This window comes from Hemicordylus capensis, chromosome 2 (genome assembly GCF_027244095.1).
Source record: "Hemicordylus capensis ecotype Gifberg chromosome 2, rHemCap1.1.pri, whole genome shotgun sequence".
Classification (NCBI taxonomy): Eukaryota; Metazoa; Chordata; class Lepidosauria; order Squamata; family Cordylidae; genus Hemicordylus; species Hemicordylus capensis.
In genome coordinates, this window is record NC_069658.1 from 45193196 (window position 1) to 45310651 (window position 117456).

A 117456-nucleotide genomic window follows, 5' to 3' on the forward strand; every position below is an offset into this window, starting at 1 on the left:
CTCAACTCCTCCAGCCAACACAAACACAAGGTCTGTATGCAGGCAACACAGGGAAATGTGTGCCTGCCTCCCATATTAACTTTGAGCTTCTCCTTTCTGTGCTTCAGAGCATAAGTAGCCTACATGGTACACAGAGAAGAGCAGGGTAGGAATATGGGAAGTGCACAAAATTCCAGTTCCCTGCAATACCCATTGTTAGGCCCACTCAGTTGGAGAATGGCATGGCAGGAGAGAAAATAGAGCCCATGGGGTGACATGTTTTGGGAGCTGTGCTTGCACTTGGCTAGAAAAGCAGGGCCCCCATCAAGTATTAAGAGCGAATGATCTATCTAAGCAATAATGTATTTGTGTCCCAAACTATTAGGGCATTTACACTGGCATTGTATGAATAAAGTTTTAGGGAATGGGAACTATTTAAAATGTTTATTGTGATTGCTAACCTTTTAGGTTTGTTGAAAGTTATCAAAGATCCTCCCAGATTGCTGATTTTAATAGTTTAACTGAACCCCCCAAAGTTTCCCCAACTTGTACTGTTGGCCCACACGAAGAAGCAGTTCAGTGGATTTAAAGCTCATTTTAGACTAACTGTCCAGCAAAAAAAGTGGCCCAGAAGATGCAGAATTTACTTTAATCTGTTTCTCTATTTTATACTAATGACTAGAGCTGTAAGGTGTTTTTTTAAAGCATACAAAACTTTTCTGGATTTTCCTGTCTCTCCCAGAAAACTCAATGATAGAAAATGAAAATATGAGCATGGATATGTTTTTGGGCTCAGAAATGCACTGTTTCACAGATCCTCATGAAACTTGATGTGTAAATAGGCTCTTCCATTTTGCTGGGCAGCTGATTTGTATGCCCAAAGGAATGTGAGCATGGGTTGTTGTCTGGTTGGATGGATGTGTAAAAATCCTGTGCGTCTGTGCTCCTGCAGGTAGAACAATTTGCTGGATGAGGATGACAAATATAAGCCTGACTTGATTTTCACACACACACACACACACACACACACCCCTATCAAAAACAGCAATTGAGAAATTATTCAAGTTGAAGCGTATATCTAAAATATTATAAGCACCTGACTACACTTTTAGTTGTTACTATAACAGTTATCAAAGACAAAATGAATTCTAACTTTTATTTGTCTAGTCATTATGTTTGTGGAGCTGATTCTGAATTTTGATTGTGATCTCTGTACTAAAAACGGATACAAATTTAAACAAACTTCTCAACCCATTCACACATTACATGCTGCTTGCTTTTGTATGTTTATTTCCGTTTGTACCAGTTTCCAATGTGATCCACTTTAAACAGTAATTGCTACCTGTGTTTAAAAATGTATGAGCTAAAATTAGATAACACTTGAAGGACAGAAGCGCAGTGACTCAGTAATGCTACTTTCATTGTAAGGAAGTGTTAGTTGGACCATTTTGTTCTCCTTTTTTAAATTAGTTAAATTATTTATTTATTTATCATATTTTTATACCGCCCAAAATTGCATCTCTGGGCGGTTTACAACAAAAAATAACAGTTTTATTTGTTCAAATAAATAACAGAGAAATTAAATATTGGCTAAAAAATGACAACAAAAAGTTAAAACATTACAACAATTTAAAACAATATTTTAAAACTATGTTAAATCTATTAAAATGGTATTTAATTAAAAGCCTGGGTGAACTGATGTGTCTTAAAAAAATTTTTTTTAATTGTCAGAGATGAGGAGGCTTATTTCAGCAGGGAGCATGTTCCAAAGCTTGGGGCAGCAGAGGAGAAGGCCCGTCCCTGAGTAGCCACCAGACAGACCTCTCCTGATGATCTCAGTGGGCGGTGGGGTTCATGAAGAAGATGGTCTCTTAAATACCCAGGGCCCAAGACATTTAGGGCTTTATAGGTTATAACCAGCACCTTGTATTTTGCCGAGAAACTTGTTGGCAGCCAGTGTAGCTCTTTCAATACAGGAGTAATATTGTCTCTCCGAGATGACTCAGAGACCAACCTGGCGGCCGCATTATACTACATACAAAGGCAGCCCCACATAGAGTGCATTGCAGTAATCCAGAGATTAAGTTAGAACATATGAACAGCCCTGCTGAATCAGGCCCAAGGCCCATCTAGTCCAGCATCCGGTCTCACAGTGACCCACCAGATGCCACTGGAAGCCACAGGCAGGAGTTGAGGGCTGCTGTTACTCCCCTGCAACTGGTACTCAGAAGCATCCTGCCTTTGAGGCTGGAGGTGGCCTTTAGCCCTCCAGCTAGTAGGCGATGACCTCTCCTCCATGAAGTTATCCAAACCCTTCTTAAAGCCTTCCAGGTTGTTGGCTGTCACCACATCTCGTCACAGAGAATTCCACAAGTTGATTATGCATTGTGTGAAAAAGTACTTCCGTTTGTTGGTCCTAGATTTCCTGGCAATCAATTTCATGGGATGACCCCTGGTTCTAGTGTTATGGGAAAGGGAGAAGAATTTCTCTCTACCCACTTTCTCCACACCATGCATGATTTTATAGACCTCTATCATGTCTCCCTGCAGTCGTATTTTTTCTAAAATAAGTTACTTAAATATCTGCTTGTGACACAGGAATGTTTTCGGGTTTGTGACAAAGAAAGAGCTGTGTGGATTAAGCAAGAATACTGTAATATAGGTGTGGCCCCGCCAGTATATAATTATTAGTGTAAAGTATTTTTTAATCTCTGCTTTGTCGCCATCTCAAGAGATATTGGAAATTGGTGGTACATCTTAGCTGTAGAAGAAATGGAGACAGAGTAGCATAAATGTGTGTGTGCTTTTTAAACTTCCTGCACAAACGTATGTCTAATTTTAGCAAGCACCTATAAAGTTGCTATTTATTTGTTTAGCTAGCACATTTTCATACCGCCCAAAACTTAGCCTCTAGGCGGTTTACAACAAGGTTTACAACATTTCCATTAATGGAGCGTATATTTCGCCTTTTCGCTCTGTGGTCGCCAGGCGTCAGCAACGACTCGACGGCAAACTTTAAAGAAGCAAAACAGTGGAGCGCACAGAGAGCAACATTGCGACTATCGTTGGCTGGAGCTTGCTCCAGGGTTTGCCCGTGCGCATGCGTCGAGTGCCTTTCCCGTGGCGTGGTCCAGAGCTTGCGAATGCGAACGAGATTGGGGCGGAGCGCCTCCTGGAAAACGCTTCGAGTTCGTTTTAGAAACTGTTGCTAGGGCGGGCAGAGCCTTCCTTCATTGGCTAGCGTGCGGCGCATGCGCGAGAGCTGTGGCGAGGCCGGCGGTCGGGGGCGGGGGAGGGAATCAGGAAGCGGTGTGGTGGTGAGTGGTAGTGGGGAGAATTCCTGCAGGGAAGGTTTCAAATCGTTTCTGCCCTTTACTCGACTTTTCTCGGGATGGATGCCCGAGCGCGTGCGAAGCGCTATGAAAAGCTGGACTTCCTGGGCGAAGGGCAGGTAAGAAGGGCCTGGACTGTGTATACAAGTTGCAGGGTGAACTGGCGCAGAAACGTCTGCCATTCTCACGATACTTTTTCGCCCCATGGCTGCTTGGGACTGTGCGGTTCGCCTCGCCTGCCTTCTGTCTGTGGGCTAAGAATGTGCACAATGTCTTTGCAAACAGGGCCCCTTCCTTCTGCTTTTACCCACTCACGTTTGGTAAAGTAAAGGTAAAGTGTGCCGTGGTGTCGACTGACTCCTGGCGACCACAGAACCCTGTGGTTTTCTTTCGTAGAATACAGGAGGGGTTTCCCATTGCCTCCTCCCGCACAGTATGAGATGATGCCTTTCAGCATCTGGGAAACATACCAGCGTGGATTTGAACCGGCAACCTCTGGCTTGCTAATCAAGTCATTTCCCCGCTGTGTGATTACTAGTTCTTTAGCTTGCTGTCATCTTCTCTTCTTTCCCTTTAAAAGTCCCCTGACTTCTTAAAATGCAGCTGTGGCTAAGACTGCAATCCCATGCGTCCTTACTCCCAGATCTGTCCTGTGTACATCGGAACAGGCTTTAAGAGGTTGAACTGTTAACCAGGATCTTCTTAGGCCCATTTACATGTTGTATTCAACACTCATGAAGCAAGTGTACAGTGTACACAAGTACAGTCAGTCACATGTTATGCTGAATGCAGGTACAGAAGTACACTTCCTATATGTACTGTGCATTTGAAGGACCTGTATCCAGGTTCATTTTTAAAATGAACACAGGTTCAGTCATTCAAACTAATATGTAAATACATCTGTACACTCATACAACATGACATCTGAATCGGGCTCCCGATTCAAATATTGCCTCACTAGCTGGCTTTAAGTAAGGCCCTTTGCAAGGATGGAGATAGCAATGCAGAAACTTAAGTTTGTAGTACACTGCCCTGGGCTCCTTGGAGGAAGAGCAGGATATAAAATTTATTTATTTTTATTATTTATTTATTTTTTACATTTATATCCCACTCTTCCTTCAGGGAGCCCAGAGCAGTGTACTACATACTTGAGTTTCTCTTTCACAATAACCCTGTGAAGTTGGTTAGGCTGAGAGAGAAGTGACTGGCCCAGAGTCACCCAGCTAGTTTCATGGCTGAATGGGGATTTGAACTCGGGTCTTCCTGGTCCTAGTCCCGCACTCTAACCACTACACCACACTGGCTCTCTATTAAAATGTAATAATGAATAAATAATGCTGTCCTACCATATAGACTTGCAATATAGCATACAGGGTTGCAATAATATAATATATGTCATACATTTTAAATGCTAAGGAGTACTATAATGTTATTCATTTCTGTCAAGCCCTTCTGTATGCAGAGATATGAAAATATGCCTGGCTGCATTTTCAGAATTGTCATAATAGATGGAAGAAAGAGGTTGGAAAAAGAAGCCCCCCCCCCCCCCCGCTATTTGAAGGCTGTTCGTTGGAGGGATTATTGTTTATGTGCTAAGCTCAGTTTTTCTTCAGGTGAACAGGCTTTTTATGGTATTTCAAAAACCTGAAACATTGGTTTCACTAGAGGAAACACTAGATTAAAATAAATTTGTACCATGGAAAGTTGCTCAAACTGTTTGAACAACTGCTGTCTTCAGCCTCCAGCTGTGGTTGGACTTTATCATTTTTTTAAATGCAGCACACAGTAATTTTAGATTCTCTATTACCTACTTATTAACAGAGTAATTAGTTGCCTGACTGCTCAAAAATTTGTAATTCGGATGCTATTTCAGGCTATATGGTCTGACCTGCTCTTGCTTATCCAGAAGGCTTTGGACAAAAGCTGGAGAATGAGCAGCAAAAGGATCTGTTAAAATATTACCATGTAGAACATACTACAAATGCTAAAACATGCTAAAAAGGGTATTGCAAAACCGGATATTGCAAATTGCACCTTAAGTTTCCAGTGTCCTCTCATTCAGAAGGAAACTGTCATGTAACTCCGCCCCTGGCATTTCTTACTGATCAGAGAAGCTGGAAGCACCTCGCAATACACTGACTTTTCTTCTACATAGAAAGCACTTCCATCTAGGAAAGGTGCATTGTTACATGCAGCAATCTCACCAATATGTGCTTCATTGCATATGGTAATGTTTGAAACAGCAACTTGGCAAATGTACTTTATCTCTGTACAAAAGTATCATTTGATTTTCTTTGGTTGGTATTACTGACTAGCTCATAGAACAGACAAATAAGGAATGACCAAAACTTCTTGAGGTGAAACTGCTGTTTAAAATCTAATGTGTTGATTACTTTATTGTTCCCTGCCCTAGAAATATTTTATAGAAAAGCAAGTTAAAAATTTTGTAAATGGAACTGAACTGAATTGTAGCAATGTTATAGCACTAGAAAACTATACTTTTTAACATGAAGTTTTTTTCTTTAGTTTGCTACTGTTTATAAAGCAAGAGATAAGAACACAAATCAAATTGTTGCTATTAAAAAGGTGAGTACATTAGTCTGATTCAGTGCTGATGACATAATTTGCCAACCATAGTTTAGAACCCAAACTATAGTTTTCAAGCAGTCAGGTAAACCATGGTTTAGGGACATTTTTCTTTCATTTTCTGTCCCCTCAGCACTCCTGTCACTAGGAGTAGTGGGCTCTGGAGGTGGAGCAGTGGTCATAACTGTAGCTTGTCAATTCAGGCATTAAGTCAAATCATCGTTTACAAGCCCACTTCAAACCCTTGCTCTGATTTTGAAGTTGTGGTGGGTCACAAAATATTGTGGCCAAGTCATATTTAAGCATGGTATTTGAATTCAGCAAATTGTTCACTCTTTTACTAACATAGTATTTGGCTACTAATTTGTATTATCTTGAAACTCCAGAGCCATGGTTTTCATATTGTATTCTCAGAAACCCTAACTTCAAGAATTTCCGCCAAAATTGTTTGTTCGTTTTACTAATCTTCCCCTGCAGTGTTCAGGTGCAAGAGAGTGTGGGATATGCACTAGGTTACATGATCAGATCTAGTGATGCCCAGCAAGCCTGGCCAGTGCCACATGTAAACTGGGTGTGCACCCTGGAACCTCTCCCAGAATCTTCCATAATGCACTGTGGTTCTGTGGCAGAGGTAAAAGAGGCCTCTTGGCAGAACAGTGCATGTGAAATGGTTTCCTAAAGATGAAAAGCTTGAAAGCCACTGCAACAGAGATGGTATATTTTGTGGTTCTTTTATGATGAGAAATAAGAATTTAAGCAGATTCAAGGCAAATCTTGTCACACTCCATAGCTGTACTGAATATCATATGTTAGTTTTCAAAAGATGTTGAGGAGTTGTCGCACTGGGTAACTGAAACGAGAACATCTTGGGCTCAGCAACATGACGACAATATACTAATCCTGTACATAGTTGGACCTCAGCTTGTAATCACATTGCAAAACCCCAAATTCAAGTATACGCTGATGGGATCCGAGCTGTCGGTGACGGACCAGGAGAGGGATCTTGGGGTTGTGGTGGACAGCTCGTTGAAAGTGTCGACTCAATGTGCGGCAGCTGTGAAAAAGGCAAATTCCATGCTAGGGATCATTAGAAAGGGGATTGAAAATAAAACGGCTAACATTATAATGCCCTTATACAAAACTATGGTGCGACCACACTTGGAGTATTGCATATTCTGGTCACCACATCTTAAAAAGGACATTGTTGAACTGGAGAAGGTACAGAAGAGGGCAACCAAGAAGATCAGGGGCCTAGAGCACCTTTCTTATGAGGCAAGACTACAACACCTGGGGCTTTTTAGTTTAGAAAAAAGACGTCTGCAGGGAGACATGATAGAGGTCTATAAAATCATGCATGGCATGGAGAAAGCGGAGAGAGAGAGAGAGATTCTTTTCTCTCTCACACAACACTAGAACCAGGGGTCACTCCATGAAATTGATTGCCAGGAGGTCTAGGACCAACAAATGGAAGTACTTTTTCACACAACGCGTGATCCACTTGTGGAACTCTCTGCCACAGGATGTGGTGACAGCCAACAACCTGGATGGCTTTAAGAGGGGTTTGGATGACTTCATGGAGGAGAGGTCTATCAATGGCTACTAGTCAGAGGGCTCTGGGCCACCTCCAGCCTCAAGGGCAGGGTGCCTCTGAGTACCAGTTGCAGGGGAGTAATGGCAGGAGAGAGGGCACGCCCTCAACTCCTTTCTGTGGCTTCCAGCAGCATCTGGTGGGCCACTGTGTGAAACAGGATGCTGGACTAGATGGGCCATGGGCCTGATCCAGCAGGGCTGTTCTTATGTTCTTATGCTTTTCTGCATACTGTGTTCATTCTGTGGAGTATTTACAGAATTTCATATTACAATGTATTGGCCATGCCCATGTAATTGTGCACAGCTTTTGTAGATCCAAGACCTATTTAAAGTAAAATAAGGTTACATCCCTAAACACACTTAATTGAGCGTAAAGTTTATTGCATTTCCAAGTGAGTATGCATAGGTTTGGGCTGTAAGTTTATTTAGATTCTTATGGAACAGTATGGCTTGCATTTGGTAATAAACAGATTGTCTTAATAAAAACAATACTCTGTTTTAGATTAAACTTGGACATAGATCAGAAGCTAAAGATGGTAAGTACTTGAAATCCTCAAATGTGGAACTAATTATTTTACAAACTCTAGAATCCTGGTACTATACTGGTAAAATGGTGGCGTTATAGCAGGCCTGCTCAACTTTGGCCCCCTCAGCTGTTTTTAAACATCAACTCCCATAATCCCCAGCCACAGTGGCCTATAGCCAGGGGTTATGGGAACTGCAGGCCAACATCTGTAGAAGGGCCAAGGTTGAGCAGCCCTGTGTTACAGGAACTGGATGGAAGAGAGATAAGTTCAGATTAATTCTGTTTCTTTGGTGATATAGGTAAATAATGTTATGCTTTTTCTTTGTGGAGGTGTTTTTGAATCTTTTTGATCTTAGACATCGTTTTAAGTGGAATGTAATTTTTTTAATGCAGATGTTTCATTTAATACTTCAGGGCCACGTCCTACAGAATTACTCTATTTCCCTAAATCCAAGACTAGGGTTTTTCTAAGTTTTTTTATATTGGAAATCAGGAGGTCATCTGAAATGCAAAAGCCCATTACTTTTGAGTAAATGCAGGTATAACCTGTCCTGTACCTAACCTCTACTTTTAAAGGGGGTCATTTTAAATTCAGGGTTGTCTTCGATTTGGGTAGATAAGGGTAAGCAAGCTTAAACTCTTTGAAAGCACTGAGCTTAAACATGCTTAGCTCTTATTTTGGATTTTGGCTTATGTTTTAAGAGGTTCAAGAGGCTTTGGAAATTTTTGTGTATTATTGATTCGCTTTGTTCCTCTTTTTCATAGACTATGCTTTATAACAATTTCTAAACTATCTTGGTGCTCTAGCCAAAATAGGCTTTCTTGCCCTTTGATTATTGAGGCAAGAAAGATGTATTTTATGTCTGCTGCTTTTATCTGTTATTTCTGCTGCTACTTTCCTCCACTAGGGGGAGAGCTGGTCTTGTGGTAGCAAGCATGACTTGTCCCGTAGCTAAGCAGGGTCTGCCCTGGTTGCATATGAATGGGAGACTACATGTGTGAGCATTGTAAGATATTCCCCTTAGGGGATGGAGCCACTCTGGGGAGAGCAGAAAGTTCCAAGTTCCCTCCCTTGCATCTCCAAGATAGGGCTGAAAGAGACTCCTGCCTGCAACCTTGGAGAAGCAACTGTCAGTCTGTGTAGACCAGGCCTGCTCAACTTCAGCCCTCCTGCAGATGATGGCCTACAACTCCCATAATATCTGGCTATTGAGGATTATGGGAGTTGTAGTCCAAAAACAGCTGGGGGGGCTCAGTTGAGCAGGCCTGGTGTAGACAGTACTGAGCTAGGTGGACCAATGGTCTGACTCTGTATATGGCAGCTTCCCATGTTCCATTGTGTAGAAATACTGAAATTTTGGCAAAGTGTTCTATCTCAGGACATCTGCAAAGAGATATTGACCTTTGAACACTAGCGTTCTTACTGTTTTCCTCCCTCAGAATTGATGGCATTGGAAGTACAGTGGCCTGGACTACTTTTCTTGCCTAGAACCTGTGAAGCTTAGCTTGAGTCTAATCAGAAACTTTGAAAAGTCTGTTCTTGTTACAAACGTTTATATACAACAGAGCTTTTTCAACATGAAGAAGCTGCCTTACACAGAGTTGGACCACTGGTCCATCTAGCTCAAGACTGTACTCTGATTGGCAGCAACTCTCCAAGATCTCAAGCAGAGGTCTTTCCCAGCCCTGCCACCCTCTTTCTTAACCAGAGATGGCAGGGACTGAACTGAGCATCTTTGTCTGCTCTACAACTGAGCTACTGCCACTCTCAAAAAGAATTTTCCAAGGTACAGGGATCTGCTTGCCTTGGCCAGGTGGACTTTGAAATCAGGGGGACTTCTGAACCCATAACTTCATAGGCATGAAGCTAGAAAGAGTATATAGCATAAGCCACTGAGATAAAGACCCTTGCTGACCCTTATCCAGGGTGACTTTGGGACCTTTAAGATGCCACAAAACTACTTGTCTTTTGAGAAATGATTTGATTTTGTTGTTTCATATTTCCTTTCAATCCAGGTATTAACAGAACAGCCCTTAGGGAAATAAAACTATTACAAGAGCTTAGCCATCCAAATATTATTGGGGTGAGTATGAAGTGCTGTTTGAAGGGAATATTGTTCTGTTATCCTCTGTGCACTTATGTATGCAACTGGCTAAAAACTGCTGTTTTTGTAAGAGTAGCCTTAGATCAGGGGTGTCAAACTACCAGCCTGTGGTCCGGATGAGGTCTGTGGAGGTCAACTGACTGGCCCGCATGAGGCCAGGATGAGTGCCTCCGCTTTTCTCTCACCCTCATCACCACCACCACCCCCCACCGCTGCAGGAGATGCAACACATACTTATTTCTATTCGACCGGCAGGCTTCCTTCTCTCCCCGCCCCCGTCACCTCCACCAGTGCTGCTATTTCTCTTTTCCAAACACCCCGTGCGTGGCATGAAGCCGTGAGTTTTCTCCCCCTCTGCCTCTCTCCTTCCCTACTCCTCCTTCAGGCTTTTCAGTGTACGAAGCTATCCCAGAAGAGGGAGACCCAGAGATAAAAAGTGGGGAGGGGGAGGAAGAAGAAGAAAGAAAATAGGGTGAGTGGAGGGTAAGGGAGGAGAAAAAGAGGTTCTGCTTTTCTTGGGGCATGATGATGCTTTGCAATTATTGATCTGATTGAGTGCTAAAAACCTGTTGAGAATATTAACCTTTAAAATACGATGGTTATGTTCAGAATTTCTTTTGAAAATAAAATAAATTTTCCCCTGAGATATTCTGGTGTAAAAGTAGTGCATTCAACTAATTTAAATGGCAGGACAAGGGAGGAAGAAAGGAAGAGAATGAGAGAAATGGGGGGAGGAGAAAGAGGAAGAGAGAAGCTATGAGGCGGGTGTGTGGTGACAGAAGTTGGTGCAAGCCTGTGTGCAGCCCTCTGGATTTGCAGCAGAATGAAATCCGGACCACCACCCAATTGAATTTGACACCCCTGCCTTAGTCTCTTCTTTTTAAATGAGCAAATAATGATCCATTTAAGAAGAGTTAGGCTTACAGGATATGGAATGATAACTTAGGAAAAGCCACTGAAATATTTAGCTCAATCTGTATGTTAGCCAAATGTGGGAACTGCTTCTTCTCATTCATTCCAGTATTTATTTATTTGTTTAAAATATTTGTATCCTGCCCTCCAGTTCAATACTGCTTGGGGCAGCTCACAATAAAACAGTTGAAACAATAAAAACAGTGCAGTACTGTATACAGGTAAAAACAAAACAGTAAAACAAAACACTAAGTATAAAATTAAGGTTTATTTAATGTCTATATGTTAGAAGTTCATGGAGAGAATGAATAACATGGTACCTTCTGAAATGAATACTGTCGTCCTGGATAACAGCATAAGAAGGAACCACATAACTTTCCAAAATCAATGTGATTTTGACATACTTGGGTTACCAGAGCAGTGTGGGGGGAAAGGCAAAGGAGAAGCATTCAGCTCCAGCAACATGTAGATTGCCCCTTAGCTTCAGCTGCCTTCTGATGAAATCTTGACTTGCAATAGAATGAGTCCAGACATTGCATCAAACCATGACTTGTACAAACCATGGTTGGAGCTGCTGTGCTTTCCTTTTCTGTCTGCTCTTCCATCCTGTGCCTCCAGTACAAAGGCTTTTGAAAGCTAGAACAACAGATATAACTAGTCTTGGAGGAAACTGATTATCTAGACCCATTTCAAACTGGTTTTCGGGTGGGCTACGCGGTGGAGACTGCCTTGGTTGGCCTGACGGATGATCTCCAATTGGGAATTGACAGATGAAGTGTGACTCCATTGGTCCTTTTGGATCTCTCGGCAGCTTTCAGTACTATCGACCATAGTATCCTTCTGGAATGTCTGAGGGTGTTGGGGGTGGGAGGCACTGTTTTACAGTGGTTCCGCTCCTACCTCTCAGACAGATTCCAGATGGTGTTGATTGGAGACTGTTGCTCTTCGAGATCTGAGCTTAAGTATGGTGTTCCTCAAGGCTCTTTACTTTCTCTAGTGCTTTTTAACATCTACTTTAAACTGCTGGGAAATCATCGGGATTTGGAGCTGGGTGTTACCAGTACGCTGATGACACCCAGATCTACTTCTCCATGCCAACTTCTTCAGGAGCTGGCATATCCTCTCTAAATGCCTGCCTGGAAGCAGTCATGGGCTGGATGAGGGAGAATAAACTGAAGCTGAATCCAGATAAGACAGAGGTACTTTTTGTGTGGGGTCAGAACTCCAGAGACAATCTTGATCTACCTGTTCTAAATGGGGTCACACTTCCCCAAAAGGAACAGGTTCGCAGTCTGGGAGTACTTCTGGATCCACACCTCTCCTTGATTTCTCAGGAGTTACACTGGTTGCCAATAGGTTTCCGGGTAAAATACAAAGTGCTAGTTGTAACTTACGAAGCCCTAAACAGCTTAGGCCCTGGGTATTTAAGAAAGCATCTTCTTTACTATGAGCCACACCGCCCATTGAGGTCATCTGAAGAGGTCCGTCTCCAGTTACCACCAACTCGTCTGGTGGCTACACAGAGACGAGCCTTCTCGGTCGCTGGCCCGAGATTGTGGAATGCGCTCCCTGCTGGGTTATGAGCCTCCCCATCTCTGGCAGTTTTTAAAAAACACCTGAAAACCCATCTTTTCACCCAAGCTTTCCCAGCTTTATAAAATTGTCTGTTTTTAATTTTATGGCTGTATTTAAATTGTTGCATTGTTTTAACTTTTATATGTGTTGTAATTGTTTTTATGTTAACCGCCCAGAGACAAAAGTTTATACACACACACACACACACACACACACACACACACACAAACACACAAACTATGGCCTGTTAATTCAGACATCACTCCAAACCATAGTAAAGGTTCTTTAGCCCTAACTTGGTGCGATGCTGAATTTAGTCTAGTAGATAATCAAGGCATTCTATATCAGATTTGAAACCTATATTAAGAAACAATAACATGTTAATTTTTTTTTAATGTGTTCCAGCTTCTTGATGCATTTGGACACAAATCCAACATTAGTTTAGTGTTTGATTTTATGGAAACAGATTTAGAGGTAAGACTGCTTATACCATGAACTGTTCACTTCCTTGAAATCTATCTTTTTCCAGGTGTGAATATTTGGCTAATACTAAGTGCTCCCCCCGCCCCAGTTATTGAACCCAAAGGTCATGGGGAAAGTCATGAGAGAGTTGAAGAGAGGACATCGGGATGGCACTTCTCAAATCTGGAGCCACTAGCTCCCACATAAAGGACTTGGATAATATTTTCTTTCTTTCTTTGATCTATATACACCCTCCCTAAAGTGGCTCAGGGCAGTTTGCATTAAAATAATTTTAAAAAAACCCCACAATAAAACAATAAAAATAAAATAAAAATATTTAAATCAGATCAAAACTAGTTATCATGAAAAGCCAGGCTAGAAGGATGGGTCTTTAAGGCGCTCTTGAAGGCCTCAAAATAATATAATCCTCTCATGACCATGGGGACATTAAGTAGGATAATTGATACATGCATGAATAACTTGTATAGTGGGTTTTTTGCAGCTGCAAAAGGAAATGGGTGTACAGTCAAAGCTTTCAATAGCTGTAACTGAAGTTAATGGATGCTTTATTAGGAATGGCAAGTAATTATTATTAAATGTGTTATATATCTTTCTTTATATAGCAAAAGAGATTAAACAAGAAGATTCCCTGTCCCAAAGGGATTCACAACCCAAAACAAAACATAAGGGAGACGAAAACACCAGCAACAGCCACCGGAGAAGTGCTCTGCTGGCTTGAATAGGGCTAGTTGCTCTCCCCTTGCTAAATTTAAAGAGCCACCATGTGAAAAGGTGCCTTTTGAGCACCTTTGTTTTGTGTTTTCACTTTTTGCCTGTGAAAGTACTCGAAAAAATTGCCACCAAAGTCTGTTGGAAGGCCCAATTCCCCATGCTTTTCCAATGGGAGAGTTGTTTGCATTTTCTAGGGGGTTGTTTGTTTATTTACATTTCTAGCCCACCCTAAAAGTTAGGATTTTTCTGGTAGCATGGGCAGGGTGTGGAACCTACCTGCCAAACAGCATGTTTCTGACTTTCACGGTTTGTTCTGAGAATTTCATGTCAGTGAGTGAAGCCCAAGCAGCTTGCCAGCTATATATCTATACACACGTGCATACACACTTCCTTGTGTTGGTGTCCTGGCCTGTGCTTTTTCCCCAAGGAGGAGAGCTGGTCTTGTGGTAGCAAGCATGACTTGTCCCCTTAGCTAAGCAGGGTCTGCCCCGGTTGCATATGAATGGGAGACTAGAAGTGTAAGCACTGTAAGATATTCCCCTTATGGGATGGAGCTGCTCTAGGAAGAGCATCTAGGTTTCAGGTTCTCTCCCTGTCATCTCCAAGATAGGGCTGAGAGAGATTTCTGCCAGCAATCTTGGAGAAGCTGCTTTCAGTCTGTGTAGACAATACTGAGCCGGATGGACCAATGGTCTGACTCAGTATATGGCAGCTTCCTATGTTCCTATGTCCATGGTGCTTTACAGAATAATATGTTTCCCATGGTGAATATGCCTGAAAATATGGGCATCAGCAATCACTCTATAAGCCCTTATAAGAAGATTGGATAAAATATGTTGACTTATCCAAAGCACTCTAGAGAAAGTTTAAGGTTTTGTTCTTTCTTATTGGAAACTACATGTTTCAGGATGAGCATGTTGATTTAATTTGTTTTAAAGAAAACCTTTTGCTTTACCATAAAAATGTGTTATTGTGTTAACAGGTTATAATTAAGGACACTAGCCTTGTTTTGACACCCTCTCACATCAAAGCATACATGTTGATGACACTTCAGGGTTTAGAATATTTACATGAACACTGGATTCTTCATAGGGTAAGTAAATCTAGACACACAGTGAATGGTCCCTGAGCAAATAAGAAATTGCTCATATTAAGTGATGTTGATCCATGTCAGTGTCCCAAACCTAGTCTTCAGATGTTTTTGATTTTTAAAAAAGGCTGCTTGTGAAACTGAAATTGCTAATAGATGTACTGTAGAACAAGATACAATAGAGATATTTAAATTTAAAACATGCTGGTTGTTCTTGTACAAGGTGGTAGTAATCCCAAAGCAATCTAACCTTGTAATCAGTTTGTAACTGATTGTTTTGGTTGTCTTAATTTTTGAGTGAGCTAATGACTGTAGTAGGATCTTTCTGAAGGGTAAAACCAATGTCCCCCAAAACAGACTGAGTATAATTGCATTACATCACCTTGACTATCCAGCATGTTTGAGTAGCCCACTCCCATAGTAACCAGTAATAACGTCCGTGTGACTGCCTGCAATGGTAGGAAAAACATCATGCATTGCCATTACGTGTGGTACATAACATTGTGGTGGTTCTAAGCTCTTATCTGCTAGCAGAGCAAGTCCTGAGGCCCTGGTCCTGAAAAACTGCTTTCTAATTTCAGAGGCACAAATAGGTATGAAGAACATTGTCTGACTTAAACTGGTAATTGTAGTTTCTACCTGGCATCTCAGTCCTTTGCGTATTTACTTACTCGTTCCATTGCTTTAAGTGAAACCTATTTCTGACGATGAGTAGTTTTATGATCCTATAAATCATTTTCTTTAACACAAGTCAATATTTACACTCACTTGTGGCATATTTCTCTCTCTGTCTGTCTTTTCTCCTCTTAAGGATCTTAAGCCAAACAACTTATTGCTAGATGAAAGTGGAGTTTTAAAACTGGCTGACTTTGGTTTGGCAAAATCTTTTGGAAGTCCCAATAGAGTTTACACACACCAAGTAGTAACAAGGTAAGAGAGAGGAGCCTAGCAGTCTCAGCTACTTGCCCAAGTGCTAATGTAGGTGGTGGTAGCAAAACAAATACAGGTGGCCCTCATTATCCGTGGGGGCTCTGTTCTTGGCTACAATCGTGGTTAATGAGACCTTGAGTGAATGGGAATTGGAGGTGGGGGGGTAGATTAAAAAGTTTTTTTTAAGCTTTTAAAAGTGCAAATACCGTAATTTATGGACCATAAGACGCTACGGACTATATGACGCACCTTAAATTTAATCCAGTTTTTGAGAGTTTTCCTTCTCTGAGCTTTCCCTATGAGTTTTCCTTCTCTGAGCTTTCCTTCTGAGCTTTCCTTCTTTGAGCTTTCCTTCTCCCCTCGCCTCCATCTCCCCTCCAAGCCCTCCCACCGCGCCCCGCTCTGTCCTCTCGCTTTCATTCTCTTGCGGGGTGAGCAGCAGCGAGCCCACATTGATGACCCGCGGCGGCGGCAGCCGCTGGTTGTTGTTCATCGTGGTCACCGGCGGGCAGCAGCCTCCCTCACTGCAGAAGCACCGGAGCGGCAACCGGAGGGAGCCTGGGGAAGGGGGCGGCAGGCGGGCTGACTAGGATGCTCCCAGCAGGCCCCAGCGAGAGAAGAAGGGAGGTGGGAAGCGAATCCTCCCTGCTTGCCCTTCCTCCTCCTCCTCCCCCCCTCGCTTTCCCGACAAGCCCAACTTCCAACTTCTCCCCGGAGTACAAGATGCACCTGAATTTGGGCGGTTATTTTTCAAGGAAAAAAGTGCGTCTTATACTCCATAAAATACGGTAAGAGCAATAACGTACTGTCATGCTCTCCAGGTCTCCAGCTGTTCAGCAGTGCCCCCTCCCAACCCTCAATTCCGCTTATTTTCCATGAAAAATTGTGGCGGGAGAGGCAGTGGTTACAAAAGAGCCACAAAACGGCTCCATTCAGCAAAATGGTGGCCAGAAAATACCTCAGAGATCCTTTCCAGCCTCCCTAAGAACCTCAAATAGGTGAATTTTTACCATTTTTTCAACCTGTATAATGAGGTTGAGTCTCCTTTGCCCAGCTGCAGATACACAAAACCGTGGGTGCCAGGACTGTGGATAACGAGGACCACCTGTATTCTACCAGCTGAGCTCATTTTAATGTCTAGTAACAATTTACCGGGTTAAAATAGATAAAACAGTTTATGGAAATTATACTGTAACCTAAGGTGTATGTATACCTCCTTATAGAAACAGGAATCGAAAGTGTTTTGCTACTTGAGAATAATCTTGTTCAGCACATATGGAAAGGACTTGGTAATGTACAGATAAGACCGCTGTGGTTATATGGCCTTTGCATTACGATGGCTTAACTCGGTCTTGTGGTAATTGAGTTGTTTCCGTGGTCTGACAGTCATTGGACACAACACTGGAGTTTGCTGGCAATAAGCCTGCCTTGTACCAGGCCTGGTTTGCAGTTGCAAGTAGATTATGAGCATGAGGGTAGTCCTAGACGTTACTCACTTAACTCACAGGTGACTTTTGTGTGTCTTTGCAAGCAGAGTGTAAAGATCTGGTGCTTGGCCCTAGGAATAAGAGAGGGTGGGGTTTTTTTTTAACAGTGTAGCCTTGGCTTTTTCTGAGCTTCTATATATGTGGGATGTCTGTCTCCCTAAATTAAACATACTCACTAAGAGGATGACTTGGACAAGGAAGAGATTCCTGGTGCTTCTACATAGTCCAAACAAACACGGTGATCATTGTAATGTATGATCTGAGGGCAGTAGACAGAACTTGGCAAGACATCTAATTTCGCATTAGTTGGCCACTAATAATAAATTCCATACATTTGTATATTATATAATACTCTACAAGAATTTGTGGTTGCTGGAACAGACAGATATGTGGGCTGTCTCACTTCCTGCCCCCTCCCATACAGTGATGTTCCCCGAGAATCTGTTTTTACTCTCCACTGCCGTGTTAGAAGGCCTGCATTTCAGTCAGCCTGACTCCTTTTAGATAGAATAGACTGGATCTGGTCAGGGCAGGTATCTAGCTCAGCAGCAGTGCAGTGGCTGCTGTTTCTCTTCTCCCAGTCGACATATATGGAAGAGGAAGGAAGCCCTGATCGCTTGCTTGGAGTGGTGCTTTTCATTTCATGCAGTGGTCAGCTACTAATTGGGATGTGGCACGTGGCAAACACTTCAGTGATGTGTGACATGAAGGATTTCTCAAGACACTGTCTGTCTGATATTTTGCATTGTTAGTTCTAGGATTCTTTTTGCTGAAATGATTTTAGCAGTGAGCACCATTTTGAACAATTGGTATGAAGGGATGAATTCTGTTCACCTTTTTAAATTCATTCCATCACATCCTTGTCAAGATCCTTGGAGGTACACTGAATGTGTCCTGCACCTCCATAGTAGCCTCCTTAGGAAGACGCCAAGTGCCATATGACACTTCAGCTCCACCACAGTACCCCTGCACACGCAGCGCATTTGTTAGAAAGAAGTTTCCTTCTCCAGTTTCTTTCCGACCACAAACAAGATAGCATCGTGGAAAGTCTGCTCTGGTTTTTCCTTGGAAGGTCTTCCCCCCCTTAAACAAATCTTTGTTACAGGGTGCTGAATTTCAGGATAGTGGCTGTTGATGTAGAGGACTGTGTTCTTACCCTTTCACCTCCCAAAAGGGTCTATGCTATCTATTTGGATCATCTTCGTAGAGGAAAAATAAGGCTAGGTGTAAATCTTTAGACATAATGAAATGCCATTTGTATTGAAGGCATACATCATCAATGAAGGGGGGAAATGTAGCAGGTCTCTGTCTTTTGTTTTTCAGATGGTATCGAGCCCCTGAGCTACTGTTTGGTGCTAGAATGTACGGTGTGGGCGTGGATATGTGGGCAGTGGGCTGCATATTGGCTGAATTGCTGCTAAGGGTAAGGCCTGAGTGGAGTGTGTTTGATTAATCAAAGCTCTGCATTACTACAATTTCCAAAGCCATTGTGTTTGTGTTGCTACAGGTGCCATTTTTGCCAGGAGACTCTGACCTTGATCAGCTCACCAAGATATTTGAAACCCTGGGTACTCCAACAGAGGAGCAATGGCCTGTACGTGTTTTGGTTAACAAACCTCTAATGCAGGGCTGCACAGTCTTGACCCTCCTGCTAGTGCTGGACTACAGCTCCCTTCACCCCTGGCCAGTGTTCCCTCTAACAAGGGTTCCCAGATATTGTTGACTACAACTCTCAGAATCCCCGGCCAAAAGCCATTGCAGCTGGAGATGCTGGGAGTTGTAGTGAACAACATCTGGGAATCTCTATTAGAGGGAAGAGTGCCCCTGACGATTGGCCATTTTGGCTGAGGGTGAATAGAGTCGTTGTCCAACAGCTGGTGGGCTGAAGTTGTGCAGCCCTGCTGGGATGGAAACTGGCAGAAAGAGTTGATGGAAACTGATTTGACTAGAGGTGAATCCTAAATGTGCACTTAACGGATGAGGATGATGGCTTAACTTTTTTAAAAAACTATTCATTCCAGAGCGAATGAATAGTTCTCTGACTTTCTCCTTACTATTTAATTTCCTTCCCCAACAGGGGATGACCAATCTTCCCGACTACGTGACTTTTAAAAGTTTCCCTGGAATGCCGCTTCATCACATCTTCAGTGCTGCTGGGGATGACTTGCTAGAACTGCTGCAGGACTTGTTTACCTTTAATCCTTCTACCAGGGTCACGGCTACTCAGGTAGTTAATTCCTGCTGCTGCCACCATACCCTTGAAATTTGTTGCATGGCTTGTTTGTGTTATAACAGGCTTGTCTATTTATTTATATCTCCCTCCAAGGAGCTCAGAGCAGCCTACAGTGTTATGGTTATCCCCATTTTAAAGGCCAGAGTGCCCACAGAACTTGAACCACCAGCATGATGGGATCAACCCCTGCTAACTTGGCAAAGAGGCACCTTTTAATGTGGTGATTCTCTTTATTTAGCAGGGGGAGAGTAAATGGCCCTATCCACCCCCAGCACAGTACCTCCAGTGACTGTTGCTGGTGTCTATCTTATGTTTCTTTGTAGATTGTGAGCCCTTTGGGGACAGGGATCCATCTTATTTATTTGTTGTTTCTCTGTGTAAACCGCCCTGAGCCATTTTTGGAAGGGCGGTATAGAAATCGAATTAATAATAATAATAGACTCTGGACCAGTCACTTCTCTCTCAGCCTAACCTACTTCACAGGGTTGTTGTGAAAGAGAAACTCAAGTATGCAGTACACTGCTCTGGGCTCCTTGTAGGAAGAGTGGGATATAAATGTAAAAAAAATTAAAATAACAACAACAACAATAATAATAATAATAATAATTATTATTATTATTATTATTTTAGTGCAAAGGAACCACTGGGCTAAGCTAAATGAAGCTGCTGTAATATGTGCTTGACAAGCTGATCCCATTTTGATTTTCTTTAAGCTTGGGATGCCAGTGCATCCCGCTCTCACAGATTAGCACAAGTAGGTTCTACTCCAGCTCCTTTAGACATTTGACATATCTCTCCACTTAGTGAGGAGAGCTGGTCTTGAGACAAAGGTAATGTGTGTCCTCAAGTCGATTTCAACTCCTGGCACCCACAGAGCCCTGTGGTTTTCTTTGGTAGAATACAGGAGGGGTTTACCATTGCCGCCTCCTGCGCAGTATGAGACGATGCCTTTCAGCACCTTCCTGTATCGCTGCTGCCTGATATAGAAGTTTTCCATAGTCTGGGAAACATACCAGCGGGGATTCGAGCCGGCAACCTTCTGCTTGTTAGTCAACCATTTCCCCGCTGCGCTACTTAAGGTGGTGGTCTTGTGGTAGCGAGCATGAATTGTCTCCTTTGCTAAACAAGATCAGCCCTGGTTAGCATTTGGATGAGTAACTACATCTAAGTGATATCTGCTGTAAGATGGGGCTGTAGCTCAGACTGTCTCCTTGCATGCAGAACATCCTAGGTTCAATTCCTGGCATCTCCAGGTAGGGCTGGGAAAGACTTCTGCCTTAAATCTTGGAGGGCTGCTGCCAGTCGGTGTAGACAATACTGAGCTAGATGGACCAATGATCTGATTCAGTTTGAGGCAGCTTCCTGGATTCCTAACATCAGTTTTGTGTCCTGCTGGAGAATGCTTTGCTTGAGTCTTCATTAATGCTGCCAGGGTTATTTTCGTGTTCCCTGCTTCTTTCATACTGCCCTCATAATCTCAAGTGCTAGTAAGCCAAAAACCATTTCTGGTGTTCTCATCTGGTCTTTCAGTTTGTATTCTGGTAGCTGCTTCAGGGTAAGGTAAAATGGACAGCACTGTATGATATGAGATATGCAGATGTCTAGGGATGACTTGAACTTCTGGCCAAACCATGCCACCCAGCTGGAGAGAGAAGAGCTACATAGGAAGCTGCCATATACTGAGTCATTGACCATTGGTCCATCTAGCTCAGTATTGTCTACACAGACTGGCAGCAGTGGCTTCTCCAAGGTTGCAGGCAGGAGTCTCTCTCAGCCCCATCTTGGAGATGCTAGGGAGGAACCTGGAAACCTTCTCCTCTTCCCAGAGCGACTCCATACCCTCAGGGGAATATCCTTCAGTGCTCACACATCTAGTCTCCCATTCATATGCAACCAAGTTGGACCCTGCTTAGCTAAGGAGACAAATTATGCTTGCTACCACAAGACTAGCTACCCTGGCAAGCTGACCAATGCGACCAGCCTTGTTGCCCCAGCAGCAGACCAACGAAGCAGCAGCAGAAGACCAGAAAATAAGCGGGGAGGGGAGAGATGGGAGTCGTGGCTCCATCTCTCTAGCACCAGATCTCTTGTTGGAGGCTGTAGAGAAGATGAGGCGAATGTGTCGGTCAGCACTTAAAAGCCAGGGAGCATGTATGCCCTTGTGGCTTAACAAGGAAGGAGCTGAAACTTGTGCAGAGGAGGAGGAACTGAGTCCCAAGCCAATGGCTCCCATCTGTTTTGAGGCCTGCCATGGGTGGGAAGTCTGTGTGGTAAGTGGTCTGGGTGGCTGTAGCAGAGTGCAGCATCTGTCACCATAGTTTAACACTGCCTGAACCTATGCAGTTGGTTTGGAAGCTCATTACACAGAGAGTTCAAATGGGACTTATTTGCAAGTACAGAGTATTGCAACATGAAAGGACCTATATTTTGAGGTCTTCAGATCTATTTTTTTTTTAAGCCAATTCCTTGTAGAACCTCATGCCCTGTCTGTGGGCTTCTTGGAGGCATCTGGTGTGAAACGGGATGCTGGATTAGATAGGCCTTGGGCCTGATCCAGCAGGGCTGTTCTTATGTTCATATGTAAAGCCACTCAAGCAAAGAGGAGCTTCAGCCCTTCTTCCTCAGCCACCCAGATTGGAGATGTGTTTTAACATGGGATCACTTGTGCCCCTTTATTTCCATGAACTTGTAATTATTCACTGTGGCTGTTCTTTGTGGTCTCCCATTTCTTCTAACTGCTCACTGCATATTTTTCTTGGCATAGACCATAGATACACAGTTTATTCAGCACTTTGGACATCAAAAAATGTATAGCAAGATTAGGATGGTTGCAGCAAACTTGCTTACTGTGCATAGTTAACAAAACTAGTTGTTAACTCTTTTATGAGCACAATAGTGCCAGAGCGGATGACTGGATTGTATTGTATTCCTGATTCTCACACGCCCCTTCTATTCAGTCTTGGAGCATTCTTCTGAATGCTGTCTTTGCAAGCATTTCATCAGATTCACCACAAATGCTTTGTTCTAGTCTTGCATAGCTCAAATAAACCTCTTAGGCATCAACTCTGTGCCAGTCTCAGGTCTGAGGAGGCTCTTGGCAAAGTGCTCTCCAGGGCCCCCTCTTAGACAGATGAGTCCCCCTCACTGCCCCCCTCCCTGTAGTGGTGGTGGCCTGTAGTGGTTTTTCTTGGCTGCTGCCATATTCCTCCACCACCACCTCCAAATGTTCTTGTTGGGGCCATTGTGAGGAACATGGTCCCTTTCCCATTCTTCGGAATCCTTTCCCATTGTGCTGTAAAGGCTTGATGAACTGGTGTGCTTCATTTCTGTGTGTTGTGTGGGAGGTTCCCCATTTTCTAAACTCCAAACAGCACTTTTGTTTTAGGCTGACTGGACTCCTGAACACTTAACGCTCCTAGGGAATGGAGATACTCTGCAGCATTTTATTGTGAGGTCCCCATTTGTACACAATCTGTATCTCTATAAGAAATAGAGCCCAAGGGTCTCTAGACTCATTCTTGCCCTGCCACTCCCTTTTTCTTGCCACCCAACAGGAGTTCACAGATGTTGAGTGACCTAATTTCTAGTTGAAAGGCCATGCCCCAGAGGCAAACGTCAGGTCTACATAGTAGGAAGTGACCCCTAATCCTTCTCCAGTTCCAAAGGGCACAGGAGTCTAAGACGGCCACCGTTCCCAACACCTCTGCAGTGCCCAGCACATGAGCTGCTGCTGTTTCCCCCGGTACCCCCTGCTCCTTCTCACCTGAGCTGATTGGAACAGAAGAACCATGTGGGCAGCTGCAGTGGCTCCTCCTAGGCTCAACTCTTCTGGAACTGTGAGGAGCTGGAGAGGGAGGGTAATAACCAAGGAAGTCTTTCATACTCACTACTATTTGTATACTGCTTTTCAGGGAACAGTTCTCAAAGCGGTTTACACAGAAAAGGGGGGGGGGAAGCCTTTTTATCACCTCTGCCAGAGTAAGAAGCAAGCCTTCTCTTCCCACTCCAGTACCTCTCAATGCTACGAAGTCTTTGGCACACGGCCTGCCATCACTGTCCATCATGCAGCACAGCACGCTCACAGCTGCCCCAGTTAGCTCAGGCTGAAAGGGATGGAGCTGCAGCAGCTCTTGTGCCAAGCACTCCTCGGTGATGAGAGTTGTTGGGGAAGAGGAGGGAGCTCTTGGCTCAGTGGATGAGTGGTGGCTTGTCGAGGGGAAAGCGTCTCTCACTGTGGTAATGTGTGATGAGTGGATTTGCTGTGTTGTGCTGTCCAAACCCTCTGCTCCCCATCCCATGCCACATGATATTCCTGATTAGCACTTTTAAAAGAGTAGATGAATTCAATCAAATGTGAAGTACACATCTTTCTTTCTTTCTTTTTCTTTCTTTCTTTCCCTGTTCTCTAAGGCACTGAAGCACAAGTATTTTAGTAACCGACCAGCACCAACGCCGGGAAGCCAGTTGCCAAGACCAAAATGTCCTGCAGAAGCATTGAAAGAGCAACAAAATCCAGTTCCAAATTTAAAGAGGAAAAGAACAGATGGAAAAGATCAAGGTAACATTGCAATTCTTGGTAGATTTCATTGATTGTTTTTTTAAAAAGCACCATTTTATTACTTGCCCAAAGGTAATGAAACATATAATTTGCAAGTCTGGACAAATTTAAATATTTATGGTTTCCTGCACTGCGCAGGGGGGTTGGGCTAGAAGACTTCCAAGGTACCTTCCAATTCTAAAAATCTATTCTAGTCCATTGAGAAAACTTTGAATTATCTGTTGGAACTGTAGTAAAACTTTGAGAAGCATCAGGTACAATCAATCTTGAATTTAGCTGTGACTTGTTATATTGATGTGCATTGATTTTTTCTCTCTCCCCCTCCCCCCAGGGTTACCAAAAAAATTGGTATTTTGACTATTGTGGAAACATGGATATTGAATATTTCTGCTGCTGAAATATGAACAGACCAAATAATGTGAAACTTCAGATGTCAACTGAACATGAATTAAAACTAAATTTGGAAATGTAAACATGTAAAATGTATGTAGTGTTTCAACTCTAAAACCATGTATTTTTATTGCTGCTTTTTAAAAAGAATAATAAAGTGTAAAATGCTGTTTAATAAGATGCATTAGTTAGGATACAGGCAACTCAGTACATGGGACTGCTGAATGAAATATTGTAGTACAAATGTCCAGAGGGCTGGCAAATTGTAAATAAATCCCAGGTGCAGAGATTAGAAGTCTGTGTACAGATTAGTGTTCATTTCCCCAGTATCTGTCACACCCAGAACAGATGCCAAACTGTGTGTTCATTTGTTTCTTGAATGATCAAACAGTACACTCTATGTGTGTCTTCAGAAGTAGAGAAAATGAGAACTGAACTTGGATCTGGGTTCGAATGTCACCTCAGTCATCTACGGGAGAGAGCTAGCATGGTGTAGTGGTTAGAGTGCTGGACTAGGACTGGGGAGACCAGAGTTCAAATCCCCATTCAGCCATGATACTTGCTGGGTGACTCTGGGCCAGTCACTTCTCTCTCAGACTAACCTACTTCACAGGGTTGTTGTGAAAGAGAAACTTAAGTATGTAGTACACCGCTCTGGGCTCCTTGGAGGAAGAGTGGGCTATAAATGTTGTTGTTGTTATTATTAATACTAATACTGGCTAGGTAGGTGGGGCAAATCTAATCTCTCAGCCCAGTTTCACATCTATAAAAGGGAATATGTTCTGCTTCAGAGGAGTGATAGGAGAGTCAGTGGGTTAAAGATCGTAAAACATATTAATTTATCACACACATACACACCCCACTATTATTTTGAGGCCCATTTCCCAGCAAAACCAGCCTAAAAATGGTTATCCACCACCAGCACAGTTCCTCCAGATTGTGAGTCCTTTGGGGACAGGGGTCCATCTATTATTTCTCTGTGTAAATCATCCTGAGCCATTTTTGGAAGGGTGGTATAGAAATTGAATTAATAATAATAAAATGGCATCTGACAGTATAAGGCAAGTTCCTGTGGACAAACCCATTGTGAACAGCCCTATCATTGGCAACCTAGCTACAAAAATTAAATAGAACCTCCATGTTCAGAGGCAGTATGTCTCAATACCCGTTGCAAGGGACCAAGAGCAGCAGAATAGCGCTAAAATTCATGTCCGCTGGTGGGCATCCTGGAGGCACCAACTTGGTCGGTGTAGGAAATGGGCATTTGGACTACATGAGCGTCCCTGGGATCCAGCGGGACGCTTTCTTTTGTTCTCAGGAGAAGAGGAAACCCGTGCCGTGCCAGTGCCTCTCGGGTCGTTTTAAGAACAAATCCTCTTGGAACGGAAATGGGCGAAGGACGCGAGCGAGTCCACCCGAGACCCGCCGAAAAGCGACTGAAGCGCACCCTCGCTCCCCAAGCGAGGAGGAGCCTTTGCGCGTCTGCAGCACCACAAGGGGTCTTCTTATGGCACACAAGAGCGGGTGGGTGGGTGCGTGCGTGCGTGCGGCTCCTCCCCGCTCCCCCTGGAGCCCCAATCCCTGGTGCTCTCGGCGCGCCGCTTTTCACTTTGGAGCTCACGGCTTGCGACGACGACGCAGGTGCTCTCACCTCGCCTCCTACTTCCAGCTAGACTCGCCTTCCTCCCTTTCGTAGGCGGGCGATTCCCATTCTCTTGCACCGGAAAGCCATTCATCTGCTTCTAAACAAACTGACGACAGCGGAAGCTTGCACGCTCTTAGGGCTGGGCTCGAGCTGCCCATCCCATTCCCAGCAGCAGCCCAGAGACAGCTTGCGAAAGGAGGGAGGGAGGGAAGGTGGGAATCTCGGCAATTCCGTGTTGCTGCTGCTGCTTCTTCTCAGCGGGAGGGGAGCGCTCTTCCCTGGAGGCCCCGTCAAGCGCTCTAGGGGGCGCATGTGCGCTCCCCCTGCGCGCCCGGGCGGCGAAGAGGAAGGGCTTGGCAGAGGAAGAGGTCTCAGTTGCGCCTGGGCTTGCTTGTCCGCGGAGCGCGCTGACGCACGGAGGACGGGGGCAGGTGGCTGGTGCGGAGGGGAGGGCTGCGCCTCGAGCCCCCGTGGCCGTCTGAGACGACCATGTCTGCGCCCTGCTGTGTCGGCCAGGTAAGGAGAACTGGGGGGCCGTGAGTGTGGGAAGGTCTGTGTGTATTTCCGAGGCGGGGGGTGGGGGGTGGCGAGAGGAGAAAAAAAAGGGGAGCCTTCCAACTTGGTGCTGCTTCCCCAGGCTGGCTCCGCTTCCTCTCCTCTTCCCCAAGTGGGAGAGGGGTGGGGAGCTCCGTCCTGGCTGCGTGGCAGAGTGGGCTGCGCTACGCCAGCGCCTGCCTTGCGCCGGTTGGCGGCTGCCTTGTCCTAATGGAGGCAGCGCCGCCGGGAACGTGAGAGCCGCAGTTGATGCTCGCAGCCTTGCCGGCGGCCAAGGAATTCAGACCCGGAGCTGCGGGGCTTTAGACGGCGCTGAATACCTCGCGCCTGCCTTCGGCCTCTCATTTACTGCTGGCGGCGGAGCGCTCCCCCTGAAGCGGACCTTCTCTGCTCTGTCCGGGGGGCATTGCTTTAGTTTACGGTGTTGCTGCGCCTGGCTGCTGCCCACAGAAAATCGGGGTGGTGTGTGTGTGTTGCAAATCGGTGCCATGCTGATGACTGCAGACCCGCTGGCGTGCCACATTGAGTCAGACGCTGCGTGATCCAGTTTCACCGGCTTGGTTGCCTTGCGCTTTATTCAGACAGGGTACTTGTTCGTGTGCTCAGGTCGTGTGCCCTGTACACAGGTACGTGTGCCTGGGTACAGACCCTCTCAAATGCAGCCACAGATAGGAAGTGTACTGCTATACCTGCGCTAAACATAACTTATGGATAACTGCACAAGCAAACAGATCTGTATGTGTGTATGCTCACCCTGTATACAGACTGTACATCCATTGAATAGAATGTGTAAACTGGGCTTTGGTTTATGATCAAGAAAACATTTAGATGGCCAGTACAGATGATGCCATCCCAGCACACACGATTAAAGAAGGGTTTGTGCCAAGAGTGTGCCTGTTGTGACATCAGCAGAGGATGTCCCGGCACACTTGGCATATCCCTTTATTACACAGTGGGGCTATTCATCTGAATTGCTTCCTTGCATGTGCTCCAAAGACACATGCTCCAGATTAATAGTCTCCCCATGCAGTCTAGGGACACTCCCAAGAGCATCTTGGAACATCCTCTGCCAGTGATGGGATCTCCTCTGCCAACATCATGACATACATACATACATACATTTAATGTATTTCATTTATTTTTACATTAGTATCCCGCTTTTCTTCCAAGAAGCTCATAACCAGACATGGTTATGTTTATCCTCACAACAGCCTTGTGAGGCAGGTTAGGCTGAGAGATAAGTGACTTGCCAGTGAGTTTCATGGCAGAACTGGGATTTGAACTCAGGTCTCCCTGGTTCTTATCCACTATACTACACGCATTCTTGGCATGACCCCTTCCAGTGTTTCCTCTAACAGGGATTCCCAGATGTTATTGACTACAACTCCCAGCATTCCCAGCTGCAATGGCCTTTGGCTGTGGATTATGGGGCTTGTAGTCAACAACATCTGGGAATCCCTGTTAGAGGGAACACTGATCCCTTCCCTATATCACATGTGTTGGGATGATTGCATCTATACTGGCCAAACGGGGTATTGCAGCAGCATCCAAGGTGAGGTGCAAAATGCTGCTTTGTCCTATGCTACTGGTGGGCGCTCAGCCGTTTTTTTCAAAACCAACCCTTGCAAGCTTTGAAAGCGCCCGGGGGAGGAGGAGGGAGGATTGCTGGCAGCCTCCTCTTATCTCCATGTACTTCTTGCAAGCTTTGCAAGGAGTGTGAGAGGAGAGGCAGTCCTTGCAAAGATTGCAAGGGTCAGATCGGTCAAAGAGCTGCTCCAGCGAGGACTGCAGGAGGCATCTTGCAGCCCTGCTGGCGTCCCAGTGCTGTGGTGCTTCAGGTGACTGTCTCGCACATTGCCTTATGAAAGGGCCACCCCTGGGCCCAAAGCTTCCTGCAAAAGGTCCACTCTTTGGAGTGTGAATTGTCCTCCTTTGCTCTTGCAGCAGCCATAGGGCCTTGTTGCAAACTTATATCCAGGAGAAGCTTTGGATTTCTGTAAAGTAATCGCGGTATATAAAAATGTCATGTTAAAAATAAAATATGGCCTGTTGTAGGAAGAGTGGCAAGCACTTTTGTGACACCTTAAAGGTTAACACATTCTTTGTGTCACGCGCTTGTATGGGCTGCTACACCCTACTTTGAAGGTTTGTGCTGTGGAATCCATAAAGTACCATGGCCATGTATTATGAAAGAGTTTGCATCTCCTAAAAGTAAACAGGCTGGAGGCCCTGGAGAGGAGTTCTCAGCCAGATTGGCCTTTGCACCTATTTGTTGAATGTAAGACTGTCAACATTATGTATAGCAAGGCAAGTCTAACCTGGCTTTCTGAGTCGGTCTGAGAAACCTTAGTTGCTATTTAGCTGGAGGGAGGGTGTCTTGGGTGTGGGTGTAGGTGGGTCCATAGTGGTTTGGGGGAAAGTTGGCCTGCTGCCATTACTGCATGGACAAAAGCCTGAGAAAGGTAGTGCTACTAGTGTGTGTGTGTGTGCGCGCGCTCTCGCAGGAAATAACAGTGGCTGACAAAAAAGAGTGAGGAAGCATCTGTGCAGCAAGAGGAACAGACGAACATCACTTCCCAACTAACTGCATCAAGAAAAAGGCCATTTTTGTAGACTTCCCCTTCTCTAGAAAGCCCCCTCTACCACCCAAGAATGTATCCCTGGAGACTGTACAGCTCCCAGGACATATTCTTAAGTGGTGCAGTGGGCTTCCTGGGTAATGAGAGAGGTCATCGAAAATGGCCTCTTCCCCAGTGCACTGCTGCTGTTAGTGAAGTACTGCTGTTAGCCTGCTTCTTTCCTTGGACCAGTCTTTCCTTGCATGTGCCATCCAATGTATTATTGCTCATTACTACGTGGTCTTTTACAATTATGCAGACCAATCCTTAGTGTATTTGCTTGGAAGTGAATCCCACTGTGTTCAAATGGGACCTTCTAGTAAGTATTCTTAAATGCCTTTGAAATCTGTCTCCCAAGCAATTTTTTCTCAATGTTTGTATTATGAAATTAGTTCTTCTGGGAGAGTTTGATATATCTTTTTAAAAATGCTGTACCATATATACGCAAATGGTTCCTAATTGGAAGGGTGAAAATAGCAGTATTTAATTCTTCTGTGACAATGTTTGTATTCCCTGTGTTTAACATGCCAGACAGTCCTAATACGTTCTTATACCTTGTCAGTGAAAGAGTCTTTGATCCTCCGTTTTACTGTTTAACAGTGTTCACACACTTTATGATTTTATTTACTACATTTATTTTCCGCTCTTCATAGACTGGATGAGAGTGAACAAGTTGAGACTCAGTCCAGACAAGACAGATGTACTCTTGGTCGGTGGTTCCTCTGCCTGGGTGAATGATGTTCAGTCTGTTCAAGACAGGGTTACACTCCCGCTGAAGATCCAGATTCATCAGTCCAGCACTGTCACTAGAGGCTCAAGGGGCCTCTGTGGCTGGGAGTATCTTTTATCAGCTTCGGCAGATATGCCAGCTGCAAGCTTATCAGGATAGAGATAGCTTGGCCACAGTTACTCATGCTCTGGTAACTTCTCACTTATATTACTGCAATGCATTGTATGTGGGGCTGCCTTTGAAAATGGTCCGGAAGCTGCAGTTGGTACAAAATAGGGCTGCAAGATTATTAACTGGGACTGGACGTTTTGATCATATTATGCCAGTGCTTAGTCAGCTGCACTGGCTCCCAGTTTCCAGGCCCAATTCAAATTGCTGGGGTTAGCCTTTAAAGCCCTGACTGACTGAGAGAGCGCCTTGCCCCATATGTCCAGTCTTGGACCTTAAGATCTTCTTTGGAGGCCCTCCTCCGAGTGCCCCTGCCAAATGAGGTGAGGAGGGTAGCTACTAGGGAGAGGGCCTTTCTGGTGACTGCACCCCATTTGTGGAATTGTCTCCCCAGTGAGGTTGGCTTGGCCATCACTTTGTTCTTTTAGACACCAGGTAAAGACCTTTCTGTTCACTCAGGCCTTTTAAATCTTGATATTTGATTTTTAAAACTGATTTTTAAAAAAGTTTTTAAATGGTTTTGTATTGTAGTTTGCATTTCCCCCCTTGTGTTGGGATTTCATGGGTTTTGTGTGTTTGATGTTCTGATGTTATGTTGCCCAGAGAACAATTGGTTATGGGGTAGCTAACAAAGTTGTGTTTTTAAATTTTTTATTTTATTTTATTTTATTATTATTCATCCAAAGAGCCCAAAGTGGTATACTTATGATTATTTTCACAACAACCCTGTAAGTTAAATTAGACTGAGAGAGAATTGGCTGGCCAGGAGTCGCCCAGTGAGTTCCATGGCCAAGCCATGATTTGTTCTCCCGAATCCTAGTCCAATACTCTAAACACCACTCTGGTTCACAATGTGAGATGGACAGCAGAAGATAACTATTTAAAAACTGAATGTGTGTTCTAGCCATACAAAAGGCTATATCACATGATAGCTGAACATTCTCTAGAAACTTGAGAAGTGACAAAGTCTGTGAAAGTAGTTTTTCACCTCATCTTAGGTAAAGTGCATCTACTGCTCTGCTGTTCTATTCTGCTTTCCTGTTGTTAAAAACAGAAACAGCTGTTTTGAAACTCTTCTTAGATTTTCCACTTGGGTTTTCATTTGTCAAAACTAGATTTAGAAACTTTCCAGTGCTATCCTTTCCCTGAATTGTGAAGACACATCCTTTCCCTTTCCCCGGAACACACATACCTCTCCACTGAGCAGACACTCAGAGCTAGGAGGAATGTGTTCTACGATTTTGGAGACATGAGGGCCAATACTTTTAATTATTTTTTCATACTATGCCAGAAGAAGCACTAGGCACTGCAAAGTGCAGAGAGAGTTGAGGAGGAGGTGCTGCCACAAAAGGAACTTAACTTTACAGCACCCTTAGCTGCTTGGTCATAGGACTTAATACAGCTGCTGTAAAGCTTGTTTGGGAAACATGTACCTCCACTTCTCTAGCAGTAAAGTGGTGGAGTGAAAAGAGAGAACAGCATCTCCTGTTGCTGAGGGGACAGTGTGCAAGGATTAAGGTATGCATTTTTCACCAGCTAAGTAAAGCTGCTTTAAGGCACAATCCAACCAAAGTTATACACTTTCAAGTCCTATGGATTTCTATAGAAGAGAGTTAAGCATGTGCTTAACATGATCCTATTGAAATCAATAGGATGCAAGTGTTTAGTCCAGTTTGTGCCATTATTTAGGAGCTGTGCTGATGTTGTTAGCAGTGTCTTGCCTTTGCCTCACTGCCGTCACTGCAGCAACAGGGTTAGCATTATCTAAGCTAGATTTCAGCCTTTGGTGGTTGGACTACAACTCTCATCACCCCCAACCACAGTATAATCAGCCATGGTGGGAGTTGTAGTCCAACAAGAGCTGGAGGGCCAAAGTTGTGCAGCCTTGTTCTAATATTTTGGTAGATACAACTTAAGTCTGATTGTAAGAGTCACTACTATATTGGTAATGTACCCAACATTTTCTTCTTAAAAAAATATTTTAGTGAATATTTTTCCTATAACAAGTAACAATATACAAAAACAAAAGAACATACAGAGATCAGTTATTTTATCCATAATATGATCCCACAAGCCTCCCCGCAACTCCTTACCCACCCCGTCTAAACAAAACAAACATGAACAGATAAGTGAGAGAAAACCTTTCCTGTTCCACATTGAATGAATGAATGAAATACTTTATTACGATCATTGCTCAGTTATTTCCACATTAAGTTAAATGGCTACTGTGCCCTCTGCAAAGTGAATTTTAAAGATGGGAACTTTTAATTAGTGAAAAGATCTAGATATTGTTGCCAAATAGTTGAGAATTTCTTGTTAGCTCATAGTTTTAGAAAAACTGTTTGCTCTTTTTCTGCTAGTAATAACACATTGGACATCCACTCTTCCACATTGGGGACAGAGGGTGATTTCCAGTGTTGAAGTATGTTCCTCTTGGCAACCAATAAACATCTCCTTAGCCAAGCTTTGTGCCTCTCTGACAAATTCAAAGTACTAGGAATCCGTCCTAACAGTATGGCTGCAGGTTCTAAGTTAAGTGAAGATGAGAGAGTAAAGTTGGCCCTGACTACAACTGCTGACAGAATGTATGAAGTGCTGAACATGTCCAAAAATATGCAGCAGATTTGCTCCAGCATGATGGCATTTCCAACAATTGTCATCCTGTTTTAAACCAGCAATTCAAAACCTAACAGGAGTCCAGTAGACATTTAGCAGAATTTTTTTCCTGTATTGGCCTAAATCTAATTCTGTATTGGCCTAGGATCTAGCGTGGACCTGGGTTCTGAAGCCAATATTTCCGCCCACTGATGCAGAGTTAAGATAACATGAATTTCTGTGTTCCACGTGATCCTCTTAGTTTCCAGTGGTTTCGGCACTGATAGTTTAATGTTGGCCTGATAAAACTTCAGACTGTCTGGAACTTCAGATGCACTAAGCCTGTCAGGTCTGAAGTAAGCACAAATGCAATGTTTTGATTTTAGCAGCACGTGGATGCAATCTAAATTCATTTGGGGGGTCTGCAAACGATTTGAAGATACTTGGTACAGATGGGAGTTGGGACAATCTAAAAATCCCTATGATCCATCCAACTCACCATCTCACCTGAAATCCGAATCCTGGGGTGGCCCACAATGTAAGATCTTCATGGGTGTAAGGGTCCATTTTTACTGTCAGTAAAACTTTAATCCATGCCTTTCAGATGGCTATAACAGTTTGAACAAAGTCTCTAGAGGATTTCAAATTTTTAGAGTCCAAGACTACATATCTTGATAGTAGTGACACGAATCAAGATTCAATTTTAGCCCAGGTGGTTTGTTATCCAAGAGAATCACAACTACTCCAATGCCTTGACTGAGCAACCAAATTGGCATCATGGTACATACTTGAATTGAGCAGACTAAAGCCACCTTATTTAATGGGGAGTTGCATTTTTTTGTAGCATAACCCATCAATTCTCTTAAAATAACTTTGGGGGATATATAATGAGAGTCCTCTTAATATATATCATTCTGGGGATAATATCACATACAAGATTATCTCACCTCTTCAAATCAGATGCTTTCTGGGAGAGGATAGGATTTATGTTCAAGGGCATTATTCTGAGGTCTTTAGGGATGTATTTTAAATGCATTTTCTGCCAGTGAAATGGCCAGTTGAGAAAGTAAAAATCAAAGCAGAGGCTACATCAACAACAACAAATATTTATATACCGCTTTTCAACAAAAGGTTCCAAAGCGGTTTACTTAGAGAAATAATAAATAAATAAGATGGATCCCTGTCCCTAAAGGGCTCACAATCTAAAAAGAAACATGATAGACACCAGCAACATTCACTGGATGTATTGTGCTGGGAGTGTATAGGGCCAGTACTCTCCTGCTAAATAAAGAGAATCACCATGTTAAAAAGGTGCCTCTTTGTCCAGTTAGCAGGGGCATAAGGCCGCTAGGCGTAAGGCCTCAGAATTCTGCAAGTTGATTTTGTAACCAGACAGTATACCATGTTTCTCATCAAGCTCTATCAATTGGGGAACATATCTTTTCAGGGTATGGCAGAAAAAATCATTACATGTTCAGCCTATAAGGCGATTTTAACTTCCTCTTACCCCACAGTTATTAATAGTTGTTGACTGGCAAATTGCAGCCACCAGGGGTTCTAAAATTCAGCTAGCTCATAAGCATATTTAGTATACAAATCAGGGCTGGTTCACAACACCTTGTGCTTTCTAAAAATATGTGTCTGAGGGTCACATGGCTCTTGGGGACATATTTTCAAGAGGCACAATGGGTTTCAGAGGGAAATAGAGATCGGCAAAAATCTCCTCTCTGTTAGCCATCTTGCTAACTATACATTCAGTAAATAGAATTAGCAAACCCATCTGCAGTAATAGTGACACCTTTCAATTATACTGTTGGAAGAGCATAGTGTTGAGTATTACTGATTTTAAGCAAACAGGCTTCTCCCCAAGCACATCGGTGTTATCGGCTAGAATGCTTGGAGACTACTTAGACTAAAAAAATAATAATTTAGGTGTCCTAGTTCAGTTTTGAACAATGGTTTTTAGTATAATGTGCGGCATCAGTGCAACCATGACAATAAAATGTAAGGCTTGTTTAGCCCAGATTCTTGAGTAAAATTTATTGTGTACTTTCTAAGATCTAATCAGCTTTTAGATCTAATCAGCTTGAACTTGAATGCTGGCACAGCATTCTCAATGCTAACATGCCAGAGTGAGCACGACTTTTAACATAACATGCCTATTCCAGTGTTGCAAGTTAAATGGGCACTCTGTATTACAGGGATCTGTAATGCCACCTAGGCATTTGCTATGACACCTAGGCATTTGCTGTAAGCAAAATGGTTTCCCTTTCAACTACCGGTATGTCGTGGGTTTTAAAAGAACAATTTAATCAATAAATACAAACCTACAAGAAGAAGATTTTTTTTTAATTTTAAAAATGTAGGTTGATCTGACTACCAGGAAAAGGTTATTGGAAATGAATATGATTTTTTTTTTCCTCCAGAGGTAGGAGCAAATCATGCTATAATATGGCATGCTTGAAATGGGCCGTTCAGTCTAGATTCTGTAATATATATTTTTTCAAAACTACAGCTTCTCTCTTTATATATGAGAACATAATGTGTGAAACTGTGATTGAAAATGCATCATTGTCAAGATATCTGACAACATCTTGTCTGACCTAGGAAGCTGGCATCAGTTGAATCAGATCATTGGTCCATCTAGCTCAGTACTGCCTATTCTGACTGGCAGTGGAGAATATTTCAGGGAGGAGTTTTTCTCAGCCCTACCTGGAGATGCCTGGGATTGAATTTTGGATCTTCTGCAATGCATGTTAAAAATATATTCTTTTTAGAACATCTAAAACTACAGGCCCGTAGCCTCACAAATCACTTCCATATGTAACGTAAACGACACACCATGTACAGAGCTTCTCACTTTGCTCTTTACATAATGTCCATACTTTTTCTTTGGTTTGCATGTTTACATCTCATAGCCAGGGCAAGGATATAGCCACCTTGCTGAAGCAAAGAAGGTCTACGCAGGTGCGGGCCGTGAACGCGCCTCCAGGTGTGTGTGTGTGCAGGCAGCTTCTTTAAGTGTAAACGGAGCCGGTGCTCCATGCCGCCCAGCAGCCCCCACGGCGGGGAATCGCCTCCGCCACTCACCTGGCCGCTGGTGGGGGCTCACCTCCGTGGGAGCCAGATAAGTGGAGGAAACGATTCCCCGCCACGGGGGCTGCTGGGCGGCACGAAGCACCAGCTCCGTTTACACTTAAAGAAGCCACCCGCCACCCCCTCAGAGGTGCGTTCACGGCCCGCGCCTGTGTCTAGGTCAAGTCAGTGCCTGGATGGGTGACTGCAAGAAAACCTAATGTATGCTACCCAGGCTTCCATAATGGAAGAAAAACAGGGTATAACTATAACTAAAATAAATATGAAAGAAGCTTTAGGTGGTAATCTCACCACATGAAATAGGTTTAGGAACATAGGAAGCTGCCATATACTGAGTCAGACCATTGGTCCATCTAGCTCAGTATTGTCTTCACAGACTGGCAGCAGCTTCTCCAGGGTTGCAGGCAGGAATCTCTCTCAGCCCTATCTTAGAGAAGCCAGCGAGGGAACTTGAAACCACCTGCACTTCCCAGAGTGGCTCCATTTCCTGAGGAGAATATCTTACAGTGCTCACACTTCTAGTCTCCCATTCAAATGCAAACCAGGGTGGACCCTGCTTACCAAAGGGGGCAATTCATGCTTGCTACCACAAGACCAGCTCTCCTGGTAAGACGTTTCTCTTATTCTGCTGCATATGTATAAAGTCAGGTGAACCACACATCCAGTCTTAACACTGAAACAGCAGCAGCAGGGAGTTGTGTATATCTGGAGTTAGGACCCTCAGTTTTGGGGTCCTAATTCCGCAACAGACCTTAAAATCACCAGTTGCAATCCCAAATTTGACTGTGGGGATTGGCAAGGAAAGCCTCTAGTAACCTTTACCCTACATAGGCATAATATGCTTTCTTTAAGCATATTGGCAGCCGCATGGAGGTGGACTCCCCCAGTCCCTCTACCCACACACTGTTGTCAAGAAGGCAAAGCAATATCCCTGCTTTACCCAGCCTGTGGAAGGGTCAGTGCTGAGAGTGAGTGACGTGTTTCCTCCCTCCAGAGCTGGGGTGTTCTGTCTGCTTGCTCAACAGCCTGCAGATAAAGGGCCTGGAGGAGTGGTCTGTGAGCTCCAGTCACATCCTTGCAGCCCCTCACTACCTATGTATTTTGTTAGGATGTTAGCCAGTGTTTCTCCAAAGTGGTGCCAGGCTGCAGTATCTTTGTCATGGAATGCAACAGAAAGGTTGCTGCAAACACTCACTCACCCTGGTTCCCCTGTGAAGGCTCCTTGCCAGGCTGTTGGTACAAAAGGGACGTGCACACTTTGTGGAACGGAAAGTGGGAAACTTGAAACTCACTAGAGAGGAGAGCTGGTCTTGTGGTAGCAAGCATGACTTGTCCCCTTAGCTAAGCAGGGTCTACCTTGGTTGCATTTGAATGGGAGACTTGATGTGTGAGCACTGCAAGATATTCCCCTTAGGGGATGGAGTTGCTCTGGGAAGAGCAGAAGGTTTCAGGTTCCCTCCCTGGCTTCTCTAAGATAGGGCTGCGAGAGAGTCCTGCCTATAACCTTGGAGAAGCTGCTGCCAGTCTGTGGAGACAATACTGAGCTACATAGACCAATGGTCTGACTCAGTATATGGCAGCTTCCTATGTTCCACTAGCTACTAGAAACAATGGCCCACATACTATGCCACGTGCACATTACAAGGTGGTGAGCACACAGTTGCACAACTACAAAGTCGTGCCAAGTGCATTTACATAAGAGTAATCTCTCTGGAAATAATAGGACCATTGTGTAAAAGCGTTCTGCGCAATTGTAGTTGTGCGTCTGCATGCATGCAACCTCACAATGTGCATATTGCATTGTGTCGTATGTAGGGCAATGACTGGCTGTCGTTTGGACCCCTGCTCAGTTTAACCGCATTGGTGTAAAAAAACAACAACATGCAGTGTATATAACCCAAACTACTGGCTCACTCTACTTGAGACTGAGAAGAGAATAATGATTAATGTCAAAATAATTTAGAAACCTTCCATGTTTTAGACAATGTGTTAGCTGGAAATGATTAAGCAAATGGAGACTTGGATTCTCCTTTTAAAGTTTCAGTTCTAATATCTCATTCCACTTTCCCCCCTACAAAAGTATATAATTTCCCAAGAGCTTCTCTGTCTTAACAAATTGTTGTCATGCACATCTTTAGAAGAATGCATTTTTGTTTCCACTATGCTGTGGACTCTGAAAGTAAATTTTAGTGGTTATGACCAAGAGGTCAGGCTCCAAGTTTTAGAAACTACTTATCTTTGCATTCAAATACATTAAGGAAGTGTTTTGGTTAATCTTGGAGTGTTTATTCTAGTCATGGAAACGTTACTTCAGCGGCAGGACTCATGAAACTATTGCTACATGGAAACGACTTAAGATGCTTGTGATAACTGCCTCTGTGCACAAGTTATTCATGTTCAGTAGTAGTTCACTGTGTGGACTAGAAACACTTCTTGACACTGCTGTAAAAAGAGTTGCAGTCATTGCATATGTATGTTTGCTGAATGGAGACAGCCACTAAACCTTTTCTTTCAAAACTAGCTGGACTGGGTGCAGAGCATCTGTTTCTAGTTTGCCACCCCCATTGTTTTCCTTCTGGCCGGTCGCTGCCTTTTTTCCCCACTGGGTCCCTGGCTCGGCTGCCACCACTGCCATTTTCTTCCCACCGCCCATCCCTGTAGCTATCCGGCAGCTGCTTGCGAACTCTCGCAAGAGCTGCCACACATGGGATTAGCAATGGGTATGCCTAAGAGAAATATATAGGTAGATAGGTAGATTCATCATATGTTAATTTTCAAGTTGAAGGAGAGATAGCCCCTGCTTGTGCATTGTGAGAGAAAAATTTGGGTGGGTTCAGATCTCAAATAAACTATGGGTTATTTGGTTGTCAACATTGTCCATATGTGTGCATTGGCTTCCCTCCCCTGACTTTCTTGGCTCCATCACTGAGCTGCAGTGTTTTCATCATGGTTTGAATAAACCACACCTCCACAGCTCATCCAAATGCAAATCTATGCTTTAACACATGTTATACCCCTGCTAACTGAACAAAGAGGCACCTTTTAAAGTGCTGGTTCTCTTATATTTAGCAAGAGGAGAGCAACTGTCCCTATCTAACCCCAGCACAACATCCCCCCAGTGTCTGTTGCTGGTGTCTATCCTAAGTTTTTTTTTTAGATTGATAGTAGACAGGGAAGCATCTTTATTATTGATTTTTCTATGTAAACCACTTTGAGAACTTTGAAAAGTAGTGCATAAATATTTGTAGCCGTAGTAAAGGGAATTCTGGTTTGTTAACCTCCTAACCAGCTCTGTGGTTTGTCTGAATCCTGAGTTGTGCTTTAACTGTGGTAAGCAAACCAGGATTAAACCAGCATTTGAAATCAAATTTCAATCTTAGGTTCAAATGGGTTCCAATGAGCCATAGATCTGGGGCTGAACAAACCAGGATTCCCTCAGTGTGTGAGCAGAGCAGACTAGAGAAGAGAGGAGGAAGTGCATGGGCTTGAGAGGTTTGGAAGCAGTAAGGTAAAGTGTGCCATCAAGTCAATTTTGACTCCTGGCGCCCACAGAGCCCTGTGGTTTTCTTTGGTAGAATACAGGAGGGGTTTACCATTGCCTCCTCCCATGCAGTATGAGATAATGCCTTTCAGCATCTTCCTATATCGCTGCTGCCCAATATAGTACCAGCGGGGATTCAAACCAGCAACCTTCTGCTTGTTAGTCAAGCATTTCCTCACTGGTAGGTTGGAAGCAGTACAGAACATTTATTCGTGGGGGTTCGGTTCCTGCTAATTAGCACAGATATGGAAACTGCAGATAATGAAACCTTGAGTCAATGGGAATTGGGGGGTTAGATTCCTTATTCGTAGTGGGGAGCTAAAAAGGAGGGGGGAAGAAATAGGGGTAGAAAAGCATACTTGTAGTACCTTGTTCTCCAGGTCTCCAGGACTGCCCCCCAAATCCTCATTTTTTTGTTTTAGATCTTTTAAAAATCTTTTTAAAAACAAAAATGAGCCACAAAATGGCAGCTGGAAATGGTATCGGAAGTCATTTCCGGCCACCCAGGAACCGCGGATAGGCAAAAATTGCCTCTGTTTCATGCTGCAGATAAAGAAATTGGATCTTTGACCCAACTGCAGATACATGAAACTGCAATCTGCCAAACCTCAGATAATGGGCCTCCTGTATTCACCACAGAATAGACCATAATATACAGTCATCTGAACTCACCCAATGTATTCTTTATGCACTTGATGACTCTTGTTTGAACAAATGTTCAGCTTCTGTGAAACAAATGTTTTTGTTAAAGTAATAAGTTGATATACTTCTGGACATCTTCCGTTCGTAGTTTTGCTGTGATGCAACATTGCTGCATGATAAAAACTAATCCTGTCTTTACATGCAAGTTTGCAATATGTTTTCTAGTCTTAATAAATTTTGCTCTGTCCTTGCTTGGTGGCACCCTAGACTCAGAATACTTGTTGATTTCCAACTTCCAAGCCACATGATTTCCTGACTTGTCCTAAGTGAAAACACAGGAAAAGCTTTCTTTAGGGCTAATTGCATTGATTGTTCACCCCCTTCTTTGTGTTTATGTATACTTTCCTTCAAGTTGGGGGGGCGGGGGCGGGACTAGATTATAACCTGGCCATACACAGTAATGCTCTGCTGTTGCATACATAAAAACATCTGCTCATTTTACAGGAAACAGGATTTTACATGTGGTTTTTCTGTAGCTTGACTCTTGAGATTAGAATGTTGACCTCTGTCTTAAGTAAAGCAGCTGCAGTGGAAAACTTTAGTTGTAATTGTTTCTTTTCAGAATGCAGTGTATATAAAATAAAAGTTAACACACTGTCAAGGGTGATTCTGTGACAAAATTGCTGGTGAGACTGTAATATTTCTTCCTGGGTACGTTGCATTACATTTAGCAATATTTATGTTACATTCTTGTTTTTTATACAATGTAATTTAGTGCTGTTGAAATGAAGATCTCATCTTGTCTGTTGTGAACTTAGCTTGGGAAATGTTTGTTTTACATTCATACATGAAAAGAGGTAATACTTTTCTTCGTTTTTAAAGATGAAGTTATGTGCTTCTTATGTCATGTGAAGGGCAACTCATACTGGCAGTAACAGCAGCGAAACTTCCCTCTTCATTCCTGCACTTGTTTAGGTTTTTTCCAATCCTATAATCTTTTAAATGGCTTGCAGTTTCTAAAGTAACCACATTTTTGCATCAAGTTTAAGGAGGAGAGTTTAAAGGAGGACGGTTTGACAGCATAACCCAAAGATGCAGAAAAATAAACTAATTTAAAGATTAGCAACAGTTTTATCATTTCAGAAGATCTAGTAGTTGGCTTATCTGAGTTTATCATTGTTGCAGTTTTTCTTCCGTCTGCAGAGGTTTGTAATAATTGTGTTTTGCTTTTGTTCCACTGTGTTGCCTAAGTGATTTTTAGGAAAGAATAAGCATTCCAGAAAATTTTGCATTAAATACATTAGAATATAGGTCTTGAAAGGATCCAAAATAAACAAAACACATTCAAGTTGCATTACATAGCCACTCTCTATATCCAGCTTGCAGCATGAGTGGTTGCAGAGTTCTATTCTACTCTGAAACAGCCTTTTGATGGTGAGGGTTTCCAGTAGCAAAGCAGAAAGGTTGCTATCTCAGCATGATAGTAGACCAAGAGGAGTCTTTGACTAAACATTAGGTTGTTTGATGATCTTACCTCTTAGGTTCGATAAGGCACAATTAAGGTTCAGGAAGCAGTTCTTCCTGATCTTGCATCTGAAAAGAACCCTGAAGGGCATCTACTCTGTGCCTGTAAACACACTTACCTGGTCACTTTTGGTAAGTAAGAATTACCTTTAGGTGAACAATCAGGTAAACCACTCATAAATTAGATTTGGCTGTCAATTTTATCAATTTGCCACAACTGACCAACAAAAATGTACATGTGGCCCTCTTTATTCATGGGGATTCCATGCTTGTTTATAGGCACAAATATAGAAACTGTAAATAAAGAAAACCTACTCCTCTGGGAATCCAGTGGTTAGGTTCTTCATTCCCCCCGCCAAAAGGGCCAAAAAAGTGAGGGGTGGAAGAAATAAGGAGAAACGCACAGCACCTTTTTCTCTTCAAGTCTCCAGCAGTGATCCCCTAACCCTGAAATCGGCTGAATTTGGGGTGAATATTCACCAAAAATAATTTTAAAAGAACCACAAAATGACTCCATGATGTAAAATGGCAGCCAGAAATTTCTGGATCATTTCCGGGTTCTCAGGAATTGTAAATAAGTGCATTTTGCCTGGTTTTTTTTAACTCCGCGGATCTTAGAAACCAGGTCTAAGACCCATCTGCAGATATGCAAAACTGTGGATAACAAGGGCCTCCTGTGTATGGATAGGTGGGTTACTAAAACCTTACAGGCTAGTACCATCTATTGAGTTATGCCATCCGCTCCAAGGACCTAAGCACTAGGGTCTTGGGACCAAGCACTGGGACCAAGGACCATCCAAGGACCAAGCACTAGGGTCCAGCAACATCCAGGGACCCAAGCACTATGGAACTTCAGCACTAGGCAGATCAGATTAGATGGGTGTATAGTTGTTTCAGCTTTACTTCTGGGACTAAATCCGCCCTGAATTCTACAACACATCTGAAGCTTCCACCATCTGCTACAGTGCTCTTCACTGTAAAGCCTGGGAGTCGGTGGGGATTCCGTCAGCCCTAAGTGCAGTTCCCTGACTAACTGTTTGTTGGGTCTGTAAAAAGCAGAAGCTGAATACTGCTGGACCCTTTTCAATCTGGCTTCCGCCCCGGGTATGGGACTGAGACTGCCTTGGTCGCTCTAGTGGATGACCTACGCCGGGAACTAGACAGGGGGAGTGCGTCCCTGTTGGTTCTGCTGGACCTCTCGGCGGCGTTCGATACCATCGACCATGGTATCCTTCTGGGCCGCCTCTCGAGTATGGGAATCGGAGGCACTGCGTTGCAGTGGTTCCGGTCCTTTCTTGAGGGGAGGGTTCAGAAGGTGGTGCTGGGGGACTACTGCTCGGCCCCGTGGCCGTTGGCCTGTGGGGTCCCGCAGGGATCGGTCTTGTCCCCCATGCTGTTTAACATCTACATGAAGCCGCTGGGAGAGGTCATCCGGAGATTTGGACTGAGTTGTCAGCAATATGCGGATGACACTCAGCTCTATCTCTCCTTGTCATCTGATCCTAGGGAGGCGGTGGATGTCCTGAATCGGGGGTTGGAGGCCGTGATGGGTTGGATGTGGGCTAACAAACTGAAACTGAATCCGGATAAGACGGAGGTACTGTTGGTCAGTAGGAGAGCCAATCGGGATGAGGAGATTTTACCGGTTCTGGATGGGGTTGCACTCCCCTTGAAGGAGCAAGTACGCAGCTTGGGGGTACTACTGGACCCGGCTCTGCTTTTGGAGGCTCAGGTGGAGGCGGTGGCCAGGGGTGCCTTTGCACGGCTTCGGCTGGTGCGCCAGCTGCGTCCCTTTCTCGAGAAGGCAGATCTGGCCACGGTTACCCACGCCTTAGTCACGTCGCGGCTGGATTACTGTAACGCGCTCTACGTGGGGCTGCCCTTGAAGAATATCCGGAAACTGCAGCTAGTGCAAAACGCGGCAGCGAGGGTTTTATCCAGAGCTGCCCGTTGGGAACATGTCACTCCCATTTTGAAAGAGCTGCACTGGCTGCCGGTTCGTTTCCGGGTCCAATTCAAGGTGCTGGTTTTGACCTTTAAAGCCCTAAACGGTTTGGGCCCAGGGTATTTGAGGGACCGCCTGCTCCCAAGGGTTGCTGCCCGCTGGACGAGGACATCTGAGGGGGCCCTGCTCCGGGTGCCGACAATGAGGGAGGCCCGGTTGTCGTGCACTCGGGACAGGGCCTTCTCTGTTGCTGCCCCCAGACTCTGGAATGCTCTCCCAGTGGCCATTCGTTCCTCAGACTCCATCACGGCTTTTAGAAAGCTTTTAAAGACTTGGCTTTTTACCCAGGCTTTTACATGATTGTTTTCTACTGCGGCTTCTCTGTGTTTCTATTTGTTGTATTTGTTGTGTTGTTTTTATGCCTGTTTTTATATGTTTTTGTACTTTTAATATGATGTTTTTATTGTGTTTTTATTGTATGTTTTTTAACTTTTGTAAACCGCCTTGGGGTTATCTTTTTAATGAAAGGCGGTATATAAATGCAAAAATAAATAAATAAATAAATAAATAAATACTCTGCACAGTCTCCTGCTGGCAGCATGTGGAGACAGTCTCTCCCATCATGCAGTGCTACACTTTGCCCAGTGCCAGCTGGCCTCCTTTAAGAGAAATGTAGACCTCTTGAGATGGAGCCCTGTACCATCTCGGAAGGCGTGCTGGGAAATGTAACCCTCCCAGTGCTTTCCCCATAAAGTGCCTAAGAGAGCGTTCCATCTCTCCTAAATGACCCTCACAGCCTTGAGAAAAGTGCAGAACTGTGCAGTGGTCAGAACAGTGGGAAATGGCTCTCGCATGGAAGGGTTTTTGCCAAAGTGGCCTCTGCTTGGAAAAATAGTTGAGATCGCTGACCTACTAGGATAAGGAGCAGTAGGAGATAAGCATTAAGAAGAAGGGAGAGATAAGTAGGGTGCTGAATGAATATTTTTTTGGCTTCCGTTCTCTAGTTATCCAACTCTTTTAAAGTTAGTGTGCTTTTCCTTGGGACCAATCTAGACAAGACTATATGTGTGTCTGTGTATGCGCTTTCTAAAAATATTGGCGATGGCAGGAGGGGGCTGATCCACATTGGGACTGCAGCATGGGCTCTTTCCTCTTATGGCATGGTACCAACAGTACTCCCCCTGTTAAACCGCTACTTGCCATGGAATAGAAGCTGCTGTTTGTACCACTGGCAGCTTTAATCTCACAGCAAATAGCAGGTGCAGGGAAGGGGCAATTTTCACACACAAAAAATTGGATACCCCTTTTAAGGAATGTGGATTTGAAATTGATGCAGTGGCTTCACTTACTTTAAAAATAGTTTCCTCATTTTATGGTATAGGACAGGGCAAGTCTGGGCCTATCCATCAATTATATATTCAGTATCCATGATGAAATAATCAGCAAGTGATAGCTAAGTAAGATCTTGTACCTTAAGAACTGAAGGCATGTTGACACATTCCAATGCAGACTAGCAGAAGATTGTTTTATTTTCTAACCCTTGTTAACTGGGCAAAAAGGTGCCCTTTTAAAGTAATGGCTCTCCTATATTTGATTGATTGATTAAGTGCCATCAAGTCGGTGTCGACTCTTAGCAACCACATAGATAGATTCTCTCCAGGATGATCTGTCTTCAACTTGGCCTTTAAGGGGTCTCTGTGGTGCATTCATTGCTGTCGTAATTGAGTCCATCCACCTTGCCTGCTGGTCATCCTCTTCTTCTCTTTCCTTCAGCTTTACCCAGCATTACAGACTTATCAAGGGAGCTGGGTCTTTGCATAATGTGTCCGAAGTATGATAGTTTGAGCCTGGTCAAGTGTGCCTCGAATGAAAATTCTGGATTGATTTGTTCTATGATCCATTTGTTTGTTTTCCTGACTGTCCATGGTATCCTCAAAAGTCTCCTCCAGCACCAGAGTTCAAAAGCGTCAATGCTTTTTCAATCTTGCTTCTTCAAAGTCCAGCTTCCGCATCCATAGAGAGTCACAGGAAAAACCATTGTCTGAATGATGCTAATCTTTGTAGGTGCAGACACGTCATGGTATCTAAATATCCTTTCCAAGCAAGGCCTTCATTGCAACCCTACCAAGTGCTAGTCTGTATTTCTTGACTGCTGGATCCTTTACTATTGACGGTCAATCCTAAAAGGGAGAAACTATCCACTGCTTCAGTGTCTTCATTGTCAGTTCTGAGACTGGTTGCTGTGCCCGTTGTCATTAGTTTAGTCTTCTTTACATGTAGTTGTAGTCCCATTTTTTCACTGTGTTCCTTGACTTTCATTACTAGAGCTTGCAGATCATCTGCATTCTCAGCTATCAGAGTGGTGTCATCAGCATAGCGCAGGTTATTGATGTTTCTTCCTCCAACTTTAAAACCTCACTCTTCTTCCAATCCAGCTTCTCTCAGTAGATGTTCAGCATATAAATTGAATAAATAAGGAGAAAGTATACAGCCTTGTCTTTGTCTTACTCCTTTGCCCATCTGGAACCAGTCTGTTTCACCATGTTCTGTCTGGACTGTGGCTTCCTCTCCTGTGTAGAGGTTTCTCATGAGAACAATGAGATGTTCTGGGATGCCCATTTCATAAGGATATGCCACAACTTGATATGATCGATGCAAACAAAGGCTTTTCTGTAGTCATTAAAGCACATATTTATCTTTCTGGTATTCTTTGGCTTTCTCAATTATCCAGCATGCATCAGCAATGATGTCTCTTGTTCCTCAGCCTTTTCTGAAACCAGCTTGAACATCCGACATTTCCCTTTCCACGTAGGACTCTAATCTGTGTTGGATGATCCTAAGCATTATTTTGCTAGCATGTGAAATTAAGGATATTGTGCAATGGTTTGTGCAATCTGTTAAGTCTCCTTTCTTTGGTATGGGTATGTAGACTGACCTCTTCCAGTCTGTTGGCCACTGTGTTGTTCTCCAAATTTGCTGGCATAGTTTGGTTAGAACCTTGACTGATTCTTCTTCTGATGCTTGCCATATTTCTGTTAGCTATTCCATCCATTCCTCAGGCACTTCCGGGGCCCACCAGAGGCTTGAACCTCTGCTTTCACCCACACCCTTGGGAAGCCATCGGATGCTCGTACACCCCCATTCTCCTCATGCCCATAATCACCAATGTTCTCAATTTTTTTTTCATCTGTGTGTGGAATAAGTTTTGTTCTGGGTGGGAGTATCATGGCAGTGTGTGTGCACATGCATTCAGAGTGGGGCCTTCCTGATTCAACCTGAGCGGGATCTAAAATTGACTGAACAGACAGCAGAAAACTTGTGAGTGCAGGCATGTGCGCACGCCTTAGAGGGAACACTGATAACCACTAGTGGCAAGACAGATGTGCTGCCTTTCTGCTGCTTCCAGTCAGTGCTTCGTTCACGCGCAGTTCAGGTTGGGTGCATTCTTTCTCTGCTTGGAACGAGGCAGAAAAAGAATTGCACCCGACCCAAATGAGAACAAAGCACCAGCTGGAAGCAGCATGGCACTAGTGGCAATGCCCCCTGCACATGATGATGTCATATGCAGGGGTGTGACTGAGACACACTGGCGGATGGGCACAAACCAATGGAGGGCAGTGGGCTGCCGGTAAGAGCCTGGCCCACAGCCACTGGGGGCTCCTCATGCCCCTGTTCTCATATCTCCTGCTATGTAAACCATTTTGAGAACTGAGTTGAAAAGTACTATATGAACAATGTAATAACTCTTCATGACAACTCATTTGCAGGACTCGTTTACTTCAGCTGCCTGCATTAAGGATAATACAGTATTGTATACATTAATGCCCATCTCTAAAATACAGCATGCTATAGGCAGAGAAATTACACAGGTTGGATGCATCATTTAGCCTATTCCATAATCTAATCTTGGAAGCATCTGCAAGCAGAGATAGTTTTAATGAAATCGTACTACTAAAGGGACAGGATTCTGTTAAACATGTCTTTCTCCAACTAGTTTCAGGAAGAAACATAGTTTCTTACTGAAACTAGTGACCAAAGGCCATGAAAATTCCCTCATGGTTTTTATTTTCAAAATCTGGCATTACAGTAGATATTAGTCTGTTGTGTTTTCCCTGAGAGGACTGCCCAGCTGTAACTGGACCAGCCAGATCACCATGTCCCATCAAGCATTCAAGTAAAAAGCATTTTCTGGCATAGTGTGCCTGATGGCTCTGAGAACCAGTTGCAGGGGAGTAATGGCAGGAGAGAGGGCACGCCCTCAACTCCTGCCTGTGGCTTCCAGCAGCATTTGGTGGGCCACTGTGAGAAACAGGATGCTGGACTAGATGGGCCTTGGGCCTGATCCAGCTGGGCTGTTCTTATATTCTTAAATATACTTACAAGATTACATTGATGGTTTAATGCAGCAAATATAAGTACACTTAAAGTATGTAGGGCTTGCTGTCCTCAAAATATGTTTAGGATTAGGTTGCTGGTTTTTACTGTTCGTGTTTAGTTGTCTGGCTTTTCTCAGTTTTTATGAAAGATTTAGTCTTTTTAAAAAGCAACATGTTTAACTCCTTCAACTTAGTTTTTAAGCTTTAAATCTTTATTCTGTCTACCTGAATATAAAGCAATTATTTCAGCTGTACACTTAAATCTGCAGTAGTTTCTTTGTAGTTATTTTTTGCTTGTGCATTCTTTTTTCTCACGGATTGCTTTAAATCTGTAACTTGGTTTACTTAGTACAATTTGTATCTCACCTTTCCTCCATGTAGAGGAGATTAATTACACCTGGTGTGAATAGCAAGTTCTATTATCTTGGACTCATCCTGGAATATTTGGGCTGATTAACCTTGTCACTCATATCATTTTTTGCACATGTAGTCCATTGTTCCTTCCTCCTTTTACAGATGTTGAGAGAAGCAAGCCAGGAGGGGTGAGTTTGGAAAAAAGCCAGAGCGGTGGGGTATGGCTGGAAAAAAGCCTTCTGGGTAGTGGTGTGCATGGAACCGCCGCAGCGTGGTCCGGCACTGAGGGGGGTCTACCTTTAAGAGCGGGGGGGTAGTACTTACCCCTCCCACCGCTCTTCCCCCTCCAGCGCTGCACTTAAGAACAAAGTTTTGGGGGCGGCAGTGTTCCTCCCTGCCGCCCCTGCCCCCATCGTTGCCTGGAAGTCTGGTAAACACAAGCACGCATGCGCTCATCGCGGCGCGTGTGAAAAATAAATAAATAATAAATAAGATGGATTCTTGTCCCCAAAGTGCTCACAGTTTAAAAAGAAGCACCAGGAACAGCCACTGGTACAATGCTGTGCTGGTGCTGGAGAGGGACAAGGAAGATCCTTTATGTTCCTGTGCTGCTTATATTTTACAAACTTTTCTGCTTGCAAACCATCATTACTACTCTCTTAAAAAACAAATCTTAGGGTCCAGACAGCATCGTCTTTTGAAAAAAATAAGCCACTGTGGGCCTCCCTAAATAGATAGCTGCATTCCTTTGGTCTGTGGGTATTTTTCGATATATTTATAGCATGTAACCAACGGTTTCATGAGGAGGAAAATGTGAAATGTCTTAAGATCAGCTAAACAGTTGACTTTTCTAAAAATAGTGGTGGTGTGTTACTGTCTAGTTGCTGCACCTGCCCTCAGGATTAACCTTTCTTAAACTGAAGGATTTAAAGGAAAGAGCAATGCAAGTTGTTAAAAAAACTGATTTGGTTCATTAGCATATTAAATTAAATTACTCTGGAATGTAGATTCAGCTGATACTTCAGCGAAAGTGATAATATCCTGCTATTGAAAGAGCTGTAAAGAAGCCTTGAGGCAAAATCCCAGTTTCTGTATTCATGTGAGAAAAAAGAGAGAGCCCATTTGAATGTGACTTTCTACTCATAATCCTAAATTTCTGCTTTAGTTCCAGATGTGTTCCTTCCATAGCAGTTTTTATTTTATTGGCATGAACTAAACAAAATAATGCCAACTAGGTTAGGAATGTTTCCTGCTCCAAAAAGTAGCAGTGCCCATGTTGAGCAGAATGAGCTATTCCATGGATATTGCCTATTTGAGAACATAGTCAACTCACTTATATTATGGACTGCATAGTCTCCATGGCATAAGTCCAGTAATGGTTTGCAGAACCTCTATAATATGCCATAAAAACAGTATAAGAGCTTATATACACTTTACAGCTGCTTTCAACCCTCCATTTGATTCTGTGATAGTTTTGTATCCCAATATGCCCACAAAGGGCCATTTAAAATAATAATTATTATTATTTTTATACTTCTGTAACATTGTCACTGGCATCCCAGGACATACAGCCTGCAAAATACAGGTAGTTACAATGTATGGTTTTATTTCTGTGGTTGAAAAAACTGCCCAGGGTAAATTTCTACCCCAGCAGTGAATGGGATTTCCCATATGGAGTTGCTTGCCCAAAGCCCATTATCCCAATACAATTTCTGCTTATTAAACTTGCTTTGCCTGGATATGTTTGACCATATTTTGTTGAGGTGCCCTATTGCATTCAGTGCTTGTTCACGCCAGTTCTGGAATTCGTGGAAATAAGCCAGCTGTCTGCATCCAGCTTTTGCAACATTTCTGTAAAATAGCCTGTTTGTAAGATGCAAAACTCTCTCACCTCTGCCTTCATGAAAAGTTCATTCATACCCTTTTTGGTGGCTGCTTTCCTCCTAACCAAATTGTTCTTGAAATTCAGATATAAAGGGATCCCTTTATATCTGTAAATGCCTGAGTTAAAATAATTCTTGAAGTTGAATGAAATTCTTCATTCAAGGGCTTAATTGCAAGAACATATTCACTTAAATTAATTTTGTCCACTATAATGCTAATAAATATATTGCTTCATTCTATTAAACAATAAAAATACCAGTGATGATAATTCATGAAACTCTGAATGAAACTCTTTCATTCAGATGAAACTCTTTCTGTTTCAAATGTACATGTTAAATTCTTCATATTGAATTAAATTTTGTATTGCCTCTTCTACATACAAGGTATCAGAATTTTCTCCTCTTCCTTGCTTCATGTTGTTTTCTGAATGAAACCGCTCTTTTGTGGAGAAGGTCTCACTCTTTTTGCTGTTTCATTAATGCCAAAAGCTTAGCAGTTGTGTGGTATATTAAGAACAGTTCAGTGGTGCCACTCAATCACTGGCTGCATGCTTTTGAATTGCATGCAGTAAAGGCAAGCGTTGGGATTTCTGTTTATCAGTGGAAAACACTGTGAATGAGTAGTGCTTTTGTCTGAGTAAAAAGAGAAGAACTTTATTCTTAAACATGATTGTAAGGCTTGGCTGTCAGCATTGTCTGATGGAGGAGCAAGTTAATTGGCATTAAATGGATTGTGTGTGTGTGTGTAAGTGATTGCCTTCTATCACAAGCTCTTAAAAAATCCATCCAGCATGGGTTGCATTCACAGAGCTGCTCACAGAATGACTTTTTGAGATCACTCTGCTCCACAAAGTTACACTACTATTAACAGAAGAGCAGCATGTTGTGAAAATCGTTCCCTGTTTATATGTATGGAGATTTGTGTAAGGGACTGTGCAAGGAGTTTTCTATGTGCATATATACAGACATGTGTAAGAGATCACAACAATTATGACATACTGTACTAATACAAGAGCAGAGGTGAGATTCTTTGCACAAATAATTGTATGCTACATCCTTAACACTAGTACAGCAGCATTTATACTAGAACAATACTAGTCTGGATGCTACCCTGCTTCCCCCCCCCACCCCATATATTATTATTATTAATAATAATAATTCAATTTCCATACCACCCTTCCAAAAATGGCTCAAGGTGGTTTACACAGAGAAATAACAAATAAATAAGATGGATCCCTGTCCCCAGAGGGCTCACAATCTAAAAAGAAACATAAGATAGACACCAGCAACAGTCACTGGAGGTACTGTGCTGGGGGTGGATAGGGCCAGTTACTCTCCCCCTGCTAAATAAAAAGAATCACTACATTAAAAGGTGCCTCTTTGCCAAGTTAGCAGGGGTCACTAGGCAAGATATTGTAGCTGTACAAAATTTGGGAATATATTTTATCATAAATGAATCCTAATTTATTTTGGTTCTGCTTAACAATTAGTTATATCCAGAGCACCCATAATGCAATTAGAAAAATTTCTACTAATGCAAAGAGTGGTAATTTTTCTCCTTTCACTCATTCCCCCTTTCAACTGACCCATCCTGCTCTGGGGTGATGGGGCTGAACCCTTTTGTGGAAGGAAACTGCTGTTCAGGGTACAGGGGACTACAGAGGCAAGAGAGAGGGGCAGAAATTACTCCTTTCGTGTGTGAGTGGAGTGTTTTCCACTTGCACTATGAGCATAGGACATAACCCAATGACAGTTCAGAATTGACACCATGCAAAGTTAGGCCAGTGAACATAGGAAGTTGCCATATACTGAGTCAGACCGTTGGTCTATCTAGTTCAGTATTGTCTTCACAGACTGGCAGCGGCTTGACCACGGTTACAGGCAAGAATCTCTCTCAGCCCTATCTTGGAGAAGCCAGGGAGGGAACTTGAAACCTTCTGCTCTTCCTAGAGCAGCTCCATCCTAAGGGGAATATCTTACAGTGCTCACACTTCTAGTCTCCCATTCATATGCAACTAGGATGGACCCTGCTTAGGTCATGCCTCAGACTTCTGACTCAGAAGAGTCAGAGCAGGACGACTTACCAGCTAGTGAGGGATTAGAGCAAGCCTGCTTAACTTCGGTCCTCCTGCAGATGTTGGCCTACAATCCCCATAATCCCTGGCTGTTGGCTGCTGTGGTTGAGAATTATGGGAGTTGTAGTACAAAAACACCTGGGGGGCCTAAGTTGAGCAGGCGCAGCCACAGGATTTGGCAGAGAAACCAGACTCTGGAGCTGAGGATTCGCAACAGCTGCCAGACATGATCTCTGATGGGGAAGAGCCTTGGATTCCACCTGTCTTGAGACGACATCTCAATACAGGATTTCACCTGTCTTGAGACTCACGTCTCAAGAGGCAGGCTCAGTGGGAGTCACGCAGGTGTAGGAGATCCCAAGAAAGAAAGCGAAAGTGCTGACTCAGGGAAGCCTGATTGGCTGCTGGTTCTCTTGAGCCATATATATTCAACAGTCTCTCTTTGCTCTGATGCTGTTTGCAACTTGGTTGGCTACAGATAGTGTGCTCTTGAATTTCAACCATTTCTGTGTCTCAGTTTGCCTTGTCTGTACTTTCCTGCATTGTTCCCTTAATTCCTTGTTCTGTGTTCTCTGCTTGTTTCATTCCTTGTTTTGTCTTTTCCTTCCACTTATTACTCAGTTAGTGTTGGGGGGTACCTAGTTTCAGTTCAGGGGACTTAATCCATTGACTAATTGCTTTGTGAGCCTTTTATTTTCCTTCATTTGGTTTTGCTGCTGCTTTCTGGTTACTCTCAGGAGGAGTGCTAAAGGGGGTTGTAAAATCCTGTTGGGTTAGCCGAGCTAACAGATTCACGACACTTAGCTAAGGGGGCAAATCATGCTTGTTACCACAAAACCAGCTCTCCTCTCCTCTCACAGTGCCTCTGTGAAAATTTCTTGCATCATTTTGCTGCTCTCTGTCCTACTGAACAACAGTTTCCTTCAGCTGTTCTTTCAGAATTGCAGATTAGCTCTGATTAAGAGGGGCTGAACACTTGCAACAGGAGGATGGCTGTCTGCATTGTGCTCTGCTTGTGAAATTCTCAAGGGCATGTGACTGGCCATGGTTGGTGATAACACAGCTGCACCAGATGGATTCTTGATCTGATCCATCAAGGCTTCACATATATGCCTTATCAATGCATGCATGCTGCTTCATGTTATTGATTGTTGACACTGTCACATGGTTCTGCAGAATTCTCCAGTGCATACTTCTGATGATATAGGCAGTTACCTGCAAAAACAGATACCTTGGGGACAAATTACTCTTCAGTTACTATAGCACTTGTATGTGTGGTCTGCTGCAAGTACTCACATTGCTGGGACTTGGAAGCATTGGTGCTAGAGAGCAGTGTTCCCTCTAAGGCCTGCGCATGTGTGTCTGCTCACAGGTTTTTTTGATGTCTGCTCAGTTAATTGTAGTTCCCACTAAAGTTGAATCAGGAAGGTCCCATTCTGAATGCCCATGTGCACACACTGCCTTGATACTTCTGCCCAGAACAAATCTCATTCTGCACACAGATGTAAAATATTAGGGGGGACATGCTTGAGAGGCTAGGTAATCCTGTTGTGGCTCTCCTTGATTATAGCTTAACTTGGCAAACCTGGCCGGGGCCAAAATCTAGGGAACTGTTGCACCCGTAGAGTTCATGCACCTAAGGTGACTTCTGTGTTGCGAACAGATGCTACTCTCACTATTGGTGAGTGATCTAGCTGCCAGTTGCCACCAGTGCGTCTGGTGGTGACTCAGAGGTGGGCCTTCTCTGTAGCTGCTCCTGGGCTGTGGAATGCACTCCCTACAGAAATCCGTAATCTGAATTCATTATTGGCCTTCAGGAGAGCCCTCAAAACCTATCTGTTTGGCCTTCCAGGGTTTTTAAACTGTTTTTAAATTGTAAGTGTTTGGCCTTGTTTTCCAGGGTTTTAAAAACACTTTTAAATGTTTTAATTGTTAATTGGGTTTATATGGTTTTTATAGTTTTTGTTTTTAATTGTTTTTATTTTAATGTAAACCGCCCTGAGCCATTTTTGGAAGGGTGGTATGGAAATCAAATAAATAAATAAATATCCATATGGGATCCATCGCTCACCATATCAGTGAGTGATCCAGCAATAGGGATGGGGAAAGAGTTTCAAAACCTATACAGCAGCAATAGGGTTTGCTGCTGCACCCCTTCTCCCAAATGCCAAGATCCTTCTGAGTATGCGCAAGTCCATAAATGCAGCCAAAGCACCTCTCTGAGTTGTGGCAATTACCGACAAACTGTACTAGTCTCTTTAACAATATGGTTGTATTGACTCTTCTTGTTTCTTCCAGTTGGCCTGTTGCTGTGGTACTGCTGGATGTTCACTTTGCTGCAAATGGTGTCCCAAGATAAAGCAGTCAACCAGTACCCGCTTTATGTATGCGCTCTATTTCATCTTGGTGACTCTCGTCTGTTGTGTCATGATGTCAGCAACAGTAGGAGAAGCAATGAAAGATCATGTAAGTTATTGAGGCCTTTTGTGTTTATTTCACTATATTTGTACCCCACTTTGTAAAACTTTGTATAATAAAATATAAAACCTAAAACTTACTAAAATTATTGAAATAATTAAAACATATTGAAATTATTGAACCAGTTAACATGTAAAAAAAACCAACCAAAAAATAAATTGCATCAGAAAGAAATAGATGCATCAGCAGATCAGAATACCAATCAGAAACCAAAAGTCTGCTGTAATAAATCAGTCTTGATTGCCCTTCAGAAGGGAAGTAAAGAAGGAGTCAAGTATATCTCCCACAGAAGGGCATTATGTTATCTAAAGGTAAAGTGTGCCCTCAAGTTGGTATCGATTCCTGGCAACCACTCTGGAGAGTCTGGGACCTCAGCAGCTGCCTATCAGTGCTGACTTCTCATGCCAGCCATGACAAGTGGCTGAATCTGGCCATGATGGTGCACAATAAAGGGCTTCCAGCGCCAGTTTTGAGAAAGAGGAGAGGCTGATATGAAAGCTCCCTTAAGAAGGGAGAGGCTGAAATGAACTGCTGAAAAGAATGGGAAAGATTGTGTGTAGATAGATGATCATTTCCAGAAGAAATCATATTATTTTAGACTTTGATTTTATGGGAGTTTGGAAGCACAAACTATAATGATTTGTTAGGCCTTGTGATTTTTAAGATTTCTTCCCTGCTGTAGTATTAATTACATTTTAAATCTCCATTAAAATATTCATACACGAATACTGCACACTGTTCAATGAATTTTGAATGAACCTCAAACAGTGTGTATTTCAGTAATGCCAACTGTTTCGTCCTGTGTTTCTACTTTGAAAATGGAGGAGTAGGAAGAGTCAGCACAAAGGCTAGTTGTTTGCATGAAGGCAAAAGATGATTGCTCTCTGAAACTTGAGTGTTTGGCAGCTATGAATGAGAGAATGCAAGTGAGTGACTCAAGCGGATTCTGTGTTTCCAGAGGGTTTTTTGTTGGAACTCTTACCTACTTGTTAGAGCAACTTAGATTCTGTCTCATTGAATGTTCAGGAGCCTCAGTTGCTGAGCAGAGAGTAGCCAGAAATAATTATTTCTCTCCCACCGATTAGGGAGTCCAAGAGGTAAGCTGAATTCTGGTTGTTTTCCCATTGATTGATTGATTTTTTTTTAAATATATACCTCCTTTCAGTAAAATAATCCTAAGGCTGTTTACAGCATAATTAAAACAATACACTACTAAAAGTACAAATATTAAATTTAAATGTAAAAATACATTTCTATTTAAGAGTTTAAAACCCTATATAAAGTAAAACACAGAACAGCAAAAAACAGTGTTTTTATTTGTTTTCTAAAAATTGTGATGGCGACTGAGGGGCAGATGCTAGCTCGGAGAACATTTCAAAGCCTGGGGACAGTGACTGAGAGGGCCCTGTCCTGTGTGTTCGACAGCCGAGCCTCCCTCACTTTCAGCACACGGAGCAGAGCCTGCTCCAGTGTTCCCTTTAACAGGGATTCCCAGATGTTGTTGACTACAACTCCCAGAATCCCCAAGCAAAAGCTATTGCAGCCGGGCATTCTGGGAGTTGTAGTCAACAACATCTGGGAATCCCTGTTAGAGGGAACACTGACTCCCACCTGACAAGAACACTGTTGACAAGACTGTTGAACACTGTTCTTGTCCAGTGGGCAGAAACCCTTGGGAGCAGGTGGTCCTTCAGAGATCCAAGGCCCAAACCATTAAGGTCTTTAAAGGTCAAAAACAGCACTTTGAACTGGACCCAGAAATAAATTGGTCGCCAGTGCAGCTCTTTCATAATGGGTGTAATATGGTCCAAGTGGGCAGCTCTGGATAAAATTCTAGGTGCTACGTTTTGCACTAGCTGCATTTTCCAAATGTTCTTCAAAGGCAGCGCCATGTAGAGCATGTCACAATAATCCAATCAGGACGTGACTAAGGAATTGGTGACTGTGGCCAGATCTGCCTTCTTGAGAAAGGGATGCATCTGGTGTACTAGCCAAAGCTGTGCAAAAGCACTTCTGGCCATTGCCTCCACCTGAGCATCTAAAAGCAGAGATGGGTCCAGCAGTATTCCCAAGCTGTACTCTTGCTCTTTCAAGAGGAGTGCATCCCATCCAGAATAGATCGAATCTCTTTATCCCAATTGGCTCTCCTACTGACCAACAGCATCTCTGTCTTGTCTGAATTCAATCACAGTTTACTCGCCCACATACATTCCATTGCTGTCCAGAGCCCCCAATTCTGGACATCTGCTGCCTCCCTAGGATCAAGTGATAAAGAGAAATAGAGCTGAGTGTCATCTGCATGTTGCTTACAACTCAGTCCAAGTCCCCAGATGACCTCTCCCAGTGGTTTCATGTAGATGTTAAATTGTATAGGGGACAAAAATGAACCCTGTGGGACCCCAGAGGCCAATGGCCAAGAAGCCAAGCAGTAGTCTCCCAGCACCACCTTCTGTGGACCTTCCCCCCCAAGAAAGGACTGAAGCCAGTCCAAAGCAGTGCCTCGAATCCCAACACTTGAGAGGCTGTCCAGAAGAATACAATGGTCAACGGTATTAAACGCTGTTGAGAGGTCCAGCAGAACCAACAGGGTCACACTCCCTCATCAAGCTCCCAGCTCCCGGTGACCAAGACAGCTTCATACCCTGGACAAAAGCCAGATTGAAAGGGATGTAGATAATCCGTACCATCCAAGGCCTCCTGCAGCTGTGATGCCACCACACACTCTATTTATTCTGCGTCCCCTCCTGATGACTCCTGCATCTGTTGTTCTTATTCATTCAGTTGGAAAATGAAGACATTATTAGATTGCTCATCAGTTGCAGACAGCTCCGATACATGCCCCCAGGCATATAAAGGGGTGACATATTTATGCGGAGGTAGCTTCGTTCTTCAGACAATACAGTTCATACAACCTTTAGAGCTTCAGTCTTCTTTACACTGTGTCTGGAAGAAAGGCCCACAGATGCAGTTGACGCCAGCTGAGGCTAATTTATAGAAAGTGTGACAGATATTGCTAAGAGAGGATGATGAGAGAGTTCTGTGGGGAGCAGTGGTGGATTAATGTACAGAAGTATTTGCTTCTGATGTCCATTAACTGTAAAAGCAATAAAGATTGTGATGATTGTTTTCTGTGGAGGACAGGACTGACCTGACTCTAGATATTTGAGTAAAGCAACATGGAATCCACGAAGTTTGCCCCAGCATCCCTCTCTCAGCTGGCGCAGTGCAGCCACTTGAGTCCGCAAAATATCTTAAGGCTGACCCTGAGCAGATCTAGGAGTAGAACTGGGAAGAATACCTTTGACTTTGAAACATGAGTGAAACTGTCTTTGAGTCAGACCATTGGTCTGTTTAGCCTAGTATTGTATGCTATAATTCATAGTAGCTCTCCAAGTTCTTAGAGAAGGGTCTTTCCAGCCTTGAGAGAGAAAAGATTGAACCTGGGACTTTGTGCTTTATCATGGAGCTGTGACTCTTTGGTGTACCGTTGGTATCTGTATTTATTGGAATCTCCCTGTTCTGCTTTTCTTTTCTTTAGTTTTCTGCAGTCTCCAGAATCTTTAAAAGTAGTGCTTATTTTGGAAAATATTCAGTTCCATATATTGCCATATCATACTTTCCAATCCAATCTTTATTACAATCATTGACCAGAATACAAAGCAAAACTACACATATAGAAAAATAAATGATGATGATGATAGCCAAAAATGTAGCCAAAAATTGTTGGGACCATAAAATAGAAAAAGTTGTAGAAAATGAAGATGCAAAAATATTATGGGACTTCCAACTACAAACAGATAAACATCTGCCACACAATACACCAGATATAACTGTAGTCGAGAAGAAAGAAAAACAAGTTAAAATAATCGACGTAGCAATACCAGGGAATAACAGAATAGAAGAAAAAGAAATAGAAAAAAAATCACAAAATACAAAGATCTACAAATTGAAATTGAAAGGCTGTGGCAGAAAAAGACCCAAATAATTCCAGTGGTCATTGGCGCCCTAGGTGCAATTCCAAAAGGCCTTGAAGAGCACCTCAACACCATAGGGGCCACAGAAATCACCATCAGCCAAGTACAAAAAGCAACTTTACTGCGAACAACCTATATTCTGCTACGATAAAATTCAGCCATCCCAGGTCCTTGGGAATGACTCGATGTCTGGGTAAAACAAACCAGTCAATAACACCTGACAAGAAATATTATTATTATTATTATTATTATTATTATTATTATTATTATCCCATAGGGGCCAAGGAAATCACCATCAGCCAATTACAAACAACAACTTTACTGGGAACAGTCTATATTCTGCGATGATATCTATAACAGCAGCAACAACATTGATAATAAAATTCAGCCACCCCAGGTCCTTGGGAAGGACTCGATGTCTGGATAAAACAAACCAGTCAATAACACCTATCCTGTGTCTCCTATTCATATGCAACCAGGGCGAACCCTGCTTAGCTAAAGGGAGAAGTCATTCTTGCTACCACAAGACCAGCTCTCCTCTCCAGAACATAATCGGAACATAAATATTACTAAGACTCTGAATGGAATTTACAGATTATATAACAGTACCTAGCTACTGTATTGATAACATCGTCATCTGGATCAGATAGTAAAAACTTCAAATAAAAATTGTCGGGGTGCCCTATAAATTTGGCCAACAAAGAAGAAATCAAACTATAGAGTGTCTCTATAAAAATCACAATACAAAATAGAATGTGTGATAGTCTCCACTTGGCCTGCGCCACAAGGGCAGAGATGGGCAGAGAAAGGAATCGCTCTGAATCTACCCTCCAGAACAGCGGAGGGGAGGACATTCAATCTAGCCAATGTCATGCTTTCCAAAATTACAGATCAATCCACCATCTTACAGTCTTTTTATATCTGAAAACACTCACTCTTTGCTAAACAGGGGTGTAGTGGAGAGAGAACAGGCAGGAATGGAGCGCTGGTACTTCTCTGCGTGCCAGTGTGGGCATGGCCATCCATAGGGGCTGTCATGGAGAGCACCTCCACTCCATGTATCTCTCCAATTTACACCACTGTTGCTAAAGAATACCTATTTTACTTTCCTTTGACTGTTGTACTGGAATAATGTTGAAGAAATGTTTCCAGACTTTATCAAAACAGACTGGAGCACTGTCCTGCATATATTTAGTAAAACGGTGCTAACACTGGCCCTATCCACCCCCAGCACAGTACCTCCAGTGACTGTTGCTGGTGTCTGTCTTATGTTTCCTTTTAATTTGTGAGCGCTCTTTGGGGACAGGGAGCCATCTTATTTATTTATTATGTCTCTATGTAAACTGCCCTGAGCCATTTTTTGGAAGGGTGGTATAGAAATTGAATGAATGAATGAAAACATCTCAAAGTATTATATAGACTTTATCCTCAAGTTGTCAACCTGCCTTCCCTTCATAGAATTCCATCTTCAATTTTTAATTAGTTTTATTAAGCCCGCAGCTGGAAGTGGCTCTAGACTGTCAGTATTGAAAGTATTCTTTTGACTGTGGTGCATTATTTCCAGATTTTTGCTTTCTATCTTTACATTAAAAGGCTATGATAGAAATATCTGACTAGATTCACACAAGGGGCTTTCACTAGCCCTGTGGGATTCTTGGATTTTTCTTTTTTCTTTACTTTGAATGACTGGTGTGGACTATATCAAACCGCTTTTGAAATTTGCTTTGGTTTCAAAGTTTGCCATGGCTGCTGGTTGAGAGACAAGTTTATATGCCATTACCGGCTCTCAGAACCGGTTTCATGGTTCTTTGGATCTTGGCCAACGTTTGGGTCTGCTGCCATAAGCAGATATAATTATTTTCCATACCTTGGAGTAGTAAGTTTTGTCCAGAGGCAGAGTCTATTGCTTACCTTTATACACAGCCAGTTAAGTGAAAGATTATTCTGTATGTTTTTTCTGGATCTCTGCAAACTGGGTTTAGTCTTGGAAAATGAGTCTTGGAATGTTGGCTCTGTTCATAGACTGAAAAAGAAAAAAGAAAGTTCTGTTAATGTTCTCCTAACCAGCTTTTAGAAAATGTCAGTTACCTTATGTGAGGATATAAAGAGGCTATTATTTTATTGTAAATACTGATATTTTTACACACCAATGCATCTATTTACAGACTGTCCTAGTTTGTGACAGAGTGGACACCAGTCTTCATTGGGGGTACAGCCTGAGGATAAGGCTCAAATCACAGAAGCTTTCTTTATGAGATGTGCTCTCTGAGTACAGCTGCATTTTAGAGTGGTGAGCTTGAGACCAGAATATGTGGCTGGCTGTTCTTTTTCCATGCCTCAAAAACAAATATTTAGAAAGTGAAGAGAAGGCTGGATTTTCCCCACCTTTCTGGTATTTTATAAGGAGTAATAAGCATTTCAAGCTGTTGGGTGATGGAACAGAACAGCATTTTTTGCTTGTTTTAAAAACCTGTTTTAAAAGAAATTTTTAAGTTTTTTATGTTCTAAGAATACAGTGCAACAAAATATCATTTTATAGAAACTCGTGGATAAATCAGTAATAAGGTAATGAAACAGAATACATCTTGCAATACATAGCCTAAAGGCAACAATCAATAGAAACTAGATTTCCATAGTTTTCTAGATAGATTAAATTTAAAATGTCTGTGTTTCCCCATTTCTTTAAAAAAAAAAATTCTGATTGGCCATTAGTGAAATCAATTGAGTAAATCAAAGAATGATGAGACAAAATAGCTGTCTAGCATTGAGCACACATCTCTATTAATATATCTTTCTGGGATGATGTTAATGAGCATGTTAGAAACGACCCCATGATTAACTCAGAAAAGTAGTGGGTGGGGGCCACCCAGGCTCAAAACAAATAGTTAATGTATCTCTCCAAAAAATTATCAATAATTGTGCAGGACTGTAACACACGGGTTAGCTGTTTGTTTTGAAGTGTGACCCTCTGACATGTGCCTGATAGTTACTTTGTAAGTATTTAATGCGTTAATAGCTATTTATTGCTTTATTTGCTAATATATCCCATTTTCCCCTAGTAGAACCAAAGGGGCTAGCTGTAAGATAAAACCACCAGCCAATGTTATAGCCCCCTAAAGTAGCCACATTTTTACCTAGGGCCTTGTGCACTGGGGGTGAGTTCCAAATAATTGATGCCACCACCAAAAGGGCCCTTCTCTTTGTGAATGCCTGGCACAACCCAGATGGCTTGGATACCCTTAGCAGGGCCTAAGATGCTAACCAAACTGCACAGAGGGGTATTTATGGGCGCTTCTGTTTGAACTGCGTTGAACCTTAATGATTTGCGAGCCACTTAAACTAGTTCTGGTTAGATTAAAATGAATATTCTTTGAGTCTGCTATATATGTCTATTGTGCCTCTCTCTGTGTTTCAGATTAGCTTTTTTGATACGATATGCCAACGTATACAACAAAGCCAAACATGTCCAAAGCTGGTGGGCTACTCTGCAGTTTACAGAGTGTGTTTTGGAATGGCCTGCTTCTTCTTCATTTTCTTCTTACTCACAATCAAAATCAACAATAGCAAAAGCTGCCGTGCATACATTCATAATGGGTAAGCTGGATGAATTTAACTTTTAAAATGTCCCACTATTCTAAGCCAAAAGTAAGGGTCTCTAAGCCAAATGTAAAGTCTTCTTTACCTTCAACTTCTTTCCCTCTGTTGCCTAGTTTGGGATGGAAAGCTCTTTAGATCTTCACTGTTTGTTAAGGATGTTTGTTCATATATTCATAGCACTGGAAAAGCACTAACAGCAATGATCACTAACCACAATTTCCTTTGCAGTGCTATATTTACCCGTCCCATCCCCTCACCCTATGTTTGCCTGAATTGCTTTGCTGGCTTCCTGTCTGTTTCATTAGATTATAACCCCCAACATGTAATAGTTTGTCTTCTGAGGAATGTGTGTTAAGTACATGCTAGGTGAATTTTCAATGTGGCTCACTTGCGATTGATTCTAGTGATGAACGGTGTTGCCTGTAACAGGGGTTCCCAAATCTTGTTGACTACAACTGCCATAATCCCCAACCAAAGGTCATTGCAACTGGGGGTGATGGGAGTTGTAGTCAACAACATCTTGGAATCCCTGTTACTGAAGAATATTTCCTCAATTTGTTTGACCTCCCATGTAGTTGCAAGCCACTGCCATGGATTCTTATCATGTTTCTGTGTGCTGTGTTTCACTCATTTCTAGAGCTCCATGTTGCTAAAGCTTGTAGCGTTATCTCTTCTTGCATGGTCTTTGAGGTAGGTCCGCTGGGACTGTAGCAGAATAGACACTAGAACAGCTGGGAAATCTAGCTATCTGACTGTTGATTTGCACGTGTGAAGGCATTTAGGGAAGAGACAGTATGCCTCAGCTTCAGTATTGAAGAATGCAGATTTGGTTATTTTTGCTTCTAAGTAAATCCAGTTATCTCTGTGTGTGTGTGTGTTTCTCCCCTCTCCAGATTTTGGTTCATTAAACTTCTAGTCTTGGCAGCCATGTGCTCAGGAGCCTTTTTCATTCCAGACGAGAATACCTTTACTCATGGTACAAACTTATAATTATTTTTGCTCTTTTTTAAAAAGTCTGTTATGGGCCAGTATCAGTTTACAGCAGCTAAAAAAGCTACAGAGAGCTAAATTGGTTATAAAGTCTTTCAAAAGCCCATCGGCTAGTGATCAGAGAAAGAAGCAGCTATACCATGGTGCTGTCTTTCTCTAGTGTTCTCTCTCTCCTTCTTCTCCTCCTCTAACCACAACAAACAGTGGGCATCAACCTGCTGATTCATGTAGATGGTCATGGGGTGAACTGTGAGATCTAAGAATATAGGAAGAAGCAGAGGAAGCAAGACCCTGTACAATGAGAAAGTCATAGATGATGATAGCTGAAATCCTGCAGTGCAATTGAGACCTTTCTGTCAACTTTTTTGCATAAGCTGTGACTGTTGTGCATGAACCATAAAGCACTCCTTCCCATCACCTTGTTGCTGTATTATGAAATATTGTGCAAGGTTTTTTCTATCTTAAGCTTTGTATCTGCGAGCACCAAAACTCTTAATGCGTGCAGGAGAGAGGAGTCATTCTGGAATGTATAAAAAGTTGTTGGTATGTCAGACTGATACGATTAACTTAGTCTTTGCGTAGCTGCAACTACATTGCTTACAGAAGCTAATGACTGATATGCAGACTAAATGCATGGACTGAAAAACATTGTGTGTGCACACAATGGTGGAGGGGTGATTTTCACTGATCTCGCCTTCCTTCTACCGCTCACTGTGCCTCCTGAAAATATATCCCTGAGAACTGGAGGACCTTCAAGGACATATCTTCAGGAATACAGTGAACTGTAGAGTAGGGTTTCTTAACTTTGGGTTGCCAGATGTTGTCAGACTACAGCTCCCATTATCCTCAGCCATGACTGTTATGGCTGGGAATGATGGGAGTTTTAGTCCAACATCTGGTGACCCAAGATTAAGAAACCCTACTGCAGAGGGGAGGAAAGAGCTACAAAATAGCCCCTTCCCCTTTGCATGCATGGAGCATTGTTTGGCACATGCAACATAAGGCTGGATGTCAACAGTATTTTATTCTGTTCCTCATGTGTAGAAACTTCACCAAAATAGCATGACACTTAGTTTGATGTAGTGCTGCTTTAAAAAAGCAGCAATTGCAGTTAAAGGATCATGCAATTAGATTAGTTTCCAATTTGATGACATCTAGTAGTGCAAAATTGGATTTCTTGCAGTGTTTCCAATTCATTACTGTATGAACCTGTATCTGCAGCAGTATATGAACAGCCGTTTCTACTAATAAAAATAATTTGCTGCTGTCATAAGTGCTGGCAGATGGCAGTGTCCAAACTCTAGAAGGAAGGCTAAAGGAACCTAAGAGATGAGCAGTGCAGAAGAGATCCAGCGTGGTGTAGTGGTTAGAGTGCTGGACTAGGACCGGGGAGACCCGAGTTCAAATCCCCATTCAGCCATGATACTAGCTGGGTGACTCTGGGCCAGTCACTTCTCTCTCAGTCTAACCTACTTCACAGGATTGTTGTGAGGAGAAACTCAAGTATGTAGTACACCGCTCTAGGCTCCTTGGAGGAAGAGCGGGATATAAATGTAATAATAATAATGAAGGTATTGTTGCTGAACTTCAAGGCCATAGGCACTTTTCAACCTCACCCCCTTCAGATTAAGCAGTTGTTACTGCAGTTTAAATATTAAGCAGGGTGTATTTGTTTGCATAGCATCGTTAGCACAATTCTAAGTAATTGCAAAAGCCAAATCAACTGCCTTTTTCGTTTCAGAGGTTTCTCCAAAATAAATGAAAAGGGACAACTTGTTTAAAGCCTGCGAATTGCAGCACTTTCACCACTGAGATGAGCCTGCAGTTCACCTTTTAGGTTTCAGTTTTCATTGCTAGTAAATACAGATAGGAAAAGCGAGACGCTTATTATGCTATGCTGATTTTTAATCCATATAGGCCTCATTTTTGTTTGGCTTCCTCTTGCTTCAGAAACACAGTACCTTTGATCCTTTCTCTTTTCTTAAAGCAAAGCCATTGCTCACAATCCTGAGAGAGAGCCAGCCATGTTGACATTGCTCACAATCCTGAGAGAGAGCCAGCCATGTTGGCAGAGCCCACGTTACCAAGCCCTGTAATGAATCTTAATCGCTCTTTCTCTATTGGCTAAAGCATTTGGTCATAACTTAGCCTAGTCACCCATTTCCAGTCTTGCAGCTACTCCTAAATTCTGGCTATTACTTCACTGGCACATGTTTTGAATACTTTGGCATAAGCTGCATTGCTAATAGTTTATGTACACTTAGAAAAGAATTAGGTGTAGGTTAGATTCTGGATTACAGGTGGACTCGCTATACACAGTACTGCTATTCTTGGTTCCATGTATCTGCGGGTGCCTGACACTCAACCTTGTTATCTGTGGATACAAAAGGGTTTAAAACACCGCAGTTCCTAGGTGGCTGGAAATGACCTCAGAGGTCATTTCAGGCTGCCATTTTGTAAAGAGGAGCCATTTTGTGGCTCATTTGTTCTTCTTTTAAAAAGACCACTTTCCCCACAATTTTTTAAGGCATTTTTTTCATGTCCTCACCCTTTTTTGTCCATTTTCCAGCCTCCAGGAATCTAACCCCACCCCAATCCCATTGTGGTGTAGTGGTTAGAGTGCTGGACTAGGACCGGGGAGACCCGAGTTCAAATCCCCATTCAGCCATAATACTAGCTGGGTGACTCTGGGCCAGTCACTTCTCTCTCAGCCTAACCTACTACACAGGGTTGTTGTGAAAGAGAAACTCAAGGATGTAGTACACCGCTCTGGGCTCCTTGGAGGAAGAGCGGGATATAATGTAATAATAATAATAATAATACTGGCTGCACAAGAACAGGCACTAAGAACAAATGCAATAAGAGCAAAAGTAGAAAAATCCGCAACAAACAGCAAGTGCCGCCTTTGTAAAGAAGCAGATGAAACAGTGGACCACCTGATCAGCTGTTGTAAGAAGAGCGCACAGACTGACTACAAACAAAGGCATGACAAGGTAGCAGGGATGATACACTGGAAAATCTGCAAAAAATACAAGCTACCTGTAGCCAAGAATTGGTGGGACCATAAAATTGAAAAAGTTGAAGAAAATGAAGATGTAAAAATATTATGGGACTTCCGACTACAAACAGACAAACATCTGCCACACAATACACCAGATATAACTGTAGTCGAGAAGAAAGAAAAACAAGTTAAAATAATCGACATAGCAATACCAGGGGATAGCAGAATAGAAGAAAAAGAAATAGAAAAAAATCACCAAATACAAATTGAAATTGAAAGGCTGTGGCAGAAAAAGACCAAAATAATCCCAGTGGTCATTGGCGCCCTGGGTGCAGTCCCAAAAGACCTTGAAGAGCACCTCAACACCATAGGGGCCACAGAAATCACCATCAGCCAATTACAAAAAGCAGCTTTACTGGGAACAGCCTATATTTTGCGACGATATCTATAATAACCAACAGTATTGATGATAAAATTCAGCCATCCCAGGTCTTTGGGAAGGACTCGATGTCTGGATAAAACAAACCAGTCAGTAACACCTGTCTGACTGTATAAACAAGAAATAATAATAATAATAATAATAGACCTTAATGCCCCATTATCCACAGTTCCATTATTCACGGTTCCCCTGTAGAACGGAATCCCCATGAATAACAGGGTTCACCTGTATCTATTTCTAGAATTTTTGTTGATATGATAATTATTTATTCCATCACTGACCAGAAAAAGGAAAAAATGCATCAAAATATCAGAGCATTACAACAATATTCAACAGCTATACTGCAGAGCGGTTAAAGGGCCGTAGAAGATGACGCAACTTGTCTAATCCTGTTAGCAGTCAGAAGAGATTTGGCCACATTATATGTAACCTCAGGGTCTCGATCCGAAAGTAAATAGCTAGCACAAGATTGATCTGAATGGCCATAACAGTTTCTTAGATATGGATCAATAAGAGTGACCCAAAAGTCATTATAAAATTTACAATATAATAAAATATGAGTAATTGACTCAACCACTTTATCACCACACAAAGACACATTGAATAAGAGACTTGTTTGTACCTGCCCTCTAATACCGCAGATGGAAATGCACTGAATAGAATATTCTATATTTGGGAACCACAAGTTGCCATATTTGGGAACCACATATCTGACAGGTGAAACTTCAGATAAGGGCAGACTAAACAGAGCTATAAGACAAATGAATGTGTTCTTTTTGATGGGCCACATCCAGTATCCTCTGCTTGAGAACAAGCTTGAAAACAAGCATAGCTCGCTCATAGCCCCAGTCCAATAATAGAGCAGGAGAAAAGCCAAAATGATGTAATTTGGCCTCAACAGAGGATCTCCAACTGGAATAAAACCTCTCTGATAATAACGGGGGTTAGACATTTAGGGAAGAGAAAAGGTTTTAACCAACTATTACAGATTAGCATCCAAGCTCTGACTTCCACCGTGTGCATACCTGACTCCAAACATATAACATCATTAGATAGGCACTGAGGGAGCTGGAACAAACTCCTCAAAATATTGGATTGAATATCTTTAAGAGAAATTTTCCCCCTGATGGGGGAAAATCTGAATTCCAAAGAGCAGATGAGCAAAAGCCTTAACTTCTTGAAGGAACACACAAGATTTTCACTGTTTTAGTCTAAACACGGCAGGGATAAATTGTCCACTTTTAGATCTATAAAAAGCCAAAATGGCTGAGCAGTGTTTTTGCACATAGAATTTTTGTCTTGAATGGATGGTTAACCTGCAGTAGACATCAAGGTGGATTGTACCTCATTTGAGAAGGGGGGCGGGAATCAGAAGACATGTTCAGTATTCTACAACATCTTCCAGGTCAGAATCAACCTTAATGAGGTTAAGTATCTTGTAGGGATGTGCACGGAACCGGTTCCATGCGCTTCCAGGAGGGCAGAGTGGGTTACCATGCGTACGCGCATGGGCCATTTGTGTGCCGATGCTGAACAGGGCTGCAATGAGGAATGCTGCAGCCCCGTGCCCACTCTATTTGGGAGAGTGCCGGTGGGGAGAAAGTGACTGGGCAGGTAGGATGCACCCTCCCTGTCCCTTAAAGTAACCCCCCAGCCTCCGAACCGGCTCAGATGTCAGCATTTTGCACCAGTTCGGTGCTCCAGAAAAGTAGCAAAGAACTGGTTCTGTGCACATCACTAGTATCTTGCGGTGTTTCATCCATTCTCCCCCCATCAGTAATATTGACTAAAAGAACCCTTTTTATTAATATGGATATTGGTGTATCAACAACCCCTACTGGATTGCATGGAGAAATGAAAGTACTGTGTACTAATGGTTCTCTGTACTAATGGTTCTCGGGTTACTGCAGGTTAACGCCACAAAATACTGTTGAAATACCGTAAGCATGCTTTATGTCCATAGATGCATAGACCAGAAGTTGGAACACACAAGATCTTCACTGTTTTAGTAATACCAATAACTGTGGAATGAGATGTACCCAATGCTTTTCTTGTTTCTTTACTACTTCCCATAAATAGTAAATAAGATGCTAATTTTTTACTGTGTAAAAAAATTAGGGGTTGAAAGTGTGTGGATAATTTGGAGTAATTGTTATCCCAATACCAGTTTGATACAGTACATTTGTAGTCTCTTTGGGGTACCATATAAACCCAAAACTGTTTGTAGATATGCATGAGAAGAGCGATCACTTATTCCATTAGGAATCTAGGAATAGGATCTTGCGTGTTCAACTTCTGTGCTTCTTTCCTACAAGACATGGAACAGGTTCTGATCCGGCATCTGCAGACATGAACCATACTTACAGTACTTGGATGGTATTTTGTGGTGTCTCTTTAACCCCCGTGTCATAAATGCATATGGAGTCCAATAGCAGTTGTCACTACCCCAATATCTGTATTAATAAAAATGGCTGTTTGGGGCTGTATTATGAAGAGATCGTGGATGAAACACCTCAGGGCACTAAACCTCATTAAGCTTGATCCTGAGCAGGAATACAGAGTTGCAGAACACTGACCACAAAATTGTATGATTTTTTAACAAAAAAATGATTTTTTTCAAATGGGGTACAATTTGACACCATTTTCCACCAAGGGTTAATCTAGGTAGGGTCTCACTTTCATGAGGTGATGGGAAATATATTGTGCATGTTTTTTGAGTGCCATAAAACATTGTGAATACAAATATGAATTTGCATTTTTGGGGGGATATGGTAAATATATATAAATATATTTATATTTATATAAATATATACTTGGGTATAACTATCCAGTTTCAACCACAAACTGCAGTTTAGGGTGGTTTTTATAAAGGCCTTTTTGGTCTGTGTTGTGCTTTTCAAGGCATCAGCTCCAACTATAGCAAATCTAAATAAAAGCATACAGATTTGGTGGAGATGTTCTAAATGGGCTGATTTAATGGTCCACAGCTTTGCAGAAGAAATATTTTTCTTGTTGGTTCAGCTGTACCTAAGCAATATTTATCCCTACTTTTGCCCTTAATGCAACTTTTTCAGTCTTCTGGATATTCTCTTTTTCTAGTATTAGTTGAATTTTGGAATGTGAAACTATGTCGAACAGTTTCCCAAATTATTTCTCTGTTTTATCCAAGCATAGATTTGATGATAAAGAGCTGCACAACTTCGGAAGCTCCACCTGTTTTTAGAGCACAGCTCCCCAAATCCCTAGTCACAGTGACCAACAGTCAGGGATCACCGGAGTTGTAGTCCAGTGTCTGCAAGAGGGCCGAAGTTGTGCAGCTCTGGGAGAAAACATTTCTTAATATATGGTAGTGATTGCAGCAACCTGTTTAACAGTATGTGGAAATTGGCTAGTGGAAAGATTTGTGGACCACCACAAATTTGCCAAACAGGATTTTTGAGCAAGTGTGTTTCCTTTTTATGACCCCGATCCATTCAGGTCTTCACCATAATTTGATTCCTAAAAGGGATCTCCATAGTAATGAAAATAAATTATTCATGTGAGTCAAACTGACATAAGCTTTCTCTCCCTTTCAGCATGGCGTTATGTAGGAGCTGCAGGAGGATTCCTCTTTATCCTCATTCAACTCATTCTGCTTGTAGAATTTGCGCATAAATGGAATAAGAACTGGTATGTAGTTTCCACATGCACATATGCATGAACTGCCTGTGGCAGCTGTACATTTAGCTGTGCTCTGACTATAATTTATTTTTTCAAAAGGATTGATTTTTTTCCTTTTGCAGCAAGCATGTTCAGTCTCCATTTCCAACCAGTATTTTTTCCTCCAGCAAAATTCATAATTTGCTTTTCTTTCTTGAACAGGACATCTGGCACAAGGCACAATAAACTCTGGTATGGCTCCTTAGCTTTTGTGACTCTCATGTTGTACTCCGTCGCTGTTGGAGCTCTGATTGTGATGGCTGTTCTTTACACCCGGGCTGATGGCTGCAATTTTAACAAGATCTTGCTTGGTGTCAATGGTGGTCTGTGCCTGCTTATTTCAATGGTAGCCATCTCTCCCTGTGTCCAAAACCGTAAGCAAGCTTTTGTTTTGTTTTTGTTTTGTTGCTCTGGTCTTGTTTGAGCTGGACTGGCTAGTGCCTCCTGGCCGTAACTGAGCCCCAATAACTTACCAGTAGAGTGGTTGGTGTGTGTGTGTGTGTGTGTGTGTGTGTGTGTGTGTGTGTGTGTGTGTGTGTGTGTGTGTGGTGTGTGTGATTTGTCTGACCCAGCAGATAAATCTTCCTTGTGAAACACAATCTACCAACACCCACGCAAGTTTTCATTGTGGTCTGGTCATTAGATCTACTCATCTGCCATATGGGGAACTTTGCATTAGTTTCTTATTGATATATGCTTTGTGTTTGCCTGCTTGATATTTTTTTCCCTGTAGCACTTGCATATTGTGAGACTGAGAATATATTGGTGTGTCAAACTGTTTAAATTCAGTACACCTTGTGCCCATTTATGCGTCTCAAGGCTTGTTTACCTGCTTGAATATGCAGGGAGTAGGGGGAATCGGAGATTGGAGTGAGTTGGGGTGACCTGACACTTTTCCTCCCAATTGTTTAACTTCTGTTGCTGCTCTCAGAAGTCAAACAAAACACATTTACAATTTTAAGAGCAGGCAAAAATCTAAATCTGAGAAGGCAGAAATCCTCTTTGAAAAAAGTAGCTGTTTTCCATCTACAAAAACTTAACATAAATTCATCATCTTTTGTTCTTGTTGTAGGTCAGCCACATTCTGGATTGTTACAGTCAGGTGTTATAAGCTGCTATGTCATGTATCTCACCTTTTCAGCACTCACAAGCAAACCAAAAGAATTTGGTAAGTTGCCTTGAATCAAGCATTGCATGTGCATGTATACTTTCAGTGCTATATAAATAAATGCAAATTAAAACGAAAGTAATATTTGTATTTGTCCAAGGCTCAGGTCTCCTTAGACAAACATAAACAGTTGGTGGGATATGGAAGCTCCCTGAATCCTCCCTCCTAGAACCTGACTCATGCATTACAATAGCCCAATTCACATGTTATGTTGAATACACATACTGTCTTATCCTTTTCAGGCTTTATGTTAGACGTGCATACAGATGTCTGTACATTTGTACAGCATTTTTGTATGAATGATTGTACATGCATTTGCTCTAAATGTGAACCTGGCTGCCGGCCTCCTCTAATGTAGGGTAGAGATAGGATTGTATTGCTGTACATGTGTGGAGCATAATGTGAATAACTGTACATGCATACAGATCAGTACATGTGTACACTGTACACAGATTGTACTGCATTGGACATAACCTGTGACTAGATCTTCTGCGTACAGTGTATATACGTAGAGATCTCTACACATGTACAGCGGTTCACACATTATGTTCAATGCATTTACAGTAGTACACTTCCTATCTGCATCCTGCATTTTATTATTTATTTGTTTGTTTGTTTGTTTGTTCTGTTTCTATACCTCCCTTCCAGAAATGGCTCTGGGCGGTTTACACAGAGAAATAATAAACAAATAAGATGGCTCCCTGTCCCTGAAGGGCTCACAATCTAAAAAGAAACACAAGATAGACACCAGCAACAGTCACTGGAGGTACTGTGCTGGGGGTGGATAGGGTCAGTTAGGGCCATTTGAAGGGGCTTGTACCCCTGTTCACTGTTAAAATGAACACAAATATCATGATTCACACACACATATGTACAGACACCTGTACACATGTATAATGTAATGTCTGAATAGGGTTTTTGTTGCATAGTAGCATCTGGAGTGCAAAATGGTTTGTATGAAGTGGCTTCCCATCAGGGGTTGCTCAAGGCCTCTGAGGCATGGCACTAAATGTTGCCCCTTTCATGTGTATCCTCATTTCTTCCCCCACTTCTTAAAAAGCAGGAGGCCGAAGGGCATCTTACCACCTCACAGGTACCCCAATAATCTGCTGCCTGAGGTGACCACCTCACTTTGTCTCATGGACCCTGTTTCACACACAACTTGCCTAACTTCATCTTGCCACCCTGCTTTTTCAGGGAGTTGCACTTGTGAGTTGAAATTGCCTGTGGGGTGTGAGAAACGGCTCCTCATATTATTTGGTGCCCTCGTATTTTTGTTTTCAGGCAGTGGCAGCTGGTGGTTCTGGAAGTGGAGGGTGGGGTTCTAGGCAAGGTAGGTGATGGGTGGAGCCAAAGATGAGAAGTTGAGCCAATTGTGGGTGGCTGCAGAGGTAGAGCCAATTGTGGGTGGCTGCAGAGGTAGAGCCAGGACTAGGCGGGTGCCTTAGCAATAATTGGCAAAGTGTAGATTTGTAGCTAATGAGTGGGATCAAAATACAAACACACACACAAGCATCCAAATCTCAGTCGCTCATCAGCAGAGATACAGAGAAATGTGAAAACATCAGTTGATTTATAGGCTTAACAGGACTACAGTAGTGTGTAGATTTGTATCTAACATGGCAGGATCAAAACACAAGCGTGCACACTCACAGAAAAAGAACTGCACAAGCCACAAGTAAAACACAGTCCAGCTACAAAAGGCTGCATCTGTGGAGAGTAAATGTATTCTGAAGTCACCAGGGCAGCTCTGTCTGCCTGATTATTTAAAAAAATGAATACTACTACAGTCATCCCTAGTCAGTCACAGGTTTCCTAATCCCGGATTTGATTATTCGTGACTGGGAAATTGCCACCACCCTTGCCAAGCACGACCCGAGTATCCATGGTTTGGCACTTTAAAAATAAATTGGGCAGTTTTGGGGGGAATTTCCGGGGGCTCGGGGTCATTTCCGGGGGTTGGGTGGGATTTTTTCTTTATTTATTTTTAGGTACTTTCCCAATCACAATTCCCCTAACTCTGTTTCTCATTCATTTCTATGCCTTGTCAACCATGAATTAGCCAACCCTGAGGGTTTCCAGGAACGGAACCCTCGTGGTTGGCGAGGGATGACTGTACTAATAAAAAACAACAACAAGGAAAAAAAACTTAGCCAGAGTGGTGCAGTGGTTAGTGTGCTGGACTAGACTGGGGAAATCCAAGTTCAAATCCCCATTTAGCCATGAAACTCCCTGGGTGAGTCTGGGACAGTCACTTATCTCTCAGCATAACCTTTCTCATAGGGATGTTGGGAGAATAAATGTGACCTTGTGCACCACTTTGGGCTTTTTGGAGGAAGCACAGGCTATACATGTAAAAGTAAATAAATCTATATAAGTCTCAGGTAAAGCAGAGACCAGTTACAAAAGCTGAGAACAAATGCATTCTGAAGTTACAAGGGCAGCTCTGCATGCCTATCTCAAAAATGTATACATAAAAAATAGAAAAATCACGGGTTTTTCAATTATGCTTGCTGCAGCTATGCATCTCCTGTAACATAGAGGACACCATGGGAAGCAAACATAGGAAGCTGCCATATACTGAGTCAGACCATTGGTCTATCTAGCTCAGTATTGTCTTCACAGACTGGCAGTGGCTTCTCCAAGGCTGCAGGCAGGAATCTCTCTCAGCCCTATCTCGGTGAAGCCAGGGAGGGAACTTGAAACTTTCTGCTCTTCCCAGAGCGGCTTCATCCCCTGAGGGGAATATCTTGCAGTGCTAACACATCTAGTCTCCCATTCAGATGCAACCAGGGCAGACCCTGCTTAGCTATAGGGAGAAGTCATGCTTGCTACCACAAGACCAGCAAAGATGCATGAGTACACCCTCTCCCTACTCCATGCCTGCTGAACAGCTGGGTGCCACTTTCTGCCCACCTTGGGTGCCCACTACTTAGTCTGGGTGACCATCCTAGCAAGCAAAAAAAAGCTTGTTTGTTTTTAAAAAAATAGAGATCACTTCCTTAATCCTTGCCCAATGAACCATTGCCCTCAGTGGTCATACCAATGTTACAAATATTGGCCACGATCCAGATTAGCTCTCTGCTTAGCAAATGGATTTTTCAAGTTCTTCTGCCATTATTTGAAAAGCAGTTTGGACTCAGAAATCCATGCATATGCCCTAAAATAACTTTCTGGCTTCTTATGCCAGTTTCTAATCCAATTAGTCCAATCTTACAGTTTGCTGTTCCTTCCAGTGTTTTATGGCATGTCATTTTGGGATCAGATCAGAGAGCAAAAGAGAGAAAGTAGAGGTTATATTATTTTCCTCCAAACAAACACAAACAAAGAAGCTAGCAAAAGATCAGACGTACCAACAGCCTGCCTGCCCTCTAACCAAAATGGTGATTGGATTAATCTGAGTACCTTAGAGAAAGACTTCCCCACCCTCTGGGCACTCTGATTGGCTCCCTGAGGAGTCAATCAGCCTAGTACCTTTCTGATTGGTTTATAGGGTGGTCCTAGGACAGCCCACTTTGCAAAAACAAAAGTGAGCATGCTTCTTGGCTCCTGCCTTATTAATATTAATATTTTAAAAGATCGGGGGCTTTTCATTTGTTATTTGAGGTTGGTACTATTGTTTCCTACCTCACAATTGTTAAAGAAGCAGCAGGCTGTAGGCAAGAGCATCAGGGAACAACTGAGGGAGGCAATAGGCACACAAAGAGGCAGAGACAACATGGTTGACAGAAATTTAAGGTGAGTGCCACCCACTTTGCCCATAGATAATATCCACCCATTTTCAAATGGTAATAAACCTCAACATTACAGTCCAGTGATGCATCCAACTAACTCAATATCCCCAATGAGGCTTTTATTTTCTCTCCCTTCCTCCCCACCCTAATAGCAGCAATTCAGAAGTACTGCCAGTAGTTTTGTTCTGTTTTTAAGTGGATGACTTTTGTAATGCAGTGCAGGAGGATTGCTCAAAGGGGGGCGGGATAAGAAGAGTGCCCCATTTGGGCATGGATACTCCTCTATGTGCACCTCCTAAATTGATTTGTTGGATCATGGTGTAAGTGTCTTGACTGGACTGGGCAGAGTGCCAGGGTATCCATCTGCTCCCTGCCAGAGGCCCTTAGAGTGCAGAGTGTTGGGGAGGCAAATACGACAGTCATTGGACAGATTTCTCTTTTGTTCTCCACTTCCTTGGAAATCTGATTATTTTGATTTCCCTAGTCTTTCTCTATGTATCCCTTTGTCCTGTCTCTATTTTCATTTGACCTGTTTACCTCTAGGGTAAGTGTGTGCTGACAGTGAATTGTCATTGTGCTAGAGATATATGGAAAACTCGGATAAGTGGTTTGTTGTCTTTGTTTGTGAGCCCTTTGGGGATAAGGAACAATCCCTCCCCCATTTCTTTATTACATCAACTGTTTCTAGAACTTTTCTTGTTGAAGCACAGTACCTGAATATTTTTGATAATGATTTACAAACTCTGCAGCAAGCCGCCTAAGAGATAGGAGGACTTGCTGCTTCCGAGCCACTTTAAATCCCTGTGGTGTGGCTTGCAAAAGCAGGGAGACTCTGTGGCTACTAAGGAATGTGTGCTTGCACTCCGGGCCGCAGCTACTCTGATTGGGGTATTAGTGGACATGCAAGGACTTTGCAAGCTGCACCAGCTGTTTAAAGGGGCTCCGATGCAATGAGCTTACCTATAGCTTAGACAGTCAGCTCACAAGGTGGCATGTGAACCATTATTTTCTTAGTTTAGGTAGACTCTGCACCTGCCTTCAGTCATAACTGAATTAAAAAATGAGCCATGCTAAATATGGATTGGTTTTTAAGCCCTAGATGAGAATAAGAGGAACATCACAATCTGTGAACCCGAATTTGGCCAAGGGCTGCAAACAGATGAGAACTTGGTGACTGGACTGGGAACTACCATCCTGTTTTGCTGTGTCTTATATTCTTGGTAAGTCTCCAGTTGAGTTTCTTCATTGCAGTCGTAAATGTGTGTGTAATTGCAACGAATAATCAGTTTCCTTCTGATGGAGGGCTGTCTTGTTATTTGATTCCATTCCAGCATGGACATAGAGAAGTTTTTATAGAATGGCCACTTCTGCTGAGTTATTCATTTGGGGCCCAGTTTGTGACTTGACTAGCAAGGTTGCCAGTTCACATCCCCAATGGTATGTTTCCCAGACTATGGAAAAGACCTACATCAGGCAGCAGCGATATAGGAAGATGCTGAAAGGCATTATCTCATACTGCACAGGAAGAGGCAATGGTAAACCCTTCCTGTATTCTACCAAAGTCAACCACAGGACTCTGTGGTCGACACCGACTCGAGGACACTTTACATTTACCTTGTGGTAGCTTTCAGTTACCCAATCATTTTTCAGTTATGCAAACCATTAATACAGCAAAATAGTAATCTTGGCCTGTATAATAGAGGGTGTAAGGCAGTTAGTATGCTCTTCCTCAAAAAGTAAGTGAATGGGCAAAACATGTTTCTAAAGAGGGAGCCAGCCTGGTGTAGTGGTTAGAGTGCTGGACTAGGACCGGTGAGACCCAAGTTCAAATCCCCATTCAGCCATGAAATTAGCTGGGTGACTCTGGGACAGTCACTTCTCTCTCAGCCTAATCTACTTCACAGGGTTGTTGTGAAAGAGAAACTCAAGTATGTAGTACACCGCTCTGGGCTCCTTGAAGGAAGAGCAGGATATAAATGTAATAATAATAATAATATAAAGGACAGTGAAGAAGATGCACTTCAAATGGTCAATAATGAGAAACTATTCAATACCAATGAAAGAAAGCAGGCCTACAAGAAAGAACAAGTCAACAACCGAGCAGAAAAATGGAAAAATAAGCCACTGCATGGTCAATATTTGCACAATATAACTGGGAAATCAGACATCACCAAGACCTGGCAATGGCTTAAGAATGGCAACTTGAAGAAAGAAACAAAGGGTTTAATACTGGCTGCACAAGAACAGGCACTAAGAACAAATGCAATAAGAGCAAAAGTCGAAAAGTCAACCACAAACAGCAAGTGCCGCCTTTGTAAAGAAGCAGATGAAACAGTGGACCACCTAATCAGCTGTTGTAAAAAGATTGCACAGACTGACTACAAGCAAAGGCATGACAAGGTGTTAGGGATGATACACTGGAACATCTGCAAAAAATGCAAGCTACCTGTAGCCAAAAATTGGTGGGACCATAAAATTGAAAAGGTTGTAGAAAATGAAGATGCAAAAATATTATGGGACTTCCGACTACAAACAGACAAACATCTGCCACACAATACACCAGATATAACTGTAGTCGAGAAGAAAGAAAAACAAGTCAAAATAATTGACATAGCAATACCAGGGGATAGCAGGATAGAAGAAAAAGAAATAGAAAAAAAATCACAAAATACAAAGATCTACAAATTGAAATTGAAAGGCTGTGGCAGAAGAAGACCAAAATAATCCCAGTGGTAATTGGAGCCCTGGGTGCAATTCCAAAAGACCTTGAAGAGCACCTCAACACCATAGGGGCCACAGAAATCACCATCAGCCAATTATAAAAAGCAACTTTACTGGGAACAGCCTATATTCTGCGACGATATCTATAACAACTGACAATAAAATTCTCGCATCCCAGGTCCTTGGGACGGACTCGATGTCTGGATAAAACAAACCAGTCAATAACACCTGTCTGACTGTGTAAACAAGAAATAATTATAATAATAAGGTGGTGTGTGACGTGTATAATTCACCTAGAGATTTACCTATCAGGAGGTATAAAAACATGATAGATAGAGAAATAAATAATTCAACATTTTCCCCAACAGGTATTTGAATGCTTGTTCATTCACTTGTGTACTGCTCCACAGAGAAAATGCTCACAGATACAGCAGTATAGAGGACGCAGCCTTGGTTAATACACTGCCACTTCTTGGCATGTTGTTTCAGGTGCTGTCTTCATGGAAATCATTGCTGGAAAGCAGTGGTGGTATCTACAGAAGCATTTCGCAAAATATCTGCATCCCTAAGGAAAGCTCTTTATGGAACAATTAGGAGTATCTGAATTTACCTTATAGGTCAAATGGCACTTGATGTTCAGTGCATCATTAGCACTTCATGGGCTTAAATTTCTGTAGGTAATAGCTGCTGGGGGACAGGGAGGTCCAGATGGTTGACTGGGTGGGGCTTCAGCCCTTTGCCCCCATTATAGTCCCGATCAAGATCATTGTGTCTGCTGTTTGCCCCAGGAGGAAAGCTTTTCCATTAGTGTCGAATAGCAGCTGCAGGAGGGGGCTTTATCAGGACCATGGTGGGAACATAATGGTCACCGCCTTCAAAATGGTCTAGATTACCAGTGGCTGCTGTGGATTAAAGAAGAGATGCACTAAGCAAGGCACTAAAAGTCACATCTAGTTAGTCCCTAAGTATTTCTCTAGGGTTGTTCTTTATTAAAAACCAAAGAATCCAAACAAAAACAAAAACTAGGCAATCGACCAGCCATCTTAAACTCCCATAATCCCCAACAAAAAGCCATTGGGGCTGAGGATTATGGGAGTTGAAGTCCAATAACATCTGGGGACACAGCTTTGAGAATCCCTGGAACAGACCATTTCTACTTGCAGGAGTCTGTTTTCCACAGAAGAGATGTATTTCTTACATGGAACAAATCTCTTGGAACTCTAAGGCTTGCTCTGTTTCAGTGAATTCAGTGGGGTTGATGATTTCCAGAAACCATTAGACCCATTGTTGTTAGAAAAGATTTCTCTTGAGCCAAAGCAGCATTGCAAAGCAATTCATTAATGTTGATTCTTTCCTGTTTGTTTCTAGCCTGACCTCGACAACACGTGCAAGTTCTGAAGCACTGAGAGGAATATATGCAACGCCAGAAACTGAAGTGAGCCAACTTTTCCCTTTATACTAGAGTCTATATGCTTCAGCCAGGCCAAGTCTCCTTGTGGAAACGTCCATTTTATAATTCTACACGCACACACACACACACACACACACACACACCCTGTGTCTGCATTTCTGACTAGCATTTAAAACAGGGCTACAAAACTCAAATGCCCTGTTGGGCCGGAACCATCCACAACCTGCAGTGCAGGGGCTGAGATTTATTTTATTTTATTTTATTTATTGTTAAATTTATATACCACCTTTCATTAAAACAATCCCAAGGCAGTTTACAGCAAAATTTAAAAACAAGATTGTAAAAAAAGAAGACACAATTAAAATATTAAGTTAAAAATATAAAACAGATCTGATTAAAAATGTAAAACACAGCATAAAAAACAGTACAAAATACAAAAAGCAGCAGCAGAGACAATCATATAAAAGCCTGGGTAAAAAGCCAGGATTTAACATGATTTCTAAAGGCTGTGATGGAGACTGAGGAGCGAATAGCCACCGGGAGAACATTCCAGAGTCTGGGGACAGCAACAGAGAAGGCCCTGTCCCACAACCGAGCCTCCCTCATTGTTGACACCTGGAGCAGAGCCCCCTCAGATGACCTCGTCAGGTGGGCAGCAACCCTTGGGAGCAGCGGTCCCTCAGGTATCCAGGGCCCAAACCGTTAAGTGATTTAAAGGTCAAAACCAGCACCTTGAATTGGACCCGGAAACAAACTGGTAGCCAGTGCAGCTCTTTCAAAATGGGTGTGATGTGCTCCCACCGGGCAGCTCCAGATAAAACTCTAGCTTCCACATTTTGCACTAGCTGCAGCTTCTGGGTATTCTTCAAGGGCAGCCCCACATAGATCATGTTACAGTAATCCAGACGTGGCATGACTAAGGCATGGGTAACTGTGGCCAGATCTCCCTTCTCGAGAAAGGGACGCAGCTGGCGCACTAGCCGAAGCCATGCAAAGGCATCCCTGGCCACCGCCTCCACCTGAGCTTCCAAAAGCAGAGCTTAGTCCAGCAATAACCCCAATCTGCATACTTGCTCCTTCAAGGGGAGTGCAACCCCATCCAGAACTGGTAAAATCTCCTCATCCTGATTGGCTCTCCTACTGACCAACATTACCTCCATCTTGTCCGGATTCAATTTCAGTTTATTAGCCCAAATCCAACCCATCATGGCCTCCAGCCCCCGGTTCAGGACATCCACCGCCTCCCTAGGATCAGGTGACAAGGAGCTGAGTGTCATCTGCATATTGCTGACAACTCAGTCTAAGTCCCTGGATAACCTCTCCCAGCGGTTTCATGTAGATGTTAAACAGCATGGGGGACAAGACCGAACCCTGCGGGACCCCACAGGCCAATGGCCACAGAGCCGAGCAGTAGTCCTCCAGCACCACTTTCTGGACCCTCCCCTCAAGAAAGGACCGGAACCACTGCAACGCAGTACCTCCGATTCCCATACATACTCAAGAGGCGGCCCAGAAGAATACCATGGTCGATGGTATTGAACGCCACCGAGAGGTCCAGCAGAACCAACAAGGACGCACTCCCCCATCTAGTTCCCAGCGTAGGTCATCCACTAGAGTGATCAAGGCAGTCTCAGTCCCATGTCCGGGGCAGAAGCCAGATTGAAAAGGGTCCAGATAATCCATATCATCCAAGACCCTCTGCAGCTGGGACACCACCACACACTCTAACACCTTGCCCCAAAAGGGCAGGTTAGAGTCTATAGTTGTCTGAGTTGGAGGGATCAAGGGAGGGCTTTTTTAATAACGGTCTTACCATCGCCTTATAGCATCCTGTCCTCCCTTAATGAGGCATTAATAATCACCTCCAACCATCTACCTGTACCCTCCCTAGCAGCTTTTATTAGCCATGAAGGGCAAGGGTCAAGAGCACACGATGTTGCCTGCACACTGCCCAGGATCTTATCCACGTCCTCAGGATGCACCAACTGAAAAGAATCCAACACAATAGGACCAGATGGTACCAAAGGCACGTCTGCCGGAACTGCCAAAACTCTGGAATCCAAATCAGCACGGATGTGAGCAACTGTACCTGCAAAGTGACAGGCAAACTGATCACAGCGGGCTTTGGATGATTCCTCCCCCATTACCTGGGGGCAGGGTGCATGCAGCAATGAGATCCATTCTTCCCACATTATTACATTAAAATTAAAAATATTATTAGTTACTTGTGGATCTATTCTGCCTGTCAATGGACCCATAGTTTTAACCAAGGAGAGTGGCCAGAAAATAGATCCTGTCCCTGCTCAATCAGTGGGGGCCCTGGAGTGCATGCCAGCAGCAAACAAATGCCAAGTCCTCTCCTTAAATTGTCATTGCTTTCAGGCTGCAATCCTAGGCATGCTTACATGGGAGTAAACCTCACTGGGTACACCATGGTACATATTTCTGAGAAAGCATGTATAGGATGGTGCTATAAGGCAGTTTCTAGCTCCTGTGTTGCTGCAGGATACCTGGGGGCCAGTAATATAGTCCCTCAGGGCCGAATCTGGGCCCCGGGCCTTATGTTGTACAGGCCTGATTTAAAAGGTGCCCACATTTAATGAATTTTGTCTAGACTTGTTCTTTCCAAAAACTCAAGGCTATGCCAGTATTATCTTGCTTACATGTTGATGTTGTGGAGTCCAGTTGTCTATAGCAGCTACCTTGAAAGAAACGGCAAGTCATCAGCCTTTTTACTGTATGATAGTGCCCAACTTCAACCTTTACCACCTAGTTCATTCACCTAGGTCACTGATTCTAAACTCTTACATTTGAAGGTATCTTGTAGAAATTGTAGTCTGCATGCAGCAAGCATAATAAACTGTGGTCGGAAGTTTACCCATACGTTCTGTGAAGTGGCTTGAAACTCCACTAGGACTTGCTAGAGAAAGGTCTCACTTGGTCAGACCCATTTTAGGCCCATCACCTGTCTAACACAGTAGAACTACTATCTTCGGTGTGACCAGCCCTTCACGTTACAGTGGTTATGTTATATAGGCAAATGGCAATTATGGCTTGGATGGCTTTCATGGTTGATTCCAGTGCCAGGGGTCCCTTCTTGTTGTACAGCTTTTGGGCAGCTTCTGGTCTGCTGACTCTGGCAATGCTGATCACCTGTGGAAAGGAAGGAGAAGCTTTGATTCAGCAGTTTATGCACTGTTTCTAAAAAGAAGTCATCTATGCATAAAGCTGCATATTTGTATTGTTGCTTTTAAATAATCACTTTGTGCATTCTCTAGGTGATTGGCCATTGAGATTTTTGAGGCTCATCTAGCAAATAAACAGCTGTAAAAACACTGAATAAAATGTGTTTCTTGAAGCATGATGGCTGCCAATGTGAGCAAATGCTGGAACTAGGGAACAGAAGGGAATTCATTTTATAATAGGGTCTGTCAGCTGCCACTAATCACTTTACCTGATTTACCAGATTTGTGCATATTGCATTTTTTTTGTATGTTACACTGCAATAACTTGTGGAAAAGCAGTTAAAAATGCTGTAAATAAATTGAATAATTTGAAAAGGGATAAAACTGGCACGGCATTCACTGTTGCAGTATGATGCCTTCTCCATAGCTGGGTTCAGATGTAATGGGGAAATCATGGCATCCCACTATGATAATGAACCTTAGAGAGCCTCTCCTCTTCTTTCTTGCACATGAAAGGATAATGAAAACCTTTGCTTTCACTCTAGAATAAGCCACAGTTCTGTGTTAACATACAAACCCTGTGAACTGTGGTTTGTTCTAATACTGGTTTGTTAAACCAAGATCAAACTGTGATAAGTTAGAATTAGAGTAGATGGCAGTTCTCTAAGTTTGTACATAATGTGTGACTTCTGCATGATCCCCACCGCATGTTAAGGTCATCTGAGGAGGTCTGTCTCCAGTTACCACCTGTTTGTCTGGTGGCGACTCAGGGGCGGGCCTTCTCTGTAGCTGCTCCTGGGCTATAGAATGCACTCCTGGCAGAAATCCATAATTTGAGTTCATTACTGTCTTTCAGGAGAGCCCTTCAAACCTATCTGGCCTGGCCTTCCAGGGTTTTTAAACTGCTGTAAACTGTTTTAAATGGTTGCCCTGGTTTTCGAGGGTTTTTTTTAGTTGTTTGAATGTTTAATTGGTTTTATTTTGTTTTGTTTTTGTTCTGTTGTAAACCACTCTGAGCCATTTTGAAAGGGCGGTATATAAATCGAATAAACAAACAAACAAACTGTGGCTTGTTCTTAAAGTGAAATCAAAGGTTTTCACTCTCCTCTTACATGATGGAGGAGAGATGAGAGGATTAGGATCACATAAGCCCATGCCTCTCTGAAGTTTATTCTTGTAATAAGACATACTAGTCGACCCCGCACAGAGCACCTGTGCGCTCTTTGGGGCCAGCGGTTACCTCTTCCCCCACCACCTTCTGCCCCAATCTCCACTTCCAGGCCCAGCGGCCTCTCCTCCCCACCGCCACTTCTCCCCCCCTTTCTCTCCCCCCCCCCCCCGGCCTTGCCTCTGTGGCTGGGCTGGGCCCGGCGCTGCCTCTGGCCTCTGCAGCCAGGCCTGCCGCTGCCACTGCAACCAATCCTCCTGGGTGCGCCTCAGCCAATCAGGCCTGTCCACCGCCCAGCCAATCAGCTGGGCAGTGGGACGCACATTCCAAGGCACACCCAATCCTTAATTAATATAATAGATGGTTTCCTATTATGTATGAACCTGGCCAGCGTCTCAGATGTTTCCAGTGCAGGTCGAATATACTAGATACCTTCAACCTGCTCGGACCCATGTTAGTCTAATACCTTTTTCATGTATATTTGCTGCCTGTTTGCCAATCTGGTGGTAGTTAATAGAGTATCTGAAAGCAGTTCAAGTTAGGGTCCTTTCGGATGACAGCTTGTCCCTCCATGCTGCTTCAAAAAGGCAGTGCTTTTTGCTAAGAAAGTGCTTCAAAAAGGCAGTGCTACTTAGAACGGGGCTTTGGCACAAATCTAGCTGACTTGGCATCTAACATTGCTGTGCTGCCAGTTTTGATCCTGCTACTTCATTTGGACTGGCAGTAATCAGCTTTGTTGGATGTGTGATTTAGCAGCATGCCTGACCCTTGCAAGCAGCACAATCAGGAAGCCCTCTTAGTGTGTTGATATTTCTTTTGCTGTGCAAGAGACGAGACAGATGGATTCTGTCTGGGAAGACAGGCCTGGTTGTATGCGAGAACTGAGAACTGCTGTACTGAAGTGTACCATAATACAATTACTCTTAGATCATTTGCTCTAAAGAGCACTACAAGAGCCATTGCAGGGAAACATAAAGAAAAGGCTAGCATCAGGCAACTAATTGTGTTTCTGATTCTTTCCCATGACAAAGAGCCTTTTGTCTTCTGATTAGAAATGTAAACATAATTCTTCAGCTGCATCTGTTGAAGAGAAAGGCCGTCTTACGTTGGAACTAAAGACAGTTACCCACATTAGGCAGAACTGGTTGCATGCATGCCAACATTTGCTAATTGAATCTCTCAACGATTTGCAAGGCCTGGATGTCCAATATAGCTTTAAAATCCTGATTCCTTAAAACTGGAGAAGCACATATATTATTGTCTTAATAATTGCATGTTATTTGGAAGAAAAAAGTTAGGGTGATGGTAAAATTTAAATTTAAAGATGCAAAGAAACAGTTAAGCTAAACCATGTATATAACTATCTGTCCTGTTTCAATAAAATGAAAATATTTTATCTTTATTACTTTTTCCTGGAGATAATATACCTTAATTACTATGGGAGGAGAGCTGGTCTTGTGGAAGCAAGCATGACTTGTCCCCTTTGCTAAGCAGGGTCTGCCCTGGTTGCATATGAATGGGAGACTACATGTGAGCAGTGTTCCCCTAACAGGGATTCCCAGATGTTGTTGACTACAACTCCCATAATCCCCAAGCAAAAGCCATTGCAGCTGGGGATTCTGGGAATTGTAGTCAACAACATCTGAGAGTCCCTGTTAGAGGGAACACTGCTGATGGTGAGCCCTATAAGATATTCCCCTTGGGGATGGAGCTGCTCTAGGAATTGCATCTGCATGCTTGTTTCCTCCAAGACAGGGCTGAGAGAGACTCCTTCCTGCAACCTTGGAGAAGCCATTGCCAGTCTGTGTGGACAATACTGAGCTAGATGGACCAATGGTCTGACTTGGTATATGGCAGCTTCCTATGTCCCTACATAGTATTGTAATCCCTGTATTGAAGGAATTACGCTGGCTGCTGATATGTTTCTGGGGAAAATACAAGGTATTAGTTATAACCTATAAAGCCCTAAACAGCTTGGGCCCTTGGTATTTAAGAGAACGTCGTCTTCATTATGAACCCCACTGCCCATTGAGATCATCAGGAGAGGTCTGTCTGCATTTGCCACCGGCCCGTCTGGTGGATACTCAGGGACGGGCCTTCTCAGTTGCTGCCCCGAGGCTTTGGAATGCGCTCCCTAGTGAAATAAGAGCCTCTCCATCTCTGACCATTTTTTAAAAAGTCTTTAAAGACACACCTGTTCACCCAGGCTTTTAACTGATACTGTTTTAATTGTTAATGTTTTAGAACATTATTTTTAAAATTTTATATTGTCATATTTTAAATTTCTTGTTTAACTAATGTTTTAACATTGTTTTTATTTTGTTGTAAACCGTCCAGAGACGTAAGTTTTGGGCGGTATAAAAATATGTTAAATAAATAAATACATGCAAGCAGACAGAAAATACTTGTGAATTAACAAAATGTACAGAAGAAAAAATACTTTTGTATTTTTAAATGTATTAAAAATACATTTTTTAATTTTTAAAAAACTCTGAAAAGTGTTTGAAGCTGCTTCACTGTAGGAAACAAATACTTGCTTTTTTGAGCTTGGGAACATAGGAATCTGCCTTATGCTGAGTCAGATCATCAGTCCACCTAGCTCGATATGATCTTGACTGGCAGCCATTCTCCAGGGTTTCAGACAGGGGTCTTAAGCCTGCCAGGAGATAGAAGGAATTGATCCTGGGACCTTCTCTATATCAAGCATGTGCTCTGCCTTTGACCTACAGTTCATTTGTATCAATGAATACATAACTATTTACTGTAGAAGAAGAAATCTACAATAAGTTGGTGTTCTTAACTCAATTGTATCCCCAGAAATTTCGCTGTAATGAGTCACTTAAGAACCCATTGCTGTGTTCAAGAATGTGGCTCAAAAGAGGTTTTATTTTCAGTGCAGAGCAATGGCAAATAAAATTACATTCATGTAATTGCCATTAGTTTATACAGAAAAGGATCTTATAGAAAATTGCAACATGCTGTTTGTATCTTCCCAGAAATACCATCTCAGGGGACCAATGCTCAGAGTGATTTTTGGCAATGTCTTCCTTGCTAGAGATAGCGTTGTTGCACTTACAGCTCTCTCTATGTTCTCTCTCTATGTTCTCTCTCTCTCTCTCTCTCTCTCTCTCTCTCTCTCTCACACACACACACACACACACACACACACACACACACACACACACACACACACACCCCTACCTCTACCTTTTTATCCCTGTCCCCCAAACTATTGGAATAAAATTGCAGTCATTTTTGCACATGTCAGGGATGGGGTAGCAATGAACAAATTGCTGTACTCTCTCCATGGAGTAATCTTTGGAGGACATTCCTGCCCATTTTCATTTCCATTCCTTTGATCCATCAGTAAAATATGATAGTAGTTTTTGTGTGTTTGCAAATTTGACTGCTGCAGGCCTGATGGTCAGAACAATAAAAGCATCATGCCATACTGAAAGCTGCAAGTATTGCAATGCTATTACTCATTTTCCACTTCTAGGGGTGTAGACCTTGTCAAAAATCACAATGAGCATCCCCCTCACCGCCGATGGTACTGACCACACTAGCTGACTCGTGTACTAATAAATGCTTATTTTTCAGCAGTGGTTATAGAAGACTATAAATTTGCCATTCTATATTTGTCAAGTTCAAACCTTGAAAGCCATTTTTAGTATGGCTGACATCCTGACTAAAGCTGCGCATGTAGCAAAAAAAATCACATGTGCAGCAGTAGCACCCTCACTTCTGAACATGGGTGCTTGTGCATGGGAAGACAATTACCAAACTCCCCCTTCCCTGAAGCACTATAAACATGATGCAACTATGTCCCAGAGAGTTGCACAGCCTTCAGAGACATAATCGTGCTTTGCTCAGAGCACTTCCAGGGAGAGGGAAGGTCACCCCAGCGCTGTGTCTGGCTCTCATTGTTCAAAAGTGGAGATGCCACCACTGCATGCATGCTGCACATGTAGCTTTAATCAGGATATCGTCCTATATTTTTTAGGGATGTGCACGGAGGTGCGGTCTGGCGCTGGTGGGGGTCTCCCTTTAAGGGCAGGGGGGTTTTCACTTACTCCTCCCGCTGCTTTCCCCCTGCCGGCACTCTGTTTTTGCAAAAGGTTTTGGGGGCGGGAGCATTCTTCCCTGCCACCCGTCCAGACAATAATGGGGGAAGGGGCAGCAGGGAGGAATGCTGCTGCCCAAAAAACGTTTCGCAAAAACAGAGCGCCAGCAAGAGGAAAGTGGTGGGAGGGGTAAGTGCAAACTCCCCCGCCCTTAACAGGAGACACCCCCCCGGTGCTGGACCGGCCTAAGTTCAAACCAGTTTGAAGGCCTCTATAATGGCCTCCGGACCGGTCCGTGCACATCCCTAATATTTTTTGCTTAATGATCTGTAAGTTTGTGTTGATTGTAATTCTATTATGTTTTGCCTTGGTAAATGGAGTCTTCTCTTGATTTTGTTTTTCTTCTATAGATAGCTCGCTGCTGCTTCTGCTGTACTCCTGATGGAGATGGTAAGAATTTTTCCCTTCATACATCTTCACCCCACATGCAAACTTGCATGATTTAGAAGAGAGTGGGCAGGATGTATATAGTGAACCAAATATTGTCCTCTTTTTTTGTCTTTGAATGCTCTGTTACATCTTTGAGACAGCTTTAAACACACTTATAGTTGTCATTGTGAAGGTTGCAAAAATAGTGGTGAAAATTCCTTATTACGACTCATTAAGACTTGAAAATGGGAAAACAAGCTTAATTTTTTAAAGTACAAATTAAATGTTTTGTAAAACTTAAGTATGTGTACACGTGGAAACTGGCTTCCGCGGCTCGGTTTGAATTTGAACCACTCCACCACTATCCACATTCAGAACCTACCTGCCTTATGTGAAGGATGAGGGTACAAGAAAAGATGAGAAGGGTGATGGAGAGATCCTGCTAAGATCCATTTCCTCTTTTCTCTGCTTCATAGAGACAGTTGAGGAAAAAGCTGAGTTGTTTCTATCCTGATTTTTGCTGAGAGATTTCTGCATCCAGTAGATTACAGCGGAGTTAGTCCTCCAACCCCAGTCAGGAGTCAGGACCAAAAGTGACTTGTCCTGTAAACCCAAGTACATATATTATAAACATCTTGTGGACAAATGGCAACAATTTCATAAGCCTTAATTGCATGTAAAACATTCTTGACCAAAGAATGTTTTCTTTGTATTGTCCTTTTATATATGTTTAGTAATGAAGTTTTAAAAACATTCCCAAAGATACATAGATATTGTGCAGAATGTTCTCTTGAAACATTGTTCTGTTTCATTCCATTGCATTCTAACTACTCATAGCAGAGCTATTTAAAATGTGTATGTGTGCGTGCACGCAGGCACTCTGTGGTGTGTGGGTAAAGTACATAATTGCACAAGAAGAGAGGCATGCAACTTAAAATAAAAGTGTAACCACAGAGATCTAAATTATAGGCATAGCTTTAAAAGAAAACCCAGGGATACTACATATCTGTGGATGGAAAATAGCATATGTCCTATTTCTCCTGCCATGTGTTGCTGTGCTGTATATTTCCCTAGAATTAATTGTACTAAATTGTACTCCTGTGGCAACTTTCAAGGTGACCATTTCTGTTCTGTTCACATGGACATTTCCAGTTGGATACTGTTTACTTTACTTCCAAAAGTTTCATCTGTCAGCAATTCAATTTGAGGGGAGCGTGAAAAAATACTGCAGTGATACCTTAAGGGGAATCTTAAGTGAAGTAGTGTGTCCCCAGAGTACTGAACGGGTGACTTCTCAGGGAAGTAGAGTAGAGTGACTGCTACTATCCCATGTCTGAAGAAAAACACAGAATACTAAGGATATATGTGTAGGATCCTTTTGTGCGATATCAGCTGGAAGTGTGTGAGTAGGCGGTCACTATTCAAACGGATGTCCAAACAATATTTAATCGCCTGTCCTTGGACTTGTCTGCATTGTATTTTGGGATGCAGGTTGCCAGGTATAGTCTTCTGTCTTAAGACTCCTTTCTCCCCTGCAGAATTTGGCTTCATTATAAATACAAGGAATTCAGGATGGGTGTGTCATCTCTCCAGGCTGATTTGCACCAACCCAAATTTGCTTGATGCAGCAGTTTGATTCAAAGGAAGGCTGCTTCCCTTCTGGCACCAAATGCTCCTCTATGCACAGTTTTGCTCAGAAGCCAACGTTTCTAGGGTGGGGAGGGCATCTGGTAACATGGATGGGTGCCCAAGTAGCAGTTGGCGCCTCTTACTACTGCTCTAGCTTATGTTTTCCTTACCTCCCAATACTGGAGTATCTTCAAAAAATATTATTCTTTGTGTTTGGTTTATGCAGCTGATGTTGAAGAGCCTGTTGGCAGAAGGGGAGGCCAAAAAGTAATTTATGATGAAAAGAAGGGCACTGTGTATAGCTATGCCTATTTCCACTTTGTGTTCTTCCTGGCTTCTCTTTACGTCATGATGACCATCACCCACTGGTTCAAGTAAGTCAGCTTTTCAAAATAAAGATTTTTAGTCACATAGTGACTCAGTATGAGTTACAACCTGGGGTGCTCCTGGTTAAATCTTACCTTAGTTACAAACCCTTTAAGCAGGCAAGACATTATTCTCTCCGCCATCCCCACCTGCCTGCAATATGGGGCTACTAATATTGGTTTATCTTCAATAAGCCAATATTAGTATCTTATCTCCACAGAACTTTTTCCAAGGAGTGGGTCAAAGTCAGCAGTCCAATACTCTCCTCCCTGGGGGTATGCCGCATTGAACTGGCCCCCTGGGTTGAGCCAGTTCCCACTGAACTCTGTGGGAATTGGCTAGGGTTGCCATATTCTGGCTTTCCAAATCTAGGTGCCTAATTTGCATATTATGTAAATTGGCTTGAAAATAATTTTTGAGCAGAATTGTGACTGCACATTTTGCTCCATAACTCTGCTTCTACAAGGGCTAGAGCTTAGCACTTTTTTTAAAAAAAAAGAAAGCAAGCTGAAATCCAGGCGAATCTGAGTGAAATGCTTAAAATCTTGGTGAAACCCACCATTTTGGGGGGCATGGCAACTCTAGAATTGGCTCAGTCCAAGAATAGGGGCAACTGCCCCGTCTTGTACGCCTGCTCCGGACACCCATGCCTGTCTTACAAGACTATTGTAATTACTCAGATAGCAAATGTGTAGCACTTGAAAATTTGAAATGTGGACTGTAAATTATAATTGTTGCTATTTATATTGCAACAATACAATGGAACATAGAATAATTATATGTGTATAATCTCCAGTGTTTGAAGTTGCCTTGTTTTGAATTTAATCATGAGACATAATATACTTGTCTCATTTTTATGAACAAATTGCCTGTCAAAATGCTACTACACCTAAACCATTGGTCTGTATCCAAACAAAGTTAGTCATGACTAAGTACCATTAAAGTGATTGAGACAAGTTAGTCATGCCTCACTTGAGTCCCATTAATTTCAACGAGACCTAGTCATGACTAGGTCCCATATCCATATCTTTGGATACATATCACTGTATCCATATCTTTGGATACAACCCACTGGCCAACATCCAGTCTAGCCCTCCACCGACATATCAGGGGTTTCTTTTAATTGTGTGCAGGGGGAGAGGCGATCTTCAGCAGTTTCCTCTTTCTTCTGCAGCTGCTTGTGCCTCCCAACCCTCAGGGACATATTTATGTCCCCCATCCCTCAGGGACATAGTTACGGGAGTCACAGGTGACTATAGAGGGAGGGTGAGATTTATAAAAATTGGCCCTCTTCCTTCCACATTGTAAAACCCAGCAGGTTGGCAGAGGGTTAGTCTGACCATTGTTTCTAAAGTATCCGAGGAGCTGTATCAAATAAAGATGTCAAGGAGGGTTGTGGGTGGACCACTCACTGAAAACATCAGTTTGGCAATGAAGTAGTAAACTTAAGGTAGGAAATTGCTAGGGAAAAGACTGAAAATAAAACTGTCCTAATTATAAATCAATAATGTGGACATGTTTGGGGTACTGTGAACAGTTCTGGCCTCCCAATCTCAGGGATATTACAGCACTAAAAATATAGGGGGGGGAAACAACCAGAATGATCAAGGAGTTGGAGCACCTTCCATGCAAGGAAAGGATAATTGTTTGGAGATTTCTAGTTTAGATTAAAGACAACTGAGAAAGAGGAATTTAATAGAGGCTTTTAAATGAGTGGTACAGAGAAGTGGGGGAGGGGATTGATACTTTACGTCTTCTCCTCTCTTAATATTAGAATTTGAGGTCACCTAGTTAAATTGATTGAATTTGAAGACAAAAGAGAGTCATAGTTCACATTGCATGGTTAATTTATGAAATTCATATTCCCACAGGATGTAGTGATGGCCACTACCTTAAATTGCTTTAAAAAGGAATTAGATCAATCCGCGACTGATAGATCTATCATTTAATTCCATGATGGAATTAAAATAAAACCTCCATGTTCAGAGGCAGTATCACTCTTGAATATCAGATGCTGGGGACTTACTTTCAGGTGCTGGTTGTAGACTTTCTGGAGCCACCTGGCTACCTAAAAAGCCATTTTTGGAAACTAGATGAGCCCTTGGCTCATAATCCAGCAAGGCTTTCCTTATTTTCTGCCACCCTTCACTTGTCTCTTGAGGCTGTTCAAAGGTCATTTATTGCTAGGAGTCTAAAACAGAAATGAGATTATTAACAGTGCCCTGCATATCCATTAACCTCCTGCTCCTATTCTTCTTTGTAGTTACAAAAATGCTGCAATTGAAAATTTTTTGGTTGGAACCTGGTCCATATTCTGGATTAAGATGGCTTCCTGTTGGTTTTGTGTCCTCCTCTATTTATGGACTCTGCTTGCTCCTCTGTGCTGCCCGACCAGAGAGTTCTCAGTGTGAAACTTCTCCCTGTACAAGAGTCCAGTGGTTTTGGAAATAGAAAAACTATCCTATCTACTAGCTGTCCTAACATTGTTAGTTAGGATTCTGCTTTCTCTCGTATGAAACTGTACACTTTGAGACTTTTTTATTTTTATTTTCTTTTGTACACTTTTTTATTTTTTATTTTCTCTTTACATTATTTGAACTTTAAAAGCCTGAAGGAATACATCTAGTCAAAAGCAACAAGGGGTCAAAAATATATCCCAGAATAAGCAGAACAGCTTTTAAATTTACAGACTGTCTGTTGTGCAAATGTATGTGTTGTATGGTTTTTGCAATGATACTTTGTCAGTCCACACAGACTTTTGATATCCAGTTGTGCTTTTGCTGAAAATATGAAACAAATTGGTATAGAATAACAAAATTGAAACCTTGATCAGGATACTGTTCCAATAGGTGGGAATAGCATCCACTCAAGGGTTTCTTCTTCCTTAGTATCTTCTTCTTAGTATTAGATGCTCATAGTAAATTATTGCAAATGTGGATTGTGGAAGAAAGGACTTGTGGTTGTAGAAATATTTATTTATGGTATTAATGAAAGGCACTACTACTACGTTTGTAGTCATTGTAATGAAAGGCACCTTTATGAATCACTGGGTGACATGATGTGTAACCTAAAATTTTGCCTGGTATGCCAGACACTGTAAATGTTGGTGCAATTAATGAGCAATTATTATGGGCCACTCTGGGAGAAAATGCATCTGATGCAATATTTAGAATAGTACCACTGAGCAACAAAATGTAAGTTTTGCCTATGTAACCGGAGCTAAGTTAATAAATCAGAGGAGTTTTTGAAAGGGTGCAGTCCTCTTAGAAATGTGATCTATTGGAGTGAAATATAGAAACTAAGAAATCAAGAGAAGAGTTGTATTGCAAAGTAATTTTATACTAAAGAAAAGTCAGGAATATTGAACATTATCTCAAGAGGGTTTTTTGTTTTTGTCCATTACTTCTTTAGATATCAGATGTTATCCTTAAATACATTTTGATATAATTATTTCAAAGTGCAATTATGGATAGAGACTATAGAAAAAGGAGATATTACAATATCTGGGGTCTTAAAAATGGCATCTTCATGCAGAATTAACATTTTGCCTTTCTAACTCCTAATTAAGTTGAACTTCATGCCTTTCCCATGCCCACCAAAGATCGCTTCTCCCTAGGATCAGGGCTGACTTTTTAAAAGTTATTCTTCCATGTGAAGAGAGTAGTCCTGGGAATAGAAACTCATACATACTTAACCTCATTAATCCATTTAATCTGAGTCTTAGATAAGCACACATAAGATGTTAGCATATTGCTTGTTGTCTAGGTAGGCAGCTGTGCTTAACATAAGAACAGCCCTTCTGGTTCAGGTCCAAGGCCTTTCTGGTCCTGCATCCTGTTTCACACAGTGACCCACCAGATGCCTCGGGAAGCCCACAAGCAAGAGCCAGGTGTCATGTGACTTTGTCATGTGCAAGGGGGCGTGGCCTGGGCTGCTGAGAGCCCGAATGAGCAGGGTCAGCTGCCTAATAGGACGTTTTCCCCTTTCTCTCCCTCCAGAGAGGGAGAGGAAGGGGAAAATGTTCTATTGGGCAGTCGGAGCTGCCTGAAATACTTGGCAGAGAGTTTGCCTGGGCTCACCTGGGCATGGGAGGGGTGAGTTTGCTCTGGGCTCCTATGGAGCCTGAGCCACACAGGGCGGGGCTCTCTCGGTGGCTTTTTGCCATTGGCGGCCTGGGTTCTTTGAACCCTTTCACCCAATGGTGGCTCCGCCCCTGGCAAGAGCTGAGGGTATGCCATCTCTCCTGCTGTTACTCCCCTGCAACTGGTATTGAGAGGCATCTTTTCTCTGAGGCTGGAGGTGGCATGTACCTTGATACACATGCTACCATTTCAGATCAAAATAAATAATTGGCAACCATTTAGTAATAACATTCTGCTAAAACTGAGCTTCCAAGTTCTAGTAGACAACCTTCAAAGTAGCATATGCACCTTTTCATTTAAAGATTTAGTAGTAATGGTGCTGCCTGCTTATGTGATGTTACCATGCTTTTGATTTGTATGTACTGTATTAATTGCAACAATGGCTCTCATTTGATATTTCCTGATATAGGAGATGGCAGACATCTGTTGTTAATGGTGTACAGGTTTTCAAAGCAAAGTATGAGTTTTTGCCTTTCCCTCAGCCAGCAAAGGGTTGAACCAATAGACAGTATCACCTTTTCTATTTGTCTCTTACTTATTTATTTCCTTATTTATTTTTCTCCATAGACTTTATGGAGTTAGCCCCCATATAAGCATATAGGGAAGCTGCTTTCACTAGTACTTTGTAGTGGCTGGGAATGTTCTGAAGCAGAAGGCATCAGTGCTGCTTAAGAAGCGTAGTGAATATCCTTAGTCAGTCAGGGTATTAAGGGAAGCCCAATTTTCTGACATAGAGCTAGTGACACCTGGCTTCTGCTCAGATCATTGTCATAAAATCCAGCTTGCATGCATTAAAGAAAAAACTTGGAAAATCAGTCTCCATGTTTTGTCAAAATACTTAGAAATTTATATGCCTCTGATTGCATGTTAACTTAACCATGTATGCTGTACCAAGCAGTCCTTTCTGATTAATATCTTTCTGATTAATACTACCTTAATAACTATCTGGGTGTTGAACACACTGTTTTTCTGTGAAACCTAGTTCTCCTTAGTATCTTAATATGGAATGTTCTTGAAAATTGATTGGAGTTTCCAGTCTGAAATTCAAAATGTTAGAGCTGTATGCAATAGAAGAGCTGTACAGCTTATAAGAGAATTTGCATAGGGTGATTATTACTGGATAGTTTAATTATTGGATCATTGCACAGGTTTTTGCCTTCTGTCAATGCTTAAAAAGGGAGCTAGGGTGTACTCAGGAAGAAGAAATGGTGCTACTGTTTAAAAGTGACCTTAGTCATCTCCACAATTCTTGCTGGAATAAGTTCTTGGAGACTTTTCTAATGCTCAGTCTAGCCTCTATGTTATAATATCTGGAGAGAGGAAAGTGAATGTGTAATGCCATAGACTGTTGTTGCTAATGACAAAGTGAAGTATGCAACTTGTTGGTTTTCAATCATAACCCTGACAAATCTTGGGGACCATGTTCAGATAATGTTTTTACACTATTGACCACTTTCCCTGATGTATCTCTGTACTTTATAATCTGAAGGACAGAATTCTGCAAAAAAATAATTGTGGCTTACATTCTATGCAGTGAGCCTTCAGTCTAAGAGAGGTGTGCTCACTGTTTCTGTGGCACCCAAACCCCACTGGCCGAGGCATAGTAAGGTTGAAGGAGGCCCTCAGATGAGATTTCATGCCGCCCGCCGCTGCCACCTACCTCCACAACCACTGCCTGCCTTCTTGACATGTTGGCATAGTCTGATGATGTCAGCACAAGCTTGCTGCCCCATGCGAGTGTGAGAACAGGCCTGCATCTTTTTCTTTCTGGGACAGGGCAGCTCCACATTCAGCAACATGGCCAGAGCTGGGCCCAAGCGAGGATTGAGCAGCAACCTCCAAGCATCCAGTGCAGTATTCCCTCTAACAGGGATTCCCAGATGTTGTCGACTACAACTCCCATAATCCCCTAGCAAAGGCTATTACAGCTGGGGATGTTGGGAGTTGGAGTCAACAACATCTGGGAATCCCTGTTAGAAGGAACAGTGATCCAGTGCAGGGGTGGGGCTCAGGAGGGCATGACAGGTGCCCCCTCCCCCCGCATTGGCAGCCCATGTGCAGCTGTACCATCTGCCCACTTTGTGGCTGCATGCCCATCACTGGCTCTGTTTCCAAAGGTGGGGAGGCTCCATGCCTACTACAGAGTGTGTCTGCTGCACTTCAAACAATAGTCCCACCATTCCTAACAGGAGTAGCAGTGGAAGTGTGATGACTGACTCCTTAGTGGGCACAGAGCCTCCCCACATTCGGAAGGAGTGCTGGCAGGGTCCAAAGTACCATACAAGCAGCAAGTACACCTCTCCTTTGGATCGGTGGCTTGCTGCATTAAAATATAAGCCTATAATATTAAAAAGGCAGCATGCGTATAGAGGAGTCTAATGGGGTGCAATCCTGGTATGATTCATGAAGATTGGCATGTTGGCACCCAGCTTCTTAAAACCTTGACCTCACTGGCCTTACTAATAGCTGTGGATGTGCATATGTATACTGTCTCACCTCTGTAATAGTGCAATATCAAGAAATTGCATCTTGCTGTTTTTTTTTAGATTCTGTACAATTGGCTTGCCCTCTAAAGTCAGTTTGTTTTAACTACTGAAGTCCATAAGCCATTTAAACTAGACTTTTGAATCCTGTACTTTGCCAAATTTTAAATCTTTGCAACGTTTGAACACCTACTTTAGAAAAACTGTTTAGTCAAAGGTTTGGAATCTAGCAGCCCTGATGCTGCGTGTTTTTGCCAAAGAATTCTACAGAAAACTAAAACATTGTTGAAAAGTAGAAGGAAATCTTTGTAATACTGCCCATACCGTAATTTTATTTTTCTTTTCATAACAAACTATTCAATGTTTCTTAGTAATGTTTGAGAGCATGACACAAAGAGAGTGTGAGACACAACCCACTGTGATGTTCTCCTGCAAAGGTTTTATTGAAATAGAAGGCAAATGTGGAAGATGATAGCTTCCATGCCATACCCCATTATTTCAATGGGTTGTGCACAGAACTTCCCCGGTAGATAGTTGTCATATAGACATTCATTAAAAGCAGTCCTTTCTCTCTTCAAATGTACTACCGGCTTTTTAATAGTTAAACTTCATAAGTAATGGAACCATTCCTTTTTCTATCTCTTAATTTACAGTTGTTTTTTCATATCAGTTTTAAAGTTTGAATACAAAGTGGGATATTCCTACTAAATAGTTTTTTGGGGTTTTTTTTGAAGTGTGGTGGTGGTTTTTGTTTTTCTAAAACAATATTTTGATACAATCTGTCTTTATGAAATGTATGTGGAAATTTTGTTCAGAACTATAGTTGAAGCTGTTACATTTTGAATATAATGCCTTGTAGCAATTTTAAGACTTTATTATGTTGAGACCAAGAAAAATATGAACTGTAAAACAAACACTGCATATAGTTTGTAACACATTTTGTTGGGTTTTCTAGGAATAATTGCATACTGAGTGAAAGTATTATAGATGTAACTGTTGTAACTGACCAATAAATGTCTGTTTGAAATGGTAACTGGTTGCATTCTTTTATATACATATAACATTTCTATAAATCAGTTTGGGACAATCATTACATATTTAGTTGAAAATGGGTATACCATTTTAGCTTTCAGTAGGGGGTAAAAGATCTCAATGCTGAGAATGTGGTAGGAAGATCCGCCAGAAAATGTAAATGTCTTCTCGTGGACACGTTCACGATTAAATTGCAAAATGTAGTACATGTTTGCTGTGGTTATTATGTTTTATGCTTCATGATAGGCAGGAAAAGATGCACTCCTGCAGAATAAATAAATTTGTAATCTGAAAGAGGGAGGAGTAGGAGAAGGGAGAGATCCCCCTCCCCGCCTTCCCTAAATAATAACTTTCATGTTACTTTAGATGTAACGCAGATGGGAACAGCTGAGCAATTGACAGTCTGATAATGGGATCTAGGGTGGGCTGGTACTAAATTATTTAAGCTGTTGGGCAAATATATATATATAATGATCATGCCTTTATGTAAAGATTAATGAAGAGAGTGAGTGAGATTTATTGAGATTTAGTTTAGGAAAAGGTTTGCAGAGAGAAATCTAAGGCAGAGGTGCAAGTAATATTCCTGAAGACGCTGCTGCTTATGTTTTTAAGCAGCACACTTTTCAAACCATTATGCAACACTTGTCTCAACCACCAACAAAAAAGATGAAGCCAACCCTTTGCAACTGACTTGAATTATCAGGGGTTTAGTAATCAACACCTTCCCCATCCCATAAATTAGCTGGGGGATTAAATTAATAATCGTCCTTCAGTTTAAAGGCAACAAAACTGGGAATTGCAAAGTTCTCAACTCTTAAGGAACTTTTATCAAATGAGGCTTTACAGTGGCATTCTATGCCTATCTGCTTGGAAGGAAGGCCCCTTCTGCACATGCAGTAGAATGAGGTGGCAGGGCTGGTTTGTCTGCACCACTACAGACTGCAGGTGGGGAATCTCTTTTCTAAACACTCTCCTAAATGCACTTCCCGGCACATAAAGGGCTTTGGAATATGCTCCCTACTGAAATAATAAGAGCATCTCCTCTGTTGTTTCCAGGAAGAACCTTAAGACTCCTGTTTTTGCAAGCTTTTAATTAGAATTAATGTTAATAATTTTAAAACCTTGCTTTAATATATATTTTAATCTATTGCTTTTATTATCATGTATTTTAATTTATAACTTTTAAATATTTTAAATTTTGTACACCGCCTAGAGATGTATATATCAGGCAGCATAAAAATATGATTGGTAGGTAGATAGATAGATAGATAGGGTAGGCTAGACTTCTCTCCCTGATGTACAGTATGTTTGAACTACCACAATCCTACTTTTGATTGGCAGATAATGCTACCTTCCCTCCTTTTCCTTAGTGGTTTTCTGCTGAAATGTTCTACTGGTAAAACGAGAACGGAATAGGATCTGAACTATGGCTTTTGTTAAGCAGCTTTTCATTTGGGAAATACTCATTAAATGAAAGGTTAGCTTGGTTTAGCCAGTGATTTAATATAGATTATATCTACAGGCTATCATTGACTAAACTCCTAGATTAGAGTCAGGTGGTGGTGGGTGGGGAGTGCAAGAGGGGTGTGTGTGTGTGTGTGTGTGTGTGTACATGTACATGAATGGGTCCGTGGTCCATTTGATGGATTCTTCAATTATTGCCTAAGATTCTTCTGGATCTTTTATTTTGCAACAAAAACTTGCAAGATATAACGGCATGTTTATTAATATATATGTTAAGTGTATGTTTCTAAAAATAAAACCATCTGTTTTCCTCTGCTGCTGAAGCAGAGGTTAACCAGGACTACTGCATAAATGACATATCTAAATAGCATTGAAATCTCCTGCTTCCCTTTAATCACTTTCCCTTTGTAACTCTCTTTGATCAAAGTTTGTCTCGACGTGTCTCAAAAATCCAAAATAGAATCAGACTGAATGACAGAAAACTAAATTTGCCAGAAAGACGGGGAAACTGGAAATTATCCATGGACTGCCTTCGACTGAACACCTACCCCCACCCCACCGATATATGCATGTGCACACACACACACACACACACTGCTGTCCAATAAATGAACTGAAGACAATTCATACGATCTATTGTTGGTCCTGGTGGAATAAAATACTATTTATAGAGATTAAAGGATCTTTATAAGTACAGTGTATTTTTTAAAATCAGGATTGATTCAAGGAACTTCAAAAATATTGGACAATTAATGTTTGTCTATAAAGGAGAGCTATCTATATAAGGTTTCATCTATATATAAGCCATTAAATATGGAAACTTCTGTGGTGTAGCTGCTAGACTTTGGACAGACTAGGGAGACCCACAAAGCTCACTTGAGTCTCTATCTAACCTACTTCAAAAGATTTAGTTAGGATAAGAAGTTGTTGGGTGCGGGACAAAGCAAAGAATAATCTCTGCCACCTCCTGAGCTCTTTGAAGAAGGGCAGGATAAACATGTAATAAAAATCAAATTTAGAACTGTAGGGAATGGAAAAATTTGTGTTGTGGCTTTTGTCTGAGAGGCATCAAGTATTAAAGAAGGTTGTCTATAGGGACAGTCATAGGAGTAGATTAACTTCAGAAAAGCAGGACCATTTTTCTTATGAAGCATTTTGAAAAAATATTTTCAGTAGTATCTGAAGTGTATTGAATAGTATGTTTGGACTTGTTAAGCGCTAGAGTTCAGGCTAACTCTTGCCACCTAGTGGACACCTACATTCCCCATACAGTCCTAAATTATTCCCCATGTGCTAGGGAGTCCACGTACAAAGGCATTTACAATTGGTCTTTGGTATAGTTTACACAGACAGCAGATGACGTGGTAACTTGCTAACTTGGCAAAGAGGCACCTTTTAAAAATGGTGATTCTCTTTATTTAGCAGGGGGAGAGTTAACTGGCCCTATCCACCAGAATAGGTCAGAATTTGGCTGCTTCTCAATAGCATGTTCTAATTCATATAAATATCCCTTTAGTGGCTGACATTCCAGGCAATGGTTTGTAAGCCCAGTAACATTGCATGTAGACAGGTTGCACAAACTATGTATATGTGCATGTGGAGAGGAGAGCTGGTCTTGTAGCAAGCATGACTTGTCCCCTTAGCTAATCAGGGTCTGCCCTGGTTGCATATGAATGGGACACTAGAAGTGTGAGCACTGTAAGATATTCCTCTCAGGGGATGGAGCTGCTCTGGGAAGAGCAGAAGGTTTCAAGGTCCCTCCCTGGCTTCTCCAAGATAGAGCTGAGAGAGATTCCCAGGGGCGTATCTATAGGGGGGGCACGTGCCCCGGGCACCACTTGAAGGGGGGGGCGCAATTTCTTAAAATTAAATAATTTTTTAAAAATGGCTACCAAAAACAAAATGGCCACTGGGCATGCTCAAATGGCCTCTGTGAGGCCCTAGGGCATGCCACGCCTCGCAGAGGCCATTTGAGCATGCACAGTGGCCATTTTGTTTTCAGCAGCCATTTTTTATTTAAAAATTTTTTTAAAAATGACCACCGCACATGCTCAAATGGTGCCTGTGAGGCCCTAGAGGCCAGTGGGAGGAGGGGAAAACTTTGCAGACCCCCCACAGCCTTTAAGATGTCCCCCGAAGGGGCTACAGGTAATTTTTTTTTAAAAAATTAATATGTCACTGTACACATATTCAGATTGGCACTATGTACAGAGAATAAGGGCTTGTGAATACTGAGCTGAAGTTTATGAGCTAAGATTGTATCCATTTGCTCTTACTTTGCTTCTTGTGATAAGTGAGTTAAATGTGATGTCTTAATAATATGGCTATTAATGGTCAGTTTGTCTTTGAATCAATGTGAAATCCTTAGTATTAAGGCCCACTGGGAGTTTCTTGCTCTTTCTCTCATTTTTACTGTCTTTCTGAAATACTAGAATATATTCCAAGCAGTGACACAGCTTACTCTGCATATCATTTAATTATTTTCAGAGTATCTGGGAAAAGTCAAATTCTCCATTTATTTTTAAAACTTATGTAATCGTGATGCTACAATGCATAGCAGAGAATTAGACAGGCACTTCTTTTAGTTTTTCCAAGTACAACTCCGCATAATATTTGGGGATTTCATGAGCCCCAGCATACTGAAATTTGTCGTTTTCCAGCATTTTAACCTGAGCTATCCAAACAAATTAATGATAGCCCCACAATTTGGATAGTTTTAAAAAATAAATCTGAAGTGGTAGATAGGAGCTTGACCTATTGATATGATATTGGTAATTTTTGTAATTTTTTAAATTTTTAAAATAAAAGTTTTCTGAAACATGTGTGTCAGTCAGATGTATGTGGGGGGGGGGGGCGGCGGGGGGGAGCAATTTCAGTGCTTGCCCTGGGCGCCGTTTTCCCTAGTTACGCCACTGGAGATTCCTGCCTGCAACCTTGGAGAAGCTGCTGCCAGTCCAATGGTCTGACTCAGTATATGGCATCTTCCTATGTTCCTAACTACATACCTTATTCCATCTATGTGCAAATTCTACAAGCACTGTTACACATGCAGGGCCAGCAAGACAAGAGCTGAGGGGTCTCAAAGCATGGGACGCAGTCACCTTTGGAATACAATTCTGGTCACTGTATCTCAAAAGGGACATTGTAGATCTGAAGAAGATGCAGAAGAAGGCAACCAAGATGATCAGGAGCCTGAAGCACCTTCCTTATGAGGCAAGGCTACAACATCGGTGGCTTTTTAGTCTAAAGAGAAAATAACTAAGGGGAGACATGATATAAGCCTATAAAATTATGCATGATGCAGAGAAAATGGATGGAGATATTTTTTTCTCTCCCTCTCTAACAACACTAGAACCAGGGGCCATCCCATGAAACTGATACCTAGGAAATGTAGGACTGATAAAAGGAAGTACTTTTCCTCACAGCACATCATTAATCGATTGGAATTCTCTTCCACAGGATGTGGTACTGATGTCCATCAGCTTGGATGGCTTTAAAAGTGGCTTAGATAAATTATTGGAGAGCAAGTCTATCAATGGCTACTAGCTGTGATAGCTATAGGCTGCTTCAGTTACAGAAGAGCACCAGCAGGAGAGGGGAAATGCCATCATCTCTTGCCTGTAGGTCCCCAGAGGCATCTGGTGAATCACTCTGTGAAGCAGGTTGCTGGACTAGATAGTCCTTGGGCCTGATCCAGCAGGGCTGTTTTAATGAGGAGAAGTTTAGACAGGAAATAGAGGGCAGGAATAACTGGACATATTTCACAGCAGATACATGTAAGAGGTGGGATGCCCCAGGGATCTGCATTAGCAGTGAGGTGGCCAAATTTGCAGGTGACACTAAACTATTTAGTGTAGTGAAATCCAACACCGATTGTGAGAGAGCTCTAAAAGGTTCTCTCCAAACTGGATAGCATGTGCAGAAGTGAGGGAGACAAGAGTCTTCCATACTTTGAAAATCATGTGTTGAATGTAAGCTACAAATGAGAGCTGGTCTTGTGGTAGCCACCATGAATTGTCCCCTTTGCTAAGCAGGGTCTGCCCTGGTTGCAGGGGCATAACTACTATTAGGCAAGGGGAGGTGGCTGCCTGGGGGCCCCCACGCCTCAAGGGGCCCCCCAGAGGCAAGTCACATGACTATATATTGTGAAGTGTGTATCAGCAAGGGGGCCAATTTTAAAATTTTGTCTCTGGGCCCACTCCAGCCTTGTTATGCCCCTGCCTGGTTGCATTTGAATGGGAGATTACATGTGAGCCCTGTAAGTTATTCTCCTCAGGGGATGGGGCCACTCTGAGAAGAGCAGAAGGTCCCAAGTTTCCTCCCTAGCATCTCCAAGATAGGGCTGAGAGAAACTCCTGCCTGCATCCTTGGAGAAGTTGTTGCCACAAAAGCCAACCCATGTGGACAATACTGAGCTAGATGGACCAGTGGCCTGACTCAGTATATGGCAGCTTCCTATGTTCCTAATGTGCTGCACAAGTTGTGCATTAAATCTATAAGGACCATTAATTTAAATTAGGTATGCTTATTTATTTATTTAGTATATGTATATCCTGCCTTTTTGGCAATGCCTAAGATGGCAGTGGTATCTAATGAGTTTTTATTCTGGTTTTTCATGGATTTGCTGGTAGGAGCCGGAACAAGAGCTGTCCAATCACCTAATTGGTAGAGCTTTAAAAACAAAAACAAACAAGTCTGAGGCAGAGTGTGGAAGGGTATGTTCCTTGCTTTCCTGGCTGCTTGCATGAATGTAAAGAAACTGGACAGCCAGAGGGCTGCCAGCACCTTCAGGACTGGCCTAGAATCTCCAGGAACTGACATCAATTTGCCAGATTAACCTAGTAGCAAAAGTAGCATATGCTACGGGCCCAGCATTTTCGAGGGCCCTGCACTAGATGCTTGCAAACTGTCTGGTGAAATCAGCGTCTCACCGTATTCTCGCGATCTCGCAATGCTGTTGCTTACATGTTGGGGGAGCTGCATGGTACATGTTGTGGGTTCTGCGTGTGTGTCAGGCATGTGTTGGTTGGCTCCTTGCTGTGTCGTGTGCAGGCGTGGTGTCCTTTGTGCTATCTCCCATGCGCCCAAACCGCTGTAGCGTGCGCTGTTACGTCGCTGGAGGGTGCGCCACCATGGTCAGCCTGCGTCAAGGGATGTGCGACTGGACGCAGTCAGATATCAGTGACTGTCAATTAATTACGGTCACTTTGTGACTTGCCAGTGTGATTGTGTGCTCGTGCCATGTATAAATGCCCACTTTGAGGGGGGAAGAGAAAATACACATGTGAACTCGTGGTGTTCTTCCTCGAGCATGACTGAAGTAGTACTTAATCGTTGCGGACGTCATTAAGAACATGATAGGAATAAATAAATTTCATTCAAATTTAACTTTATTGTATTAGTTAAGTATATGTTTAGACTGATGAATGTTATGTAAAAGTGTGGTGTAACTTGTAGTTTTCTCACTTTTGACATCTGAAATTGACACCTACATGTAAGTAATAGTATTACTGAAGTGTCAGACATTTGTCTTATTATCTGGCTGTATATCAAATGAAAAAATTGAATTACTTTACTATGCAAGTAAATAAATTATGTTTTAATATTTATGTGCCTTTTTAAAACTTAGGGTCCCTCTATAACCTACGGTATGCTACAGGCCCTGTACTAGCTTAATCCGGCCCTGGGAGAGTATTGAAAGCAAGCCTGAAGATTTTAACGGCTTGGCATTGTGAAAAATATTAGGGGAAAACTGAAAGGTGGGGAGGGGAAAGGGAGCGGAATCATCTCCAGGAATATAGTCAACCAGAGCTAGCAACCAGACTAGAAGTTTTGTTTATTTTTTGCAAATTCGCAGCATATGTGTCAGTCCAGCTGCTCATAATGATAACCTTAACTAGCTGGAGAATTTACAAAGGATTTTTTTAAAGCCTGTTCCAAAACTGCGGACTGTACTCAGAGTTAATCTAGCATTATGAATCTTAACCTTCCAAAATGCCACATTTATTACAAGGGAAGGGCATCATGCATACTGACGGGGAGACTACGATTCCCAGAACCCTCTGCATCGCGAAGACTGAATGGTGTGGTGGGAGGACCACAATTCCAATCCCAACAAGTGCCGGGAATTCCTTCCTGAATTCTTGTTTTTCACAGCCTCTCTGTGCTGCTCGTTACCGGAAGGGTTGATGGACCTCTGTGGGCAACTAGTGGGCTAATTTGATTTTGCTAGCACGGATGGATGGGACAAGGACAGCTGACTTGCTTACGTAGTGGGGGGCGGGGGTTGCAACTGGAAGAACTGTATCATAGCCAAGGCTTCCGGAGGATCTGCCGACTCCCCACTTTGCAACTGTGGTAGGTGGGCGAGAGGGGCCAAAACGGGGCAGGGGAGGTTCTGAGATGAGGAGAACTTGTGATGGAGGAGTGTCGTTTGTAGCAATTTAGTAGTATCACATAATATACAAATATCTTAAAAAGGATAGATTTGCATAGGATCTTTAAATGAAATTGTTTAAAACTGCCATAGTCCCTTGAATTCCCCCTGCTTAGATGTTGAATAATATGATTTTTTTTTTTTTTAAGGAATGACTGGAGAATTACTTTCGTCAATAATACCTTCAAATCAACAATTCTTAGAGATTTTTACATTGGACTGTATAAATGGATGGGCAAGACTGCCAACATTAAAATGAATATTTATCAAAAATACTAGTTCTGTGCATGACTATTCTTTTTCAGGTGCATAAAACTATACTGAGAATTGACAAAAATTAAGATGAAATTTAGTTTGGAAAAGGGAACACCTAAGAATATCTACTGTATGCTATACAAGCAAATTACCAATGAACCTTATAAATACTGAAGTTATACTGTGATTGAGTAGTAAAATTACCATTGATGTCAGACTAGGCTGGTTATTGATATATTTCAAACATTTCTAGATCATTAAAATTGGAAGAATATGTAGCCTAAAATATGCCCCAAACAATGTAAAATACCCAGAATGACGTCAAAAGCCTGGAGGAAAAAATCTTTGCCTAGTGCCAGAAAGAAAACAGTGTTGGTGCTAGATAATTTTCCTTGAGGAAGGAGTTTCCCAAATGAGGGCTCCACCAGGGGGAGAGAGGGGGAGAGAGGGGGAAAGAGAGAAAGAAAGAGAAAGAAAGAAAGAAAGAAAAGGTCCCCCTAGGTGAAAACTCAAGATGATATATCAGGATGATAATGATACTGTGTGACTGAAGAACTGTGCAGTAAGAGTCCCAATCCAGCTAGGGGAAATGTAGCTCAGTGGAGAGCATCTGTTTTGCGTGCAGCAGGTTCCAGGTTACATCCCTGGGATCTCCAGGAAGGGCTGAGAAAGACTTTGAAGAGCTGCTGCCAGTAAGTGTAGACTATGCAATGGATCAATGGTATAACTGGGTATAAGGCAGCTTTCTATATTCCAGTATAAATGTATGCATGGAGGTAGGCTTCTACATACATATTGCTTGCTGGATGAAGATATGCATGTTAAAGCTGATGGCGCACATTCCTTCTGACTTTCTCTCTGCTCTCTCCTCCCCCACCCCCCACCAAAGAAGAATGTTCTGTTCCAAAGACTAAGCATGGAGCCCTCCCTAACCAAAAAGAAGCCGTTTTGGCTTCTTAGCACTCTGGGCTAGGGTGCCTGACTAGAATTATAAACTAGGATTATAAACACCAGCTCAGGTGAGTAACTATAATAAAATAAATGGCCAGATTTTTTTAAAAAAAATTGTAAAGGCCTGGCTCATTCTCTCCTATTTCCAGTAGGTTTTGTTCTTCAAGGCACTTGATGACGTGATGTCACCATTTTCTTGTTGCTGTTCTTTCTAATAACGCTTTGCTTAGAAGTGACATACTAATGTGAGGTGAGCCATCACTTGAGGGTGATGGGGTGGCATGGGAGACAGCAGCATGGTTATGCAGTCCCCCTTTCCTTGGAATACAGGGGTGTGGCCAAAGTTCTGTAAGAGGAGGGAAGCTCTTCCAAGGAAACCTCCCTGGCCCTTCCCCCCAAAGCAGTCCTCTGTGGCCCCTGAGAAGCCTCTCTTGAGGGTCAGGGGACTCTCCAGAAGGGTACACTTCTAGTGGGCGATGGAAAGGGGCATGCGGATTGCAAGGGAAGAAGGGAATTTTTGAAAATTAAGCAGAGGCATTTTCTGTGAGTGGGGTTCTGCTCATGGAAGGTAGCTGTATCCCACTTTCAGCAATCTCCCCCCCCTGCAATCTCTATGCCTCTTCCCACCCCCACCCCCATCCCCTAGAGCTCTACCTATTATGAAGGGTCCCTGACCCTCGAGAGGTTCCTCAGCGGCCACAGAGGGTTGCTGTGAGGATGAGGGGCCAGGGAAATTCTCTTGGAAGAGGTAGGGTGGAGAAATCCTGTTGCGCGAGGTTTCTTTCACTTGTACAGCTCTGGATACAACCCATAGAGCTTTTCAATAGGGTTTGTTTCTTCTCCTTTATGTAACAATCATCTTTACTGAGATGAATTGGTTGATTTGAATAGCTGTTGTTCAATGTCCCCTTCCTCTTTGCCTTATTTTTTCACAGGAGATGGCTTTAGGAAAGCAAACATCTGCCACGCATGTGGAAAGTGTTTTAATCAGAAACGGAACCTTGCAAGACACCAGTGAATTCATTTAGGCCCCAAACCATATAAGTGCTTGAGATGCAGCAAACAATTGCTCGCCAGTCTCATCTTTTGAGCCACCGCAGAGTCCACACCAGAGAAAAGCCCTACAAGTGTTTGGAATGTGGGAAACATTTTTCTCAACAGGCTCATCTAGTGAGTCACCAGAGAGTTCACACAGGGGAGAAACCCTACAAATGCGTGGAGTGTGGAAAATATTTTTCCTCTAGCTCAGCTTTTTTGATACACAAGAGAATCCACACTGGAGAGAGACCCTATAAATGTTCAGAGTGTGGAAAGTGCTTTTCTCAACAAGGTCACCTTATGCACCACCAGAGACTCCACACGGGAGAGAAACCATACCAATGTGTGGAGTGTGAGAAGTGTTTTGCTAACTCCTCAGGCTTAGCAACACACCAGAGAGTTCACACAGGGGAGAAACCCTACAAGTGCTTGGAGTGTGGAAAATGTTTTGCACATAGCTCAGCCTTTTTGATACATAAGAGAACTCATACTGGAGAGAGACCCTATACATGTTTGGAGTGTGGAAAATATTTTTCCTCTAGCTCAGCCTTTTTGATACACAAGAGAACCCACACTGGAGAGAGACCCTATAAATGTTCAGAGTGTGGAAAATGCTTTTCTCAACAAGGTCACCTTATGCAACACCAGAGACTCCACACGGGAGAGAAACCATACCAATGTGTGGAGTGTGAGAAGTGTTTTGCTAACTCCTCAGGCTTAGCAACACACCAGAGAGTTCACACGGGGGAGAAACCCTTCAAGTGCTTGGAGTGTGGAAAATGTTTTGCACATAGCTCAGCCTTTTTGATACATAAGAGAGCTCACACTGGAGAGAGACCCTATACATGTTCAGAGTGTGGGAAATGCTTTGGTCGCCAGTCACACCTTGTGAAACATCAAAGAATTCACACAGGGGAGAGGAGCTTTAAGTGCCCAGAGTGTAAGAAATGTTTTGCGGACAGCTTTACCCTTGTGATCCACCAGAGAGTCCACACGGGAGAAAAACCATATAAATGCACAGAGTGTGAGAAATGTTTTGCTTATAACTCATCTTGGAGGAAACATCAGAGAATTCATACTGGAGTGAAATCTTATAAATGTCTGGAGTGTGGAAAATGTTTTTTTCACCAGCAAGACCTTGGGATCCACAAGAGAGTCCATACTGGAGAAAAACCATATAAATGCCTGGAGTGTGGGAAGAGTTTTGGTTATAAGTCATACCTTGTGGATCATCACAGACTCCACACAGGGGAGAAACCTTATGAATGCTTAGAGTGTGGGAAGTGTTTTGCTCAGCAGTCCAACTTTGTCACGCATCAGAGAATCCACAGAGGGGAGAAACCCCATAAATGTTTGGAGTGTGGAAAATGTTTTACTCAACCATCAGGCTTGGTGGCACACCAGAGAGTGCACACAGGAGAAAGACCTTATGAGTGCCTGAAGTGTGGAAAATCTTTTGCCCACAGCTCAACCTTTGTGAATCATCAGCAGGCTCACACAGGAGAGAAACCCTACAAATGCTTGCAGTGTGGGAAATGTTTTGCTCGCCGTTTGAACCTTCAGCAACACCAGAGAGTCCACACAGGAGAGAAACCTTATTCATGCTTGGAGTGTGGGAAATGTTTTTCTCTCCGTGCAGGATTTGTGAAACATCAGAGTGTCCATACAGGAGAGAAACCTCACAAATGTCTGGAGTGTGGGAAATGTTTTTCTCACCGTCCAGATCTTGAGATCCATAGGAGAGTCCACACTGGAGAGAAACCTTATGAATGTCTTGATTGTGGGAAACGTTTTACTCAACGTCCACACCTGGTGATTCACCAGACAACCCACACTGGAAAGAAGCCCTGTAAATGCTTGGAGTGTGGGAAATGTTTTGCTTACAAGTTGCTTCTGATGAGCCATCAGAGAGTGCACACGGGAGAAAAACCTTATCAGTGCCTTGAGTGTGGGAAGTGTTTTGCATATAGTACACATCTTGTGACCCACCGAAGAGTCCACACAGGAGAAAAACCGTATAAGTGCCATGAGTGTGGGAAATATTTCTCTCAGCGCTCACATCTTGTGGTTCACCAGAAAATCCACCAGAAAGTCCACATGGAAAGGAAACAAAATTGAGGAAAACCTCAGATATCCCATACAGGTGATAGAAAATCTGGAATAATGTATATATTGCAGAACCTCTAGAGGTCAATGCCAATGGTCTCTTGGTTCTCTGGGCCAAATTGCGACTATCCTAAAATCCCTCTGCCAGTGGAAAATGAAACTGTTGGGCAGATGTTTTACCATGTTTAGTGTCCCCCCCCCCCACATAGGAGTGAATTCATTTTATACATGACCAGGGCAGACACCATTTAAAGAGACAGATCTTCAGTCTCGTGCTGCCATCGCATTGGTTTGATCTCTCATACGTTATGCTAGATTCTGTATTTCACGGTCCTCACCTCCCCATTCTAATCAGAACATATGAACAGCCCTGCTGGATCAAGCCCAAGGCCTATCTCGTCCAGCAACCTGTTTCACACAGTGGCTCACCAGCTGCCTCTGGGGGAGCCCACAGGTAAGAGGTGAGCACATGCCCTCTCTCCTGCTATTGCTCCCCTGCAACTTGTATGTATGTATGTGTTTATTTATTTATTTATCATATTTTTACACCGCCCAAAACCTACGTCTCTGGGCAGTTTACAACAAGATTAAAAAGTAAAATATTAATTAAAAACAAAAACAAAGGAAAAACAAAAAAAATTAAAAGCAAGAAATTTATAACACAATTTGAAATTTTAAAACAATATTCTAAAAACAACATTCAAAACAATCAAAACAATATCATTTAAAAGCCTGGGTGAAGAAATGCATCTTTAAGGACTTTTTAAAGGATGTCAGAGATGGGGAGGCTCTTATTTCACTAGGGAGCGCATTCCAAAGCCTCAGGGCAGCAATGGAGAAGGCCTGTCCCTGAGTAGCCACCAGACGAGCATTGAGAGGCATTGTGCCGCTGAGGCTGGAGGTGGCCCATTACTAGTATCTGAGCTAGTAATTTTCTGTATGTTCTTTCCCAAAATCCGGACCTCACAAGGCAAGGCAGTTGAGGTTGGAGTACCTTGGAGAGCTCCCAGTAAACAACATGCTCTGATATGCGCCAAAGATGAAATGAGGTCTTAAATACCTCCAGACTCTATCTCTCTCAGGTTCTGCTCGTCTTCCTGCAGAGCAGAGAGATTAAGCTGAAGACCTCTGGCTTTGTCTCATATTTCTCAGCTCCATCTAGGCCAGGCGTGCACAACTCAAATTACCTGGTGGACAGAAACTAACCATGACTTGGTTCATGGGGGCCGAGGTCAATTTTTAGGATGCTGATTATTAAAGTAGCACATAATATCAATCAATTAATTAAATTAAATTAAAGTGAAATTAATTAAAATGAATTTAATCAAAATTTAACTTTTGAAGTTCTGGCAGGCCAAGATTAATTTAAATTAATATGAAATAAATTGAATTAAAATTCATTCTAATAAAATAAATACAATACAATCTGTACAATATACATAATAAAATGCATTATTTTTCCTTTCCACCTCTGCCAAATCATCACACTCAACATGGAGCACTTGTAAGGAAAAAAATTAAAGAAGTTTTTCTCATCATTTTGGATAAGAAGATTACACTTTGATCAGAAAGGAGAAGGAGAAAGAAAGAGGGAAAAGATGGGGCAGGAGGCTTGGCTTAAGGGAGAGAAATTGGAGGGGGAAAGGAAAGGGAAAGGATGGGACAGGAGGCTTGGCTTCAGAGAGCGGGAGTGGAAGAGAGAGAGGGTGAAGGCTTTATGAGAGGAGCCATTCGGTCCCACCACTCCCCTGTGCTCTTCCTTTTAAATTTCTGCTGCCATGCGGCCTAGGGATGGCTCTGGGGGTGTGAGCTAGGAGTAGTCCTCCCCTGCCTCCCCTGGTGGGGCAGCAGCAGCTCCCAGAGTGATGTAGGGTCTGGCATTTGGCCCCACATCTCTTCCCAGCTGCGAGGAGTGCCTACGCAGTGGAGAGATTGTCGCAAGCCTGATCGTTGCAAGATGCGGGGGCCAAACGGCAGGCCCTGCGTCACTCTGGGAGCTGCCGCCAGGGCAGGGAAGGACTACTCCTGGCTCACCCCCCTGGCAGCCCTCCCTTGGCTGTGCATCCCTTGGCAGAAATTTAGACAAATAAAAAAATTAATACATGGAGGTTTGGGTCAGGAGGAAGGCAGGATGGGGGGAAAGCAGAATGGCCCCAAGGGCCAAGAAAAAAGGCCTCGCAGGGCACATGTTGTGCAGGCCTGATCTAGGTCCTCCTGGCCCATTGCCAGCACTGTTGTGCAGGGTTTGGAGAGTGCAAGACACATGGTGTGAAAGAGGTTGGTTCACTGAGGAGAGCTTGGGCTCAGTGCATGTGAGTTCAGCTCCCTCCTCTTCAGGGTCAGACTGCATGCTACCGCTGTGGGTTGGGCTCATGTTTATTACCCTCTATTGCCTCACTGAGTCCCTAAGAGTGGGAAACGTCAAAGAAGCCACACTGGAAAGAAAATTGGCTGAATGGGTTGTGCATGAGAGACCCTCATTCTTCCAGAAAGAGTCCCCGCAAAAAAAAAGAAGCACATGAATAGCTGAAGATTTCTTTAGAGAGAGCCTTTGATGGATGGAACTTTGGCAGGGTATCTGAAGAAATTGCATTAAGGGGGATTAAAGTGTCTAGGTTATTTACAAGTTAAACAAAGAGCCATAAATGGAAGTGTGTTACATTCCTATTTTGGTGAATGTCTTTTTGTTGTTGTTCTATATGTTACCTTCTTAATGAGACATCATGTCTAAACACAAAACTCTATTCTCTGTATTGTTCCAGTGGCCAATACAACTGGCAATTCCCCTTCCAGTATTCCTCTATCCCAAACCTGCTCAACTTTGCCCCCCCCCCGCCCAGCGGTTTTTGGACAACAACTCCCATAATCTCCAGCCACAGTGGCCAATAGCCTGGGATTATGGGAGTTGTAGGCTAAGATCTGCAGGAGGGCTGAAGTTGAGCAGCCCTGCAATCCCTTCCTTGCTTCATGCTTTTGCAAGGAGGGGCCTCCCATACACTGCTACCACAGACACTAAGAGCCTAGCCCCAAAGCAATATCTTTCTCAGTCCAACAGTGGTTGTATTTCCCTGAGGAACTTAGGAAGGAACACAGGAAGCTGCCATGTACTGAGTTAGGCCATTGGTCCATCTAGCTCAGTATTGTCTACACAGATTGTCAGCGGGTTCTCCAAGGTTGCAGGCAGGAATCTCTCTCAGCCCTATCATGGAGATGCTGCCAGGGAAGGAACTTGGAAGAACCACCTGCTCTTCTCAGAGTGGCTCCATCCCCAATGTCAGAGCGGCTCCATCTGAGCTTGCAGATTTTCTCTTCACAAAGCATTGGGAAGAGGGAGCCTACTTGGCTATATGCTGAGGGAAGAGAAACTGCCCGAGTGAGTGTGGTGATGGTGCTGCTGAAAAGTGAGCATCATATGCCACTGGATGTGGGGCAACACAAGAAATAGGTAAATATGTGAAGGGCATCTCTGAGTGCCACCAATACATACTGGTGTGAGATGAATCTGTATGTTTTTGCTTCCTTAAGGGAACAAGTTGCAAATCAACTTTCAGATAAGTTAAAGCTAAGTGACAAGTTAAGCCAGGGACACTCACTCTTGCCAACAGAAGAGTTGGTACATAATAAACAGTTTATGTACTTAAAAAGCAATGCAGAACTGTCCAAGAGCTGGAATGGAAAAGAACTTATTCACTTTGCCCATGGAGTCCAGTTGTGTGTTTCTGTTGGTTGGGATTTTGTAGGCCCAGTCTAGCCCTTTCCCATGTTTTCCCTCATGGTAATGGTTAAATCTACTCTGTGCTTTGTTCTGACCTTGCTTGCTGACTTTCTTTCATCTTCTAGTAAGACTGTGCAAGTTGGAAGATTCGGAAGCCTATGTCAGAATTCATTCTCTCACTCTCTCACACACGCACACACACAAATACACATACCCCGTGAGGAGCCAGCCAATCGCATGGCAGTTGCACCAGGTAGTACGGGGAGTGGGGTGGGAGGGCTTCTTTAAATGCCGACCCAGCACTGGTGTGGGGAATTCTGGGCAGTGGTGGAGATTCTTGGGAGCATCCAGGGGACAGGCAGGAAGTGATGCAGGGGAAGTTGGGAACGAGGGCAGAACAGCTGGGGGAAACCACAGGAATGCTCCAGAACGACAGCCCCCAGGCATCCCTGCACTTCTTCCTGGCCGCTCTGCCCTCGATCCCAGCCTGCCTTGTGTTACCTAGATGCTTTCAAGGATCCCTGCAGCCAGCCGGCTTTCTCTGTGCCAGTACTGGGTCAGTATTTAAAGAACCCCTCACCACTGTACCACCTGGGGCAATTGCACCATGATCAGCTGCCTTCTCATGGTGGTGGTGGTGGTGGGCGGGAATTCCGATGTGACTTGCACAGTCATAGCCTCTAGCCTCTTTGTATATGTTGAATTATCTGGTGAGACACTGTCTTGGCCACAGATTAAGATGGAATGCTGAGCTCTGTGAACCCTTGTTTTTACCTTTGATTATGGCTGTCTGGTTCTACTATATCAGGGTTTCCCAATCTTGGGTTCCATGGGGGATGAAGGAAGGGGGTTGTAGTCCAGCCACATCTGGAATCTAAGACTGGGAGCCCCTGCACTACATCAACCCAAACTACCACACTTAGTGATGCCAGCTTGGAAGTGTCTATCTCAATCTTTGCTTAAAGCAAAGTCCAAATCATGGAGTCTCACTGATATCAGTTGTTAGGATACAAGCGAGATTGTGAGCCCTTTAGGAACAGGGATCTATCTTATTTATTTATTATTTATCTGTGTAAATCGCCCTGAGCCATTTTTGGAAGGGTGGTATAGAAATCGAATAAATAATAATAATAATAACAACCACCACCACCACCACAACTTAGGTTTTAATTTGATTATAGAAGAAGGCACACCTATGCTGATTCCTCTGTGTCAGATGAAGCTCAGGCCTTGCATGACCTCCACAAATACTACACTTTCCCAGTGTATTTTACAGTCCACTGGCTGGGGGAGGTGGCACATTGGATCTGACCTGCATCAGCAATTTGAAGATGGCGGGGGGCGGCACCGAGGAATAGTGAGATCCACTCATCTTATTGTATGAACCAATAATTTTTTTTTAAAAAAAAGACAATACGGTTATATGCTTCTGTTCCATACAATTAGCTGCTTGTTTGTTTGTTTGTTTGACATCCCTCTAAGAAAGTAGTAGTTTCTGGTCCAAACTGAATGAAATATTGGACAAGTATCTGCTGCTTCTGGGGATGAGGATGGAAGCAGCTTTGACTGCTTTTGGTAGGTGAGCCGCTTCAGTGAAAATGTGAGTGAAGAACAAGGGAATAATATTTTTTTAAAAAATACCTAAGGATTAAGGTTTCTTCTCAAGAAATGTGAGTTTGGTAAAGTGGGATGGTCTATTCATTTACAACAAATACTAATTGCGTTGGGAATGTTAAATAGATTCAGCTACTTGATTACTGAATAAATCATGAATTATTTAAATTGAAGATTGGTGGTTGATATGTATATATAATATTCTTGTGTTAAGTGCTTTACAGCATGATTTGATGAACAAATTATATTGAACTAGTAGTGAGGCCTGGCAAAGGCTGTCAGGAGGCAGAAGCTGGAAGTTGGCAGTTTGGCTCAGGAATCAGACTTTGGCAAGTCTGGACGACATGCCTACATGTGCTCTCCAGGAACTGGGCTTGCTGAAGATCATATGAAGCTGCCAAATGATTCTGTTGGACTCTTGCTGTAGTCCATCTTGCTGTTGTGAGGACTAGACTGCACCTCTAGGTATATGATTTTTAATCTGTAGCAGATGGTGAGGTTAAGATTTTTTTGAAGGGTATGCACGTACTAGTGATGACTGGTTTACACTGGTAGAATCTGTGAGTTTACACTGGTAGAATCTTTCAGTGTAGCACATTTCCACCTGTAGCTTAGAATGCACTTTTGAGCCTTTGTTACTATGGGAGAAAGCGGGGAAGGGAAGAGAACAAAACAAAATATATGGGTGCAGACAGAGCTACTTTGAGAACTCAAATATTTGCCTGCACACAGTGTGATTGCTAACTTTATTTCTGAACAGCAGACTCCCTGACCATATCACAAATTGATTTTCACAGTCCTTTCCATTCCACAAGTAGTTTGCAAGACCATATGGGGAAGTCACTGCTCAAGAAGAGGAAGCCTCTTTGAGCACACAGAACTAGCCACACAAGTCTTAAACTTATTAGTGTGATGGATGGGGAAACAGTCATAAGGTCAACACAATGCACTGAGTGACTCTGCATCTCACTTTTCTCACAATGGGGAAGGATTTCATTTTTCAGTTGCCATTTAGAGAAGCAAATCATCTTCCTTGGGATGCAGCTGATTGTCCAGACTGCTTTCCAAACGCTTTCCAAACTAGAGAAAGGATTTGAAAACTCAGAAGAAATGTGAGCAGTTATCCATGTTCATGTACATGTGACTATAACATCACTGAAAGCTACAGCTGCGTCTTACTACATTAGAGGGATGGCTTAAAGGACTTTGGGGTGGGGGGAGTGGGGGAGAGCAAGTAATCTGAAACCAATTCTGAGAGCTCTTGAGTCATTTGTCTTCTATGTCATAGGCAGACTCCATATGATAATGTCCTGGGTCTTCCGGACAGGTCAAGGGGGTCAGTTCAGAACTGAGAACCAGAACTTCCACCCATCACCACTTCAGCCATCTTTCCTTCTGCTACAGCACATCTCTTTGGGTTCCTGTACAGCTGCAAACTGTTTTAGTAACTCACTGGGGAAGGAAATGCAGGAGATGTCCTCAACTACTTTTTGGGCCACCTACTGGATTACCTGCTGCTGCACCTTCAGACCTGATACCCCTCCAGCATTGGCCTAGAGTTCTTGGGAATCGGCATCAATCTCTAGCTGACTACTGGAAGCAATCTTGGAGATTTTAATGCTTGGTATTGTGAATAATATTGAGAAAAAAATAGTGTGTGTGTGTGTGGGGATCTTCAGGAATATCTTCAGTCAAAGTTGGCAGACCTCCTTATACATTTAAATGTGAAATATCTGTCCAGGACTAGTGAAAACCATGAGGGCCAAATTAATCTATGAAGAGCACTGAGACTTTTCTCATATTGCGATTTGTATGCAGATGAATGAACAAATATATTTCCAGTCTACTGTAGAAAGTTTGTAGCCCATCCAGGACACGTGCAGAGACCTCAGACAGACCCCCTTGTGTGTCTAGTCATGTATTGTGAAAAAGG

At 42.7% G+C, this 117456-nt stretch overlaps 3 protein-coding genes across 7 annotated transcripts; all 3 read left to right on the plus strand.

The window, feature by feature from the left end:
• The first annotated feature begins 3219 nt into the window (after positions 1 to 3219).
• CDK7 (cyclin dependent kinase 7) lies at positions 3220 to 24665 on the plus strand. 3 transcript variants are annotated; one of them, XM_053296404.1, is made up of 12 exons: positions 3225 to 3430; positions 5838 to 5897; positions 7990 to 8023; positions 10030 to 10097; positions 13011 to 13079; positions 14782 to 14892; positions 15701 to 15819; positions 18630 to 18729; positions 18814 to 18900; positions 19384 to 19533; positions 23950 to 24097; positions 24429 to 24665. In XM_053296404.1, the coding sequence occupies exons 1-12, from the start codon at positions 3371 to 3373 to the stop codon at positions 24452 to 24454; spliced, it is 1032 nt and encodes a 343-aa protein (XP_053152379.1). In that variant the 5' UTR covers positions 3225 to 3370; the 3' UTR covers positions 24455 to 24665. The 3 variants fall into 3 exon arrangements, with proteins under 3 accessions (XP_053152380.1, XP_053152381.1, XP_053152379.1); XM_053296405.1 differs by lacking the exon at positions 18814 to 18900 and having other exon boundaries at positions 3220 to 3430; XM_053296406.1 differs by lacking the exons at positions 13011 to 13079; positions 14782 to 14892 and having other exon boundaries at positions 3222 to 3430.
• A 1418-nt stretch (positions 24666 to 26083) lies between these two features.
• On the plus strand, positions 26084 to 97945 carry SERINC5 (serine incorporator 5). Its single transcript, XM_053296403.1, has 12 exons — positions 26084 to 26648; positions 54533 to 54700; positions 62102 to 62280; positions 63177 to 63259; positions 70289 to 70382; positions 70575 to 70786; positions 71485 to 71580; positions 76408 to 76534; positions 79404 to 79470; positions 88274 to 88313; positions 90148 to 90295; positions 92551 to 97945. Exons 1-12 carry the CDS (start codon positions 26622 to 26624, stop codon positions 92696 to 92698), a joined length of 1389 nt encoding a protein of 462 aa, XP_053152378.1. The 5' UTR covers positions 26084 to 26621; the 3' UTR covers positions 92699 to 97945.
• Positions 97946 to 105512: 7567 nt separating this feature from the next.
• Positions 105513 to 114155, plus strand: LOC128342269 (zinc finger protein 845-like). Of its 3 annotated transcripts, none has more exons than XR_008314880.1 (2): positions 105513 to 105765; positions 105994 to 106826. XR_008314880.1 is itself a non-coding variant. In XM_053289416.1 (2 exons), the coding sequence occupies exon 2, from the start codon at positions 108104 to 108106 to the stop codon at positions 110204 to 110206; it is 2103 nt and encodes a 700-aa protein (XP_053145391.1). In that variant the 5' UTR covers positions 105513 to 105765; positions 107986 to 108103; the 3' UTR covers positions 110207 to 114155. The 3 variants fall into 3 exon arrangements, 2 of the variants coding, with proteins under 2 accessions (XP_053145391.1, XP_053145392.1); XM_053289416.1 differs by lacking the exon at positions 105994 to 106826 and adding an exon at positions 107986 to 114155; XM_053289417.1 differs by lacking the exons at positions 105513 to 105765; positions 105994 to 106826 and adding exons at positions 107004 to 107118; positions 107986 to 114155.
• Positions 114156 to 117456: the final 3301 nt, after the last annotated feature.

Bases quoted from the DNA above. Each gene is read 5' to 3' on its own strand.
- LOC128342269 (XM_053289416.1), top strand. From the start codon at position 108,104: ATGCAGCAAACAATTGCTCGCCAGTCTCATCTTTTGAGCCACCGCAGA.
- CDK7 (XM_053296404.1), top strand. From the start codon at position 3,371: ATGGATGCCCGAGCGCGTGCGAAGCGCTATGAAAAGCTGGACTTCCTG. The intron at 18,901-19,383 runs GTACGTGTTTTG...CTTCCCCAACAG, and splicing joins CAACAGAGGAGCAATGGCCT to GGGATGACCAATCTTCCCGA. The intron at 24,098-24,428 runs GTAACATTGCAA...CCCTCCCCCCAG, and splicing joins AACAGATGGAAAAGATCAAG to GGTTACCAAAAAAATTGGTA.
- SERINC5 (XM_053296403.1), top strand. From the start codon at position 26,622: ATGTCTGCGCCCTGCTGTGTCGGCCAG. The intron at 70,787-71,484 runs GTAAGCAAGCTT...TTCTTGTTGTAG, and splicing joins CTCTCCCTGTGTCCAAAACC to GTCAGCCACATTCTGGATTG. The intron at 71,581-76,407 runs GTAAGTTGCCTT...TTGGTTTTTAAG, and splicing joins AAGCAAACCAAAAGAATTTG to CCCTAGATGAGAATAAGAGG.